The sequence below is a fragment of the Malaclemys terrapin genome, chromosome 4 (assembly GCF_027887155.1).
Source record: "Malaclemys terrapin pileata isolate rMalTer1 chromosome 4, rMalTer1.hap1, whole genome shotgun sequence".
NCBI classification, from domain to species: domain Eukaryota; kingdom Metazoa; phylum Chordata; order Testudines; family Emydidae; genus Malaclemys; species Malaclemys terrapin.
Window position 1 is genome coordinate 40,704,778 of NC_071508.1, and position 131,896 is coordinate 40,836,673.

General features: G+C 46.3%; 1 protein-coding gene across 5 annotated transcripts; it reads left to right on the top strand.

The window, feature by feature from the left end:
* Window positions 1-4,326: 4,326 nt before the first annotated feature.
* On the top strand, window positions 4,327-97,469 carry C4H11orf24 (chromosome 4 C11orf24 homolog). 5 transcript variants are annotated; one of them, XM_054028038.1, is made up of 5 exons: window positions 16,574-16,588; window positions 19,928-20,106; window positions 85,951-86,202; window positions 94,076-94,192; window positions 95,628-97,469. In XM_054028038.1, exons 3-5 carry the CDS (start codon window positions 86,046-86,048, stop codon window positions 96,803-96,805), a joined length of 1,452 nt encoding a protein of 483 aa, XP_053884013.1. In that variant the 5' UTR covers window positions 16,574-16,588; window positions 19,928-20,106; window positions 85,951-86,045; the 3' UTR covers window positions 96,806-97,469. The 5 variants fall into 5 exon arrangements, with proteins under 5 accessions (XP_053884011.1, XP_053884013.1, XP_053884010.1 ...); XM_054028036.1 differs by lacking the exons at window positions 16,574-16,588; window positions 19,928-20,106 and adding an exon at window positions 4,327-4,374; XM_054028035.1 differs by lacking the exons at window positions 16,574-16,588; window positions 19,928-20,106 and adding an exon at window positions 24,638-24,730.
* The last annotated feature ends 34,427 nt before the right edge of the window (window positions 97,470-131,896 follow it).

Consider the following 131,896-nt stretch of genomic DNA (forward strand, 5'->3'; position numbering starts at 1 on the left):
GCTCAGTGGCTGGCGCAGTACCCAGCACATGGTCAAACTCCTTGTAAAAGGAACAGGCTCACAGTGAGTTCCCAGAGGTGCAGTTCTCATCCCTGGGTTTCTGGTAGTTGGTCTTGAGCTGCTCAGTCTGCTCCTTGCCCTGGTCACCAATCCGGTAAATCCCCAACACTGCCAGCTTCTTGGTTGTCTCCTGGTATGTGTAATCATTCCTGGTACTCTTGCTAAAACTGAACTTTTTGCTCACCTCACACCAAAAAGTCACTAAAATCTGGCTGTGTTCCCATGACCAGGGATTGGCATGTTTGGCAAAGGACTTCTTTCTGGTCGGTGGCCATTGCAAACGCAGAAGAAGGTTCACAGTGTTTGCAGCTCAGGGGTCAGAATAAAACAGAAGGGTTAAATACCAAGCTGCTATACTTGGACAGAGGGGTTGGTTCCAGTTCCTGAGAGTTGACTGGCTGCTCTTGGGATAGAGAGGACAAAGAACACCAGCCCGGTGGATTGTGGGGTAACATTGGCGGACTCTCAGGGCCTGAGTCTGGGCCCAAGTTGCATCCACACTGCAAAATTATGGAGTTTTGGCTCGAGTCCTAGTGGGATCTGGGCTCAAACCACCTATCCTACAGTATCGTGGCCCCCAGGCCCAAGTGAGACAGAATTGTGTGCAAATGAAAGGGATTTGGGCTCAAGCCTGATGCTGAGCCTGGGCTTATATTGCAGAGTAGACGTACCCTGTGCCATCTCAGGCAGGGAGGGAGAGTGGTCTTGGGGTTAAAGCGCTGACTCGGATGTGGGAGACTCCACCCACCATTCTCCAGCCTTCAGTGAGAGTGTGGTTTAAAATAAACACATGCTCAGCCGCCCTGCTTTACAGATGAGGGACACTGAGGTACAGGGGGATGTGACTTTCTGAAGGTCCCCCAGGGAGAGTGGTAAGAAAGGGGTGTGGCACAGGCTGGATGGCCTGGGAAGCCCAGGGACTAGCATGGAATGGGTGAGTGGCATGGACCAGATGATTTAGGGAATGGCAAGGGCCTGATGGCCAGGAGTGACAAAGCAGAAGATACACAAGGAATTGCCCTCCAGAAAGCTTTGCAGGATTGTGTAGGAGATCTGCAAACTACAGCCACGCATGCCTAGCAACACTCACCCCTTCTCCAGTCAATAGCTGCTGAAAGCCTCATCATTTCTGCTCACTAAACAAAGTGTCACCCTGGACGAAACCACAGGGCTCTCCTACCCGGGAGACATACTGCCTTTGTACACAGCTCCAGCTTTGCTCCTGTCTATTGTGCTTTACAGCATAGGTGGAACAATCCTCTGGTTCCCTTATAGCCGTGGGTCCAGTCCAAGAAATAATAATCCAACCTTACTGCCTGCCAGTAGCTTTCGGCTCCTGCTCCTGCACCACAAAGAGGGCATGGAGGGACAAGTTGTCCGTGGTCTGTTGACAATACTCCCTCTTTAACTGGCCAGAGATTCTGATTGTGAGGACCCCCTCTCTAGAGGCTTGGCAGGATTTTGAGGTAGGCTGGGCCTGCTTCACAAACAAATTTGATTGCAGGAGGAGACAGTGGGCACCTAACCTGTCAGACTCTTTCAGGCAAAGGGAAGCAGCCAGCAGTGTGAGACCTCTGAGGGTACGTCTACACAGCAAAGAAAAACCCATGGTTGGCCTGTGCCAGCAGACTCGGGCTCGAGGCGTTGTTTAATTGCTGTGTAAACTTCCAGGCTTGGGCTGGAGCCCAAGTTCTGGGACCCTCCCACCTCACAGGTCCTAGAGCCCAAGCTCCAGCCCGGACATCTATACAGCAATGAAATAGACCCACAGCCTGAGCCCTGTGAACCTGAGTTGGCTGGCACAAGCCAGCCGCGGGTGTCTAGTTGCTATGTAGACATAACTCTGAACCTCTCATTATCTTGGGTGGGCCAGCTATGGGCTGGTCTAGCCAGGCCATGTCCCATCACATCACCATATCCTGACGTGTCACTGCATGACCTGAGGCTGAAAGACGGCGCTGGACAGAGCGCTGATTTCAATATTTCTCTCCCTACTCCTACCCCTTGCCCAGCTACTCAGTCAGTCTGTGAAAAATTCAGCCTGGAGGCTAATCGCTGTTGAAATGGTTTTTAAATCTAAACTGAATAAAATGATCCCCTGAAAGTTGCCTGAGTGCAGAAAATACAAACCACAAAGCTGCAGCCTCCCTTCTAAAGGTCACTGGCAGGGACTACGCCTCTCTGTCTGTTTGTTCTTTTAATGTTACCCTTGAACTCTGAAGCTGGCCATGGATATAAGTCCTTGAGACAGCTGGTCCACAGCAGCTTAGGAAGATGCTGCTGCTGCCTCGGTGTGTCCCTTGCATTCCTGGAAGGTTAGAAGGGCTGACAATGAGCATAGCTGAAACCCAGTGGGTGGGACAAAACCGCTGTCATGTTCCAAACTTGGATTTAAGACTCATTTGACCCCCTTTCTGCTGGATCTCCCACACTGATGTTCCACTGAATGCCCAAGGGGTGAGGCCTGGAAAATGCCAAACTGCTGCCACTACCCAGTGAGGCCTGGCAGCATTCGGGGATGGCCAGCTTGTTGCAGGTATCAGCAGAGAAGTAGGTGCCTAGCTTTAAGGGAAAGAATGGACTGGGGGATACATCCAACTGCTGCAGGGACCCAATGAGGGCTAGCAGCTTGGGAGCTGTCGGAAGTCCCCAGTGAGGTTGGGGAGGCACCTGGCTGCCAGTGCATTAGTCAGCAGGGAGGCAGTAAGTGAAATCACTGTAACACCTGGGCTGGGCGTTTTGTTTGCACTAGAAGGCAAAGCCACGTTGCAGTCGTGGTGTGTTCTCCTCCAGAGTTTGCCCTTTGCTCTCAGAGGCCAGGGTACTCTTGTTCAAAGGGCAATCAGCATGCAGCATCAAAGGTAATAAATGGGGGCGTAGGGAGCAACTGCAATAGGCACACAGCAGGGAGCTCTTCTGGAAAAGCCACCTGTACTGCAGGGATCTGCTGGATGTTGACTGGGGATTCAACAAATCCTCCCCACAGTCTGGAAATGGCCCCTCTTATTGCATGGCTTGTGGGGATTATGGATGGTCTGAGGTGATGTCCCCCGGCCTAGGAGGAGGGGGAGGGCGTGGGTTATAGGTTGCTGGCAGAACAGCAGCCCCTAGGAAGAGCGGACAGGGGGCAAACTACAGGGGTCTGTTCCCAAAACAGCCTGCACCAGCTAAAACGTGGAGGGAACAAGACAGAACCTCCCAGCCCTCCCCACTCCCTTATTAGCCCCACTGAGTCCCAACCAGAGCCAGCAGCTCCTACGGGGAGCAGCAGTAGGGAGAAACCTTCAGGCTCCAGACGTTCATTGAATTCTGAATCTTGGCCTCTAGATTTGTCTCTTCCCCTTCACAGCATAATTTGCTTTCTTGCTGTTGGTTGTTGCCCCCCTTGCTTTGTTCCTTCCCGTCTTCTTCCCACTGTGCTTCTCATCTTCCTTTCTTTGCTTTCCTTTCTGCTCCCTCTCACCCCACCAATTGCCCTGCCCCTACTCCAACAATCCATTCCTCTTCCCACTCTAACCCCAAGCACCTCTGCCCCAGCTGAGCTTTTGCAATAATATAAACAAATACACCAACAAATATATGTTCCAAGAAGACTCAGAACTGGCTCACTGTGTCCCCCGATCCCTTCTACGCTGTGTCTCACTCCCCTCTCCCTGTGTCTATTTACATGTCTGTTTAGACTACAAGGTCTTGGGGCCAGGAACGCCATCTGCACTATGCATGTGCTGAGTGCCGGATGCAGTGGGGCCCTGATCCTGCCTGGGGCCCTCAAATGCTACTACAGGACAAATAATTGGAAGGGTAACCCACCCCAGGTTAGCAAGGCAGGTGTCTCCTCTCTTTGTGTGCCTCCTTCAATCCAGGCCATTTCTCCCCCTCCCTGCTGATGTGCCCTGACAGACACACTGGCAATGCCTTTCTGCTGGACACAGCACCATCTAGAGGGAAGAAGAGAGCATTGCAGATAATTCAGCAGGAAGCATCCTCCTTCCCTGCATGCAATGCTGCTGAATAGCCTCTGCATGACTGAGCACTTCAGCTAGGGTTACCATCCGTCCGGGTTTCCCTGGACACGTCCGGCTTTTTCAGCATTAAATGGCCGTCCGGGGGGGATTTCTAATCAAGTAGAAATGTCCGGGATTTCCCCCTTCCCCTTATGCGGAGTACGGCTCGGCTGATTGGATGGCGGGACCTGATTGAAAGCCGCTCGCAGCCACTGGGGCCTCTAGCAGCCAGAGTCCCTCCTCCTCCCCCGCAGAGCAGCACAAAACAGTGTTTGAGTCCACGTGGAGCCCGCAGCTCTCCCTCTGCCCGGTGAGTGGGGGAGCAGAGGCTGCAGGGCGAGGAGGATCAGGGCAGGCAGGGGTATAGAGGCTGCAGGGGCAGGGGGGTGCAAGGCAAGTGGGGGGGGTGCAGGGACTGCAGGGTGAGTGGGGAGCAGGGGGTCACAGAGGCTGCAGGGGTGGGGGGGGGGGTGCAGGGAAGCACTTAGCAACCCCCAACCAAGATCAGAGCGGGAGGGAGGAGGGGGAATGCGGGGTGCTCAGAGGAGGGGGCAGAGTTGGGGCAAGGACTTTGGGGAAGGGGTTGGAGAAGGGGCGGGGTTGGGGCAGGGCCAGGGGCGGGACCGGGGCCCCGTGGAGTGTCCTCTTTTTTAAATGTTTGAATATGGTAACCCTACTTCAGCTAAGCTGTCCCAACAAGAGCAGGGACAGGGAGTGGTGGCACAAAGGGGATGGCAGCCCACGTGTCTACCCACATGCACTCACTGCCCGGGATTATTCATTTCATACACTGTTTTGGACTTGCTGCAGTGATTCCACTAAAGTCAATGGTGGAGGGAGGGGGGAGATAGAGATGGGTTTGTGAATCTTGCCTTCTAGGAAGTAACCTATAAAGAAGATGTACCATGTACACCCTAATGCTTTTGACAGCTAACGGAGCAGAAGGTCCTGTGATCTATACCTTATGTCATGTGTGTATGTGGTTCTCAACCAGGGGTACGCTTACCCCTGGAAGTATGCAGAGGTCTTCCAGGGGAGTACATCAACTCATCTAGATATTTACCTAGTTTTACAACAGGGTACATTAAACGCATTAGTGAAGTCAGTACGAACTAAAATTTCATACAATGACTTGGTTATACTGCTCTATATACTATACACTGAAATGTAAGTACAATATTTATATTCCAATTGATTTTTTTATAATTATATGGTAAAAAGGAGAAAGTCAGCAATTTTTCAGTAATAGTGTGCTGGGACATTTTTGGTTTTTATGTCTGATTTTGTAAGCAGGTAGTTTTTAAGTGAGGTGAAACTTGGGGGTATGCAAGACAAATCAGACTCCTGAAAGGGGTGTAGTAGTCTGGAAAAGTTGAACCACTGCTTTAGCTGACAGCTGTAATGTCTGGATTCACTACAAGTGTTGGTGTGTTTGTGGAAGAAGAGGAAAGTTAACTACGTGGGGCCAAATTCACCCTTGGAGTAACTGCACAGTGGGGATAGTTTCATAATTGCTCACCCAGATCTCAGTACTGTGAGCCTGGGCCAAAGGCCACTGAGGTTGATGGCAATCCTTCAATGAGCTTTGGCTCAGACGCTATGTCAGCGGAGATCAAAGCCTGAAATATCAAGAGAGAGATGCCAGCAAACCAGCACAGGATAGGGCACCTCTCCGTCTCACCTCCCAGCCTCCAGATTTCCAGTGGGAGCCCAGCCAGGTCATAGCTGCCTTTTCATTTTTTCCAGAAATGGCTATAAAAAGAGTATGGCTGAGAGCAGCCTGCTGGAGCCCAGGACAAAGGCTGTCTGTTGCTCCAACCAGGCCGTGCACCCCAGTGCTATAGTCGGGATTGCATTTATTTTCACTTCCCATTTATTTATAACACTGTAACACTTAAATAGCATTTCTTCCCCTGCCAGCTGTGTGTCTTTGGAAACATTTTACAGCACCCCATTCTCCTCACCCCTGAATTCCTAACCTAATGGAACTTGAAATAAACAGCTTTCCTCCATATGCACTAGCATCACCAGTGAAGGCAGCTGGGTTCTTCCTGCTCACCAAACACTCTGGGTCACATTCAGAGTAGCCTCTGAACTTGAGTATTTTGCATGTGTTCCCATAGGGCTGAGCTGCACCCACATTAATGCATTGCAAAAGATAGGGCCCTGATTCACCACTGTGTTATACCAGCTCCATGGCAATGTAACCTAGCCAGGGGAGTAATTCAGTGGTGACTCAGTCCTATATCTGCCCAGTTGGTGACCTAATCTGCAAATCCATAACACTGGGTAATATTTTTAAATTGTTTCCTCATGACAGAGTGGATACATTTAGAGGCCAGAGGCCATTCCCTATCATTTAGCGTAGCAAGTGTAAAATGGGAATATTATAGGGTGCAGAGGTTCTATTTGTTTTCTGGAAAGCAGAGAGCTAACTGTCTACTTGATCTCACAAAGATGTAAAGGATGGGCTGGAGAGTGAAGGCTCAATTAGTCTGTCAGTATAATGAAATGTTTTGTCAGTATATTGTGTGCTGTATAGAGTTCCAAACAGGATGTAGTCACTGGCAAACAAGGGAGACAAAGCTGGGACTCAAGCTATGTGGAACCATGTTTTGTTTGTGTCTGTAGCTATTTTCTTTAATAAATGTCTCCTGTTTAAGATGGACTCTGTTTACATATCACATAACAGTAAGTGGGCATGATCCTGCTAGGGGCTGAGCAATTGATGAGGTTGAGGGAACTTTACAGGGTCAGGCACAGAGGAAATATAGGAATGTCCTGCAGACACCTACTTAGTAATCTCAGCGGGTGAAGGCAGGACTTCCACTGGCCACAGGACTGGGTTATACCCTTGCTGGGAAGTGTTTTTCTTTATTGCCTATTACTGTTAAATTACTTCTGTTTGCTTTTGGCAAACACCACAGTCTAGTCCTCAAGAATAAAGCCCTAAGGAAGAGGCCTTTCTAACTGGAACATAATTTTATTACATTGCTGCTGACTCGCTGCATTCCCTCTATTAATTTACATGGTGGAATTCTGAGCCTAAATTACCTGACAGTGTTTCTTGAAATAGCTGGGAAGTCACAATTTGACTGAAACTTAAACTAGTAAAAGTGACATGCATTTCACAGCACTAAGAGACTAAGTGTTAGCAAATTGAAATTAACTTGAAAGCCTAACAGGCAAAATACAGCCAGTAAACATTTTATATATCATGTGCTGGGTGATGTCCCCTGATATTTAGCACAACAGCTGAAGTCCAGCTAACAGAAGTCAGAGTGGAATCTTGGCTAAATAATCCTGTCTTTCATTGATTATGGCACCAGGTGATAATTCTGGGTTCAGGAGCAGGCAGCAGCCTCCCAAGGAGATTAAAGATAGTAATCATCCCTTTCCTACACAATGTGGATGGGCACATGTACCAGTGGCCTTGGCCATAAGAAACAGAGTCTAACATAATAACAGAGTGTGACATAATTAGACCAAGGGGAACGAGAACTGCGCAATGTGATAAGTGGGGAATTCTTTTCTCACATATGTAGTGACCTACATCGCTACTTCCCCTTCATAGCTACATGGTTTTGCTTGTCATTAAGGTATCCAGCCCTTTAAAAACATCTAATCTCATAACTGAAACTTGTTTATTATTTGTATTACAGCTACAGCTAGAGGCTCCAACCAAAATCAGAGTCCTACTGTACAAGGTGCTATGTAAACAATAAGTAAGACTAAATAGAAAAAGACATTGGGTGGGAGAAAAGAAATGTTATTATTCCTCTTGTATGGATAGAAGAACTGAGGCACAGAGAAACTAAGGCCCAAATCCTTTTATTGATTGCTGGAGAAGTGAGGAGAACTAAATACCCTTGAGGATATGGGCCAAAGGGTATGTCTACATTGCAATATAAACCCAGGGTTAGTGTAACTACATTTAGCAGAGCTTGGGTTTGTTAACCTGGGCTTGAATGCCTACACTCATTTGTAACACCAGGTTAGGAATTGTTGAACCCTACATCCCAATCTGGGGCTTCAGTATCTACACTGCATTATGTGGGCCTGAGTCTAACCATGCATATCCCAGATTTCCTAGAGCCCTCCCAAAATGTAGCCACTGTAGCTCTTTGTTCATGGTGCAGTGTGAGCAAACTTGACTTGTCCAGAGGACAAAGAAAGTCGGCCTGTGGGATTGTGGTATACTTGTGGAGGACTCCCAGAGCATGAGTCCAGTGGGGCTGGGCCACTACTGCAAAGCAATATGGCTTGACCCTGGGTCCTGGCTTGACTCAGATTAGCACAGTTTGTGTGTAGACAGAAGGGGGGTTAGGTTTAAACCTGAGTTTGAACCTTGGGCTTACATTGCAGTGTAGACATACCCTAAGGCAGTGGTTCTCAACTAGGGGCACGTTTACCTCTGGGGGTACGCAGAGGTCTTCCAGCAGGTACATCAGTTCATTTAGATATTTGCCTAGTTTTGCAACAGGCTACTAAAAAGCACTAGCAAAGTCAGTACGAACTAAAATTTCATACAATGACTTGTTTGTACTGTTCTATAACTATACACTGAAATGTAAGTACAATATTTATATTCCAATTGTTTTATTTTATAAATATATGGTAAAAATGAGAAAGTCAGCAATGTTTCAGAAATAGTGTGCTGTGACACTTGTATTTTTATGTCTGATTTTATAAGCAAGTAGTTTTTAAGTGAGATGACTCTTGGGGGTACGCAAGACAAATCAGACTCCTGAAAGGGGTACAGTAGTCTAGAAAAATTGAGAGGCAATGCCCTAGAGGGTCCCAGAGTCTGGGCTCCAGCCTGAGCCCGAACATTTTCATTGCAGTTTTATAGCCCCACAGCCCGAGCCCCGCAAGCCTGAGTCAGCTAACTCTGTCTAGCCATGGGTGTTTTATTGCAATATAGACATACCCTCAGTGACTTGCCCAGGGTCACACAGGGGGGCTGTGGCAGAGCCAGGAGTTGAATTCAGATCTGCTGAGTCCCAAACCACTGTGATGACCATCCTTTCTCTCCAACTCCTGAGAATGCTGTAATTATGTCACCTGTTCAAGGCTGCCTGACATGGCAATGAATTACTTGGCAGATGTATGTTATCTCCTAGCCAAGGACCTGAAAGGGTTAATGGAAAATCATGTTGCTAGTTGCCTGTTTGAGCCGCTCCCTTTTTCTTTAGCTCTTGTATGTGACTGAACTGTATTAACAGTAGCTCCAGAGGCAGCTGTCCCTGAAAAATATAGTTTTCCATCTGAGGATCCATAAAATATTTCTGCAAATGAAATGTGCAAGGAACCTGTGCCCTGAAATGCATCTTCTCTTCCAGAATGTCAAGTTTTAAGCCCCTGAGTCACAGGGGACTATTTTATTTCCTTATAATTGCATTCCTCTGGGCCATGCAGCCTCCAAAGAAGCCTTCACATCCGTGTAACTGTGTCCCTGGCAAGTACTGTAACACGGGTGTGACACACGGGAGAGCTGCTAAGAGACCAGGATTTATTTCTGTCGTGTACACCTTGTACACGGTAGGTTGCAAGGCTACTACAAGAGGGTCAGGTTTCTGTATCAGATATGGACTGACTACAAAGTTTCCTCCTTCAAGAGATACACCAGATGTACTCACTATAAGATCCTTTAATACTCTGACAGGCATGCCTGAGTTTAGCTTAAATAAGGTCTGTTACACACAGCATCATCTAGTGGCTGAACAGCATAATACAGGTTAGTATTCCATTACAATTTCCTGACCCAGTCACATAGCTGGGGGCAGGATTAACAAGAATGCCACACAACAGGTTTTCGTCTTCCTTTTTTGTTTTTGAAAATCAAATGAAACCCAATACCTGTGAAAGAATACAACCACAAACTACCCCAGCCAATTAATGAAATATGGGGAATGCTAGAGGTCAGGGTAGACCATGGGATCTCAACCACTCTGCCTTCCTATACTTCTAAGTGGGAGAGGGACCTGGGTAGATAGGAGGGAGGCTCTAGGGGTCCTGACAGGAAACAGGAAGCCACAATAGGGATGAGGTGAAGAACCACTGGGGCAGATGAAGACGATTGAAACCTCGGACAAATGAGAGTATTCTGCCTCTTACTGGACATCTGTCAATAGCTACACACTCTCAACCTTTCTGCTCTCAGGAGTTCCTTCTGCAGTGGCCTCTTTAGCCACAAAAGTGGATTTGCTCCTGGAGCCTGTCTTTGCTGCTTCTGATATTTTTCACAGTCAGTGACTTGGTGGGCATGTGTTACTTTAGTCAGCACAGGAAGATGATCAATACCATGCTGGAGGCTCTACAGCTACAGAGAGCCAGTGTCCTGCTTTGTTTGTTTAGATGCCTTCTCATCCTCCTGGGGAGCGACTTGTGACCTTTGAACTTGGGGCACAGAGATATGTTAGCCAATATTATATATTTTCCACAATGCTTTGTATTATGCTAAACTTTATTGTGGAAATTTACTAGAAGTGAAACTTGCATAATCCTATTCTTTGTATATATATAGACTCTGTCAGCAACAAGATGTATGTTCTGCTGAGGCTTGCCAAATATGAACTAGGTGCTAGGTATGGATAGGTGCAGTGTGTTAGGGATGGTTGGTACAGATGTTTTTGTGCCCTGCAAAATATGTATGAAACCAGGTAAGAAAAAAGAGGGTATAAGGTCTGTGGAATATTCTACTTGTTGTAAACAAGGGGAATATGATCAGAATTGATGTCATATTTTGGAACACATTAAAGAAGTAACACTGCAAGTTTGTTCTCCGGCTTGCTAATGTATTAACCTTTCTGTACCATGCGGATTTATCTTTGATTAATAAACTGATTGAGCATGGTGCATAGTGATATGCTACAAATGCCAACTATGGACCTGTCACTATGCCAGGACATTTTAGCTAGTTCTTTGATATTTGCACTTTTTTTTTTTTTTTTTTTTGGCTAGGGGCTTGGTGTGACATGCTTAAACTGATATATCAAAAATATTGCCCCAAATGAGCCGCTCATGAACTGTGGGCTGTCACAGGCAGGCTCGTTCTTTAAGGCAAGCAGGGCTCAGCCTTGGCTATGACCTACCAGCTAGCCCCCATTGGTAACTCAATGACAATTAATCATTCCAGCTGCAGGGAATCAAGAAAGACTTTGGTACATAAAACAGAGCTGGGAAGTCAGCCTACAGAGAGAGAGCGAGACAGCAGAAGTGGTGGAGCATACTGCAGGTGAAGCTCAACAGTTTGGGGGTGGCTGTGGCTGGAGAGCTGAGCTACAGCAATACCACTAACTCCTGTGGTGAGCCCCTGGAATAAGGGGCTAGGTGTCCAGGGAGACAGTCCTGGTGCTAGTGTTCTGGAATGAGGAATAGAAGAGACTCCCAGGGAGCAGAGTAGCTCCTGTGGAGGAGCCCTGAGATAGGGATCTTCTCCATGCTCTTCATAGTCCCTAAATGAGGCTGCCAGAGTCCCTGCGGAAGGGAGGTAGTGGTGGGGGATCCTTCTTGGGAGGAGGTAAGACCAAAGAGAACCTCTGCAGCAACCAGGAAGCAGAGGACTTCAGTGCAGGCCAAAGGGGTAGAAGAACTATAAGTCTGGGCACTTGTTTTGGACTTTCAGTTGGATCCATTTGTTACCCCACATGGGGAGTGAACTTTTAGGTGACTTAGCCAGAGGGCCAGGCCCCAGAAGACCCAGAGACAAACAAGCCATTGCTGGACTGAAGCAGTGATCACCAGGGGGGCACAGAGATGAGAACCTCTGAAAACATTGCACCATGGCACAAGGGGCACTACTTGAGGTGAGGCATGTGTCATTATATGGGCCATTATCTGTTTTTTGTTCATCTGAAATCCCATGGAGAACAATCTGTATTTTACAAAAAGCAACAGAGAGTCCTGTGGCACCTTTAAGACTAACAGATGTATTGGAGCATAAGCTTTTGTGGGTCAATACCCACTTCGTCAGATGCATGATGTATTTTACAGTGTATTATGACACTGTCACTTAATATGTTGTGCAACAGCTCAGGTTTTAGAAGAACTCTCCCTTGTGCCTTGGAATCCAGAATCACATGTGGTATTAGTAGTTCACATGCATGTTTCCTATATTCACTGCAGATTTCACACTTTATCACTGATTGAAGCATTTATGTCTGGCCAAAATTGGAGGCAAGACTTTTATTTGGCCTATAAAAGTCATCAACCAAGGGGAGTGGGAGATGTAGTGTGTACCCATTTTGCACCTTAATGATGGATAAAGAAGGCCTGGAGCAGTTTGCTTGCTTATTAAGTTTATTTCTGCATGCATTTTCTGCCCTTTGAGAATATCTCATTCTCATTCTTCTCTTTTTAATTGTTGGAGGACTTAGGAAGCAAAACACTTTGTATTAAACTTGACTTGGGTGAAGATAAGAGTGTAATACCCCATTAGCAGCCACCTGAGCCACCCAAGTTGCTCTCCTTGAACCTCTGCTGCCATCAAATGCAATTTTATGAGACATATCTTTCACTGGAATAGTATCACAGATGGACTCTGTTGGCATTGAAATGTGACTAGCTAAGGTCACTAGTTTAAGAGTGACAAAAGTTGGCCTTCTTCTTTCCAGGCAGCAGCTGAAATGGGCTAGGGTGTGTGTCCTTAAAGAAAAGGAGCTGAGGGAAACATATGGACCAATAATCCTCACTCCCCACTCCAAATGGGAAAAGTCATGGGAGTAAAAGGAAAGAAAGGGAAACCTGTTTGCACTGCTTGCTTGGTATCCCTTAACAGCCCTCAGAACAGCAATAGAAAGCAATTATCTTTCTGCTATAACAAAGGTTTCTAACTGCTCACAGACAGTGTGCAACAGGGCTAGTCCAGTTAACCCATTGCCATTGGAGACTGAACCCTTTCCAGTTCTTCAATGCTCTTTATAAACTGTGGACACCAGAAGTGCATACAATATTATACTATTGGTCTCACCAATGCTGTATACAGAAGTAAAACCACCTCTCTACTCACTACTCCCCTGTTTAGACAGCCAAGTATTGCATTAGTTCTTTTTGCCCCAACATCTCATTGGATGCTCATGTTAAGTTGTTCGCCTACTAGGACCCCCAAATCCTTTTCAGGGTCGCTGCTTTTCCGGATCCAGTCTCCCATTCTGTAGACATGACCTGTATTCCTTGTTCCCAATGTATGACCTTGTGTTTAGCTGAGTTTAAAAAAAGCATTTTGTTTGAATGGGCCCAGCTTACCAAATGATCCAGATCACTCTGGATAACTACTTTGTCCTCCTCATTATTTATCACTCTGCCTATCTTGAAGAATTTTTGCAGGACATGAGTAGCCTGGCATGCTGGGGCTAACCTTAGGTGTAGATCTGGCCATAAGGAAGGGCATGGGAGTCCACAGAACATTTCAACTCTCGCCCCCAAAAAATCAAAATCCAAAGATTTTTGGCTGAAAATCAAAATTTTTAGTTCAGAAATGTCACTGTGGTGCCTCGTGTGAGTTGTAGTTCAACTGCCTCATATACTCTTTGGGATGGGTTGGATCACAGAAACCCCCTTGGGACTGCCAACTGATGTGCTGAGACTACCCCTGAGCCTGTTTTCCCTGTGGCAGCTTGGGATTTCAGAACCCTTCCTGGTTGTGCCAGACATGCTTGCCTGCTACAAACCCAGACCCAGGTTTGAACACCATCCCACAAACTGCAGACTTAATTGAAAACAGCTTAAGAAGTGTTTCTGTCTCCAACACTCAGATGCCCAACTCCCAATGGGGTCCAAACCCTAAATAAATCCGTTTTGCCCTGTATAAAGCTTAAAAAGCTTTAAAGCTTATACAGGGTAAACTCATAAATTGTTCGCCCTCTATAACACTGATAGAGAGATATGCACAGCTGTTTGCCCCCCAGGTATTAATGCATACTCTGGGTTAATTAATAAGTAAAAAGTTATTTTATTAAATACAAAAAGTAGGATTTAAGTGGTTCCAAGCAATAACAGACAGAACAAAGTAAATTACCAAAGTAAAATAAAACATGCAAGTCTATGCCTAATACAGTAAGAAAGTGATTACAGATGAAATCTCACCCACAGAGATGTTCCAGTAAGCTTCTTTTACAGACTAGCCTCCTTCTAGTCTGGGTCCAGCAATCACTCCCATGCCTGTGGTTACAGTCCTTTGTTCCAGTCTCTTTCAAGTAACCTTTGGGGGTGGAGAGGCTATCTCTTGAGCCAGCTGAAGACCAAATGGAGGGATCTCCCAGGGGCTTAAATAGACTTTTTCTTGTGGGTAGAGACCCCCTCCTCTCTCCTATCCAGAATTTAGCCCCAAGATGGAGTTTTGGAGTCACATGGACAAGTCACATGTCCATGCATGACTGAGTTCCTTACCAGCCAGGCCACATTCCTGGGAAAGCTCAGATGTGGATTAGCATCTCCCCATTCATTGTTAGCTTCAGTGTTTCTTGATTGGGCACTTACTGAGAATAGTCTTTTCTCAGGAAGCTGACCAACTGCTTCACTGAGGCTACTTAAAATTAAACAAGTACATAGTCAATATTCATAACGTTGAATACAAAAATGACACATGCATACAAATAGGATGAATATGTTCAGTAGATCATAACCTTTACAGAGATATGTTACATGGCATATGTAGCATAAAACATATTCCAGTTATGTCATATATACATTCATAAGCATATTTCTGTAAAGCATTATGGGGTGCAACGTCACACCCTTATTCTGCTCTGAGGCAGACTACATCTTCCATGTTATGCTGAGATGGGTCTGGATTATGGGAGTTCCTGATTGCAGTGCATCATACCAGATGTAGTCCACCTGGGATTTCCATAAGGGAAAATGGGGGCATGAGGCTCCTCACCTACAACTCCCATGAGGCACCACAGCATTTCCCAAATTTGTTTTAGTTTTTGAATGTTTGGTTTATCTCATTTGTTAGGAACAGAACAAAAAACTGAGACCATTCCTGCCCCCACACACTGCAGAAGGAAGTAAGCAAAAAACAAAACAAAACAAAAAAAACACCACCACCACCCAAGGTCACTGCTAATCTGACCTGAGGGGAAATTACTTCCTGATACCATATATGGCGATCAGTTAAACTCTGAGCATCTGAGCAAGAAGCAGCCAGCCAAGCACCTGAGAGAGAAAATGCTTGGTGCCACCTTAGAGCCCTGGCCCTTCCTGGCCAATGTCCCACCTCCAGCTATAGCCATCCCTAATTCTTCAGAGGAAGGAGAAAATTAAAAAAAGCCTCCCAGATTACACTGGAGGAGAAAGGGAATTGTTATATTGGCCTGTGTAGGCTTAAAGCAATGCAGGTAAAAAGCTCTACCTTGCCACATGGTTACAATAATATGAAATAGAAAACTTTGGGAAAGTAGTGGCAACTATCTACAAGCAGCAAAATTTCCCTTTCAAGGACCATTATTACTGTAAATGAGAAGGGAAGGTATGTGTGCTGCTTTATTGCCATGTAGTGGTGAGATTGGTTAAGATGTAGTGGGATAAAAATGAGTGGCTACCGTAAACCTAGAACCTCTGGGATCTTAAAGCATGAGACTCTAGTGCCTGAGCTGAAAGACTCATTAGCCGAGGCTCATCAACATCTGTATGTGGTCTAGCTATCACTAGAGGGTGACAGAGTGCCACAGTGAGTGGGTGGCTATACAAACAAAAAATAACCTTTAGTGGTGGACTGGATGGCTAAGAAGGAAATTATAATGGGTAATGTAGCTGTTTTTACTTCTAAGCCACCTGATCAAATCCAGCCCCTGTCAAAAGTGACAGCTGTTCACTGGCCTATGGGACTGTCTGCATAAGCTCAATAGCAATTTTTACAGAATACAGTCATGATTCTATAACTCTGGGTTAGTGTGGGACAAGCCCTTCATTTTGGTTTCCAGATACGACTTGCATAGCTTTGCCTCACCCCACTGTCTGGGATGGGAAGAGAAAGTCAGAGAGAGATGGTAGAAAAGGAGAATAAGTCTTAGTGAACTGAACTCTAGCACTCTTGTCAGAAGGCAGAAAACTGAATCGGCTGTGGAGACTGAACTCTCTTTTGACCACTGCCCGAGTTCTCTCTGCGTCAGAGTGAAACCTACTCTCAGGGTTGTGTGAGGGGAAGTTTGCAGGGAGTCAAACCAGAGAACCATAATTTTGTCTTACCTATTGAACCAGAACTGAACTGAAAAAAAAAAATAGGTTACTGGTTAAAATTAAGGTTCAGCATTTTTTAAGCTCAATATTCAAAAAAACTACTGTGATCTTATTTTCAATTATAAAACAAGACAACAAAACAACATGTGATTGCTACCAGAGAGGCCAGCCCACAAGCGTGTGGGAGAGGGGACACTTAGGAGCTTGTCTGCATGCCTTGCGAGACAGCCGGAGAACCCAGAGAGACGCTGAACCATCTCTGAGACTCTCCTTGGAGAGAGGAGGTGGAATGCTCCAAGGTCCCAGAAGTTAGCAGTAACTCTTCAAGCCCAAGGAAAAAGGTAATGGCTCCCCAACCCTTCTGCCCTTAGACAGGCCTCCTTCCATCCATCCCCCACCCCGGGGCAGCTTCTCCCTCCCATTGCACCACATGAGGCAGGGCCCATGCCCCAAATTCAAATATATCCTTTCACTGCAGAGGTCCAATATGACAGAACAAAGATTAAAGGTGTTTTCATTTGCTTAGATCATAAAAAAATCGTGTTTGTTTGACAACAGAACACAGGAAAACTCATGTAAAGTTAAAAAAATGGTCAAATCAAAATAATTTCCATTTTAAGTTTTAACTGTCTTTTTCATTTACTTCCCCTGAGCTTGAAGTTTGATTTGAACCAGTAACCAAACCATTTTTATTTTTTTTTGGTGACTTGAGCTGGAACTTAACCTGAACACACTGAATGCAACTGCATCTGAATCAAACCAAAATAAATAAGGGTTCCTCTCCCTGACTGTACCAGCTTTGTGGGAAAACAGATAACGTCACTCTGCAGAGCTGTTACTCACTTTTCACTGACATTAAGTTCATCATTTAAAAGCCAGCAGGTCTTTCTGTTCATGCTGTAAACATTAGAGCAGTTGCCTTTCCCCCTTCAATACTTCTATTGTTTAGATTGCTGTGTTTTTAAATCTACAAGGGTGAACAGTCCTCACTTGGAAATATGGCATCTTAGTTAACTAGAGTAGCTTTAAAACATGTCTGAATTCAGCCAAAACGCTTTATAAATAAATAAAACCCTCTTTAACATTTTTTTAAAAATTGCCCCAGGCTGAGTTCATGTGTGCCAAGTTTTTGCTCACATCAGATTTTAATATCCAAGTTATAAACCCTTGGGGTGTGTGGAGGGGCGAGGGGAATGGAGTTTCTAACACAAATGCCAGTAGACATGTGTTTATAGTGGCAGCAGGACTGTAATAAACCCCATGTATTAGATTCCTTTATAACCAGCAAAGGTTCTTTCATTCTGCAGTCTCTCTAAGGGGCGAGGGGCTGGGGATGGGGAAGTGGTTCAATGGAGCTAGTGTGCAACAGGCAAACAATGCAAAATTTATTTGCACATCCAATGAAGCAAATGCCTACACATAAAAAAAGCAGAGAAATGACACAATCAGAAGTCTATAGCACTATTTACATAGTGTTCAGTCACCTCCAGCATTGGCCTCCCATAAATGCCAGGTGTTGTTGGCATGGGATCAAGGTCCTCTTTGTAGGAGGGTGGAGGCAGGAAAGATCATACATGAAACTAATGCATGTTACAGCAGTCAGGTGCTGTGGAAAGACTCTTGCCTGGTGATGTGGAAGGCAGCACATGAGCTGGATTCCCTCTCGTCACAGCTGCACAAAACCTATTTCCAGTACAAAGGATGCAGATTCAAGTTGAAATATTATTATTTTAAGCAGACTTTAATCCCTTTAGGCCAAAACTGCTCCAGGATATACAGGGCAAGCCCTAGGCAAAGATGTGGTTTGGCAATTTTCCATATCTCTGGTTGCTGTTTCCGTGATCTTCTCCTCCCACTAATCCACCTAACTCAGCAACCCACGCATTCTCCAATCTGTATCCTTCCCTATGTCCCTCTTTCAGCTCTGTCCTGTGTGGTGGGTGCCTATAGTTCCCAAATACACCCCAGAATCCTTTGCATCAACTGTGGCAGTACTTCAAAGAAGGTAGCAGGGGTTGGGTCAGCCAACACAAAGGAGTCTGGGATGCATCTGAGACGTACAAGAGTCCACCAAATGCCTTGAAGCAGAAGGGGCCACCAACAGCTGTCATTAAATTTTGGCCACATCCCAGGCAAGTCACTTCACTTCTCTGTCCTTCTGTTTACCCTTCCACTTTTTGTCTGTGGCCATATCTACACTAGGAAAAAAGGCGTGTTTAAAATCCCAGTGTAGACAAGACAAGCTGCAGTTTTAACATATTAACTGGCTTTGCTCATAGAGTTGACTCTGATTGGCTAGTGAGTGTTAAACACATTTTTTCTTAGTGAAGTCTAGGGTCTCTCTGGTCTTAGATTGTAGCTCATTGGAGCAAGCATTATCTCTTGCAGTGTGCCTGCACAGCATCTACCACAATGGGACCCTAATCCTGGTTGGGCGGGGGCTATATGTGCTACCATGATATAAGTAATGAAGAATAATAATCCAAACCAGAAGTGCCAAATAGGCCTCTTCCAGTTTTGGCGCCAACATCGAATGAAAACCTCAGGGACTAGTTCAGATCCAGAGATTCTAATTCAACCCCATTCCCTCTGGTTTTGGCACATCCCTACTATTAAACATGTTCTTTGTTACGAAGTGTGCCAGAGCCACCCCATCCCTGCATGCACATCACAGCTGGTCAAGGAAGCATGATTGTGTTGCTCTCCAGTGGTTGCAGTCCATAGACGAGATACAATAACAACTACATAAGCCTATTTTTGTCACCAGGCACTAGTACCTCATAAATACTGTAACTGACCCCACTGCAGGATGTTGCTGTGAGCACTGTGCTACACCAGTCCATCAGTGTTGGGTAGTGTAACGGGTGTGCCACAAACTTGGAGACAAGTGCTGGAGGGTCTTGTCCCAAGGTCGCCTGAGCCAGTGGGCACCTGGTGAAGTGAGCTCAGCTAATGTTCAGTAGGTCAAAGAATATATAATGCAAGATGGTTCGCCTGGGCTGTACTCTGCACAAAATAAATCAAGTCCCTGATTGCCCTAAGCAGAAAGTGCAGTCAGAGCTAAGCCTTTGACCTGGCCTGGCTTCTTGGGCTAAGGCAGAGGGAGAATCTGTGTGCTCCCCTCTCTTGGCTTCACCCAGAACTGCCATTTGATAGAAGCAGCCAGCCCTGTGTATCTGGCCTGCTGATTCCTGATGTAGGGTGACCAGATAGCAACTGTGAAAAAACAGGACAGGGGATGGGGGGTAATAGTCGCCTATATAAGAAAAAGTCCCCCAAAATGGGACCGTCCCTTTAAAAACAGGACATTTGGTCACCCTACTGATTGGCCTTTGCCTGCTTCCAGCCCATTTAGCTGCTGGAGAATCAAGTCTCACTGGCTTTCATTTAAAAAAAATATTCCAATATTTATCTTTTAAATCTCATTATTTTAAGCCAACAGTATTGCCAACCCTGAGCTGAATCCAGCAAACCACCCCCCCCCCCCCGCAAATAATGAGTGGCTTAAAGTCATGATTAAAAAATCACAAATGTTGTCTTCTTTCTATTTGCCTTCTTGTTTTTCAGCTGTCAGGGTGCATTCGCTTCACATTTATGAGCTTTTCTCAGCAATGATGAGGGCTCAAAACTTACTTTTTTTTTTAAATGAAAGTTAAGATTCTCATGTGCATTGATTCCAGCATCTGAGATCTTGAGAAAAATACTAAAAATTGTGGAAGTTGCAAGACTGAGTCAATCTCGTGATTTTGGGAGGAACACACTCGTGATTTTTGAACATTTGGCAATGCTGTGAGAATGACTGTATGAGATGCAAGATAAAAACATCATGCTCAGTGCATTTCAAGAGCATCATGCCAAGGTGAGTTACTGTGTAAGTGTTTGGGGACTGACTCACCCTCTGACCCCTAAAGATGGCCCCTCCATGTCTTTTCCTCTAAGTGTAAATATTTACAGAACATGTTCAGTGGTATTTAGTACTCTGCAAACATATTGTCAACAGCTCTATCCAGACTCTTCTCTAGTTGCAGCCTGAGAGTTGGCAGAGGCATGTCCTATGTGAAAGGAAGATTACAGAAAAAGTCAGTGGGCTAAACTCATTTTTGGTTTCAATGGGCTTCAGTGGAGTTACATTAGAAGCGAATCTGGCCCATTGAGAACTTTTAATTTTTATTTTGTAATGGGCTGTACTCACCCCATATAATCTGGACATTTGATGGATTATTTTCACTGATATGGAGAGGGAAGATAGGAACTGCTACCTCAGATCAAACCAGTGGTCCATCTAGTCCAGTATACAACAGGGGGAAAGGAACCACTCAATCCCAAGAGGCTTTTGGATCCTCCATGTGTAACCATTCCATTTTCAGGGGCCTCTTTTTGTTAGGGAACAAGCACACTGACTTAGATTTTTTTTCAAAGCAGCACATAGGATTTAGCCACAACTTCCATTAAACATAATGGAAGATGTGTGACTGAGTTCTCTGCACTGCTTTGAAAATCACTTTATTTTGAAAGCAAAGATCAAATCTTCCCTGATCAAGTCACCATCCTTTCTTGAAATAGAAGCACACTGTTTCCTTAACTCAAAAATATGATTTTTGGTCACTGCCAAATCCCCAGATAGGTTATAAGCTCAGATTTATATTAGAGCAATTTTTGTTTAAAGCAGCATCCTTAAAGAATCTCTTATCTTTTATTCAGACCAATCCCCTTGATTGCATGTCTTTACTCCTGTAATATCTGCTCTCCTGACAATTTGGAATAAATGCAAAACAAATAGAAGGGTAACACCAGTTAATCTCTGATTTATATTCTAAGAGAACCTGTTATTGCCAGCAGAATTTAGCACCCTAGCTTTTCACACAAGACATGTGGACTTGCACAGAATGTTGTAAAGACCTTTGAACACCTTTCAAAATAATGCCTTTCAGGGTGCTCAGAGTGTAATATACCAGCATAAATGACAGATAAGGAATGTGAATTACATGATGAGCTGAGGGACTTTGGTAACCTCACAATGCCTTTATTTGCATGATTATTGCTTCTTTTTTCAGTATGTTTGTCACTATATGAACAACAGAGTCCGGTGGCACCTTAAACAGTTTTATTTGGGCATAAGCTTTCATGGGTAAAAAAACTCACTTCTTCAGATGCATGGAGTGAAAATTACAGATGCAGGCATTATATGATGACACATGAAGAGAAGGGAGTTACCTCACAAGTGGAGAACCAGTGTTGACAGGGCCAATTCGATCAGGGTGGATGTAGCCCACTATATGGATTCTCCCCAGACTTAATTTCCAAACCTTTTTCCCCCTGCTGCTTTCCTCTTCCAGAGAACTGCTTTCCCCTCCACGGCTCTGCTCAGCAGCTCTGGATTATTTACCCTACTACACTGCATGGTCCTGCCAGATCATCTATCCCACTGCTCCACACAGGCCACTGGTTCATTTCTCTTTCAGCTGTCTCCCCTACTTCTCTTGCGCCCTCACCCCCAGAAATGGTAGGGAGATCTTTATAGTTGTCACTAGTGCATGTAATGATACACTTAGGTAATACATTTAGTCATGATTTAAAATATGTATAACATTGACCAGGCTAGCATTTTGTCTGCTTCATAAAATTGCCTGCTATAAAATTCTAGACGAAGTGCGTGAATGATCTCAGATTCAGCGCCACCACTGCAAGGTTAATGTAAACACCAATCAGTGTATGGTTTGAGATAGCTAGAACTAATTGCATTCTCCTTCTTGACATGTTTAATGTCACCGTGACTGTATATGGCATATCACACCATGGACTGTACCAGGCACTTGAAGTGGTCTGCTGAATTCACAAAATTCTTCTCTGGGCCATCTGGAAATGCATAAGGGAGTGGAATTTATAGAAAATGTGTTTGACCTAAAATGGACATATGTGGCTTAACTGGAGCCTGGTGTATTCTGCTATTCCATGGAATCTGTCTCTTGCTGCAGAGATTTGATCAGAACATTAGTTTTCATTAAGTAAAAAATTATGCTCCTAGACTTTATGGTTGTAAAGGAAACCATAACCAGCATGTAATCCAATGCAATGTTATCTTCCTGAGTCTGCAGAAATCCTGAAATGCTCCCTTTATATCAATGGGTTAAATTCTGAAAGCCAAAGATAATTTAAATGTCAGCAATTAACTGTGTCATTGCTGATTTTTTTATCAGAAACATCCAGCTAATGTGCTTATTGCACAAAGCCGAAATGCCTTCCATGCCACTTCAGGGCATGAAAGCTTCCAATGTCCCTAATAACTAGCCATCAGATGCAGTTATACACGGTTATATAAATCTTTGGTATGTCAAAAACTGAAAATATGGCAATTGAAATAACACAGGGTCTACTGGACCAATTGTATTATTCATTTTTAATGCAGTAACAGCTTCCATTCTTTAAAATTTTAAATGAAAGTGGTGCCAGAGACATTCCTGCTGCAGATTTCAGGGACCATGGTACAAAATGTAGGCCCAAATTGCTGCAGAGTACATGGTGCTTCAGCTTCACCACCACCTATACAACCTACAAATAAGATTGATGGAATGAGAACCTGTTGCACTGTGTATATTCCTAGGGGTGAACCTAGCAATTTGAACACATACTCCCCAACCTATTGCCCCCTTTCTCAATATTTCCTAATCTCCTGTGAAATTCACTTAAAATTTTGCTAGCATTTTATATTAGTATTAGACTGGAATCACAGGAAGCAATACCTTGAGGAGGTGGTGGGCATTGGAGTTAATAAGCTTTAATAGCTCTTACTAACTATTTAGAGAAATTCAGAAACACAAGGAGAAATGAAATACGTTTGTATGACTACATCTTCTTGTCTCCAAATTGTCCAGTGTATCCTAACTTGAACTCTAAGAGCAATATATTTTGTAATATGCAATGCACACTTTGGGTGCCTTACACATAATAAAAACATCATTTGTGACTGCCTTTTGTGAACACAGAAAATCTAATTAGTAGCTCAAAAGATGAAAAGTGTGATGAAATTAGTTTTTAATTGTTTTGATTCTGCAGAGAACATCAATTACTTCTGTATATTCTCATTCCTTCAGAAAAATGGTGGGGAAATTGCTTTATAAGTATTGGAATACACAGATAATTCATTAGCAGAGAGATCAAAGGTTTTCCCTAAAGAATTGTAAGTATGAAGGAGAGCTAGATTCTGTATGACAGCACAGGAGCAGGCCTTATGGGCTGTAGCTCCTTAAACCTTCAGTTTCCACTGCCTCCAATCCTGCTGCCAGTAGAAGGGTGACCTGGACAGATAGTGAGTTTTCTCTCTGGTCTTGCTGCTGGAGGGGAATAAACTGAGAGTTGCTATGCCAATACATGAGTACAGGTCACTTGTGCCTAAGGTGAAAATTCTTGCAGTGGAATCTGAGAGGTGGTGATATTTTGCTATAAAATTATTAATTAAACCAACACGAACAATCCCAAAGAGTTGTGAGCCACAGACTAAGCAGGTTAAGCTCTGACTGAAACCAATGGGAGTTGTGGGTACTGATGCCAGGGCTGAATTAGATTTAGTGCCCTTTGGGAATAACTGTGTATATTTTTAATAGTACAGTGTTTTGCCCATTCTGCCACAAATCCCTAGCTAGACTAAGGATGTAACAGGAGAAGCGGGAGCTGCGCTGTACCCAACCTCCTCGAAGCCTGGGTTCAAATGTCACCAAGGTCCACTCAGTCCTTCGGCCTCTGGGGCAGATAAAGAGGCTCCAGGGCAGCTGGTTCAGACCCTGGAAAGCAAAGTTGTGGCTGCGAGGCTCCTGTGGGCTAAGGCAGGGAGGTGTCCACCCCCGACCCCTGCGCTGCCAGCTGCCAGTGCCCAGCCTCGGGATCCCTGGGCCTCAGTGGCTCAGGGCTGGAGCGGCCAGCAGGGCAGAGCCGGATGTCATGGGCATCCTCCCCGCAGGCCTTTGGGGAGCCCCCTAGAGGATTCACCCAGTCCCCCCCCGAGAGCGAGCAGAGTGGGCGATGCCAGAGGGACGGGTGGAACCACCGGGATGCCGGGGGAGGGGGGTACTCAGGCTCACACCGCAGGGGTAATCGCCCCACCACATCCCCTGTCTCTTCCCCCCACCCCCGCTATCGCTGCTGTCTGCGCCGCAACAAGCATCCGCTTCCCAGCCGCGCGCGCAGCCCCGCCTTCTCAGGAACGTAACTTCTGACAGGGAAGCTGCGCGCGGCGGGGAAGAGGCGGGGCTAAAGTATGGGCTGGGCAGGGCCGTGGCAGGGGGACTGGAGTAGGGGCGTGGCCAAGGGCTGGAGGCCGTATTGGCAAACCGGGAAGTGGGCGGCTCGGCGCCGCGCAGGGGGCGGGGCCTGGCAGAGGCATGTGGCGGGGCCGGCGCAGCGCAGGGTTCTTCAATTCTAGCTCCACGTCCCCAGGCAGCTGCGCTGGAGTCGGAGCGGGGGCCGGGCACGCGGCTGCCTCTGGCCAGGTAAGTGCGTCCTGTGCCGCGGGAGAGGTGGGGAGCCCCATGCGGCTGGGCACCGAGCCGGGGGGGCCCGTACTCCTCCAGGGCCGGGTGCGCTGCTCCCGGGTCGGGGGAAGGGGGAGTTCTGCGCCCTGAGGCGGGGGCCGCTCCGTGTCTCCGCGCTGGGTGCCCCCTGCCCCAGTGGGCCGGAGCCAAGGCGGGCGCTGAGCGGCGGGTTTGGAGGGCGAGGCGTTTCGTGCCCCCTGGCTTAGCCCGCTCCATGTAGGAGCCGCCTGTCCCCGGCTCTGCGAGGGCGTGCCCGGGATTTGCACCACTGCTCCCTGCTTTGGCACGGGGCGGAGTTCGCGCTGCGTGTGAAGCTACCTGTCGCCGGCGGCTGTGTCTTCTCCCCACGGCGCATTGCTTCAGATGCGTGTCCTGGCCAAGCAACGCCAGGCCACCAGCCTGGCCCTGGGGGGCAGTAGACAGGACCTAGTGCTGGGTAAAGGTGGTCCGGAGACCGAAGTTCTCTATCCCACAAGCACAGGTGCTGCAGGGGTAGTGTCTGAGCAGCTATCCCTGTACCTCCACAGGGACCGGGTCCAAGTGTGTCCCTGGGCACTGAACTAGAAATACAACGTCTAGGAGTAGGTGGGTAGTTCAGGGTCTAAGCTCACTGATTCCTTGGCCCTCTTTCTTGAGACTGAAGATTGTCACTTAATATGGGGGCTTACTCCTTGTCTACACTAGAATTTACATTGGTATAATTTATGTTGCTCAGGGGTGTGGCTTATTCACACCTACAGATATATTGAGCTAAGTGCTGCTGTAGACAGTATTATGTCGGCAGAAGAGCTGATACCATCTCTTGTGGGAGGTAGAATAATTAAGCTAAGGGGAGAGCTCTTTCCAGTCACCTTAGAGCAGGGGTTGGCAACCTTCGGCATGGTGGCCCAACAGGGTAACCTGCTTGTGGGCCGCAAGACATTTTGTTTATGTCTGCAAGTACACACCGGCCCCAGCCCCCGCAGCTCCCATTGGGCAGGAACAGCGAACCGTGGCCACTGGGAGCCGCAGTGGGCTGTGCCTGCGCACAGTCAATGTAAACAAAATGTCTCGCAGCCCGCCTTGATGGGCTGCGTGCTGAAGTTTGCCAACTCCTGGCTTAGAGCACATTCACCAGAAGTTCCACTGCTGCTGAGCCTTAGTGACTATGGACACTTGACAACTAGAAAATGGGCAAAGACCAGGCCCAAGAGCAGTGCCGGCGCTAGACATAATCAGACGGAGTAATTGCTTGGGGCCCACTATTTGCTTTTTTTAGTATGTGGTTTTGGTGTGTGTGTATATGGGTATATATATAATGTGTGTGTGAAAATATTCATGCTTAGGAACCCCAATGAGCTAGCACTTCCTCTACCTAAGAATAAATTTGTGTGAAATGGATAGTTAGTATAGCTTGCAAATTCTGTTAAGCTTGTCTTATGTCAGCATGTGAATCCTGTGAAAATGGTTTGCCCTTCAGTTTTTGATTAGGGCTTTGCTTACTATCCAAGCAGTGTGTATTGCCCAGTTCTGACAGTAGGATTCTGACCTTTATCCTTTGAGGATGGGGTGATTTTATTCAGCTGATTTTTAAAACAAAACTAATTTTAAACTGATTATTTGGTAGGTGGTGTGGTCAGAGGTCCATTAACCAACTCCAGTGTCTAGGCAATTAAACCACAAGGTGTAAGGGTCTCAGAACAATGTAAATGTTTCCTCCTACCAGTACCAGATTGTGAACTCTATAGTTAAGACTGCAACTTAAATTATTTTCTAACACTCTGCTTTCACTTACATAGAAGATTCACAGAAGCTTTCTTTTTAGAAGGAAATTTTCCTTTTTTTTGGGTGGGGGGAGAAGATCTAAAGAAAATTCTTTCTTTTTTTTAGTTCCATTTTGAATGACTTGTAAACAGTGTTTCAATTTTTGTATTTCCTCAAATTGTCTGAACTTTAGAATTTTAGGCCCTATTTCTGCACAGACTTGAGCACGTGCTTAATTTTCTGAGTGAGTTTTCATGTTGAAACTAGTGGGACTACACATACTTATAAAGTTAAGCAGTGTTTAAAGCCCCAAATCTTTGTTGCTTTGGGGCTTTAAACTTCATGCAAAGCTAGTCCGTAATGAGGACCACCAGATGAGTAATGGATATCTTTTAAGCCAAATCCAGCCTACTGGGCTCCCAAGTCCTATCCTCCCAGATAAATGTGCCTGTCACATGTAGTACACACTCTGACTACCTTCCCACTAGAAGAGTACCTGAAAACATAGCCAACAACAAGTGCCTTTAGCAGATCGCTTCTACCAGTGGCTTAACAAACTTTTATGTAAGAATCCCTGGCATGCAGACAAAAATAGTGCAAAAAGCTTAATATCAAGTTCATGAAGGTCATGTCTGCACTACAGAGTTAAGTAGATTTAGTTTGTCAGCGATCATAAACTGCTGTAATTACATCGCTTGGGCATGTTCACACAACACTTCATGTGTTGGCAGACCATGTCCACAGTTGGTGCCCTAGCACCAACAGAGGGAGCAGTGCACCATGGGTAGCTATAAATTGCCACCTTCTCCTGCTAAGAATTCTGGGAATGGATCACAGTGCATCATGGAGGTGGGATCACTGCCCCCATGATGCAGTTTTCTCTGTCCCATAATTCCAAGGGCTTTTGACTGCATTTTTGCACTATTTTTCAACTGCCCCTGTAAACTTTGTGCTCGCCATTTCTGCCTGAAAGCATGGACCCTGCAGTGCTCGCCAGTCTTGTGAGAAGCGTTATGAACACAACGTGGCTAATCCTGCAGTATTTCATGAGCTGCAAATCTGAACAGGAATCCATGCTGCCTGCCCTGCTGTGTGCCATGGAAAGAAACAATTCAAGATTGATGTTGGTATTCATGGAGCAGCTACACACGGTGGACTGTTGATATTGGGCCCAGGAAACAAGCACCGAGTGGTGAGATAGGCTTGAGATGCAGGTATGGGTGGACGAGCAGTGACCGCAGAACTTTTGGATGCATGAAGCCACCTTCTTTGAACTGTGTGCGGAGCTTGTCCCAACCCTGCAAAATGAGAGCTCCCCTAATGGTGGAAAAGTGAGTTGCGATTGCTGTGTGGAAGGTGGCAACTCCAGACTGCTACTGGTCAGTTATGAATCAGTTTGGAGTTGGAAAGTCCACTGTGCGAGTTGCGGTGATGCAAGTGTGGAGGGCCATTAATCCCTTCCTGTGATGAAGGACTGTGAGTCTGGGCAATGTGCAGGAAATAGTGGATGGCTTTGTGGCTATTGGATTCCCTAACTGCATCGGGGCGATAGATGGCACACACATCCCAATTTTAGTCCCAGACCATCTCGTGATGGAATATATAAACAGAAAGTGCTACTTTTCTGTGGTATTGCAGGCACTGGTCGATCACCGGGATCGTTTCACTGACCTCAACGCAGGGTGGTATGGGAAGGTGCATGGTGCATGCATCTTCACGAACGCTGGCCTGTATAGAAAGCTGCATGCAGGGTCTTTCTTCCCAGACAAGAAGATTCCAATAGGGGATGTTGAAATGCCCATAGTGATCCTGGGAGCCCAGCCTACCCTTTACTTCAATGGCTCACAAAGCCCTACACCAGAAACCTTGACAGCAGCAAGGGGCATTTCAACAGGCTCAGCAGGTGCAGAATGATGGTAAAATGTGTATTTGGCAAATGAAAGGGCTGCTGGCGGTGCCTTTTTGGCAGATTAGACCACAGTGAGTAAAATATTCCCATGGTCGTAGCAACCTGCTGTGCTCTGCATAACATTTGTGAAGCCAAGGGAGAAAAGTTTCCCTGGGGTGGAGTGTTGAGGTGGATTGCCGGGCATCTGATTTTGAGTAGCCAGACACTAGGGCTATTGGAGTGGCTCAATGAGAGGCTATTTGGATCAGGGAGGCTTTGAAGCAGCATTTTGACAAGGAGCCCCAGTAATGTCTTTCTGTAATGAATCGAGGCATTGTTTACTTACCACCTTGAATGACCCCTGCAATGATTCCTGTTTTGAGCGTTAATTGTAGTCTGCAGATGTGCCAGTTGCCACTATGTCTGAATTTCTGTTGAAACCACCCTGTGTCGGTCACAAATCAAGAATCACTGTCTTGGTAAGATTCACTTTTTATTAAACCAGCAATACACAGATTAACATTTCTTACAAGGGACATGACAGTGAGCAGCACTCTGGAGTGAGGCTCTCACAGCTGCGTGTAAGTCCCGTGGTCATTATGGAAAATATCCCTAGGGGTGGAGAGCAAGGAGTACTGCAAAATGCTGTTAACGTGAGAGAAATGTGTGTGGAGAGTTTGGGGCAGGCAAGGAAGGCAGTTCTGTATGGGCTGCAGGGGAAGTCGAGCAAACATCTAGCGCAATCAGGGACCTCCAGCATCTCTGTTTGGTCCCCCATGAGCTTTATTATCTTCTACTGACCCTGACTCCTCTCCTGGCTATCTGTTTATAGTTTCTTGTTTCTTTTCTCTCTCCATGCTCTGTGCTTGCTATCGGCCTGATCTAATGTTTCAGAAATTACTGCAATCATGTCGTCCTTATTCCTCATTCACCTCCTTATCTGAGAGAGGTTCTCTGCTGGTGTGTAGGAGCTGGCTCTCAAAGGCACATCTGCAGAAGCGCAAAAAAAGTCAATATTGTGCGTGCATTTATAGTCTTGAATCATAAGTTACATACACATCTTTCTCACTTTCCATTGGCAAGCGTGCAGCACTGCCAGAGTACTACACATGGTGAATCCAGCCTGGCGGTGAGGGTGCCAGATGGGACAAAGGGTCTGTGTGGCTTCAGAGGGACAAAGGATCTGTATAAGAACCTGGGGACACCATTCTGAATACTGTCACCATTTTCCACAGGCAAGGACGATTGAAGCTGAAATCACACTACTGAGGGTAACCGAAGATGCAGTAGTGCATCTCATGCATGTGTGTGGCTTCAGACTGGGTCCCTATGCTGCTCACCTGTGTGGTGCCTTGGTTCCTCAAGAAGAAATTGCTGATTTTTTAACTGCAAAGTTTTCTACAGTGGGGGAACAAAGCAGCTTTGCCAAGGAACCTTCGGTAGAGAATTGCAGAGTATCTGCAGGAAAGTTTCCTAGAGATCTCTATGGAGGATTTCCAGGAGATCTGTGTGTGCATTAACAAACTTTTCCGCAGGGTCCCTACTGCATAGCTGCACAGGAGGATGCAAACAGTATCCAGTGTTGTTAATTTTGTTCCCTTCTCCCATGTGCACCATGTAACAAAATAAAGGATACCTCTACCTCATGTATTTGTGCTCTGTCAAATTAAAATGAGTACTTACTGGAGCTCCCCTCTCCTGCTTCGGGCACTCCGGAGCTGGACTGGCGGGGCTAGCTAGACTGCTCCGGAGTCAAAAAGAGGTCCTGACTGATCACACCACCAGATGAGCCTGTCGCCTGTCCCACATCCTCCTCCAACTTGACCTCCTCATCTGCCACTTCATCCTCAGAGTTAACTCCTCTCGCTGCTGCATCCAGTCCCCCTGATGTATCCATAGGGCTCTTGGTGATGGAGGTGGGGTTGCTACCAAGGATGGTCCTTTATCTTAGCATGGTTCTGCTGTGTGTCCCTTTTGTGTCCCTTCTCATCCATGCCACGAGCAACCTGCTAGTAGATGTCAAAGTTCCTACGGCTGGATTGGAGCTGTGACTGCGCAGCTTCCTCTCCCCACAGTTCCAGCAATTCCTGGGCTTTAAAGGGGGAGGGGTACATGTCTGTGTACCTGGCTGCAGGGCAGCGGAGTAAAAACTGCTTACCAGACCGGTCATGATGAGCATTGTGGGACACCTCCTGGAGGCCATGTAGGGTGACATAAACAAGCACGGTGTCTACACTGACACTGAGTCACTCTAACTTTGTTGCAAAAAGCTGTATGCCACTTGTCAAGGTGGCTTTATTATGGCAGTGTAGCAGGAGAGTTAAATTGGCGAGAGGAGTATTATTATATCGACAACCTGAAAACTGCAGTGTAGACAAGGCCTAAGAGTTACTGGAAGGGTGTCTTGCATAATGTTAAGTTGGCTTTTTCTTCACCTACCTCTTTATCATTGCTTCTCTGAATTAAAGCTTTCAATGGGTTTAATTGGACCCTGTACATGCCAGGAAGAAAAAGCTACAGGACTCTGCTAGACACGTAGTAGAAGAGCAAAGCAATTTTCAAAGCTTTTACATATAACATCATGCAGCGAGATTTCTTTGCTGTGGATTTCACTCTGACAACTTCACTGAATCTCTTAACTCAGCATTTTTCAAAGTTCGGGTTGTGACCCAGTACGGGGTCATGGCACGTCAGCACTGGGTTGCTCTGGTCAGCACCACTGACCGGGACATTAAAAGTCCCGTCGGCAGTGCTGCCCAACTAAGGCAGGCTAGTGCCTACCTGTTCCGACACCACACTGCGCCCCGGAAGTGGCCAGTAGTGGGTCCTTCCAGGGCACAGCACGGTCCATGGTGCCAGGACAAGAGGGAAGCCTGTCTCTGCACCCTGGCTGTGCCGCTGACTGGGAGCTGCTGAAGGTAAATCCCAGCACCTGCCCCAGCCCTGAGCACCTTCAAACCTTGAACCCCTTCCTGCACCCCAAATCCCTCATCTCTGGCTCCAGCCCAGAGCCTGCACCCCCAGCCCAGAGCCCTGACCCTAGCCCAACACCCTGCCCCAGTCCAGAGCTCCCTCCCACACGCTGAACCCCTCATCCCCCAGCTCAATTGGGTCGTGGACATCAACGATAGTCCCCAGAAAACAAGTTTGAAAACTACTGTGCTAGGGAATATCTTGCATGATTATGTCTCCAGGCACACAACAGAGACTGCTTCTTGTGTGAAATTTACTGTAGGTTCTAGTCTTTGATAGGTGCCTGTAGAAGACAGCATTTACTAAGTACATCATGCAAGTTAAAACAGGTCTGGGAAACAGGAAGTTCTGAGTTCTAATGATGGTTCTCTCAGTGACTTGCTGCGGGCCCTTGGACATTTTGGGGCTAATATTTAGCTGTTTCTTGAGAGTGTAATGAAGACTTGTTAAGGTCTGTAAAGCATTATGTGAGCACTAGCTATTTAGTTGTCCTCGGATACTATTGCAGGGGCTGCCAGGAGCGTACCTGGGTTGGACAAGCTGAGGCTAAGCAGCGTTACAGGACAGAGTTATGGTTCTTTGTGGAGCCTTTTTTGTTTGTCTTCACTTTCAAATGTTAGTTTTCTTATACCTGCAGCCTACCTGACAATGTCATTCTGAGTTAATGGATATGTATTGTAAACCTTAATAATGTCTTGGGAAAATGTTGAAATAACAGAGTTCCCCTCCATCCTCTCCCCAGCTCACATAAGTCAAGATGACCTGTGCAGATCATCTTGGATTTCCCTTCAAATTCTCCCTGGTCTAAGAATAACCCTAATACATTTTAGGCAGAAAGACCCTTTTCCTGAAAACTTAATGGGGGTAGGAGTCACAATCAGGGGAAATGGATCTCAGCCTTACCTAGTGTCAATATTTTGGCTTCCTAAACTTTCCCTCACTCTTCTCTCCTTACTCAAATGTTATGTTTCTGCTAACTTCTTTTTGCCTGGCTTCCTTGTTCATTCATGCAATGTGCCATAGGCTCCATTCATGGAGATGTTGCACTCAGCTATTGACCTTTATGATGTTGTCATCCATTACTGTGTACTTAGCCCTAGAAAGTTTGCTTTCCTCTAGTCATTCTTGGGTATAAACCAGAATCCAAATGAACAGAGAAACTTTGCTGCCTCCACAATAGTGTCCATACTATTGGAAGCATTGTTGGCTGTGCATCTAAGATCAGATTATCTTTGCCCCAGAAGATGGGGCCGACATATTGCTGATACTAGACTGATTTGTGGCAGTGTCATTGATACATTAATATTCTCCCTGCAATTTCAGTTGGACACTGTATTCTCTATTTCTTCTTGGTCTGTTGATGTGTGCTGTTAAGCAATGGCTGCTTCAGCTTCAGCAGTGGCTGCATTTCAGTACTGGGTGAGGTGGTCTCTCGGTAATTTAAAGCTGTTTAAGTGTGTTGGAATGTTAGACTTCTTTCTTTAGAAACCCTCAAAAAATTTTTTTTGGGGGGGCGGGGGGGGAACACTTAAAGGAGAGGGTCCCTGATACGCTCTTGTGCATAGTTCATGAAAGGCAACATGGTGTGAAGGAATGAACAGAGGACTGAGGGTCAGGAACTCCACAGTTCTAATTGCAGGTTTGCCATTCATTTGCTGAAGAAGCTAGGACAAGTCATTTCACCTCTTTGAACTTGTCTGGACTTAAACTTTTCTCAAATATCCTACCTGTACTACCACCCTACGTAGCCAAGAGGTTAAGGAGCAGAAGCATTAGAGAGGCACTGCAATTGCTCTTGACTATTGCAATAGAGAACAATACCAAAGTATCCTTTCCTGCCTGGCCCAAACAGTTTGCCAGGGTTCTTGGGCAGCAGAAAAAAATGGGAAGAAATAAATTTGAGGGTCAGTGGCCGAAAATGGCTGCTGCAATCTGACTACGTAAAAAAAAAAAAAAAAAAAAAACCTCTACAAGTGCATACCACTGTCACAAAGGAGACAAAAAGAGCTTCATCTCTGCTCCAGGGACAACAAAGTTGCACCTTCCTAGATGGTCTCGGTCATATGTGCAGCATGACACACAGTGCATATGTGTATCTTCAAGTTGCATCTGTTCAGTGTTGTGAATTTTGTTAAGGAGTTAGTTATGGGTTGGATCTGATTACCTGTCTGAAAAGCAAGTTAATCTTCAAAATTCAAGGCTGTAGCTGTGTGTGGTGTTTGTCCCCTTGTGCCTAAGTACATCTCTTGTAGCCTTAATTTGAGGAGCCTCAGATTACTGCATCTCCTATGTAGCAGCTCAGGCGCAGTGTGCGGGAACAGCTAAGTAAGGCTGTATTGGGTAGGCTTAGACTTGGTACTACAGTAACTCCTCGCTTAACGTTGTAGTTATGTTCCTGAAAAAATGCTACTTTAAGCGAAACGATGTTAAGTGAATCTAATTTCCCCATATGAATTAATGTAAATTTGGGGCGGGGGGGGGGGGGGGGTTAGATTCCAGGGAAATTTTTTCTGCCTGACAAAAGATTGTGTGTGTGTGCGCACACACACACACACACACACTCTTCAATACTGTACACAGCAATGATGATGAAGAAGCTTGGTTGAGGTGGAGCAGCACATAACAGTGTGGGAAGGGACAGCTGAACGGCCTGCTGGGTGGCTGCTGCTCAGGGAACTTAGGGGAGGGGGGAGCTGATAGGAGGGCCGCCGGTCCACCCTGGTTCCAAGCCCCCACGAGCTAGCTCCAACAGGCTGCTCTTTTTGCAAGCAGTGGACAAAGTAGGCGGCTGCCAAACATTATAAGGGAGCATTGCGCAACTTTAAACGAGCATGTTCTCTAGTTGATCAGCAACTTAACGAAACAACGTTAACGGGGACGACTTTAAGTGAGGAGTTACTGTACTAGTTTTTGAAAAATTAAATCAACCTAGACCTTTATTTTATATTTCTTTTGCATTTAATTTCCTTTTATTTTTTGCAAGCACCATTCACCCATAAAACTAAAATTCATCCCAGCTCTGTTCTAACATATTTGGAGGAAAGTGGGTGATCTGTTTGTTCATATGCTCACAGACTTCTTGTTTGCCTCCTAAAGAGAGAGGTTCATCAAACTTTCTTAATGACCTCCACTGCTTATGCTAATCATAATTGTCCCACTGTTACCTTGTGCCCCACCTGTCCGTTGTGTTACACATGAATGGTAAGCTTTTGGCACAGGACCATCTTTTTGTAGTTTGTATGGTGCATAGCACAAATGGGCTACAATCTCTGAGTTGGGCTTCTCGGTGCTTCTGTAATATGAAAAGTAATCATGAAAATTCCCAGAGACTGTTAGCACACAGGGGAACAGAACAGAACTTGAGAGTCTGCACTCTATAGGGTTCTCTTCCTCATTTTGCCACTGGCTTGCTGCCAGACCTTGAGCATCACTTATGCTCTCATTTAGCAGAACACTTGAGTGCATGCTTTAGGGTTTGCCTATACGCATAAGTTCGGTATAAAAAATAACTGTTAGACTGATGCAAATCCTTATGTGGATGCTTACCTCAGTTTAGCTTCCACTGTGTCCAAACAGGGGTAACACTGGTCTAGCTAAATCTGGTTTTAAATTGATTTAAGTTAAACCAGTGCAACTTCTGTGTGTAGACCAGGACATCTCATTAATTCAGTAGGATTTAAGCATGTGCTTTGCTGAATCCTGGCCTCCATCCCTTTCACTTGAATAACAGGATAAACTTTCCCCCACCTCCTCTCTTTTTGTAAAATGCTTTCATAGTCTGAGTGTAAGCATCACAAAAGTACAAAGTATTATTTTCAGGATTTATTCTGTGCTTGTACATGTTGAAAGACTTTAACTGTAGCTCTTCTGAATCCTAGCTCATGTTTACTTTGTTTTCCACTGCAGGCCCAATAAATTCCTCCTGCCAGCAAGAATGCAGTTAGGAGTGCATGCATTGTGAGTTTCCACCATCAAAAGGATTTTTGAGTCCATCTGGACCCACTCAGAACTGCTGTGGAACAAGTCCAAGGGGAGAGGGAAGTCCAACAGGAACTGGGTACACACACATGAATAAGTGTTTGGGTTGAAATTCATCCCTAATGGAGGAGAGGGGATTAATAGTTTGTATGAGTGTTAGTAAAGGCATACTGGTTGCAGAGAAGTAATTTGGGGGGGCCTGTGCATCAAGTCCAGGAAGCCATCAGAATGACTCCTGTGACATTCATCTGAGCTGCTTGCACTATATCCCAGCTTCTCAGTTTGCCTCAAGCCCAGAATGCTACTTAAACGTAGTGGGTGTTTTTTAGGTATTAAAAACACAAGGAAAGTAGAACAGTCTTTCCTAGAAGTTTTTCTAAAACTGCTTTAATGATCCTTTGGCTAGATTTGTGCTTTCATATCGAAGGTAGGCATTGAACTGGATTTTGAGAGAGACCTGGCTTTAATGCCCTCCTCTGCCACAAACACACTGACTTCCTGTGCCTCAGTTCCCCATCTGTAAAATGGGGATCCTGTCTCGTCTACTTAGATAAGCTCTTTGTGGCAGAGACTGTGTCTTATGGGTATGTGCAGCGCCTAGCGCAATGGGGTCCCTCCCAATCTTGGTTGGGGCCTCTAATTGCAACTGTAATACAAATAATATTTTGCTCTAATTTTGTGAATGTGATCTGCAGTTGGGTGATATAATCACATCTAATGGCAAAGGAAAATTAGTTTTTTTTTTTTTTCTCATTAAATTTTTGTTCTCATAATTACCTTAACACCAATGGGAAGCTGCTGTCTTGACAGTGTAAGAATGCAAACTGGAGTGGGCTAGAAACACCTTGTGAGAAGGTGCAAGAACTGCTCTGAAGAGAGTATATGCTCCTCTCTGTCATGCATACACTTACTTGCTGTAACCCTTCCTGAGCCGAGGCTTTATTAGTAGCTTAAATAATAGAATAGAAACATCAGTCTAATCTTTCCTTTCAAGCATGGCTTTCCCAGGAGGGTTTTCCTGTCAGGGGCCCTCTCTATTGTAGTTTCTAGTGTCTTTTTACCTCAAGAAATGCTCTAGCATCATCTTAGATTCAACCAGGATTTACTAGAATCATCTCTCAGCATGGATTAATAGTAATTTCTCTGAATCTTTATGTAGGGGTCTAGCACACTGGCTTAACAGAGAAGCCACATATTTCTCTTTAGGTTCTTAGAAAGCATGACCTTAATACATGCTTATATTGAAAAGCTTGATGCCCTAGTTGTAGTTGCTAATAATTAAAAAGTAGTCTTTGGATTCTGTCTGTGCACATGTTTCCATGTGATAAATCCCTTTGCAGGACTGAGCTCTTATTTAGTACACTTTATTATCTGACTAATTCTGAGAAAAGGAGGCAGACAATTAAAATTCACAAGAAGCGGAGATGACAGTTGTGCTATGTTCATGACTATGGGAGTGTGAGTACATGTATAATCTGTTTTTCTTATATGTAATAAGAAACCAAATCTTATAACTAATCAGTGAAGATATTTCCATTTCCCCTAAAGTTACACAAGTGAATATCTGGAGGGGAAAAATCAATTGGTTGTTGCTTCCATTGGAGATAGCTGTTGAAAGCTTATTCGTAGGTGATCAAATGGTCCCTTCCGGCCTTAAATCTATGAACCTTTCTGTACCACTTTGTTAGTATAATTAGTTGGGCGTTGCTGTTGAGGTTACTCAGACCGACTTGCTCTGAACGATTACACGCAAGTTTAATTTTTGTATTTGTTTGGTAAAAAATCTTATTCAGTAAGGCTCATAAGAGTGTCAGGTGTGTGAATATTTTTCATTCTGTTCTGAGCAGGTACCTTTTTTTTTCTTTTTAAAAGATTAGTATATGGATCTGTGAGTATTATCTGGAAAATCATTCATTCTCTCTCTGCAGCAGGGCTTTGTTTCAGAATTCAGGGGTATCATTAACTTGAAAAAACGAAAACAAAATAACTTCTTGCTCATCCATCTAGGTAACATGCTGAATCGCTTCTACGAAAATCTGGGATCATCTTTTAAAGGAGCAGACTCCCTCCATCCTTGAATTATTATTTTTTTTTTTTGGTCCCCTTAAGTCCTTCTTGTAAATTAATCCTGATTATTGCCTGCATGAAGTGTGCAAAACCTATTTCATCTTCTCAGTCTGTTGATATTGATGCTTTGATGGTCTGTGTCTCAGTATATTGCTCCATTTCAGTGATGGATGTGATGCAGCTGGGTTATAATGTCCTTTTAGGATTATATAGTACCTTTCATCATGAAGGATCCCCAAGTATTTTTCACACATGAAAATGGCTTCACTTTCAACTTACAAGCAGCCACTTCAGTGATGTATCACAAGCAGATATTTAGTTGTCTGCAGCAACACCATACAACTTTTGGGGACAAGAAATCCAAATAACTACTGTAACCCACCCAGTGCCATTTTTATTTGTATAGGGTCCGAGTCAGGACAGCATCTGAATATATGTATAATGCTGTCATGATGAAGGTCAGTCTGATTCAGATATTTGCTCTGTGTAGTGCTTAGTGGTCTGGGAGAGAAAGAGGTAAGGCCTTGGAGTAAATTTTAGACTTTTTATTTGCAGTGGGTGGTGTTTGGTCAACTGGTGTATGAGGTTCTGTATTCGGACCTTTGCTATCGTTGGGATTCATAGGGATTGATGCAATTTTGAATTGTGTCCATGGGGAAGCAATAGTTACAGAAGGACTTTAGAAAGGAAACACATGAGAAAATGTGGATGTAACTTTTTTAAATTTCATACCTTTTGCTTGTAAGACTGGTTTATTTGTTAGAAAAATTTATGTCAGAAGCCTCTGCTTAAGGAAATTTCAATTACTGGGAGAGGAAATGAATTGCTTCTGCCATTAGTGTTATTGCATCAGTGAGGGCTAGACGGGCCCATTCCTAATGAAGACTGTATTTTGGAAATTGAGTTTTTTTTCTCTGTAAACTTTCTCTCCTGTGAGATGTAATTGGTTGATAAAACATTTCTTTTTTGATTAAATTCATTTTTTATTTAATCTAGTAGCTACTTGGTTACAAGATATTTATGTATTGTTTAACTTTGGAAGATGCTTGGAAAACAGCTGGTCTCTGCAATTTGAAACCTACTAGGTGTTCACTAAAGGTGTTCATTCAGCTCTCCGTTAATTAACTTTCCTATGCAGTAAAGCAGTGCTCCGGGGAAGCAGGGCTGTGCACTCCAGTGGATCAAAGCAAGTTCGATATAGTGCGGTTTCACCTATAACGTGGTACGGTTTTTTTGGCTCCCGAGGACAGCGTTATATCGGGGTAGAGATGCATTATACTTGTATTTAGTGTATAGTATATAGGGCACTATAAACAAGTCATTGTCTGCGTGAAATTTCAGTTTGTACTGACTTCGCTAATGTGTTTTATGTAGCCTGTTGTAAAACTAGGCAAATATCTAGATGAGTTGATGTACCCCCTAAAAGACTCCTCTGTACCCCCAGGGGTACACGTACCTCTGGTTGAGGACCACTGGCAGTAGACCATGCTTCTCATACTTTTACAGCAAAAGAGGAGAGGCAAGCAGCATTTTCGCAGGACGGATCTGTGCAGGAAGCCAACATAATATGCATCCAAAAGTCCCTTTAGGTGCTGGGTCCCGGTTTAGCATGTGATAAGCATCCCAAAGTGAAGTCTCTGAGCACAGCTCCCAGAAAAGCAGTTCCACGTGTACATCTGTGTAGCTAGCACTAAAGAGTTATTTAGGGCAGTGTTTGCAACTCTGTGTGTCTGTGTGTGTCTGTGTGTGTCTGTGTGTGTCTGTGTGTGTCTGTGTGTGTCTGTGTGTGTCTGTGTGTGTCTGTGTGTGTCTGTGTGTGTCTGTGTGTGTCTGTGTGTGTCTGTGTGTGTCTGTGTGTGTCTGTGTGTGTCTGTGTGTGTCTGTGTGTGTCTGTGGAAGCCTGGCAGAGGAATGCACATGTACTGTGCAGGCAACTAGGCACAGAAATAGGTGCACATGACACACTTGAAACTTATGTAAATATACACACCATTACCTTCGCTATGCAAATATGGAGGGAGCTACATTCAGTGGCACCTTTGCATTATTTTCTGTTTAAAACCACATGAGCAGCCTCTATATTGGCTGGTCAGCAGCAGCTCTGACTGAGCATTGTTAAATTTAATTACGATTTGCATGGTAGGCGTAAGCCTTGAAATTAAGGCAATGTAAGCGATCTGCATGAAAACCTTTGCCCATGCATGGCTGAATTAGAACAACTAACTGAGCAACAATTTAAAAGAGCTAAGTGTGTATAGCTTGATTTTAATTTTTAAGAGTTAAGGTATAGATCTCTCATTAGAGAAGTTTCTAAATGAGAAATATTCAGTCAACTCCAGAATTTCTACTTTTACACTTTAAACTCTGTAGCTGATGTTCATTACAGCAGTGTTTCTATGTGGGGAATAACTGCATCTTCAACTTAAACGAAAAATCAAACTGTTTGCTTTATTGGTTTTGTAAAATACCACATGCTGCTTGTATCTGGTACACGTGGCTGCTTCACATCTTCCACTGTTTGGATGGTGTATATAAAGGGAATTCATTGTAATTTGTCTCAAATTAGGCTCTCGAGCTCAGATGAGTTTGAGGTCAGGCTTCAAGTTTGATTGAAATTGGTGGGAAAGGTGCTACCCCTTTAAGATTTAGGTGGGCATAGTCTGGCGTTGCAGGAGGATGCCCATGCAATATCAGGATGGTGATCTCTAGTACCATATGGTGTCCAAAGCTGCTGGTTGCTTGATAGATGGAGGCTGGAAGCAGTAATGCTTGGAGCTTACACAATTCTGTGGGAGGGGATATTCAAGAGAGTGAGTACAGAGATCCAGATACAGCCAATCTGGTGCTTCAGATCACTGCCTTGGGGAGGTGTGCCCCAGGGATGAAGGGAGGGGAGGAGGAAGGCGGTGCACAGGCCTTGTTGGGGCATGGGAAAGGGATGGGGGCTCATCTCAGTTGTTGAGTAGCTCAGCCATTTTTTGGCTCCAGGAAGGTGAATAGAAGAGGGAAATGCGCATACAAATATACAGCATGTACAAAAAGCCAAGACTTAGACAAATGGGCTGCAAACAGTTTTACTGGTGACAAATTGTCTGATGTTGCAGTTGTTAAGATGTGGGAAGGAACAGCTTTCTATTCCAACCTATTGGTGCCAAAGGATTTGTTGAGCAGTATTCCAGGTTTAATTCCCTTTCAGTCGGTTGTCATAATAAATAACATGGTGTGAACATCTAATCCTTGCTGCAGGGCACTTATTCTGTTGTGTGCTCTGCCCCAGCAGTTACCTAATAACGCAATGCAGACACTTGAAGTGCAGAGCTCCTGTAAATTGTCTGAAGCCTACAAGAAATACCTAGCACCAAGGAGGAGGCTGTTATAGGTGGCTGAGTGTACATTGACCGAGAGCTAGAAGTGATGCCTTCTATGACACATACCTCAGTTAGTTCCTCCACAGTTTCATATAGAACTTAATTTTTTCAGTAAAGGTCTTTTCATTTATTATTAGTGACATCTGCCTGTGAGATCTTCCCTCTAAATACAGTGTACCATTTCATGTCTGCCACACTACTACAGCCCCCTGGAGCTGAGCCACTGGGCCGGAGGCAGGGACACAGAATCCATCTGCCATTCCAAGGGCATACAGGGCCTGCCTAGAGGTTGCCAGGTGTCTGGTTTTCAACCAGAAAGTCCGGTAGAAAAGGAGACTTGACAGGGTCTGGTCACCTGAGTAACTGTCCACAATCTGTTCCACCGCTGGGCACTGTTCCCTCTAGTTTTTCCCACACATGTGCAGAATGAACTTTGTGCACAACAATTTGCACATAACCAAATTCATGTGGTGGGGGTAGGGCCGAGGGGCTCACGGCTGGGGCAGAGGATTGGGGGGGGGTGAGGGCTCTGGGGGACGTGGGGATGAGTGGCTGAGGGTTGGGGTGCAGGGGGGGTGGGTTCTGGGGTGGGGTTGGGAATGAGGGGTTTGGGGTGCAGGCTGCCTGGGGGCTACGCTGGGGAGAGAAGACTCCCTTCCCACCTCCCCACCCCCCCAGCTGTCTCCCCTGCAGCAGCACCTGGTCTGGGGGGGAGGGAGAGGCGCCTCTCCCCCGGCCGTGGCAGGTCTGTGCTGGGGCTGGCGGGGAGATGTGCCCCGCCCTGCTGTGACCCTGAGTCCCTTCCCTCCCCATCGCGCCCTTGAGCCTCTGCATGGGGCTTAATAGGCAGCTGCGTGGCCGTGCAACATAGAGGGAACTTAACCGCTGGGAGGGCAGGAAGAACAGCTGCTGCTGGAGCCGGAGAAGCACTTTAGGGCCCTACCAAATTCACCATCCACTTTGGTCAATTTCACAATCATACGATTTTAAAAATAGTAAATTTCATGATTTCAGCTATTTAAATCTGAAATTTCATGGTGTTGTAATTGTAAGGATCCTGACCCAAAGAGGAATTGTGGGGGGGTTGCAAGGTTATTGTAGGGGGGGGTGTTGCAGTACTGCTACCCTTACTTCTGTGCTGGTGGTGGCGGCGCTGCCTTTAGAACTGGGTGGCTGCTGGCCAGGAGCCCAGTTCAGAAGGCAGAGCTGCCTCTAGTAGCAGCGCAGAAGTAAGGATGGCATGGTGTGGTATTGCCGCCCTGACATCTGCGCTTCTGCCTGCAGAGCTGGACCCTCAGGCAGCAGCCGCCACGCTCTGGCCGCCTAGCTCTGAAGGTGGCGCAAAAGTAAGAGTGGCAATACCACAACCTCCCCCTAAAATTACCTTGCAATCCCCATGCAACTCCCTTTTGGGTTGGGATCCCCAATTTGGGAAACGCTGGCCTCCCCCATGAAATCTGTATAGTGTAGGATAAAAGCACATAAAAGACCAGATTTCATGGGGGGAGACCAGATTTGATGGCCGTGAATTTTGGTAGGGCTCTACCCATAGCACACTGCTGTGGAGATACTGGCCTGCTCTAGAGTAGCTCAGTGAGACTGGTGCAAATTACAGAAGCCCCAAGGGTACTGTAATTTATGAGAAGGGCCATTTGGGCCCATGGAACAGCCCAGGAGCCAGAGGGTGTCTAAAGGTGTCATAAAGTGCAGAAACTCTACCTACATTAGCATTTTTGTTAAAGTTTCTCTCTCAGATCTTAGCAAACACCAGTTCCTGGTCATCCACTAGGACTGCCCTGTGCTCTAGATCTCCAGGGTGTGTTAAGCTTCTGGAGCCTGAATGGAGTCCAGTCACTCTTGAGGTCCCTCCATGCACACTCAGAGCTCAGATCTTCTATGAGTGTTGGAATTCACTGTCCAACCTTCTAGCCCCACTGGGCGCAGCACTGACCCTTCAGACTCCCCAGTACTTGAATCCACCCTTCTCCCAGAGAGGGTGTGAAGCTTCTGGTTTAGTTTAATTCTCTCAGGGGCACGTGGCAGTTGTGAAGCAGTCCACACACTTTGTACAGTCTGTTATGTTCTTTATATTTAATTGTGTGAAGCACAGGAGAGTGCAAATCACACTGTTAACCCATAGGATAAATATACCCCAGTATTATGAGGGTGAGGAAGTTAGATTTGGACATACTAACTAGCTCGGTGGGCTACACACACACAAAACAATAAATGTCCCTAAATGCAATGTCCCTCATTCGCTTACCCTTCCCTTGGGAGATCATCTGTGTTTAGGCAGACAGGGTCTTTCACCCCCTTACCTATCCTCATCTTCCTCTAGTGCAAGATGGCTTTCACTCCCAGTCTCTCCCCTGCACCTCAGTTCTTTATAGACTCCTGCTGAGGTCACCAACTTCTTTTTTTTTTTTCTTTTTTTCTTTTTCCCCCCTCCTCCTAAGCCAGGTCTACACTACAAATTTACATTAGATTTTAAATGCATGAAAAATACAATCCTGTTGCAACACCCAAGTATCTTTAACAGTTAATACGTTTTCAGTAATTGACTAGATGTATAAAAACAGCAGGGTAAAATGATGATTGATAAAACTTACTGTTGGAATTTATGTGAAACTGCAATGTACTGCAAATGAATACTTCTCTAAAAGGCTTGGTTTTACTACCATAGTAAGAAAATGAGAAGACGGAAGGTCCTAGCCAGAGGCAAAGATTTTTAGCAAGACTACAAGAATAATTAGGTGAGGCCTGCTGACCTACATTCAGTCTTCCCCTGTGGTAAGAAATGCACTCAGTTTGAACAGTAATGATCAGATGTCAGATTTTGTAGGACTTTGAGTCATCCTTTCCCAGGGTCTACTCTAAATATAGAGCTGGCAGTGTTGCCAACTCTCATGATTTTGTCATGAGTCTCATGGTAATTATTGTTTTCCTTAAAGCCCCAGGTCCTGGAGTCAAGCGGATATGTAATGATATCCGCTCCATTCTTAAAGAAAAAAGTTTCTAGTAGGGCTCTCAAGCAATTAAAAAATTAATCGCAATTAATCACGTGATTAAATAGAATACATTTATTTAATATTTTTGGATGTTTTCTACATTTTCAAATACGTTGATTTCAATTACAACACAGAATACAATGTGTACAGTGCTCACTATATTTTTTATTACAAATATTTGCACTGTAAAAAACAAAAGAAATAATATTTTTTAGTTCCCCCATACAAGTACTGTATTGCAGTCTTTGTTGTGAAAGTGTAACTTACAAATGTTGATGGTTTTTGTTACATAACTGCACTCAAAAACAAAATAATGTAAAATTTTAGTACCTGCAAGTCCACTCAGTCCTACTTCAGCCAATCACTCAGACAAACAAGTTTGATTACAATTTGCAGGAGATAATGCTACCCACTTCTTGTTTACAATGTCACCTGAAAGTGAGAGCAGGCATTCACATGGCATGGTTGTAGCCAGCGTCACAAGATATTTACGTACCAGATGCGCTAAAGATTCATATGTCCCCTCATGCTTCAATCACCATTCCATAGGACATACGTCCATGCTGATGATGGATTCGCTCGATAACGATTCAAAGCAGTGCGGACTGACACATGTTCATTTTCATCATCTGAGTCGGATGCCACCAGCAGAAGGTTGATTTTTCTTTTCTGGTGATTTGGGTTCTGTAATTTTCTCATCAGAGTGTTGCTCTTTTAAGACTTCTAAAAGCATACTCCAAGCATACTTGTCCTTCTCAGATTTTTGGATGGCACTTTAGATTCTTAAACCTTGGGTCAACAGCTGTAGCTATTTTTAGAAATCTCACATTGGTACCTTCTTTGCGTTTTTTGTCAAATCTGGTGTGAGTGTGTTCTTAAAATGACCATGTGCTGGGTCATCATCCGAGACTGCTAAAACATGAAATACATGGCAGAATACAGGTAAAACAGAGCAGGGAACATACAATTCTCCCCCACGGAGTTCAGTCACACATTTGATTAACGCATTATTTTTTTAACGAGCATCATCAGCATGGAAGTATGTCCTTTGGAATGGTGGCTGAAGCATGAAGGGGCATACGAATGTTTAGTGTATCTGGCACGTAAATATTTTGCAAAACCAGCTACAAAAGTGCCATGCGAATGCCTGTTCTCACTTTCAGGTGATGTTGTAAATAAGAACCAGGCAGCAGTGTCCCCCGTAAATGTAAACAGACTTTTTTGTCTTAGCGATTGGCTGAACAAGAAGTAGGACTGAGTGAACTTGTAGGCTCTAAAGTTTTACATTGTTTTGTTTATTTGCACTGTAAAAATGATAAAGTGAGCATGTACACTTTGTATTCCGTTATAATATAAATCAATATATTTGAAAATGTAGAAAAATATCCAAAAATATTTAATTTTCAATTGTTGTTCTATTGTTTAACAGTGCAATTAATTATGATTAATTTTTTGAGTTAATTGCGTGAGTTAACTGCAATTAATCAACAGCCATAGTTTCTAGTCCTTGTGGGTGTGGAGAGCTTCAAAATGTAACCCCAGTGCATCCTATAGCCTCAAAAAGCAGAAGGCAAATTAAAAAGAACACCAAATCTATTATTTTTACATAATCTCATGATTTTGCTGCAGTTCTATGGTCATGCATAGATCGAAAAACAATTTTTGCATGGTTTGCCAACTACTGGACAAAGCACCTCTTTCAAATGTAACTACTATGCTCCCAGCACAGACTGACCACTTGCCAGTGCTGGGCATAGTGTTGACCTTGGGATACAAGTATAAACCCCAGATAACGGTAAGGAACCACTTGCACTCTGGATGAGAGAGCTGGAAAGGCTGAAACTTATTACCCAGGAGCCAGGGGAGATGAGCTTTTAAAAGGGTACAATAGGTCTCTGTTTTTGTTTAAATGAATTTAATACTGCTCAGTTGACATCCCTAAAGATTGAAGTCCTTTAGTTCAGTAGTTTTCAATCTTCTTTTCATTTGTGGGCCCCTAAAAAATTTGAAATGGAGGTGTGGACCCCATTGGAAATCTTAGGCATGCTCTGCCAACCACAGGTTGAAAACCACTGCTCTAGTTATTAAAGAGCACCTACAAAATTTTGGTATCAGCAGTGCAAGCTTCCTCCATTGCTGTCCTGCTAGTGTGCCTTGCTTTCCACCTGTCTTTAAGGCTCAGAGAACTATCTTTCTATCCCCATTCACTCCTTGGCCTTTCGCTGTGACTGCTGATACAAATTGTACACAGTACAAATTGTGAAGCGATCTACTGGCATCTGGAGTAGGAATACTACAGTATTCCATGTCAATGGCTTTTGATGGCCTACAAGGACTTCTGGTCTCTCTCAAGCTAGGCCAGGCTTGAGCTGGTGACCTAGAATGGGAAAGAAGGTTACCAATCACCTAAGACAAACAGTCTCCTAAAAAATATCTCTGGAGTTTCCTTTGACAAACTTGCTTGGGGATTTTTAATTATTTTCTCGAGGAAGACTTTTGTGAGGCAAAGAGATTTCATAGCCGCTGAATATCTTCCTCACGTGATGCTATCCTAAAAGGACTATGGTGGTGGCTCTTGGTTTTCAGTAGTCAACTACAGGGTAGGAAGAGACCTCACAGTATGTTTCTTCTCTGAGAGTGAATAAGTGTTGCAATGTATGGGACTCTGTTTATGATTCTCCGAGCTGCATGTTAGGCTTTTCCCCATAAAGCAGGTGTAGAAATGTTGCTACCGAATATGTGGGATTTCATCGCTGCCTGGCTGCGTTTAACCTTCCTAGCCCTTTTCTATTTCCATGTGTGCAGACATTACAGCTGCAGCCTGGATGCTGGGTAGTAGGTGATGTCTGCCACACTGGAAGCGCACAGGATGCATTAATGCAAACTATGCCTCTTTTTCTAATTATCCCTAGTTTCACTTCAGCTAGACCCATTCCAACTGTCATGTTCCTGCTTCTCTGCAACATGCTGTTATGGCCCTGAAGGGCGAAATGTACGGTGACCTTTTCAAAACAGCACGACATCTGAGTAGGCATAGCTGAAGAAATTAAAGCACCGTACTCTGTTTTAAGACAGACATTTCTTTATAATGGGTACTACTTTCAGTAAGGTTTTCCGTTGGTTCATTCTTGTAATTGTTGTTCCTGTGGAGTTTTTGTTATCCTTGCATAGACTGTGTCATAGAATCATAGAATATCAGGGTTGGAAGGGATCTCAGGAGGTCATCTAGTCCAACCCCCTGCTCAAAGCAGGACCAATTCCCAACTAAATCATCCCAGCCAGGGCTTTGTCAAGCCGGGCCTTAAAAACCTCCAAGGAAGAAGACTCCACCACCTCCCTAGGTAACGAATTCCAGTGCTTCACCACCCTCCTAGTGAAATAGTGTTTCCTAATATCCAACCTAGACCTCCCCCACTGCAACTTGAGACCATTGCTCCTCGTTCTGTCATCTGCCAACACTGAGAACAGCCGAGCTCCATCCTCTTTGGAACCTCCCTTCAGGTAGTTGAAGGCTGCTATCAAATCCCCCCTCATTCTTCTCTTCTGGAGACTAAACAATCCCAGTTCCCTCAGCCTCTCCTCATAAGTCATGTGCTCCAGACCCCTAACCATTTTTGTTGCCCTCCGCTGGACTCTTTCCAATCTTTCCACATCCTTCTTGTAGTGTGGGGCCCAAAACTGGACACAGTACTCCAGATGAGGCCTCACCAATGTCAAATAAAGGGGAACGTTCACGTTCCTCGATCTACTGGCAATGCCCCTACTTATACAGCCCAAAATGCCGTTAGCCTTCTTGGCAACAAGAACACACTGTTGACTCATATCCAGCTTCTCGTCCACTGTAACCCCTAGGTCCTTTTCTGCAGAACCGCTACCTAGCCATTCGGTCCCTAGTCTGTAGCAGTGCATGGGATTCTTCCGTCCTAAGTGCAGGACTCTGCACTTGTCCTTGTTGAACCTCATCAGGTTGTTTTTTTTTTTTGGCCCAATCCTCTAATTTGTCTAGGTCCCTCTGTATCCGATCCCTACCCTCCAGTGTATTTACCACTTCTCCCAGTTTAGTGTCATCTGCAAACTTGCTGAGAGTGCAGTCCACACCATCTTCCAGATCATTAATAAAGATATTAAACAAAACTGGCCCCAAGACCGACCCTTGGGGCACTCTGCTTGAAACCGGCTGCCAACTAGACATGGAGCCATTGATCACTACCCGTTGAGCCCGACGATCTATCCAGCTTTCTATCCACCTTACAGTCCATCCAACCCATACTACTTTAACTTGCTGGCAAGAATACTTTGGGAGACTGTATCAAAAGCTTTGCTAAAGTCAAGGAATAACACATCCACTGCTTTCCCCTCATCCACAGAGCCAGTTATCTCATCATAGAAGGCAATTAGGTTAGGCACAACTTCCCCTTGGTGAATCCATGCTGACTGTTCCTGATCACTTTCCTCTCCTCTAAGTGTTTCATAATTGATTCCTTGAGGACCTGCTCCATGATTTTTCCAGGGACTGAGGCGTCAGCATAACTAGGCTGGCATAGCTCTCTAGTGTAGATGCAGTGTACGCCAACAGGAATTTTTCTGCCAGTGGAGGAATGCCACCTCCCCAATAACATTAATTAAGTACTCTTCTCTCAGGAGAGCTGTGTCTACTGTTTTTTTTGTTGGCATGGCTATGTTGCTAGGGGGTGTGGCTTTTTTGCATGTCTGGTTGATATAGCTATGTCTGTACAAATTTTAACTGTGTAGACCATGCCAAAATGAAATCCCAAAGGATTGTCGTTGTCCCAGAGAGTGAGTCTGTGCTGTTGCTCATCTCTACTCCAAGCTCAAAACTGAGGCTGGACCTGCCTCATTGGTCTTGTGTGTCTTACTAACATAATCATGAATCTGATGCTTGGCGGTTTTCATCTTGACGCTCTGCACTGGCTGCCAAACTCTGCCCTCGTGCCGCTCCCTGCAGAAGACAAATAGCTTTGCTTCATCTGCTGCCCTTACAGCAACCTAAAGTGAGACAGTGGGGCTGGAGCAGAGGAAGGATTCCAGGTCCTTTTGCATAATACACTTTGGTTTGGTATGGTGAGAAAGGGAAAGAGAATCTATCTGAAATATTCCATAGAAGGGGGTTTTATACTGTGCACATCACTATCGTATCTGAGCACCTTCTGCATAAAATCATTAGCAAGGGCCAGCTCCTTAGTAGAGGTCATTGTGTTTCTGACACTTTTGGGGTCTACTGAGGGTAGGAGTTCTGGTTTAATTTGGAGGGGGGTAAGGGATTGAAGTGTGTGTCAGTGTTCTTAAGACAAAATCTTTCAGTATGACTGAAAAGAAAATATCCATGGGGTAAACGGGGGAGTGCTAAAATCTTGACACAAATCATGGTGAATTTCCATTTTCAATAAGTTTTCAGCCCTTGTTGTTGCAAAGACAGGTGTGAAAATGTTAAGACTTGCTAGGTTGAAAGCTTGTCCCTAATCTTTTCATAAAGATCACAGGTTATTTAAGGTCACTTCCCTAAACTCACCCTCCCTTCCACCCCAGATCTTGCCGTTGGGTCTTTGTAGCTCATGTCTGGAGATCTCTAGATTCTTGGGTGGGCTCAAAGCTGTTACAGCTGGAAATAGCATTCCACCATATTACTGCCCATCTTCAGACCCCAAATTATTTGTGCGATTGTCCAAATAAAGTTTATATGTACAGACCCACGCACAAGTATCTGGCATCCCCTCTACTGTAGCAGGAGGAGGTATGCAAATAGATACAGGTATATTTAAATAACACGCCTACTGTGTGTGTGTGTGTGTATTATATAATCAATGTTTATATGTGAATTTGAGGAGTACCCTACAGAATCCTTTCGTTAATCCTCCCAAGATTGCAGGGGCCAGTCCTGTAAGTGATGGTGTGATCACAGTATATAGGCCTTCCCGACACAGATCCCAGCAACTACTAGATGTATTTCCCTTCTAAGAGCATGGTGCAGCCACAGTCCTCTTGCTACCCTGCTCTTTCCGTATGGTGGTGGAATCCATAGAGCAGTTCACTGTGGTAGATTTTCCCTCCCACCCCCATGAGCTGAATAGACTGCAGCATATAAAATGCAGTCCAGTCCCATTAAGGAGGGTAAAACATTCAAAGATTGTGAAACTGTGAATTCCATTCTGTCAGCATTGCTGCTGGGTAAATATAGGGGGTGGGGGGTGGGGAATAGGTTCATCAAGTGACGAAAGATCCCTGTACCTGGGATGTGTCTATCTTGTAGACTACTCTGCCCTCCCCCACTGCTCAGGATTGCTCACAGTAGGATAACTGGAACAATGTGTGGGGAGAGATTGAGATATGTAGCCTTTTACCTCCAGCTCAGTGGTCTGTGTACAGTCAAAGTGTATAAGGACCATGGCTGTTTCCTCCAGCCAGCTGGTCTGTTCGCTTAAACCGGTGTCCATGTCGTATAAGCTGTCCCTGGTACTAATTGTGACACCCTTGTTGGCATCTTTAGCAGAGCCCAATGAATGAATGGGCGCCTAAGCTGGACTTGTGCCTTGCTTCTAGAGCTGGTCCTTCAAGGTCCGGTTCTGAGCGGGATGAAGGAAGCATTTGCAGCTGCTTCTGCCTGTGTAGTTCCTCTAGTGAGGATAAAGGGCTTGTCTATGTGCAGGGTGATACTGGCTTAACTGACTGTGCAATTTCAAACAGTGCAGAGGCTGTGTGAAGTCTCTTATATTGGTTTGAACCAGGCTTATTTTGGTTTAGCTATTTATGGTTAAGCTAACCCGAAATAAGCCACTCTTTAACTTAAGAGGATCCACACAGGGGTTTGCATTGAATTGTTGCAGATTTGTGTATAAACCACTCCAAAAACGGGCCTAATTTTCTGTTGCCTTCCTGTTTGTGCATTCGCTGACCCTGGTGGGAGGGATAGCTCAGTGGTTTGAGCATTGGCCTCCTAAACCCAAGGTTGTGAGTTCAAGCCTTGAGGGGGCCATGTAGGGATCTGGGGCAAAAAATCTGTCTGGGGATTGGTCCTGCTTTGAGCAGGGGGGGTTGGACTAGATGACCTCTTGAGGTCCCTTCCAACCCTGATATTCTATAGCAGAAAGGGAATGTGAAACACCAATAAATCAGAAGGTAGCAGTTTATAGGCACTTTGTGCTGCTGTACACGGCTGTGTAAGGCGCAAAGCGTTAGTGAATTAGACCCAAATAGTTTAATTTCCAGGTTTACCAGTTTGCATCTACAATGAGAATTAAATTCACTTTAGAAATGGGGGGAGGGAAGGATTGTGGAAGACAAAGGGACGGGTAAGAATTGATAATACACACCCAATCTTTAAACTAGTTTGGCTAGCCCATGTATGCTGATACAATTTACAGACTATGCAGGGATTGGAGAACTTTTTTCTTTGCTACAAAGAATCTATAGCTGGATGAAAAGTATCTAGATGTCAACAAGGATTCATAGGTAGGGCCCTACCAAATTCACAGCCATGAAAAATTCATCACAGACCATGAAATCTGGTCTTTTGTGTGCTTTTATCCTATACTATACAAATTTCATTGGGGAGACTAGCGTTTATCAAATTGGGGGTCCTGACCCAAAAAGGAGTCGCAGGGGGTTTGTGGTATTGCCACTCTTAACGTCTGCGCTGTCTTCAGAGCTGGCGGCCGGAGAGCAGCGGCTGTTGGTCGGGCGCCCTACTTTGAAGGCAGCACCCTGGCATCAGCCACGCAGAAGTAAGGGCGGCAGTACCATACCATGCCATCCTTACTTCTGTGCTGCTGCTGGCGGCAGCTCTGCCTTCAGAGTTGGGCTCCCAGCCAACTGCTGCCCAGCTCTGAAGGCAGTCCCACCAGCAGCACAGAAGTAAGGGTAGCAGTACCGAAACCCCCTCTACAATAACCTTGTGACCTCCCCTCAACTTCTTTTTGGGTCAGGACCCCTACAATTACACCATGACATTTCAGACTTAAATAGCTGAAACCATGAAATTAACAATTATTAAAAAATCCTATGACCATGAAATTGATCAAAATAGACCGTGAATTTGGTAGGGCCCTAGTTATGTGGTAGCTATCACATAAGATTTTTCCCTCTGAGATTTCTGTTGAGAAAAACAGATTTGCTACTTCTGATTTCCACATCTCTCATGCTCCGTAGCTGGGAGCCAGCAGCTTTTACTTGCTGCTGTTAGAAATGTGATTTCCAAGGTTTGAAAGTTTGGGGAGGGGATCTTTTGGTTTGTTCCTATATTTATGGCAAAAGAGGCTATTATTTCCTCAAACTGCAAAGGTTTGAGTCTTTTTGCCTTACCTCAAGTGACCTCCCTCGCATGCTAGGGAATGGCTGATTGATAGGTATTTTAGCACTACACACATCTAAGGGACAGAATTGTGGCCATTGAAGTTTTATTTGCTCCAAAGTAATACTTGGCTAACCATACCCCTTCTGGCTGAAAGCGTTCTTGTAAAAATGACTACTAGCTGTCTTAGTGAGTAGCTGTTTGGGCACAAGTTGTTGCTATGTATGTGTACGCTGTTTGTATTTCCACTGGAGACTTGTTGACTATAGCTTATGGTGCCACTGTCTCTTGACAAGCAAGAAGCACCTGTACTACGGTGTGCCTGGTTTTGTGGGACCTGCAGAGAAGCCAAAACTTGAACTAAAATGGCATCTCTCCTACACCCTCTGCCATACTAGCTTGTGTGTGTTAAGTTTATGCTGGTGCCACTGGGCTGCCATGCCCTGAGTGGCAGTAGTTAACATTGTGTTAAAAGTTGAAACATACAGTGTGAAAAGCCCCACATAAGATCTTCCATTTCCACATGATGACAGCACATTTGCAAATTCACTAGCACCTTTCAGTCACGATTAGGCTGGGGAAGGCAACAGTGCAGCTTGAATGCACATTTTCATTCCTTGGAGGTATTCGTGTTGACTCATTTATCTTCAAATCCCAGCTTTATGCAGTTAGCCTTTGGCAGTTCATTTTTCTTTATACTAAACTGGATTGGTGCAAATATTCCAACACAAGCCATGTTTTCATAAATGAAATGGCTGCCTGGTGACTCTTACCTGGGAAAACCGAGCAGCACTTTCTACCACATATACTTCCAGAACAGGGAGCCGAGCAAAGCAGAGGGATGACTTGATTTTTTTTTTTTTTTTACTTGTTTTATTGAAAGCAGAAGTTTGACATGCACAGGGTCTTTTACAAAACACACGTGTGCCTCTGCATTAGCCAGGGTAACTAATACACTAACCCATGCCGCTAAAGATGCCATATTCTCCATAGAATCTAAGTTAACTTTTGCCATTCTCCCTCCTCCGTTGCTGCCAGCTGCGGATGAAGCAACCCTCCAGTTGGGAATTTGGGAGTGGGAGGAGCTAGATATTGATCCTTGTTAGTGTTTCCTGACTCTGGGAGATTGTTTGTAACATTGCCATCAATATAGGCTGAATATATGGATTGCTCTGAATATCTGGTGCACCACTAGGTTATTCATTACATATGAATTCCATTGGCCCAGAAACTACTTTCTTGTCTTCATCTGCCTATTGAAGCACTTTCCCCTGGGCGAACAGGTGAATTGTTCCTATCTATGGTACTTGTACGGCCCCCATCACTGTAGCATCTGGTGCTTCACAACCTCTTAGTATATTTCAGCTCCATGAAGTGGGGAAGTAACATTGTTATTGTGCAAATGGGGAACTGAAACACGGGTTAAATGACTTGCCCAAGGTCATGCAGGAAGTCTGGGGTGGAGCAAAGAATTGAATCCTGGCCTCCAAGTTTGAGGCTAGCACCCTAACCACTCGATCCAACATCTTCTGACTTCTCAGTGTAAAGAGGGAAAGATCAGTCGACCGATGTGTTTTAAAACCCAGCACCAGAAATCGCAGGAGCTCCGTCATGTCTTCAGAATTGAGCCATATGTTTGAAAACCAGAAATTTATTCAAAGTATAGCTGTTATATGGGGAAAGGCTTTCAGTGCCACCTCCTGCTGTCTGGAAGAATTGTTCATGCAAAGAATTCCCTTCCAGTGACCAAAAGACTTTTGGCTACAGAGGGCTCTGTACAGCACAGCTGGGTTCTGCTTGGTGTAATGTGCCATTGTCAGCAACACAGGGTTCCGAAATACCCTATGCTCATGAGTTTCTTCCTTGTTCAGGCAAATTCCGGTATAATCAGAGTGTCTCAGCAGAGCTTGCCAACTCCTTGGAGTTTCATGGGAGCCTCCTGATGCTGCTTTTTATTCTGCTTATGGTATTTAGAGACTTGTTTATTTTCTTTAGCTGTTCACAAGTGAGAGAGAAGGACTCTTGCAATGGGAAGTATATGGCGCTTGAGGAAGGCTTGACTGAAGCAGCTGGCACTTCTGGCTTTGAATAGAATCATAGACTTTAAGGTCAGAAGGGACCATTATGATCGTCTAGTCCAGTGCTTCTCAAAGTGGTGGTCCGCAGACCGGTGCCGGTCCGCAAGCTATCAGCTGCCAGTCCGCGATGAGTTTCCTCGTAAGAGTGTTAAATAGGATAATAATATGGCACCGGTCCCTGGCACATTGGGGGGGGAAAAAAATTCAGATAGCTTGAGAAGCTCTGGTCTAGTCTGACCTCCTGCACAATGCAGGCCACAGAATCTCACCCACCCACTCCTGTATCAAACTTGTAACCTATGTCTGAGTTATTGAAGTCCTCAAATCGTGGTTTGAAGACTTCAAGGTGCAGAGAATCCTCCAGCAAGTGACCCGTGCCCCACACTGCAGAGGAAGGTGGAAAAACCCCAGGGTCTCTGCTAATCTGCCCTGGAGGAAAATTCCTTCCCGACTCCAATTATGGCGATCAGCTAAAGTTTTTAAACCCTGAGCTTGTGGGCAAGACTCACCAGCCAGACACCCAGGAAAGAATTCTCTGTAGTAACTAAGATCCTACCCCATCTAACAACCCATCACAGGCCATTGGGCATATTTACTGCGAATAGTCAAAGATCAATTAATTGCCAAAATTAGGCTATCCCATCATACCATCCCCTCCATAAACTTATCAAGCTTAGTCTTGAAGCCAGGTATGTCTTTTGCCCCCACTGCTCCCCTTTGAAGGCTGTTCCAGAACTTCACTCCTCTGATGGTTAGAAACCTTCATCTAATTTCAAGTCTCAACTTCCTGATGGCCAGTTTATATCCATTTGTTCTTGTGTGCACATTGGTACTGAGCTTAAATAACTCCTCTCCCTCCCTAGTATTTATCCCTCTGATATATTTGTAGAGAGCAATCATATCTCCCCTCAGCCTTCTTTTGGTTAGGCTAAACAAGCCAAGCTCTTTGTCTCCTTTCATAAGACAGGTTTTTCCATTCCTCAGATCATCCTAGTAGCCCTTCTCTGTACCTGTTCCAGTTTGAATTCATCCTTCTTAAACATGGGAGACCAGAACTGCACACAGTATTCCAGATGAGGTCTCACCAGTGCCTTGTATAACGGTACTAACACCTCCTTAGCTCTACTGGAAATACCTCACCTGATGCATCCCAAGACCGCATTAGCTTTTTTTCATGGCCATATCACATTGGCGGCTCATAGTCATACAGTGATCAACCAATACTCCAAGGTCCTTCTCTTCTGTTACTTCCAGTTTATAACAAAAATTCTTATTAATCCCTAAATGCATGACCTTGCACTTTTCACTATTCAATTTCATCCTACAGTAACTCCTCACTTAAAGTCGTCCCGGTTAACGTTGTTTCGTTGTTACGTTGCTGATCAATTAGGGAACATGCTTATTTAAAGTTGTGCAATGCTCCCTTCTAACGTCGTTGGACAGCCGCCTTTTTGTCCACTGCTTGCAGGAAGAGCGGCCCATTGCAGCTAGCTGGTGGGGGCTTGGAACCAGGGTGGACCGTCAGCCTCCCTATCAGCTCCCCGCTCCCCTAAGTTCCCTGTGCAGCAGCTGTCCAGCAGGCTACCAATTGCAGCTGTCCCTCCCCCCCACTGCCATATGCTACTCCTGCCCTCTGCCTTGGAGCTGCTCCCCGAGACTCCTGCTTGCTGTGTGGGGGGGAGGGGAGGAAGAGGGGGGCTAATGTCAGGGTGTCTCCCTCCCCCCTGTTCCTGCACCCCACTTATCCCATCTTCCATAGAGCAGGGGGATACACGACAGAGCTCAAGACAGGGAGCTTGCTGGCAGCAGCAGCTGCGGTCTCAGCAAGCTGATCTAATTAACAAGGCAGTGTACTTAAAGGGGAAATGCGCATCTCTCACATGCGGTGTGTGTCTGTCTGCGATGCTCTCTCCCCACACTCCATTCCTGCTGCCTTGTAGACTGACAGTTAACCCTTGAGGGCTCAGCCAATTGCTAGTTCATCATTTAGCAGTAAGGCACTCCCTGGAAAATATCCCACCCTCCGACTCCTCCACCTCATCCAAGTTTCACAATCATCATCACTGTGTACCAGTATTAAATTGTTTGTTTAAAACATATACTGTGTGTGTGTATCTATATAAAACAAATACTTTGCCTCAGTCTCTAGTGAGGAGCTTGGTAGGATGATATGGAGGTAGATATTACCACATCCGAGGTCTTGTATAGTCTTTTGTCTGGTGGGGGAAAAAAAATTCCCTGGAACCTACCCCTCTCATTTACATTAATTCTTATGGGGAAATTGGATTCACTTAACATCATTTTGCTTAAAGTCGCATTTTTCAGGAACATAACTACAATGTTAAGTGAGGAGTTACTGTATTACTATTACTCCAGTTTACAAGGTCATCCAGATCTTCCTCTATGATATCCCGGTCCTTCTCTGTATTGGCAATACCTCCCAGCTTTGTGTCATTCACAAACTTTATTAGCACATTCCCACTTTTTGTGCCAAGGTCCGTAATAAAAATATAAAATTAGATTTGGTCCCAAAACCGATCCCTGAGGAACTCCACTAGTAACCTCCCTCCAGCCTGGCAGTTCATCTTTCAGTATGACCCGTTGTAGTCTCCCCTTTAACCAGTTCCTTATCCATCTTTCAATTTTCATATTGATCCGTATCTCTTCCAATTTAGCTAATAATTCCCCATGTGGAATCGTATCAAATGCCTTACTGAAATCGAGGTAAATTAGATCCACTGCATTTCCTTTGTCTAAGAAATCTGTTACCTTCTCAAAGAAGATCAGGTTGGTTTGGCACGATTTACCTTTTGTAAAACCTTGTTATATTTTGTCCCAATTACCATTGACCTCAATGTCCGTATCTACTTTCTCCTTCAAAAATTTTTCCAAGACCTTGCATACTACAGATGTCAAACTAACAGGCCTATATTTACTCGGATCACTTTCTTTTTCCCCCTTCTTAAAAATAGGAACTACGTTAGCAATTCTCCAGTCACACAGTACAACCCCTGAGTTTACAGATTCATTAAAAATTCTTGCTAATGGGCTTGCAATTTCATGTACCAGTTCCTTTAATAATCTTGAATTAAGATTATCTGGGCCCCCCAATTTAGTCCCATTAAACTGTTCGAGTTTGGCTTCTACCTCGGATGTGGTAATATCTACCTCCATATCCTCATTCCCATTTCATCCTACCAAGCTCCTCATTAGAGACTGAGGCAAAGTATTTGTTTAGATATTGGGCCATGCTTAGATTATCCTTAACCTCCACTCCATCCTCAGTGTTTAGCGGTCCCACTTCTTTCTTTTTTTCTTCTTATTTATATGGCTATAGAACTTTTTACTATTGGTTTTAATTCCCTTTGCAAGGTCCAACTCTACATGGATTTTGGCCTTTCTCACTTTATCCCCACATGTTCTGTCTCTCAATAAGGTAGCTTTCCTTGCTGATCACTCCTTGTAGGCTTTCTGCTTTTTCTTAATCACCTCTCTGAGATGCTTGCTCATCCAGCTTGGTCTACAATTCCTGCCTATGAATTTTTTCCTTTCTCGGGATACAGGCTTCTGATAGTTTCTGCAACTTTGACTTGAAGTAATTCCAGGCCTCCTCTGCCTTTAGATCCACAAGTTCTTCAGTCCAATCCACTTCCCTAACTAATTTCCTTAATTTTTTTTTAAGTTAGCTCTTTTGAAATTTGAAAACCCTAGTCACAGATCTATTTTTGTTTATCCTTCCGTTTAGTTTGAACTGAATTAGCTAGTGATCACTCGAACCAAGGTTTTCCCATACAACCTTTTCTTCTATGAGGTCCTCACTACTTACCAAAACCAAATCTAAAATGGCATTCCCTCTTGTTGGTTCAGCAACCACTTGGTGAAGGAATCCATCAGCTATCGCATCCAGGAAAATCTGAGCCCTATTATTATTTTATTTATTACTAGCACTTGTCCTCCAGTCTATATCTGGGAAGTTAGTCTCCCATGATCACACAATTCCTGTTTTCATTAAAGAGGTCTCTATCCATATCCAAATCAGATCCCGGTGGTCTATAGCACACTCCAAGCACTATCCCAGGGAAGGCTCTAGTAGCTTTCTTCCCCAATGTGATTTTTGCCCAGATACACTCTTATCCATTCCATCACTTCTTATTTCTTTACAGTCTACCTCATCATTGCTATACAATGCTACTCCACCACCTTTGCCTTTATTTCTGTCTTTCCTAAACAGCACATACCCTTCGATACCTGTACTCCAGCCATGAGTATTATTCTACCGTGTTTCTGTTATCCCTATAATATCTGGTTTCACTTTCTGCACCAATAGCTCTAGTTCCTCCATTTTGTTACCTAGGCTCCTTGCGTTGGTGTACAAACATATTAATTTTTGCTTTTTGGCTTCGCTCACATTCTTTACCCGATTAGGCACAGACATTCTACCGCCAGTATCCCCTATTAGACTGGTATCTACACTACCCTTCCTCCTTATGTGCATTCTCCTACCCACGGCTGTATCCTTTCTTACTTTGTTTTCTTACCTCTCAATGTTAAAATCTGGCTTGGAGATTACCTGGACATCCCTAACAATCTCCCCCAAATTCCTAGTTTAAAGCTCTCTTAATCAGTTGTGCTAGCCTCCATCCTAGAATTCTATTTCCCTCCCTACTCAGGTGAAGTCCATTCCGAGAGAACAGTCCTCTGTCCATGAATGCCTCCCAGTGGCCATACATCCCACCTTTTGTTGCCCTTCTCTAGGAACAGGCAGAATCCCACTGAAGATCACCTGAGCCTCGATTTCCTTAAGCGTCTTCCCCAGCCTGGCATAGTCTCCCTTGATACGTTCCAGTGAGAATCTAGCTGTATCATTTGTTCCCACATGAAGGACAATCAGTGGATTCTTTCCTGCTCCTGTTAGGATCCTCTTTAGCTTCAGGTCCACATCCCGTATCTTAGCACCTGGCAGACAGCACACCCTTCTGTTCTCTGGATCAGCTCTGGTTACAGGCCTGTCTATTCTTCTCAGTAAGGATAGCATCAGCCTGACACCAAACCTCCAGGAAGTACAGGAGTAGCCACCTTTATTTATTGTATTATTATTTGTATTGCAGTCTGTCTGCTTGTGGACACAGTGATTTGTCTCTCACTCTCTAGGATAGTGATTCTCACCTGTGAGGACCAGATGTGAATTCTGATGACACTCTGGGACCCAATGCACTGAACACGTGCCTCTTTGGGCTAACCTTTCTTTATAACTCTTGGTATGTGTTCAGTTTTCTTCCATTAAGGAAGACTCTCAAAATCCTGTTTGTCCAGCTGGCTCCACCTAACAGACAAATAATATTGCTATAAACATTTTAGTAGGCTTTAAAGTGGCAAGTCTGTCATATGCAGACTGTTGTGGAGATTCAGATGCTCCACAATAGGCAGAGACCTCATGGCAAGCTACAGCAGCTGTTTCACACATGGGGAAAATAATTATTTACAGCAACTTAATTAAAATGTTTTCTCTTGGTGGGATAATCTCTGTGGAAAGACAATCAGTCTTCATAATTATATCTATTATGTGCCTATCTTTTCTGGGCATGTTTCAGAGGAGAAAGATTATACAAGAGAAACATCACAAACGTAATATCAGGACAAACCAGTGTTTTGTCTTATCTGGTCTCCTCCCTGCTGCAACTGGTCAGGCCCATTGATTTGGAGGAATGCAAAAACCCCTACATAATGGACTGTCAGCTGTGTAATGTTATTCTTCAAAGGAACGTGTGGGAAGAGAGCCTGCTTTTCTTCACAAGCTGGGGTCAGGATCAGTTTGTGCCCCAATACATGGTTTGTAGTTCTTGTAGTTCTTTCCTAGCTAGAACAAGTACACAAGGTATTTTACTACATGTGTGGGTCTAAATCCTCTGAGTCTTGCTAAGCTGTTTGTTTCAATAATATTTTGCAGCAGTGAGTTCCATAGGTTGGTTAAGGGAAGGGAAGTGGTCAGATTGATTTCAATTAGTCACCTTGCTCTTAGTATATATGACTAGCTGATATTAAGCTGACCATGACTGAATGATTGATGTAGGGAAGAATAAGATTTTATTCAAGTTCTTTATATCACCATAACATCTGAGTGCCTGGTCCTGAAAAGTTTAGCCGTTGGCCAGCTGACGTAATGCTGACCACAACTTTCCCTTGTCTGCACTGACCAGTCAGCATCCTGTTAGCTAATTCAATTGCTAAACATTGTTTAAATTCTGTTAAATTTCCTAATGGAGACAAAACCATGGAGTGAAAGAGGAGTTAATTCTCCATTGGCCATTCCATCTTTGCTCTCTCTGCTGAGGCAAACTACCAAAAGCCCATTGGTACTGATCGTGGAGTTGATTCTTGTGTATTACCAGTCTTTTATTTGCTGTGCAACAGCCCTGGACATTCATCTAATGGCAATAACTATCAGTCATCAACAACATGAGCTGGCTGATGTATCGGTGACCTAGGAGTGACCTATCAGCACCATTTCTCAACTCGCTGCTTTAAAGCATTTGTTCCCCTCTCCTCTAATATGGAGAATTTCACTGATAGCTTGAAGTGATGGGGAAGAGGAGTTCATATCAGAGGCTGCATATTGCCCTTTGAATATTGACCTCATTTTTACTCCTGCAGTTCCTTTAATTGCCTCTTATGTGGCAGAGATGACAACATCTTTGTTAATCTCTGCCTGTTTAGAGTAAGTATCCTCGTGAAAGACATCTACCGGTTTAAAAGCATGAATGGAGAGAGAGGCCCTGGTGTGTGCTTTCCACTGGGAAAATTGAGACAGGCTTCCTTTTGTGAGCTTAGCATCTCCCTGATCACTGGGATCCCTGTAGCATGCACTCCATAGCATATGACATCTAAACAGTGTCATTCTGTGCTGGGTGCAGAGTGTCAACAGATGCACAGTTACTGCAGATGAACATCTGCATCTTAACTGTTTCTTACTGAAGTGGAGGAGTAAAGGGGGTTTGAAATGACAAAGAAGTGCTTGATACTTGCAATTTATAGCCAGCTGTGAGTTAACATGATACAAAGGCTGCTGTAAGGAGCTTGTCTTGTCTGCACTGGGAAATTGAACTGTTGCTGAAAAGGTCCCTTCTCTCCCCTCCATAACCTTTCCCCCTGATGTGATATTAATAATGGGCTGAAGTGGATTAAAGCTGTTAAGGAGTTTTAGCAAAAATTGCCACCAGTGGTTTTGCTGCCCTGCTGCTAGCATTGTGGGGTTTTTTTGTTTGTTTGTTTTAAACCAGTGTCAAAGTTTCTATCCGTGGCTTCTGAAACGGTGCTGAACACTTCTTGTTCATGGCTGTGCTTTCAACTAAAATTCTTCAGCAGTAATTTACTCTTCTGCTGTACAAACTCCCAGTGAGACATTCCTTGTCTCAAAAAATTTATTATCTAAACAGACAAGAGGTAGGAGGAAGGGAGTATTATTAATTCCCATGTTATGGATTGGGAACTGACGCACACAGTGACCTGCCCAAAGTTACACAGAGAGTCTGAGGCAGAGCCGGGAAGTGAACTCAGATCTCCTGAATCCCAGTGTGCTGCGTTCACCACAAGTCTATCCAGATTCCATAGTGCTACTACGGGAAGGTGGCCTGCAGTTAAACACAGGGTGGGAACGAGCTTCCAGAGTCTCCCCCTTTCTTTCTAAACGATTTGCATTCTTCAGACGGTGAGCACTGCTGCACTAGCATTGTCATTGCATCCTGGCATGTTATTGCCTGTAACCATCTGACGTTTGCAGTTTCCTTGTGTGGACCTTGTATCTTGGTGTAATAATAGCTTTATATAATAAGGAACAACTGATAAGGTCCAGAAAGCTTTCTGGGCTGAACATATTTGAATTCCAAGGATCCTGAACCACTCCCCACAAGATGACAATCTCACACTTAAAAGGGTGAGTGATAGTACTGGTGGCATCAAACTCCTAGTGCATCCTGGCTTTGATTAGCTGTACGTAACTAGGGGAAATTCATGTGTCTATCACTTTTTGGTTTTCCCAGGGTTAATACTTGCTCTTGATACAAGCTAATAGGAGACATTGCCAACCCCAGACTGCTGGATCAGTGCAGGAAGTTTGGTTAAAGGAACAATTTCCAGACCAGGGACAGCTGTAGATCAACTTCTGCATGCATGGTCACCAGTAATGATTTCTCTACCCTGTAATCTAAAGTAGCGTCTCAGCCTTGTGCAATGCCATGCCCTTCCTTTAGGTTGAAACACTGTGTTCATTTGCAAGTCTAATTAGTGAACTTTATAAGAGCAGCCTCTTTGTTTGCTATTAACTTACTTCAGAAACTAAGGAAGCCTGCAATAGCCATAAAGCTGCCTTTCACACTGTGATGGAACTTGGTCTGGTGGTGTACAGTAAATATGCTCTGTGAGCCAAAGCAGGCTTTTACTTTTCCAGTCACTCTGGGGCCTTTTAACTGAGATGGTGAAGTCACAATTCAAACTATATTTGTTTACTTGCTGTGGGGCAGGGTTCTTCATATAATACAGTGAAATGATTTGAAAAAGATTGTAAGGGTTGGCTAGAACTTAAAACACAGTAACACAATAGCACTCTTTTTGGCTCCCAACCCAGATGTCTAAGTGCTGTTGCTACATTTTGGGTGTTAACTCTCACTTGACAAGTACCAGTGTGGCTATAAATAGGGTTACCGTACGTCTGGATTTTCCCGGACATATTTGGCTTTTTCCGCAAAAAGAAGAACAGGAGTACTTGTGGCACAAGTACTCCTGTTCTTTTTGCGGATACAGACTAACACGGCTGTTACTCTGAAACTTGTCATTTGGCTTTTTGGGACTCAAATCCCCGTCCGGGGGGGAAATCCCAAAAAGCCGAACATGTCCGGGAAAATAGGGAGCCGCTGGCTGGCCCGGGGCCGGCGGCGCTGGGCCGGGGGCTGGCCCGGGGCCGGCGGCGCTGGGCCCAGGGGGGCTGGCCTGGGGGCTGGCCCGGGGGCCAGCGGTGCTGGGCCGGGGGCCAGAGGGAGCCGCTCAGTTGGGGGGGGGGGGGGGCAGACTGGGCCTCCCCCTCCCCCTCCCCCCCCTTACCTGCTGCCTGCTTCAGGCTTCCCGCGAATCAAATGTTCGTGGGAAGCAGGGGAGGGGACTTTGGGGAAGGGGAGGAGTTGGGGCAGGGGGCAGGGCCGGGGCCCTGTGGAGTGTCCTCTTTTTGGAGACTCAAAATATGGTAACCCTACTATAAATCATGGCCAGAGTAATGTTTTCGCACTGATCTAAACCCTAGCCATCTTCTCCCATCACTTCCTCCTCCTCCTCCTCCATGCATCTGATTGAGTCCTATGAACTCAGAGGTTGATCTGATTTACCTCTGCTCTGGTCATTCTTCTTCCAAAATAAAGTGTGTACATGCACACGCCCCTACCGCTCTCCAAAAGTCATCGTTTGAGGTGATTTGTATTAATATTTTTCAAGACTGTAAAAAAGGCCCTACCCAAGTGCTTTTCCCCCTTCCATTTAAAAATAGTCCCTTTACTTGCATTTGAAATCAACCCATGAAACACATGGCTTTTCCTTACCAAACTTTAGTTCAATTTTTGCTTTCTAAAGAATGAAGCATGTTCAGACATGTGTTTTGAGGTGACAACTTGCAAAGTATTTTCTGGAGTTTCCAGAAAAGACACCAGAATAAACACAAGACAGCACATTTCTGAATGCTGAGATTACACTCTGTTGGCCTGTTCCTGTAGACTGAAGAGTAGGCTTGTTATAGTACGAGCTTCCCTCCACGGTCACTGTCTCTGCTGTACCTGTTCTGTAGATAAACAGAGGAATACAGTGTCCAGAGATGTCATCCCGACTCCAGGTGACAGGATATGCTGCCACCCTGTGAAGATGACAGTCCTCGGTGGGCTAATCTCTACTTTAGCCTGATTCCATGGACTACTGGATGTAGTTACTGGCATGGTTCACCAACACACCTGATGCCCTGCCCCTTTTGTGGCAAGAAGGAAACCCAGGCGCATCCCTGTCTGCAGTGTGCAAGGCTGTAGTCCCTCTTCCATCATCTCAAGAATCTCTTATTGAGGTTATGGCTGCACTGTTTCCCCACACCTGTTCCTCTATGCACTTCCTGGCCATAGCCTTACCAAATCACTAGTATGCCTCATCAGCCTCCTCCTGACTCTGGCGAAGATGGCCAGCTCTCTGTCCCAGGGGGGTAAGCTCAACAGGGAGGTGTAGTAGTTCCGGGGTGGGGCTCGTCCCTTCCTGGGGCGCCTGGAAGCCAGGCCGCCCCGCTACAAAGCGAATAACAGTTCTGAGCTCAGGCCCTTTGGGCAGGGGCTGAGCACACAATTAACAGTTCTGAGCTCAGGCCCTTTGTGCAGGGGCTGAGCAAACAATTAACAGTTCTGAGCTCAGGCCCTTTGGGCAGGGGCTGAGCAGACAATTAACAGTTCTGAGCTCAGGCCCTTTGGGCAGGGGCTGAGCAGACAACAGTTCTGAGCTCAGGCCCTTTGGGCAGGGGCTGAGCAGACAATTAACAGTTCTGAGCTCAGGCCCTTTGGGCAGGGGCTGAGCAGACAATTAACAGTTCTGACCCTGGGTCAGGGCGGGGCAGCAAACCAATAGTCAGTCAGAGGCCCAGGCCTTGTAGCAGGGGCTGGGTCAGTTTGGGTTAGCCCAGGCCCTAGGTCAGGGCAGGGCAGCCAACGGATAGTCTGTCACGGGCCCAGGCCCCTTGGACAAGGAGGAGGAGAGACTGCCACCCGGCGCGAGGTGGCAGGGGGGAACACAGGCCCGCCCACTCCACTGTGTTCCAGCCCGGGGCCCTATCCGCAGCAGTCCGTCTGCCGCGCAGTCAGTGGGGATCCTGACCGCAACACACTGACATGGGTTCGGGGTCTGCTATCCCCGGGCCACTTCCCATCTCCTCCTCCATGGGTACCTGCTCCTCCTGAGTTCCGTCTGCTGGGTCACAGATCATGGGCTCCTCCGGGCCCCGAGCACCAGGTAGGTCTGTCACTCCCTCTGGGCCCTCGGCGGGGGGAAGCTCAGACTGCTCCTCAGGGTACCGGGCTCTCGGCAGGCTCGGCCAGTCCTCCTCAGGGTACCGGGCTCTCGGCAGGCTCGGCCAGTCCTCCTCAGGGTACCGGGCTCTCGGCCGGCTCGGCCAGTCCTCCTCAGGATACCGGGCTCTCGGCCGGCTCGGCCAGTCCTCCTCAGGATACCGGGCTCTCGGCAGGCTCAGGTCCGCGGGAGCTCGGGCACCAGCGTCTGTCCTCTCCCGCTGCCGGCCAGCTACTGAGCGCTGGGGCCTGGCCTTTATACTTCCTGTCCCGCCCCTTGACTTCCGGGGGGCGGGGACAGGCCGTGGTGGCTCCGCCCACTCTGGCGGCTTTTCTGGCTCATCCCTTCCTGGGGCGCCTGGAAGCCAGGCCGCCCCGCTACACGGCCCCCCCCTCAAGGCTGGCTCCCGGGTACCGGGGCCAGACCCTTCCATACCTCCTAGGCGGGAAAGGAAGTCGGCGTTTGCGTGGTCCCTCCCAGCCCGATGGCGAACGGTGAAGGCATACGGTTGCAGCGCTAAGTACCACCGCTGCAGCCGCATATTATGGTCCTTCATGCGGGCCAACCACTGGAGAGCAGAGTGGTCGGTGACCAAGATGAAAGGGGCTCCCAGGAGATAGTACCGCAGGGCGTCACAAGCCCACTTCGCGGCTAGGGCTTCCTTTTCCACCACGGCATAGTTCTTTTCTCGGGGGAAGAGCTTCCGACTGATGTAAAGGACCGGGTGCTCTTCGCCGCCAACCTCTTGGGAGAGGACCGCCCCGAGACCCACTTCCGAAGCGTCGGTTTGCAGGATGAAGGCCTGCTTGAAATCGGGGCTATATAAGACTGGCTCTTGACACAGGCTTGTCTTGAGGGCTTGAAAGGCTTCGTCACACTCACGGGTCCAGACCACTTGCCGGGGGCTTTCCTTCGTTAAGAGTCCCGTCAAGGGGGCTGCGATCGCCGCAAAGTGGGGAATGAAGCGTCGATAATACCCCGCTAGCCCCAGAAACTGGCGTACTTGCTGTTTCGTGGTGGGCGGGGGGCAGGTCGCAATGGCCTGCACCTTGTCCACCAGTGGTTTCACCTGGCCGTGCCCGATAGCGTACCCCAGATACTTAGTTTCTTGTCGGCCGATGCAACACTTCTTCGGGTTGGCCGTTAACCCGGCGGCCCGCAGGGACCTCAGGACGGCGGCGACCTGTTCCAGATGGTTTTCCCACTGCGGGCTGTAAATGACTACGTCGTCCAAATAGGCCGCCGCGTAGTCTTGGTGGGGGAGGAGGAGGCGGTCCATCAGGCGCTGAAACGTGGCCGGGGCTCCGTGGAGGCCGAAGGGCATTCGAGTAAACTGGTATAGGCCCGTAGGGGTGGCGAATGCAGTTTTCTCCCTTGAAGTAGGATCCAGGGGGATTTGCCAATACCCCTTGCTGAGGTCCAGGGTCGTGATGTAACGAGCTCCTCCTAACCGAGCCAACAGCTCGTCTATCTGGGGCATGGGGTAGGCATCGAACTTGGAGATGGCGTTCACACGTCTAAAGTCGATGCAGAACCGTTGGGAGCCGTCGGGCTTCGGTACCAATACGATGGGGCTTCGCCACTCGCTGTGCGAGGGTTCAATCACGCCCAGGTCCAGCATCGCCCGTACTTCCTCATCCACGGCGCCTCTCCGGTGATAAGGCAAGGGTCTGGTCGCGCCGCGAATCACCACCCCAGGCTCCGTTTGGATCCTATGGTACACCAGGGAGGTGGCTCCTGGTTGGGCAGTGAAGGTGTGACGGAATGCTCGTAGGAGGCACCGGGTTTGCTTGAGTTGTTCCTCCGTCAGGGTCTCCCCAAGTTGGGTTTCCTCAGGGTCCCGGGTATGGGCTACCTGGGGCCCTAGCTCGGGCTCTGGTGGGTAGGGGTTAATCAAAAGCGCTTCTCGTTCCCGCCAGGGCTTGAGCAGGTTGATGTGGTACTGCTGTATCCGCTTCTTTCGGTCGGGCTGGTCGATCTCATATGTAACCGGGCCCACTTTCCGGACCACCTCATATGGTCCTTGCCAGCGAGCCAGAACCTTCGACTCACTGGAGGGGAGAAGGAGTAATACCCGGTCTCCGGGTAAGAAGTCCCGTGCTTGGGCGTCCCGGTTATAGGCCTGGGCTTGCGTCTCCTGGGCGGCTTTCAAATTCTCTTGGGCCCGGTCTCCCGCTTGCTTAAGACGCTCCTGGAGCTGGATCACGTACTTTAAGAGTCCCTGGGCCGGTGACGGGGTTTGCTCCCAAGTTTCCCTCACTAGGTCCAATAGGCCTCGCGGTCGACGTTCGAGCTGCTCTACGGCCGGCGAGAATTTCGTCGACGACTGGGGGACCTCTCGGACCGCTAGGAGCAAGGGTGGGAGTAGCTGGTCCCATCGGCGAAGGTCTTCCGGGGGGAACTTACGGAGCATGTCTTTTAAGGTCCGGTTAAACCTCTCGACCAGCCCATCCGTCTGGGGATGATAGACTGACGTTCGCAGTTGCTTGACCCCCAGAAGCTCACACACCTGGCGGAGCAACCGCGACGTAAAGTTTGTCCCTTGATCCGTGAGGATCTCGCGGGGTAGGCCGACACGGGCAAAAATCTTCACTAGCTCATCAGCGATGGTGCGGGCTGTAATGTTCCGGAGGGGAATTGCCTCGGGGAACCGGGTAGCATAGTCCAACATCACCAAGATGTATTGAAACCCTGCACTGCTTTTGGGAAGGGGCCCCACTAGGTCCATGGCCACGCGCTCGAAGGGTGTCTCAATCAGGGGCATCGGGATCAACGGGGCCTTGGGAGTCCGGGCCGGGGCGGCCAACTGGCAGCGCGGGCAGGAATTACAGTAGTTCTTCACCTCCTGGTACACCCCTGGCCAGAAGAAGCGTCCCAAAATCCGGGCCAGGGTTTTCTCGTGACCGAGGTGCCCAGCCGCGGGGACGTCATGGGCCAACTTCATGACGGACTGTCGATGAGGCCGGGGAACGAGGAGTTGGGTTCGGGTCTCCCCCGCTCGACCCGATACAGGCGGTCTTGCCGCAACTCAAAGTGTGGCCACTGGGCCGCTCGACCGGGGTCGAGGATAGTCCCATTCGCCATGGCCAATTGTTCGTATACTCGCTGAAGAGTGGGGTCGGCCCGTTGGTCCCGGCAGAAGTCCATGGTGGCCGAGGAATCCGTCGCCGCCCCTCAGGAAGCATCCTCTGGTTCTCCGGCCGAGCTGGTTGGCTCGGGGGTTTCCCTTTCCTCTCCTTCACTCTCGGGGGTCTCCCCTTCTAGGGCGGGCATGGCCCGCGGGTCGTCTCCTGCGTGCCGGCGGAGGAGTGCTGGAAACTCCGGCCAGTCTCGGCCCAGGATCACGGGGTATGCCAGTCGTGGGGCCAGTCCCACCACCATTGATCGGGTGACCCCCTCGATCGTCAGCTGGGCCCGGGTACTCAGGTAGGGCCGTACGTCTCCATGGATGCACTGCAGGCGAATTTCACCCAATCGGGCGTCAGCCGGGGGACCGAAGCGTTGGCGGACTAGCGTCTGTCCGCAGCCTGAGTCGAGGAGGGCCACCGTCGGGTATCCTTCAAGGACCACCGGCACGGTGATCTTAGCCGCCTGGGAAGGACGGGCCCGAGCCTCCCCTGCACAGACCTGGCCAAAGGTACACTCCAGCCCTGGGCAATCCCGCTGGAGATGGCCGTACTCCCCGCAGGAGAAACAGGGCCCCGGGGTGGCCCGCCGTGAATCTGCTCGAGCGGGTGTTCCTTTCTTCTCGGGGGTAGGGCGCTCCGCCCCGGGTGGGGGCCCTCTGAGTCCTGGGCCTATCGGCGTGTCAGCCGCGAGGAAGTCCTCCATTAGGGACACGGCGGCGGTCAGGGTCGCTGGTCGGTGCCGGAGGACCCAGGCCCGCCCCCGTGGTGGAAGAACATGGGTGAACTGCTCCAGCAGCACCTGTTCCATTACCTCCTCCGATGTTCGGTGCTCGGGTTGTAACCACCGCTTGCAGGTTTCCCGGAGTTCCTGAGCCACCTGCCGAGGTCGGGCCCCCGTGGGGTAGGTCAGACTCCTAAACCGCTGCCGGAAAGTCTCGGGGCTCACATCCAGGGAACTCCTGCCTGGCTTGCCACGTGTAGTAGTTCCGGGGTGGGGCTCGTCCCTTCCTGGGGCGCCTGGAAGCCAGGCCGCCCCGCTACAAAGCGAATAACAGTTCTGAGCTCAGGCCCTTTGGGCAGGGGCTGAGCACACAATTAACAGTCCTGAGCTCAGGCCCTTTGGGCAGGGGCTGAGCACACAATTAACAGTCCTGAGCTCAGGCCCTTTGGGCAGGGGCTGAGCAGACAATTAACAGTTCTGAGCTCAGGCCCTTTGGGCAGGGGCTGAGCAGACAATTAACAGTTCTGAGCTCAGGCCCTTTGGGCAGGGGCTGAGCAGACAATTAACAGTTCTGACCCTGGGTCAGGGCGGGGCAGCAAACCAATAGTCAGTCAGAGGCCCAGGCCTTGTAGCAGGGGCTGGGTCAGTTTGGGTTAGCCCAGGCCCTAGGTCAGGGCAGGGCAGCCAACGGATAGTCTGTCACGGGCCCAGGCCCCTTGGACAAGGAGGAGGAGAGACTGCCACCCGGCGCGGGGTGGCAGGGGGGAACACAGGCCCGCCCACTCCACTGTGTTCCAGCCCGGGGCCCTATCCGCAGCAGTCCGTCTGCCGCGCAGTCAGTGGGGATCCTGACCGCAACACACTGACATGGGTTCGGGGTCTGCTATCCCCGGGCCACTTCCCATCTCCTCCTCCATGGGTACCTGCTCCTCCTGAGTTCCGTCTGCTGGGTCACAGATCATGGGCTCCTCCGGGCCCCGAGCACCAGGTAGGTCTGTCACTCCCTCTGGGCCCTCGGCGGGGGGAAGCTCAGACTGCTCCTCAGGGTACCGGGCTCTCGGCCGGCTCGGCCAGTCCTCCTCAGGGTACCGGGCTCTCGGCCGGCTCGGCCAGTCCTCCTCAGGATACCGGGCTCTCGGCCGGCTCGGCCAGTCCTCCTCAGGATACCGGGCTCTCGGCAGGCTCAGGTCCGCGGGAGCTCGGGCACCAGCGTCTGTCCTCTCCCGCTGCCGGCCAGCTACTGAGCGCTGGGGCCTGGCCTTTATACTTCCTGTCCCACCTCTTGACTTCCGGGGGGCGGGGACAGGCCGCGGTGGCTCCGCCCACTCTGGCGGCTTTTCTGGCTCATCCCTTCCTGGGGCGCCTGGAAGCCAGGCCGCCCCGCTACAGGAGGTTCTCTGATTGTGGGGCCTTTTTCCATTCTCTAGTCCATACATACCTCTGGGCAGAGTTTCTCTAGGTGGCATCCCCTGATTCCTTGATCAGGCTCTCAGAGCAGTGGGCATTGTCTGAAGTTCTCTGCTTGGTGTCTCCTAGTCTCATTTTGTACCTATCACCTGAATCACTATACCTGTTGTTTTTTTACCCCTGTACTTTATCTGGGTTCTATGGCCTTTCCTTCACCTGAAGGGGCAGGCCTTTTATTCTTGTGGGCTCCGCCCACCTTTCCCGATCTTCAGATAGAGTAGACCAATGCTTTTCACCTGCTTAACTGGCAGCTGTTCAGTTAATAGGGTTTTGGAGCCTGGGTGATAGGAAGATTTGCTTTGTTTCAAAGATTCCCTTTTCCTCCACCACCACCACCCTAATAAAAACTGGCCTGAAATAATAGTTATAATCCGTATCTGCCTTCCTTTCACTTTTTTTTTACACAGATTCCTTGGTTCAGTGCAGGAAAGTGAGCAGCAGGGGAGGAGCATTTCTTAAACCCTGCAAGCCGTGTTTCTGGGCTGTCTGGATGAATGTGCAGTGCACGTTCATAAGTCATTCAATTGTTGATTCCAAGTTTTTCTGGTTTTTCAGTTTGCCTGTTCCCTGCTGAGTTGTAGCTGTAAATGGTAAATGTAATCTCTGCATTTTTTTTTATTACACTCCTAGCCCAGTTCTTTAAATGTCTTTGGGGAGGCTTATAGGATAGAGCGTTAATACCCAAAGTGTGTTTTGTCTTGATCTTTGGAAGCTTGTTTTCTGACAGGAGCATTAGTGTTCGCACTCTCGTATTGCAGTTATGGCTGTGCAGGGAGAGGGTTTTTCTAGGGCTGCTCTGGTGACCAAGCTGGTGCTTTTCCGGCTGTCACCCTGTGGGGTAAATGGTCTAGGAATCTTTGAATATGCAAGGGAGCTGTGTGGACTCTGGGCTCTAAAGATATGCCACAGGGTGCGGATGGAGGGGAAGGGGACATTGATTATAATTGAAACTGGCAGCCATTAATTCAAGAGTGAGCTGTAAGTAACCGTGAAACACTTTCTGGCCTTGTGGGACTGTGCTGGAGAAGATGAGGCAAAAAACTAGGTGGTGGTTCTGATATTTGATATGGAATTACAAAAATGTCTTCTGGATTGTATTAACATGTATCTGCATCTGATTATCCGTTCTCTGGATTGGGAAATGAGCTGTATTCCCTGGGCCATATCGTCACACATCCGTACATGCACACCAGCTATAAAATCTAAAAGGAGCATTGTAACTTCTTAAGCAAAGAAACTTTAAAATGGCGTTAAGCTTGTAAATACGTAGCAATAACTTAAGAGGAAAAAAGTATTCTTGTTTTAGAGTTGAAGTTAAGCTAGCACTTAAAAGAAAATAAGAGAAACCGAGAAGAGCTGAGCGAATCATTTTATTTTATTTTATTTTTTTTTGGTTTGATGGCCAATCTTAGGCCTTGGCTACACTGGCGTTTTACAGCGCTGCACTTGCTGCACTCAGAGGTGTGAAAAAACACACACACACCCCGAGCGCAGCGAGTGCAGTGCTGTAAAGCGCCAGTGTAATCAGCACCTGCAGCGCTGCACACTCCCTCGCAGCGCTGCAAGCTACTCCCCTCGGAGAGGTGGAGTACATACAGCACCGCGAGAGAGCTCTCGCGGCGCTGGTGGCGCGACTACACTCACGCTTCGGCAGCGTTGTGAATCCGCGAGTGTAGCCAAGGCCTTAATTTCTAACTAAAACTGAATTTTCTTGTGTTTTTCTTGACCAAATGAGAAATCAGAAAATCTTAATTAAGTCGAAAAATATTTCAAATGTCTAATCAAAATTTCCTTTTCAAAATGGAATGGTGAAATGACATTTTTAGAATTTTTGTTTTCAGTTGTTTTTGCCATATAGCTTCTGTGCCCTGAAAATGCCTTTTCCAGCCAGTTCTCTATTTAGCAGGCTAGCTCAAGCAGAGCTTGACACGGGTGTATGTCTCCTCAAGCTGAAAATTACACCTCTAGCTTGAAGTGCAGACATACCCTTAGTGGTATCCATTTCAAGTCTTCTTGCTCACATAAGGCTAATTTGCAATAACTTGCTATGAATCCTTATTTTGGAAGGGATGGTAATTGGGATGGTTTCTCTGACCATTGGAGAGTTTTAAGGTGCTAAATAAAACTGAGCATAAATCATGGCAATAGTGGTTTTAGTAAGTCTAACGTTTAACAAAGAAAGTGAGGAAATACATACAGACAGGGGAAATCTATGGGAATGGGTGGTACAGGCCACATCCTTAGGTGATGTAAATCTTTCTTTATAGCTCAATTGACTTTAATGAAACCACACCCATTTACATCAGCAGAGGATCTGCCTCCAAGTCTCTCCTGTGGTGTGGGGGGAGTGGGTTTTTTTTGTGGGGATGGGGAGTAAACGCTGAATAATGTGCCTTAGGGAATAATCATGCATTGGGGGAGTGGATGCACACGGTAGGCCTAAGACACGATTTTTCAGTGATGTTGGTTTGCTCCGTGTTCAGGTGCTCAATTTGAGACCTCTTAAAAGGGTCGGATTATCAGGGTAGGTACTCAGCACTTTCTCTCTCTGAAAATCCATCCCTTGGAGATGCGACAAGCTGGGCACCAAAAACAGGCACTCAGAATAAGAAGTCATTTTTTAAAAAAATCTTGCTATGGGTCAGTAGCTGTCTTTATGGTTCTAGTTAACTATGGGTCCTATAGGGCAGGGCAGAGTGATGTCTTTGCTATACCCAGGGCCGGCTTTAGGCCGATTCGGCTGAATTAGGCCCCACGCTAAGAGGGCCCCGCGCCACAGCTCTCCACCCCGCCCCCAGCTCACTTCCCCCTCCTCCCTTTCCCTGCACGCTCCGCCCCCGGCTCCTCCTCCGCCCCTGCTTCCCTCAAATCAGAGGTTCGCGGGAAGTCTGAAAAGAAGCAGGGGCGGGCAGGCAGCACCTGGTAAGCTGAGTCAGGGATGTGTGAGGGGGATGTGAGAAGCGCTCCGGGGAGGCGCGGCACAGCCCAGTCCGGCCCCAGCTGATCAGCTCCGGCCCCAGCAACTCGGGCCCCGGGGCGCCAGCCCCGGTTCTGGCCGAGCGTGCTGTCCCGGCTCAGGCTCGGCCTCGGCCCCCCGCGGCTCGGGCTCGGCCTCGGCCCCCCGCGGCTCGGGCCTGGGCCCCACGACCCTGGCTGGAGCTCCGGCCGGAGCGCAGCCCGATTCCTGGGGGCGGGGCTTGTGGCAAGCCACACTCCCAGGAATCGGGCCCCACTCTTGCTAAAGCCGGCCCTGGCTATACCATTCCTTTAGTGTTAGCTGATCCCCCTAAGAGCCTGTTAAAGTAAGGGAAAGTACCAAGGTTATTTGGTTTTAGGGCTGGTCTGCACTGGGGGGGATCGATCTAAGATACACAACTTCAACTACGTGAGTAGTATAGCTGAAGTTGAAGTATCTTAGATCAATTTCCCCCCTCCCCCCAGTGTAGACCAGCCCTTAGATTGATTTACATCGGGTCCTCACGGCACGGGATCGACGGCCGCGGCTCCCTTGTCGACTCCGCTTCCGCCTCTCGCTGTGGTGGAGTTCCGGAGTTGATGGGGAGCGCGTTCGGGGATCAATTTATCACATCTAAATGAGACTCAATAAATCGATCCCCGATCGATTACTACCCGGCGATCCAGTGGGTAGTGAAGACGTACCCTTAGCTGACTTCTAGAGCTGGTCTTCCTCTGCTGGCCAATAATGGGCTAACCAGTAAAGGCCTTAAAATACCCTGGCAGAGGAGCCCTTGTTAGCAGGATTGAGTTCTTCTCCAGGTTCCAGTGAGGTTTAGCTTACACCCATGGTCACATCAGCACATCCCTTTCCCTCTCTCCACTTAATTTTCTTCACTTGCAGTGAAATGATTCCTGGGGCTGATGCAGTGAAGTGGATCAGAAGTCATATGTGGCAAGAGGGACTTCAGGTAGCTTAGCAGAGTCTGGGAAACTAAGTGTCTCTGTGCTTATGGGGCCAATAGTTACATTAAGCTAATGTAACTGTTTCTCGCCATTAAGTGTGCTTGCTGATTTAGCCTTTAAAATGTATTCGTCTTTGGGTCAGTTAAGATTAAAGTTACTTTATTGGTCCTAAAATCTTAGGTTTCAATGGATTGCTCATATGTCTGCATTTCCATAGTGTAACTGGAGAAGTTTACCCTTTGGGGATCAGTTACTATGGCTACAAGATATTAGTAAAGCAGGGAAACCTAATCTATAATAATAAAATAAGGGACCTCTTTGTATTTGTATTCATGAATTCTCAGCACTGCTGAATATTGTTACTCTTTACCATTCTATTTAAACAGGTGCATGCATTATTGCATAACCAATTCAGTCTTGAGGTCATTTTCTTAAGGAGTTCATAAAATGTCACCTCTTATTATATATTTCTGCACTGATAAGTACTAACGGGACTCGCTCTAAAATGTAAAACTTGCTCTTTATACTATATTTATTTTACCTGTGTCAGTACTCTTGAGCGTTCAGTCTCTTTCCATGATCTGTGAACCTGCATGAATTCTGCAAACTTAACAAAAACTCCTGATGTTTGTAAAAGCCTGTTAATGTATGAGATTGTAGATTGATAACACTGGTCTACAATTTTTGAGAAGTCGTCTGCTTCAGAGATAAAATGTGCTATTTATTATGTATTTTGATGTGCTGAATTCAAATATGACAATTAAAACAACTGGCTATTGTTTCTAAGATATTGAAGTTTTTACATTTTATGTGTAGATAGTAGAGTTTTAATCATAAATTGTAAACCTAGGTCTTCTCATGTTTGTGGTTGCTTTACATGATATTTTACCTGTCCTGTTTATGTAACACTTTCAAAATCAGCAAAAGGGTTATATAAATAAAATTGATTATGAAACAAAAGGCAAAAAACTTATGTACATAGTTTAGTCCTATTCAGTGTCTACTCAGCGCTTCTTGGCTTGTCTTGTATTCATTAAATGGAGCATCTCTTGTCACTGTCCAGCAATAGTCTGCAAGCATTGATGGGGTCCATTTGCCCTGATAGCGTTTCTCCATTGTTGCAGTGTCCTAGTGAAATCGCTCGCCATGCTCGTCGCTCACTGCTCCGCAGTTCGGTGGGAAAAAAATCTAGATGAGTGCAAAAAATGTATCTGTAGTGACATATTGCAACCAAGGCTCTTGTATGCCTTGAGTAGGTTTTCCACCAACAACCTGTAGTTGTCTGCCTTGTTGTTTCCGAGAAAATTTATTGCCACTAACTGGAAGGCTTTCCATGCCGTCTTTTCCTTGCCACGCAGTGCCTGGTCAAATGCATCATCTCGAAGTTCACGAATCTGAGGACCAACAAAGACACCTGCCTTTATCTTAGCTTCACTTAACCTTGGAAATTTTCCACGGAGATACTTGAAAGCTGCTTGTGTTTTGTCAATGGCCTTGACAAAGTTCTTCATCAGACCCAGCTTGATGTGTAAGGATGGTAACAAAATCTTCCTTGATTCAACAAGTGGTGGATGCTGAACACTTTCCCTCCCAGGCTCCAATGACTGTCGGAGTGGCCAATCTTTCTTGATGTAGTGGGAATCTCTTGCACGACTATCCCATTCGCAGAGAAAACAGCAGTACTTTGTGTATCCAGTCTGCAGACCAAGCAAGAGAGCAACAACCTTCAAAGCGCCACAAAGCTGCCACTGATGTTGGTCATAGTTTATGCACCTCAAAAGTTGTTTCATGTTGTCATAGGTTTCCTACATATGGACTGCATGACCAACTGGAATTGATGGCAAAACATTGCCATTATGCAGTAAAACAGCTTTAAGACTCGTCTTCGATGAGTCAATGAACAGTCTCCACTCATCTGGATCGTGAACGATGTTGAGGGCTGCCATCACACCATCGATGTTGTTGCAGGCTACAAGATCACCTTCCATGAAGAAGAATGGGACAAGATGCTTTTCACGGTCACGGAACATGGAAACCCTAACATCACCTGCCAGGATATTCCACTGCTGTAGTCTGGAGCCCAGCAGCTCTGCCTTACTCTTGGGTAGTTCCAAATCCCTGACAAGGTCATTCAGTTCACCTTGTGTTATGAGGTGTGGTTCAGAGGAGGAAGATGGGAGAAAATGTGGGTCCTGTGACATTGATGGTTCAGGACCAGAAGTTTCATCTGACTCAAGTGAGAATGATTCTGGTGCATCAGGAACCGGCAGTCCTTCTCCGTGGGGTACTAGGCGTATAGCTGATGGAATGTTTGGCTAATGCACAGTCCACTTTTTCTTCTTTGACACACCTTTCCCAACTGGAGGCACCATGCAGAAGTAACAATTGCTGGTATGATCTGTTGGCTCTCTCCAAATCATTGGCACTGCAAAAGGCATAGATTTCCTTTTCCTGTTCAACCAAAGTGTTGCAGCATATGTGTGGGGCCCACCTCTTGTCCTGCTCTCCAATTTTGCAGCCAAAATAAAGGTGATAGGCTTTCTTAACCGTAGTGGTTATACTGCGCTTTTGTGATGCAAAAGTCACTTCACCACAAACATAGCAGAAGTTATCTGCACTGTTCACACAAGTACGAGGCATCTCTGCTCACTTTGGCTAAACAGAAATGTGTCCCTTTGCAAAATCAAACACTGACAAATAAGAGAGCACGACACTGTATGATTTCTAGAGCTGATATAGGGCAATTTGTTCAGCAGAGTGATGTAAGCTTCGTTATGATTGCATCATCCATGACTTCTAGGAATAACATGATGCAATTCATATCCTGTATAATGCAATACCAGCTTCAGATTGCATCATTCATTGTTTTGCTTAAACAGCAAGTACTGTCCAAACCCAGTCATAGATTTATTCATAGATCCAGTCAAAGATTTATTTTAGCCATTTCTGATTTAAATTGAGATCCCTTCCCTTTATAACTCACTTATCCTCCGCCTTTCCCAAGTCAAGGGTCGTATATACTGACCCAATAGCATATCTTGAAAACTAGAGCCAATTAACAATTTTAAGCATCATTTTCGTTCTCAGTGACCCAGAATTAGTACAGTTTGACTACATTTATTTCAGAAGCATTTTGGCTGTAGAGCAGTGTAAGAGGAACATTTCAGTACAACTACAACTGCCTTTGTAATGCTCCTATAGTGCTGAGGTAGGGACAAAAACTGCTATAAGTCAGAGGATTCAAGATTAGTGTGAACACTCCCTCCTTTCAGCACTGAGACACTAGTCATGCTAGGAAAATGACTAATGCACTGATGTAGCTGCACCTCTGTAAGCTCTTTAATGTAGCTGCTCTAAGCTGACGGGAGAGAGCAGTGCTGATGGGACTAGAGAGAGCTGAGACCTAAACCCTGTCTGTTCCAGAAATTTGCACCCAGATAACTACATCAGTGTAGCTACTCTGATGCTTCTCAACTCTTAAGGTTTGCATTTATGCAAAGCAGGGCTTACTTCAGCCGGCATGCTGCAGGAATGCACCTATACCCATAGGTTTTGGGCAGTACTGAATAGCAGAGTTAATTTTTTCCTATCAGATAAAATTGCATTTTAGCTAAATATGTAATTTTAAACCTAATGAATGTTAGCAGGAAGCTGAACAAATCCAAAAAACTTTGGCTAAGCAGAGAACTAATCATTGCTAAAAGATTAGTACTTACAAAAAAGGAAATCCAAAAAGTGACCAAGAATTGAAGGCTGAAGCATAGACATGATAAGCTTGTCCACCATGGAAAGAATTGTAAACCATAATAGAAATACCCAAGAAAATTTTTCAGAGAGATAGGGTGCTCTCCTGGAAGTATCTGAATGATCTTAAGTGCATGGGCCTGGCCCCACTTCTCTACCCACTTCCTTCCCTTTCGGTCTCTATCCCCCTCCTCTGAATTATGCTTCTGTTCTTCCTTATTTTAATAATTTTCTTTAACTAGTTGTAGTTGTAAGCTGTTATAAGCAAATTTGTAAATTGTAGAGTACAAATTGATTTGTATTTTAACCATTTTCTGTATAATTCAATGTTTAAAGTTATAGCAAATGCCGAATATATTATGAAAAGTTTATGTATTTTTTTTCCTGTTTTAAAAAATTTAATAAGAGGGCAAAAAAAGCAGCACTTACTCCAGCTGCTTACTCGTGCAGCACACCTACGTTATGGGTCTGTATGAGCAGCAACATCAATGTCCTTATACCAGTGCGTAATGTAAACAGGGCCTTAGCAAATCCTAAGTGGGAAAGCAGGAGCAGTTCTCTCGGAACAAGACTAGATGGGGCTCATGAGCTGCATTTCTCTAACAAGTCGACTCTTGCCAAGTCAGTCCCAGAACTATTTCCAACCAGCAGGAGGGCGGGCCAGAGTGTGAACTCTTAACTGAGGAGTAATACCTGCTTGCAAACGTGGTGCTACATTGTCTGCTACAGGCTGCAGCTCAAGAAGAGCATGCAGCTAAAATCAGAGGTGCAGGCTCCCCTTTCCCTTGTGACTGCAGACGATCTAAGTGTGTTTGTAGTGGGCACAAAATAGCACCTTTCACCAGAACAAAGCTTTTGCATCTCTTGAGCAGGCTCAGGCTTGGTCTACACTATGACTTTAATTCAGATTTAGCAGCGTTAAATCAAATTTAACCCTGCACCCGTCCATACAATGAAGCCATTTAATTTGAAATAAAGGGCTTTTTAAATCGATTTCTGTACTCCACCCCGACGAAATCGAAAAAGAGCACCAGCATGAACCGTACCGGAGGAACTGGATCTGATCTGGATCTGATCGCTATATGGGGAGAGGATTCAGTGCTAGCAGAACTTCGTTGAAAAAGACGTAATGCCAAAACTTTTGAAAAAATCTCCAAGGGCATGATGGATAGAGGCCACAATAGGGACTCAGATCAGTGCCGCGTGAAAGTCAAGGAGCTCAGACAAGCCTATCAAAAAACAAAGGAGGCAAATGGTCGCTCCGGGTCAGAGCCGCGGACATACCGCTTCTACGACGAGCTGCATGCAGTTCTAGGGGGGGCCGCCACCACTACCCCACCTCTGACCATGGATTCCGAGGTGGGGGTAATCTCATCAGCTACACCTGAGGATTCTGTGGACGGGAAAGAGGAGGAGGAGGAGGACGAGCTTGCAGAAAGCACCCAGCACTCCGTTCTCCCCAACAGCCAGGATCTTTTTCTCAGCCTGACTGAGGTACCCTCCCAACCCAGTATCCAAGACCATGACCCCATGGAAGGGACCTCAGGTGAGTTTACCTTTTAAAATATAAAACTTGTTTTAAAAGCAAGGGTTTTTAATTATTACTTTGCCCTGAGGACTTGGGATGCATTTGTAGCCAGTACAGCTACTGGAAAAGTCTGTTAACGTGTCTGGGGATGGAGCGGAAATCCTCCAGGGACATCTCCATGAAGCTCTCCTGGAGGTACTCCAAAAGCCTTGCCACAAGGTTTCTGGGCAGTGCAGCCTTATTCCGTCCTCCATGGTAGGAAACTTGACCGCGCCATGCTTGAAGCAAGTAATCTGGTATCATTGCATGACAAAACCTGGCAGCGTATGGTCCCGGTGTTTGCTGGCATTCAAGCACCATCCGTTCTTTATCTTGCTGTGTAATCCTCAGGAGAGTGATATCGCTCATGGTAACCTGGTTGAAATACAGGAATTTAATTAAGGCGACAGAGGTGGCCGTTCCTACTGGACTGTTTTGCCTGTGGCTGAAAAGAAATCCTTCCCTGCAGTTAGCCAAGCGCGGGAGGAAGGAGGGGCGGGGAATTGGCCCAGAGCTTTTTGCGTTTGGCTCGCAGGGATCTTCCCTGATAACAGCCACGCAGTGGGGGGAGGGATAAAGCGATCATCCAGAGAATTGTATTGGGGGGGGGGGGGGGAAGGGGGTTAGTTTTTCTGCTGCTGAATGTTAACACGAAATCCGCAGCACTCAACAGGCTTTGCTTGGTATGTGGGAAAGGAGGGCGCAGAAGCCTAAAGACAATGGCTTACCATGGCCGCATGCAGGCCGAATTCTGTTGCCCGGACCTGCGTCTGTGATCTCTAGCAGCAAAGCCACAGGCACTCAATATTAAGAGGCAAAATGCGACCTTGCACAGAAATCACATGTGCTATGTAATGTGAGTAGTGTTGGTCACCGTGAAAGAGTATAAGCATTGTTCTGCAAAATGTATCTTTTTAAAAAATTCTCTCCTTTTTTCCCTCCCTCAAGCAGCTGCAAATTCTTCAAACCTCCCTCCTCCGTCCCGAAGGCTATCACAGATAAGGCGTCGGAAAAAGAAGACGCGAGACGAGATGTTTGTAGAAATCATGGAATCCACCCGCAGTGACAGAGCTCATCTGAATGAGTGGAAGGACACTGTTTCAAACTGTAGGAAAGAAGCCAGTGAACGTGAGGACAGGAAGGACACCAGAGGTGAGAGGTGGCGGCAGGAAGATCAGAGGAGGCAGGATGCAACGCTGAGGCTGTTGCGTGAGCAAACAGACATGCTCCGACGTCTGGTGGAGCTTCAGGAGCAGCAGCAGGATAACAGAGTGCTGCTGCAGCCCCTGTATAACCCCCCTCACCATGTTCCATATCCTCCTCACCCAGACGAGTAAGAAAGCGTGGGGGAGGCTCTGTACACCTTCCCATTCCACCCCAGTGGACAGCCCAAGCAAAAGGCTGTCATTTTTTTAACCTTTTTTTAGTGGCCTTTTCCTTCCCGCCGATCCTCCTCCCAAACCCCACCCGGGTTCCCTCCCTCTTTTTATAATCTATTAATAAAGAATAAATGATTTTTAAATGATAATGACTTTATTTGGTTTGAAAGCAAGCTGGGGGAAGGGGGAGGGTGGGTTCCTTACAGAGAATGAGTCAATAAAGGGGACGGGTTTTCATGAAGGAGAAACAAACAGATATTTCACAGTGTAGCCTGGCCAGTCATGAAACTGGTTTTCAAAGCTTCTCTGATGCACAGCATTTCCTGGTGTGCTCTTCTAATCGCCCTGGTGTCTGGCTGTGCGTAATCAGCAGCCAGGCGATTTGCCTCAGCCTCCCACCCCGCCATAAAGGTCTCCCCCTTACTTTCAGAGACTGTGGAGCACACAGCAAGTAGAAATAAAAATGGGGAGATTGGTTTGGCTGAGGTCTGAGCGAGTCAGTAACGATCGCCAGCGACCTTTTAAACGGCCAAATGCATATTCTACCACCATTCTGCACTTGCTCAGCCTGTAGTTGATCAGCTCCTGACTCCTGTCCAGGTTGCCTGTGTATGGCTTCATGAGCCATGGCATTAAGGGGTAGGCTGGGTCCCCAAGAATAACTATTGGTATTTCAACATCCCCAACGGTTATTTTCTGGTCCAGAAAGTAAGTCCCTTGCTGCAGCCCTTTAAACAGAGTAGTGTTCCTGAAGATGCGAGCGTCATGAACCCTTCCCGGCCAGCCCACGTTGATGTTGATGAAACGTCCCTTGTGATCCACAAGTGCTTGCAGCACCATTGAAAAGTACCCCTTGTGGTTTATGTACTGGGTACCCTGGTGCTCCGGTCCCAAGATAGGGATATGGGTTCCATCTATCGCCCCACCACAGTTAGGGAATCCCATGGCAGCAAAGCCATCCACTATGACCTGCACGTTTCCCAAAGTCACTATCTTTCGTAGCAGCACCTGAGTGATTGCTTTGGCTACTTGCATCACAGCAGCCCCCACAGTAGATTTGCCCATTCCAAATTGATTCCCGACTGACCGGTAGCTGTCTGGCGTTGCAAGCTTCCACAGGGCTATCGCCCCTCACTTCTCAACTGTGAGGGCTGCTCTCATCTTGGTATTCTGGCGTTTCAGGGCAGGGGACAGCAAGTCCGCAGCATGGGGCAGGGATCACTAGCAGGAGGGTCTCTGCCAATTGAAGTCACTAAAACACAGGATTCAGGAATTCAACGGCACAGTCCAGGGAAGGGGTAGGGACTGTTTTGTGGCCTGCAGCATGCAGGGGGTCAGACCAGATGATCATCATGGTCCCTTCTGACCTTAAAGTCTATGAGTCTAAGTCACAAAGTTCCATGAAAGTGCCCTTACGCATGCAAAAGTTCCGCGGCCACTGGGAGTCATCCCACACCTGCAACACTATGCGGTCCCACCAGTCTGTGCTTGTTTCCCTTGCCCAGAATCGGTGTTCCATGGATAGAACCTGCCCCATTAACAACATGATCTCCAAAGCACCGGGGTTTGACAGAATTCTGTGTCCATGTCCTCATCACGCTTGTCGCTGCGCTGCCGCCGCCGCTGCCTCCTTGCCTCGTTTTTCTGGTCCTGGCTCAGCATAAACTCCACGAGAACGCTCGAGGTGTTTACAATTTTCATGACTGCTGTCTTGAGCTGAGCGGGCTCCATGCTTGCCGTGGTATGGAGTCTGCAGTGTTCACCCAGGAAAAGAGGCACGAAATGGTTGTCTGCTGTCCGTTGCTTTCATGGAGGGAGGGAGGTGTGAGGCTGTACCCAGAACCACCTGCGACAATGTTTTTTGTCCCATCAGGCACTGGGATCTCAACCCAGAATTCCAATGGGCGGGGGAGACTGTGGGAACTATGGGATAGCTATGGGATAACTACCCACAGTGCAACTCTCCAGAAATCAACGATAGCCCCAGTACATGGACGCACACCGCCGAATTAATGTGCTTAGTGTGGCCGCATACATTCGACTTTATACAATCTGTTTCCTAAATTCGGATTAATCCTGTAGTGTAGACATACCCTCACAGTATAACTGGGGTCGGTGTTGATATGTGCTGAATTTTAAGGCATTGTGACTTTGGATATGTCTATCAGCACTGCAAGTACTGCACCGCTGTAGTGTAGACAGTTGCAGCAACGAAAGGGGTTTTTCTGTCACTGTAAATCCATCCCCTCAGGAGGCAATAGCTAGGTCAACAGAAGAATTCTCCCATCAACCTACCGGTGTCTACACCAGGCTTAGGTCGGTTTAGCTACATTAGAGACAAAGCTTGGGTTTAGGACTAGGCCTGTATGCCCTGTGACAGTCTGTTCCTGCTTCAGTCACTTACTGTTTGTCACTGGACTACTGCTCTGTGGGCTTGAGCAATTGGCATCATGTCTGCCTCAGCTTCTTCCACTGTAAAATGGGGATAATCAGAATTACTGACCTACATCCTCATAGGTTGTTGTGGGGATTTGTTTAGCTATTGACTTTAGTAAGGCTCTGATACTCTCACATGACCTTCTCATGAACTTACTAGGGAAATATAGCCTAGGCGAACCTACCACAAGGTGTGTGCATAGCTGGTTGGAAAACCATACCATACTTAGTAGTCTTGGTTCACAGTCAAGCTGGAAGAGCATATTGAATGGAGTCCTGCAGGGATCTCTCCTGGGACCAGTTCTATTCCGTATCTTCATAAATGATTTGGATAATGGCATACAAAGTACACTTATAAAGTTCATGGAGGATGCCACCCTGGGAGGAGTTGCAAGTGCTTTGGAGGATAAGGATGAGATTTTAAAATGATCTTGACAAACTGGAGAAATAGCCTGAAATAAATAGGATGAAATTCAATAAGGACAAATACAAAGTACTCCACTTAGGAAGGAATAATTAATTGCACAGATGCAAAATGGCAAATAACTGGCTAGGAAGGAGTACTGCAGAAAAGGATGGGGGGGGGGTTATAGTGCATCGCCAACTAAATGAGTCATCAATGTAATATTGTTGCAAAAACGGTGAACATCATTCTGGGATGTATTAACAGGAGTGTTGTAAGCAAGATGTGAGAAGTAATTCTTCCATGCTACTCAGCACTGATAAGGCCTCAACTGGGAGTGTTGTGTCCAGTCCTGGGCACTGCACTTTGGGAAAGACGTGGACAAATTGGAGGAAGTCCAAAGGAGAGTAACAAAAATTATAAAGGTCTAGAAAATGTGCCATATGAGGAAAGATGGGGGGGAAAAAGAGGGAGGGGGATTAGTTTGAAAAAGAGCAGACTGAGGCGAGATACAACAGTCTTTAAATACATAAAAGGTTGTTATAAAGAGGAGGGTGATAAATGGTTCTCCTCATCCACTGAGGACAGGACAAGAAGTAATGGGCTTACATTTTCACAAAGGAGATTTAGGTTAGACATTAGGAAATCTTCCAAACTGTAAGGGTTGTTGAGTACTGAAACAAATCACCTAAGGATGTTTTAGAGACTCCATCATTGAAGGTTTTTAAGAACAGGTTAGACAAACACCTGTCCGAGATGGTCTAGATAATACTTAGTCCTGCCCCAGTGCAGGGGACTTGACTAGATGACTTATCGAGGTCCCTTCCAGTCCTATGTTTCGGTGAATCTAATCCCTTGTGCAAGATTCTGAAAATGTAAATGGCCAAGAAAAATTAGCACCCAGATTCCACAGCCACAGGTGCACTGTAGCAATATATGGATAGGTTCAATGAGCTGGTAAGCACTGGTCAGTGCTTTCTCAGAATCCTCAACTTCAGAGATTCTCAAATGGCAAGGATGGCACTGATTGGAGAGACTCGTCATGTCAGTAACTATAACAGGATCCCGAGGAAACCTCCCTTTTGACTGGAAAGAAAGATGGTCAGATAATCCTTCTCTATGGTATACCCACTCTCCACACACTCCTTGGGTGGGTTCTGATACCTGATCTGAACTGTGGAGCTCAGCCTCTTTGCTATGTGTGTAATATGTTTTTTTTTTTTTAATTTCACTGTTTTGAACACTGCCCGCCAGCCTGTCTGACTCTAAAGCCCCAATTTAGCAATGTGCAGCTTTGTACCTGGATTAGCCTGCTTCCATGGGTTTGATGTTGGTTTGGGGTATCAGTTAACATCTTGATACATCTGCTGGAATTAGTTCACATGTTTTCATCGCATCACCTTTTTCACATGGTTTGTGATTGACTCCTGTTGTGCTATTCCAGCCTTTGCGTGACCTGCTTCAACAGTGGTTAGACAAGCTCCCCCAGACATGATCAGAATGACATAGGGAGGAATCTGCTACATTTTCAATAGCTCTTTCATGTCTGTGTGGAGAATATGTTTTGCATGTGTAGGCCTTAAAACATCTTGACTTGGGACCTTTGGAAAATTCATTCCTAAACTATGAGCTAGGAGCTGCAGCTTCTGTCTCCTGCAGTTTTCAGCATGATCTAGTGTGTAAAGTGCTGGACTAAGGAGATCAGAATTCTAGTCCTCGCTCTGCCGCTGACCTGTGTGACCTTGGGCAAGTCACTTCTTACGCTCTCTCTGCGTGTTTCTTTATCTGTGTAATGGAGATAATGATGCTTACCTTCCTTTGTAAAGTGCTGTGAGATCTACAGATGAAAAGGAGTTAAGAACGATTTAAATCTTTAATGCATCCTCTTGATATATAATTTTTTTTTTTTTTTTAATATTTCCATTTGACAGATATGTCGCTTAGGACCTGAAGGTAATTGGCAAATGCTTCTCCTGCACAACAGGATCTAGGGAAGAATTGCGTGATTCCAAGGCCAGCCTTCAAGATGTGGACTGCTGTTGTATTTTTCCTGTTGTTTTCCCTGTGCATATCTGAAAACAAAATTTCCACCTTAAAGGAGAGAGGCACTCGGGTGATACGAATAAACTGGCTGAGCAGTGAAAAGCATTGCAGACGCGCTTGTAGAGGCCTATCGCCTTCAGGTGAGCTGGTCTTCCTTTAGCATAAAAACTGTCTGGGTTTCCATGTTCTTAAAGGGCTCTTCCCCTTTCCCCACATTTCTCTTCTTTTACTCCATTTGTTTACAAGCATTTATAATTATAGCTTCTGTGTGCAGTTCTGTGGTGGCTCAATTATTTCTGACAGCTTTGTTTTAAATTGAAAACAGAGCAGCCATTTCCCAGGGCCTTTCTAGCTTCCATAAGAAGCAGTGGGCATATGCGCTGATAGTGTGCGTGTGACTGGTGTGAGGTCACTTAACTCTATCAACGTACCATGCAGCCAGATGTTTGTAAGCGAACATTGCTACAGCAGACAGCTGTGCTGGTTGAGCAATCTTTGCTCGCTAATATTCGCACTTGCATGTTTTCTGTCTTGAAAGAAGCTAGTTGCTTAACCCTGCACTAGCTTGGCAGAGAATTGACAATTTAAAGTGACTGACTAGTGATATTTTGGGTACATATCTTGAGATGCCGTAAAGGGCCCTGGTTTTCAGAGGATGGGTGTTCAGCATTTTCTGATCAATCCCTTTTGAAGTGTCTCCATTTGGGCCCAAAAAATGACTTTTGAAAATTTTGGTCTTTGTAAAGTATCAGAGCAGTGCTGCAGTGTGTGAGATATTCACGTGTTCCTGAGAGGGTCTAGTTCAGCTTCCGTAACGCATGGATTCCCTGGGGTGTTAGGCCCTTGGGGAACACGAAAATGCATTTTATGTCCAGAAATTTGCAAATATGGATACCTAAATACTGTATGTAGCTTGACTCTTTTTTTTTTTTTTCCCCTCCCTCAAAGGTGTCAGGTAAATCTGAAAATCAGGCCATTTATTGAGGCATGTCACAGGCTGGCTGGCCAGCCCTTTCCAGCAAGCTGGGCTCAGCCTTGCGTGCGACTGGATAGCTATCCCCCAGCTGAGAATGATGGAGACTTGATGAGTGACCCCAATTGCAGGGTATCAGAGAGAGGCCAACTACTGTGAACTCAGTCTAGAGGGGAGCCAAGAGATTTCCATCTCTGGGAAGGGTTTGGGCAAGTCAAGCTGGAGGAGACCCACAGGAAGCAGGTCAGGCTCATGTTTGGGGGGTGAGGAGAGAAGAACTGAGATAGGACCTGTAAAGAAGTCCCTGATGGAAGCTGTTGGAGTTCCTGGGAAGTGGGGCGGGGGGGGGAACCTGCTGGGAAGAAGCCACGTAGGAGAAGCTCTGCAGGGCCCAGGAGTAGGGGCCAAGAAGCAGAGAACTTCGGTGTAGCTAAAGGGGGGCAGAGGAACTGTTAGTTTAGATATTTATTTGAACTTCCAGGGTAACCAAATGTCCAACTGCAAGGGGATTGAACTTCTAATGGACCTGGCTAGACGCCAGGCCAGACCATGGAAGATTTGGGGAGAGAGAGAACATCACAGGGCCCAGGAAGTGGCCACTGGCTGGGCTGGGTGGGAGGTTCTAGAGGCGAAGTTCCTGCGACACCCTAACACCAGGAGGCGCTATGGCACTAAGAGCAATCACTTACAAGGTTCTGAACTTAAACCCTAAAGTTGGAAAAATTTGGCCTCGGCCCTTCCAGCTGTCAACTTGGGGACACACTGCACCTACATGCTGATTTTATTGATTTACAGAGCACCTGTTGCTCCTGGAGTCATGTGATTGTATGAGAATCCCAGTTTCATTTAAAGAAATGTTTGTCCCTCATGGCTTCAGAGAAAAGCTGGTGCATGTGAACTGTAAGGAAAATACTAAATTTTGGATCTCTTTATTTTTGAAAACATTTTTTTTTTTTTTTTTTTTTTAAGCCAGTCTCCTGATTTTGGGGGGCCTTTCTGACTTTTTTGAATGCTTGGAATTTACAGTACTTTCATGTGTTTAAATGCTTCTTTGAATCAGAGCTTTGGGGAAGGGTTAATCTGTCCAATTTTGTAGAAACCAATGGTGCCATCCGAGATGTGCTGGTTTGGTATCTCATACGAGACTGGCACAGTTTGACCCTGGTCATGGTAGATGCAGGATGGATGGTGTACTCTCTCCAGATTTCTCAGTCACCTCTGCTCCTGCAAGAATGTACTATGTGCTGAAAGATGATCTGGAAAGAAAGGAATGAATCCCCCTTCCTTTTTCACTGGTTATTTTTAAGGATATTACTAGAGCTACATATCATAGAATCATAGAATATCAGAGTTGGAAGGGACCTCAAGAGGTCATCTAGTCCAACCCCCTGCTCAAAGCAGGACCAATTCCCAGCTAAATCATCCCAGCCAGGGCTTTGTCAAGCCGGGCCTTAAAAACCTCCAAGGAAGGAGACTCCACCACCTCCCTAGGTAACGCATTCCAGTGTTTCACCACCCTCCTAGTGAAATAGTTTTTCCTGATATCCAACCTGGACCTCCCCCAAAATACATATCCAAAAATACATCTTTTTGTTCCATGCTTCTACCCTCCCCAATTAAACTTTTTATTTTTTTAACCCTCCCCCTCCCTCCGATATCTCATTGTTACAAATGGATGAGGGGAGCACAAGGTCATAGAGTTTAAGACCAGAAGGGACTACCCGATCATCTAGGCTGATCTCCTGTATATCACAAGCCAGCAACCCCCCTCCCCACCAACCCCAACAACTAAAATTGGGCCCAAAGTGTTACAGACCTCCGAAGACTAAACTATTGTGTGCCACAGGCAGAGAATAGGAGGGGCCAAGGCGCACCAGTGCCCGAGGCCCCTGTAATGGCAGGGAATTGATTTAGTGAGAGAGACCTAGATAATTCTGGTAAGTCAGCCTCACTCACATGCTGCAGTGGAAGGTGGGAAAAAAACTCTGGTCCCCACTAGTCTGATGAGGGGAAATTCCTTTCTGACCCAGAAAATAACGATCAATTAGATCCTGAGCATTCTCAGTACCTTCTTAAAGCACCGTCCCACTCCGCCCAGTGTGTCTCATCTCCAGCTGTGGTCGTCTGATGCTTCAGAGGAAGACCAAAAACCCCAAATCCAAAATACATTGGAGGAGGGAGTGGATTCCTTTCCTGACCCCTACTTAATCCCCAAAGCATGAGATTTTAGCAGCATGCAGGTATCAGTCTGTATTGTTAGGCCTGGTCTAAACTAAAAAAGTTATACCACTATAACTATGCCAGTTCAGGGGTGATTTTTTTACCTATATAGTTCTATTGTTCTAAGCCCTAGTGTGGAAGCAGTTAGACTGGTATGAAAGTGATTTATACTCGTATAGCTTATTCCCCTTCCCGTGTGGGAATAAACTATACTGATCAAGCACTTTAAACCAATACACCTGCATCTTCATTGGGGAAGAGTTGTCACTGGACTGTAAACTCTTTGGGGCAGGGACAGTCTGTTATATGCTTGTACATGCCTAGCACAAGGGGGTTTAGGCTAATGCCTCACGATGCTACCATGATGGAAATAATGATGGAGAAATCTCTCATCTTTTGGCAAGGAGGCTGGGGCCTGGAATTCCCAGGTACTGGACAAGCAAAACCAATGACTCTAGTGGGAGGGATTGGTATTGGGAGGGGATTGGCTTGTGTATGTTGCACAGTTCTGGAGTTTTTTATCCAGCTGGGGAGGCTGAAACGGGGAATATTTGTGTTTTGGAGCACAGAATTTCAAGGAATTTCAATTCCCAGCTGGCTCAGAAGAGCAGAGCTAATGTGTCGTAATTATGGGACATTCTACCCAGTACAAGAGAATGGAGGGACAGTGTAGCATGTCCACACAAGCCAGCATCCTTGTTCTCAGTGTACATTGCACACCTGCGGGCTTTGTTACTGCTTGTCTGCAGAGATCTTCACAGTTCTGTCCCTTGTCTCAGAGGCTGAATTTTTTTTTAATATAGTGTTTTAAAAAAAAAAAAAGTCCGTCCTGTGGAGGGCCAGATCTTGGGTCCTGCCCCTGCACGATTCCCTTTAAAATATCTCTGAGTGTCCCGTTTTTTTATCTCCAGTAACTGACTGAGTGTACAGACAAGATAGAAAATATGTTGTTGGGTATTTGGGGCTTTTTCCTCCCCCAAACACCGGTATTACAGGATTTGTGATACCAGTTCAGTCCAATTAGCCTGGTTTTCTGTGATAGGGTAGGACTGGGAAACTTACACACCTGACCAATTGTGCACGTAATGTATGGTGTGAAAAATTTCTTCTTAACCCCTGCCACGATCAGCTTCTGCCCTGACACATGCGATTTGGTTATAATTTGCCATGCACTGAGGTGTGTTCTGTCCTAGACAACTGAATTGAAGATGTCGTTTCTGGCCCAAGCGGGGCTTAGAGTCTTAAGGGCCTGACTCTGAGAAATGCTGAATGCCCCAACCTCCAAGCAACTCAGTGAAATTCCACTGGGCTGTTTTCTGAGCTGCCAAAGAATGTAAAGGCTTTTATTCACCCTCCCCACAAGTTAAGAAATTTTCTAGATGCTTTTTTATTCTCAGGTAACCTAAATGGCTTAGTTTTATACTTTCAGGCTTGCCATGGTCTTAATCCTTGGTGAAGACCAGTGGCTTTGGAGATAACTTTAAACAAAAAACACACTACATGCAGCATATGATTGCTCTTCCCCCTGTTCACACTTAATGTTTTTAAGAGTGTATGAAGGTGAATCACTCCGTATAGCAGTATGTATGAGTTACTCCTGACTGGATTTTGCGCCAAAAAGATTCAAAATTCTGCATATTTGTCAAAATAATGCAATATAATCACACCAATTTCAATTGTTTTGGTAATTAGTTTAAACTACAATACAGAAAAAAGTCACAGTAACTATTCAACATTTCCTAAACACATGAAAGTTAAGTTACAAACACTTGGTAACTAATATCCTGCATTCCAGTTGTAATCCTGGATTTTCATTTAAATTACATTACAGAACACCAAACAGCAAATAATTTTAAAATCATTTTAAATTGCTCAGACTTTCACACATGAAAGTCATACAGTTTTTTCTAATCGTTGTCCTGGACCTGGCTGGGTACTTTGGGAAGTGCTTGGTTCTGATTGTCCTGACATTTTATTGACTGCTTGGCAAATGTTTTATTTGCTCTCGTCTTTCTTTCTGTCTGTCTTTCTTTCTTTTTTGTTTTTTCCCAAATGGGTAAGTAAAATAAATCCTGAGCTGTAATCTAACCCCATTGTGCCACTTTGGCACAGGAAAAAAGTGAGAAAGCACATAGACCTTCCTAGCTGAGGATTCCCTTACTGTCCTTTATAATAAGGCTCCTTTACATCATTCTGGCAATGCAGGGACCTCAAAACTCTCACCGGTTTTATGCTCCTGGGGGAATTGACTGAGAATGGAAACCGTTAGCTAACAATAGGAACATTAACAGTGTTACTACATAGACAGGCTGCTACATTTCTGCCTCAGACAATGAGATCAGTTAACTCAGGCAGGCTGCTACATTTCTGTCTCTAGCCTGCCTCGTGCATAATAAAAAGCCCTACCCTTCCATGCCAGCGAGCTACAGTAGCAAGTGGGAAGGACAGAGGCGCGCGCGCTCGCGCTCTCTCTCTCTCTCTCTCTCTCTCGCTTGTTGGCACACATGCACGTATGCCCTGCCCAGCTCCCCCGTCACCCCCCCCCCCACAGTGATCAGGCATGCATGCCCAGCCTCTCCCTCCCATCTCTGAAGCTGCTCCAGGCACGCTGGAACAGATGTGCTGCTGGGGAAGAGGCGCGTGTCCCCTAACAGACTTTTTTGCATTTTTTCGGGAGGGGCAAAGAAAAATGCAGGCCTTATGAATTCTGCACCCCTATAGGGGTGCGGAATTCTGTCAGGAGTAATGAGTACACTGTAATTGGCTTCTGACTGACCAATTGGACACTGCCTGACTGGTCCCTCACGACTTTGTTCCAAGCACTCCCCATTTTCTGGCCAGCCATCCTGTACAGTCTCCTCCCATGTTCACTTGACTATATTTTCATTAGGTTACTGACGCACTCTCTTGAGGGTCTAAAACTGTAAATCACACTCTTACCCTTCTGCCTTAGCACCAACAAATTCTTCTTTTGCTATGCTGTGTTACAGCTCCTTGCCACCTTAGGCTGTTAGTCAGCCAAACAAGCTCCTTAGGACTCTGCCAGTCCTCACTTTCCCTTACAGGTTAACGCTTGGAGTATTTCAGTTCCTGGACCCTCCAGAAGCAACTCCTTGCAGCATCCAGCCCCTGTCACTGGATGCTGACAGAAATACCAAGCCTGCTGTCTCAGAAAAGACAGAATACACACTTGGCTCAGCTTAGGGTGCACACGTCCATCTAATATTACATTGGCTTCTGGAGGGTCCAGGAACTGAAATGCACCAAACTGAGATGAATTTATGATAAAACCAGAATAAATTTATTAATCTGTTCTTTAAGTGATACTAAGCAGAGATAATAGAAACAGGAAAATGGTTACAAATAAAAGTATAATCACACTTTCTGGAGACTAAAACTTAATTCAACGGGTTACAATCCTTGTCTAAGAGAAGCTTTTTACCTAAAGAAACCTTTCAGCATCACCCACCCCATTCACAGAATGCTAATAGCACTGAACTCTTTGTCCTCCCATTAGAATAACAAAATGTTTTCTTGCTTCTGCCTATTTTCCCCAGAGTTTGTCTTTGTCACTAGAGTCAGGATGAACCGGTCTTCCTGTGATTCCACATCTTCATGTTAATTTGCTCTCCTGTTTATCTCCAATGCAAGTGAACTGTCCATTGCCTCTGGCATCGCCACACTCAGTTTGCATTAGAGACAGGGAGATAACTAGTCCTCCCTCTTTCTGAAAGGAAATCTATTTCTCCCTTTATTTGGTTACAGACTTTAAAGCATAATATCAGTAAGTATCCATAATTCTTTGTTGATATATACATTTCACAGTGATATTAATGGCCAGTATGTCACCGGCTTTCCTTTGATATCTTACATGTGTTTTATAGGTAAATATGATGGCCATGTGTTAGGTGTAGAGAGTTTCAGGCCTGATAAGAGTTCCTCTTACATGGCAGTGAACCCTTTGCCAGTGGGCATTGAAAGGCTCTTATAGGTACATTCTACACTTCAGTTAAAAAACCCGTGGCACCAAGTCTCAGAGCCTGGGTCAGCTGTTCTGGGGTTGGACTGTGGGGCTAAAAAATGCAATGTAGATATTCGGACTCCAGCCTGAGCCTGGCAGCCACAGTTATGCTGTGGGTCTTTTATTGCAGTGTAGACATACTCTTAGAGTCACTCTCACGATCACTTCACAGACTCTGGGACTTCACACCCCAGAGTGCATTAGTTTGTGGTTTGGGGGAAGGACACCAATAAAGAGTGTGTGCTTTCTCTCTATCTCAGCACTGTCTTAAAAGGGGTAAGAATTTTAGTCATGATGTGACTTTCCAGCAGATAAGGTCAGGTAGGACTCCTCTAATGCTTTTCTTAATTGGCCAGTAGCAGTGCTGTTGGGCTACTCAAGGTGATATATTTGGTTCCAGTGGACTCAAGTGGGGAGCTCTGTGAACCGATCTACCTGGGCCAAATTCACATCTAGTGCAGCTCCATTGGTTTCACTGGAATTCTAGCCACGTGGACCAAGTCTGAATGTGATCCTGCTGGAATGCTGATTGTTATTGGTTTCATAACAGAGGTTCCTGTTACCAAGTTTGTAGGACGTTCAAGTTAACGTGGAATTGAAACCACAAAGTAAAGAACTTTGCATATAGCACATTTTGGTCCATTTTTCTGTTGTGTGTAAAGGAAAACTCACGGCACAGTGAGATTTTATTTTTTAAATAGCTTTGCTAACGGTAAAATCCCAGGACCACACTGGGTCTGATGTTTTTTTAAAATCAGGACTTCCTTCCATTTATGTAACCTCTTGTCTTGTGTTTTAGGTAATCGTTACTGCAACTGGTCAGTGTTCTATCAGAATCGCTGTGTCCTTTTACACTGTCGCCATCTGTATGTGTGTCAGAATGCCAGCGCTCAGGACATTAAAAATCTACTTGGAGGTAATTCTACACTGTAGGGCTCCTGGTAAAACCAGATAGCCCAGTCACCTTTACGATAAAAAGATTGCATCATACTAAATACTGTACACTCAGTGCTTTGCTGCATCTCTGGCTGAGAAGGGGGAGCACAGGATATGTTTGTACTTTAGAATCTGTCCATTGGAAGATTTGTCCCATTGTGTCTTCTGGTAGTTGTAATATTGAAAGAACATAGTGTGGTTTTTAAAGAAACATGATTTTTAGCGTGTCCCTGTGAAAGGGCTCACTAGGCACACCTATCGCACCCTATACTCTGTCCTTTTGGACCTGGGGACTTTAATAATAATTAATAATAATTTAAAAAAAAAAAAACCCTGAAAGGAGAACATCTTGGGATTGGATTTCCTTTGACTGCCAGGATGTCATGCCAGAAGCGGCAGGCTGCATGGGTAATCAGAAAGGCATTAGTAGCAATTGCTAGCCATGGTTTTACAACAGCAGGGGCTTCAATTTTAATTAAAAGTGACACCATAACGAAATGGAGCTTGTTGGCAATTGGGGAACCAATCTTGAAACGTGTTTAAAAATTCCTCTGTAGACAAGTTTTTAAAAAACAACAACAAAAAACTCCCTCGAGCTCATCCATGGTTCATTTTGTGTTGTGAAAGGTTGCTTGAGGATTTAACGGCTTAGCTCTTTTAATGCTTTTAGGATTCATGCTGCTAAAAGCCTGATCATTAGCTGAGGCACCTTATGTATTTAAGGGGAAATTTTCAAAAAGTTTTAAGAGGGGTAAAATTATGGAGCTAAATAAAGGCCGTGAATGTGCCTTTTAACGTGTAAGAGCACAGGCCTTTGGGTTCTGTCACTGGTTAGGTCAGAGTGAAGGGTACTGCTGCTCTGCTTTTGAGAACCGTTTGAGCGGTGAAGTGTTACCTTCCTTTGAGCAATTCAGAGGGTTCCAGTCCTGGAGAGACAAATGACAGAGGTGTCTGGCATAGAGGGTAACCCAGGAAAAGATTCAGCTTATGAGAGGGCTTTACGCAAATAATAGAGGATATGCTAGGTTTGACACTGATCTTATTTACACTGGAGTAAATAGGGCAGTAGTTCTCAGACTTTTGTATTGGTGACCCCTTTCACACAGCAAACCTATGAGTGCACCCCCCCCTTACAAATTAAAAACACATTTTTTATATTTAACACTACTATAAATGCTGGAGGCGAAACAGGTTTTGGGGTGGAGACTGACAGTTTGCGACCCCCACGTAATAACCTTGTGACCCCCCCCCCGAGAGGTCATGACCCCCAGTTTGAGAACCCCTGAAATAGGGCGTAACTCCATTGAAGTAAGCTGCACATCATCTGCTTCAAGAGATACTCCTGACTGACTTCAGTGTGAATGAGATCAGAATTAGGCCCATTGGTTTTTGAACTTTTGTTTTTGTTTTCAAAGAACTTGTCCTTAAGAAAAGAGAAGCACAGCCACTTGGCCGAACCAGCAGGCAAGTAGACTCTAACACAAGCCAAGAGAACCAGACAGAAAGTCAAGCAACGGTACCACCTTCACCATCAGCTCAAGTAAGGACTGTAATGACAGGTACCAGAACGATCCCACCAGCAGTAATTACAACTACTGTCACAACCACCACCACCACTAAAGCCACAACCACCCAATCCACCAAGGGAACCCCAGGTGAGATAAGTACAGCTACTCCATCAGCCAAAGGTAATGCAACTGCAGAGATGCTTGGGGTTCTGACAGCTAATACCACTATCCCTACTGGCACCACATCTCCAGCTGCCTTTTCTCTCACTTCAAATAACGATACTTCTAGCTCCACACCCACAGCCACCTTTGAAAAGACAAGTAATAAGATGTTCACTTCAGGAACTACAAAGGCACCAGCACCCTTGTCTCAAACTACTATTGCTACTTTTGAATCGAAAGTGAGGACTGCAGTGTCCCAAACAAAGTATCACAATGCAACCATTGCCACACGCAGCACTCCCACGCCTAGCACAGTTATTACTGTGGGGGTTGGCCCATTGACAACAAGTTTATCTATAGTGACAACCACCGACAGCCTACAGGACTTGAAAACACATTCCCCAGATTCTGCAGTCACCAATCCATTTTCAAAGAGTGCCAGTCCCACAGTGCCAACAATCAAAGCTACTTCATCAACTCTTGAGCCCCTGACAACTACAGTGGAAAGGCCCCAGAATATCACGAGTAAGCTATCTCCTACTATCCCAGTCCGAACAAAGACTTCAGCAACTAACCAGCCATCAACAAAGGCCACCACTGGGCCTGGGGTGATAACAACATATAGTACTTTCTTGACTAAGCTTACCACCATGGGTCCAACAAATGCACCCAAAACAACAGCCTTGGGCGTTGGCAGAGATGAGCAAAACACAGACTATGACAATCTGCTGATTGCCACTGGGCCTCTGACTCAGTACTTGGTGGACACCGGTTCACTCCTGGCAGTACTTCTATTTGGGATCATATTTTTCATAACAGTCTTAGTTCTATTTGCCATGCAGGCCTATGAAAGCTACAAGAAAAAGGACTATACACAAGTGGACTACTTAATCAATGGCATGTATGCGGACTCAGAAATGTGACAGGCAGGAGCAGGGGTGCCGAGAGAGGCTTAAATATGTATCAAGGAGATGGAAAGCCTGTGACTTGCTCTTTCCCCTGTTTGCATACAAGACAAACTGAAAGTGCTTCCAAATTACTTCTGGTGCAATTTAGGAGAAATGCCATGTAGGATATAAATTTTTATTTTTTATCAACTGTAACAGGTTGCTATAAGAGCGGTAGTCATTTCTAGAACTCTTCCAACTGTGCTTCTGCCAATGATTTTTGCATAGCAAAATGAAACTACCAGGGTGAGCCATCACCCTCTAAGAATGGTATGTGCTTCCTAAGCTCTGTGTTTACTTTTGATTTAAGTTCCTTGGGTTTTGTTAATTTCAAGCACATTCCCATTTGTAAAATGGGGATGATGATGATGCTCGCCCACCTTCTATGAAGCACTTTGGGCTCACGGGATGAGAACTACTAAGTATTACTCTGACTGTGTTGGGGAGTTTTTAATCAAGTGAGCATCATGTTTCAGGAAGCTTCCTGCTTGTAAAGAGAATGGTTTACAAGATGCTATTAACACTCTGCTTACCGCTGATTTTAAGATGGTTCTTCCCAAGGTGCAGATCATTGTGTTTGTGCACCTATATGATCTTATTTTTGTATTCACTCACTCAATAAAAGGGGACCTGGAGGGCATGCAATGTTGTATTTGTCTATATTCCCCTCCCCATCCTGCCCTCAAAACGCATCTTGCAAGCAAGCTGGTATTTCTTCGCGGCTTATAGAACTAGCTCAGCAGGACAAGTCCAAGCTTAGGGCCCAATCCCATGCATAGGGTTGAAAGCCCTCAAGCCCATTGATGGCATGCAGCAGCTCACCAGAAATGCTAATCTTTCAGGATAAGGCCTTCATTCTCTGAGGCCCTGATCCTGCAAATGAGCCATACGTGCACAGTCCTGTTCACCTGCACAGAGCATGTTGACTTCAATGCAGGATTGGAGTCTGCATTTGCATTCAGTTCAGATTTGGGGTGAAAGCTAACATGGATCTGATCCTCACTGTCGTTTCCAACTGGATACCTCATCCTGCAACCAGCCCACGGGAGTGTGGCCTCCTGCCCATTAGCCAAAGAAAGCATGCGCTCGCCACATTGTCCTAGCCACAAAACCAGTGCAAGGTTGGGATGTTGGCAAGCACGAAGGCTTGCTTTCCACTGCCTTCTGAAAAGTAATTGGCCTCTTCCTGAGGTACCCTACATCAGGACCATAGTCAAGGGGGTACAGTAAATACATATAATGATCCTCTGCGAATGTTCTGAGCTGACTAAAATCTCCTTTGCCTGCAATGTTAACATTAATAGAAAACTGCACCAACACATGCTTGCCATTTTTACTAGCTGTGGCAGCCCACCTTTGACTAGAATCAGTTTCTTTCCCACATGCTCTAGGGCTTAGTGACAGGCGAACCTCCGAACGCCTGGACTTGGTCTAGTTGTTCATCCAAACTTCTTGACTCCACAAAATTTGGATGAAACTTTCCCACAAGAGCAGGCCTTTTCTTGTAAGATTTCCAGTATTTCCTGTTTCTAGTCAGGTTTTTCTTGTGGCATTTCCAGCCTTTCTTATGGCATTTTGCTGCTTTGTGGCCAGAATCAAAATGCAGAGGTGTGCGATTAATGAGAGTGAATTGGGTGGGTGGTGAAGTTAACTAAACTTTTTCAAACCTAAAAGGTTTGTTTTCAGTTCCATTTCTGCTGGGCAAATGTTCAGAGGATGGGGCTATATGTCTTGTAACTGAACTGGTTTGCCTGTCTCCTGATAAGTTTGAAATTAAAACACACATGCATTGGATGTGCTGCATGCCAAGTGAATACAGCACATTTCAGGTTATTTGGGGTTTTTTCTTTCCTGCTGCTCACTTAAGGTCAATGTAGGGCACAAAACTCAACATGATCTCCATTTGCATGGGTGCAATCCCCATGCATATCAGGATTTCCTTGTAGATGGATACACGTCATTTCCTCAAACACCTGTAATTCTTCAGTATGGGGTTTTGAGATAGTTTAACTTCGGATGGCCGTTCCTCATGGTGGGCAGGAACTGCAACCCACCCTTCCCTTTCCTCCCAGCTCCAGGCACTGACCCAGAATTTTTCTCCTCCCACCACATACAGTCTGTTGCTGGAATGGTGTTGGCAAGGTCCTCCTCTTCTCCCCACCCCCGAGTGGTTCTGCTGTTAACATCCCACTGAGATGCATTAGGCAATTCATCCCTCCTTAAGCTATTGTGTCAAGCTGCCTGCAGATATCACAGCATTGATTTGATTACACTTGAGTCACATTTCAATCTTCAACCGTGAGGTCTAGAAATTTATTTTGAAGGTGAAACCTGAGATTCTGATGTAATCATGTGACTCCTGCAGGTAGGGCCCTCTGCATGGGCCTATAGTGCCTCTGCCTCAGTCCAGCCCTGCCTGTGGCAGCAAATTCTTTGCTGCAGGATGTACATCTACTTGTTTCTTTGAAATAATATCAGTGCTGCCCTTTAATGCCCCCAAATGACACTTGTTTCTGGTATTGGGCAACAATTTTAAAAGTAAGAGCTGATCTATTTTCACTGTGTTCTCCATATGTTCAAATATGACTGTCCAATCTCCTCTAATTCTGTTTATCAAGAAAATGTTTGCAAAACCTTTATTTCTGCAGCGAATGCTACCTTACATCTAACCGTATCCCTTGGTCTTCTGTGGACGGCTTTGACAGAAGAAGACTAACACTGGACACACAACACTCTCTGGGGCCGTACACCATTTTATGATGAGGCATTGATTTACTGCCCTTTTGTGTGAACACACACCAGTGCTGTACTGATTTTTGGATGGGATGAGCCATAAAAAACATTTTTAAAATGGTGTATTTTAGGGAAGAGAACTTTTTTCCAAACTGAAAATGCGGGGGGCGTTAAGCTCAGTATGATGTAAAACCTGAGCTGGAATTTGGCCATGACCCTGTTGTTTCAACAGTCCTATGGGATTTCTAATGGACACAGTCCAGAATGCTGCTTTTGCGTCACAGCTGAAAGAAACCACCACCATAAGACTTGGTATTGACTCAGAGTGAAATGTGTGCTAATCACAGGCACTCCGCAGTATCGGCAGCCCTGTGTTTTCCACATAGGTCTCCCATCCATCCAACGACTGACTTGGCCTGACCTTGTTTAGTTTATTTAGAGTTGAGGAGACCAGAGGTGGAAGTGGCATTATTGTCCTGAAATTTTTTTTTCTATACTGCAATGCGCCCCCAGCATGTTTTGCTTTTGTATGTGTTGCCGCACACAAGCCAGAGATCTTTGTCAATCATTATGGATAATTTAACCAAGTGTGGTCCTACTTAGAATTGCCCAGTGCCACTTGGCTATGTTGATTGTACGTCAGTGGTTCCATAGCAGGTTAGCTCAGCTTAAAAATAATAAGCTACAAAATCTCAGCCTGGCTCACTGAAAGTTGAGCTGTGTTCTTTCTGAATCCTCCGTTATCACTACTAACGGTTCTCTCTCATCTCAATTCAGAGAACTCGCCAGGGTACAGCTTTGTCTTGCTATATATCTGTAAAGCACATAGCTCAGTTTTGGGCACTGTATAAGTAATTTGAACATACACACATTAGCCAGACAGGATAACTTGCCTCCTAGGGCAACAGCTAATTTTCTTTTACCAAACTTACTGAATCACTGACCACTACAGTGAAGGTAACATTTGGTCTCTGTTACCCTCCTGCATCTGCCTCTCTTGCCTTCATGGGGGTTATACAGGAGGATCCCAGGGCGTAATTTGAAGACAGACCAAAGGTTGACCCTGTGATGGGTTGGGTCATAGAAACCCCCTTGGGACTGCCACTTGATGTGCTGAGACTACCTCTGAGCCTGTTTTCCCTGGCAGCTTGGGACTTCAGAACCCTGCCTTGTTGAGCCAGACACACCAGTCTGCTCCAGCACAGACCCAGGATCTGAACCAAATCCCCCAAAAGCTGCAAACTTAACTGAAAACAGATTAAGAAGTGCTCCTGTCTTTAGCACCCAGATACCCAGTTCCCAATGGGATCCAAACCCCAAATAAATCAGTTTTACTCTGTATAAAGCTTATACAGGGTAAACTAATAAATTGTCCACCCTCTATAACACTGATAAAGAGAGATGCACAGCTGTTTGCTCCCCCAGGAATTAATTACGGTTAATTTATAAGCAAAAAGTGATTTTATTAAATATAAAAAATAGGATTTAAGTGGTTCCAAGTAATAACAGACAGAACAAAGTAAGCTACCAAGCAAAATAAAATAAAACACGCAAGTCTATGCCTAATACAGTAGGAAACGGAATACAGATAAAATCTCACCCTCAGAGATGTTCCAATAAGCTTCTTTCACAGACTGAACTCCTTCCTAGTCGGGCCCAATCCTTTTCCCTGGTACAGTCCTTGTTCCAGCTCAGGTGGTAGCTAGGGGATTTGTCATGATTGCCACCTCCTTTGGTCTGTTCCACCCCCCTTTTATAGCTTTGGCACAAGGTGGGAATCTTTTGTCTCTGGGTCCCCATCTCTCCTTCTAAATGGAAAAGCACCAGGTTTAAGGTGGATTCCAGTACCAGGTGACATGGTCACCTGTCCTGTGAGACCCCAAGCCTTCATTCTTCCCAGCCTGACTCACAGGAAGGCTTGCAAATAAACAGAGCCATCTACAGTCAATTGTCCTAGTTGGTGGGAGCCATCAAGATTCCAAACTACCATTAATGGCCCATACTTTGCATAATTACAGTAGGACCTCAGAGTTATATTTCATATTTCTAGTTTCAGATACAAGAATGATACATTCATATAAATAGGATGAACACACTCCGATTATAAGCTTTGTAATACCTTACAAGAAACCTTTTGCATGAAGCATCTTCCAGTTACATTATATTCACACACATTAGTATATTTTCATAAAATCATATGGAGGGCAACATCACAGACCTGTGATCCTGCAAAGGGGACCTACGTTAACAATTGAGGTGTTGATGTACCAGTCAGAAAAGAATGTCTCACTCTCCTACAGCTATCTTGGTGCTATAGAGCCACTAGTAGTGTGATCTCACTTCTGTCATCTAAAGTATTTGGTTCTGACTCTATGCCTGCGAAGGAGATCTGCTGTATGAGCGTCTCTGTTCTGAGTTATCTGTCAGAGGAAACTTCCACAAACCTCTGAGGCCAAAGTAGCCCTCAGCACACCTTGGGGGCAGAGGGGGAAAAACTGACTTTGCAACAGCTGCAGCCTGATTCTGGGGGTAACTGGGTCATGTTGGCCCTGGCACAATTTAAAAGTACCCCGGGGGGCTGCTCTGATGCACTGGGTGTCATGGAACCAGCATAGAAAATGGATTCTCCATGCTGGGTGAGTCCTTAGCTGTCTGCTGAAGGCAAGTCCAAGTCCCTTTGTGGCAGTGTAAAGGGGATATAGCAGCACCAGGGATGTAATCCTCTTGTCTTTTTCCTCAGCAGATCCTTCAGGTTCAAAACACATCAATCAGGTGAGCCATTTTTTTGGCCAAGATGGTAATGTTTTTTATAGTGATCCAAAGTGAACTTCACCTACCAGTGTTCTTAGATCTGCCTGGATTGTCCTACCATCTTCATAACTTGCTCTTTTTAACAAGCCGTAATATCGGCCATCATTTCCCCAACTCGCTGCCCACTTCTCCCTTTGAATCATAACTCTCAATACACTTAACACAAACACCTTCCCCGCCCCAGGGGCACACCCCAGTATTCACTGCTGTCCACCCTGCAGAGCTGCCTTTCACTAGGGCTCTTTGAGTCCTCTTTTTCAGCTAGTTTTTTCACCTATAGGAAGGATCGTTTTTCTTAAGGTCCTTCCTGAACTACAATTATCAAAAGCCCAAATAAATCAGGCCTCCCATGCGCCTGGGCTTGTCTGTTTCTAATTGCGTCAGAATCTCTGAAGAGGGTGTGTGCTTGCTCTTTGACTCCTAGAAGGTTGAATTTGGTATCTCATCTATTTGTGGCTTGAGGAGGAAGGATGGCCACTTTGCGGTAAAGGCACTGGACTGTCGCATGCTCCGGGTGACCCTGGGCGAGTTACTTAATCTGTGTCTCACTTCCCCATCTGAAATCTGGGGAGGGTAGTACTCTCTTGTCTGTTTAGATTGTAGGCTCTTACTATGTGTGTGCGCAGCACCTAACACAACTGGGCCCTGATCTTGATTTGTGCTTCTGTAATACAAATTCCTAATACCACTTGGTACTACAATAGTACTAATAATGCTCTATTGCTCAATCTCAATATGGAAAATCCTAATATGTAAATCATTGCTAACCTTTCCTCTTGCTCACCTCTGAATAGACAATATGTTTGCCATTAGCCACGAAGCTGGGTTCGCTGGAATTTCTCCTCCAGGAAGTAGAGACTAGTCACTTCCCAAGTGACTGACTCCTATGCTGCTGCTTTCTCCTCTTGTCTCCATCAAAAAGTTTGCATAGATTTTCTTTTTTTAAGGCTAGAGGGATCGTTATGAGGATCTAGTCTGACCTACTGTGAAACACAAGAGCGCGCACACACACAGCCCAAAACATTGGGTAATTTCTGCATGGAGTCTATAACTTCTGTTTCAGCTATAGTATATCTCTTGGACATCCAGTCTTGATTTAAAGCAATGGCAAATTGACTACGCCTCCTAGGTAAGTTGTTCCAGTGGCGAGCTAAGGACATTAAGGGGGAAATTGAACAATTTTGTTTGCAAGCTCACTTCTAGTAATTGCGCAATAGAACAATGTGACTGTCTCCTATCAAGTTGTCTGGGAAATGAACTGCTTACGAGTGCCAGAAACACCGCTGCTGGGAAGCAGAGAACATCTGACTCACATCTGACTTTAGCCAGTCTCCAAACATCTTTCTAAATGGAAAAATAGTAAAATCCTGGAATTTAATTTGGCAGCGATGAGTCCTAGATGCCACCACCACAGTCTTCTGAATTGCCTGCAATGGTGGTTGCTGCCAGTTGAGTTACAATGAAAGCTGACTGATACACACCCCTACTCCCTAAATTAGAAATTCCCTCCACCCAGCTTTCCCATGGTTTTCTTTTCATGTCTTCATTCATTGTCTTTTTATTTGCTTTCCCTGCTCCCCTCTGCCATCTGGAATAGGGGGAAGAGCTCTTAGAATGAAAAGTAAGTTTGCTGTGTGCTGCCCTAGGATGCAGGAAGCATATGTAGAACCTCAGACATGAGCCCTTATAAAGCAGCAGGATGTAGAATGAAGAGCATTCCTCCCTTTAAATGAGGGGGAGGAAAAAAGAGAAGCAAAACCTGGACTTAGAAATTTTTTGTTTTGTTTTTAAGAGAGATGATCAGCTTATCAAGTTCAAGATTAGCTTGGACTCCTCTTCGACAATTTAGGCTAGTAGTCTAATAACTGTCTACTGCAAAGTTCCCCCGCTTTCCTCTGGAGTATCAAGTGTAGGCCACTGATGAGAAGAAGATACTGACGATTTGGACCACTGATCTGATCAGATGTTGTAATGCAGTGGTGGTGTAGCCGTGTCATAAGAATATAAAAACGGCCATACTGGGTCAGACCAGTATGGTCCATCTAGCCCAGTATCCTGTCTTCCGACAGTGGCCAATGCCAGGTGCCCCAGAGAGAATGAACAGAACAGGAAATCATCAAGTGATAAATCACCTGTCGCTCATTCCCAGCCTCGGGCAAACGGAGGCTAGGTACACCATTCTTGCCCATCCTGGCTAATAGCCATTGATGGACCTATCCTCCATGAATTTATCTAGTTCTTTTTTGAACCCTGTTATAGTCTTGGCCTTCGCAACATCCTCTGGCAGAGAGTTCCACAGGTTGACTGAGGTTGTGAAGAAATACTTCCTTTTGTTTGTTTTAAACCTGCTGCCTATTAATTTCATTTAATTACCCCCTAGTTCTTGTGTTATGAGAAGGCGTAAATAACACTTCCTTATTTACTTTTTTTTACGTATTACTTACTCCACACCAGTCATGATTTTATAGACCTCAATCATATCCCCCCTTAGTCGTCTCTTTTCCAAGCTGAAAAGTCCGTCTTATTAATCTCTTCTCATAGGGAAGCTGTTCCATACCCCTAATCATTTTTGTTACCCTTTTCTGAACCTTTTCCAATTCCAATATATCTTTTTTGAGATGGGGCGACCACATCTGCATACAGTATTCAAGATGTGGGCATTCCATGGATTTATATAGAGGCAATACGATATTTTCTGTCTTCTTATCTATCCCTTTCTAAATGATGCCCAACATTGCTTGCTTTTTTGACTGTTACTGCACATTGGATGTTTTTTCAGAGAACTATCCACAATGACTCCAAGATCTTTCTTGAGTGGTACAAGCTAATTTAGACCCCATCATTTTATATGTATAGCTGGGATTATGTTTGCCAATGTGCATTACTTTACATTTATCAACATTGAATTTTATCTGCCATTTTGTTGCCCAGTCACCTAGTTTTGAGAGATCCTATTGTAGTCCTTTGCAGTCTGCCTGGGCCTTAACTATCTTGAGTAGTTTTGTATCATCTGCAAATTTGGCCCTCACTGTTTACCCCTTTTTGTCGGTCCCAGAATATTCTAGAAAGAAGGTAGGTGAGATATCTTAAATTTGTCTCTCTCACCAGTAGAAGTTGATCCAGTAAAAGACATTACCTCACCCGCGTCTCTCTGATCAGATATTGCCATTCCTGTGCTCTTATGCAGTCCAACTGACTGTCCTCTACCATAATGTCATAAATTCACTCTGGCTTAAACATGCTATAGCAAATTCTCCTTGACACTGGAAAAAATAGTAAACAGAAAAATGTTAGTTTTTTTAAATCCTTTTTTCTTTAGTCAAGTGAGCTGTTGCTGTGGCTGAGACAATAGTTTTAACAATTTTGCTGCTTCTGCAGAGATGAGCCAGCAGGGTGTGCTGTGGTGCAGCTATAGCTAAACATGCTGTTCAGACTCCATCCAGCAACAAGTAGCCCCAGAGGTTCTGGGAAGCAGGAGTCTGTTCCTGACCTTGGATTTCCCATTTGGCCCAGTGTGACTCTCCTCTCGGCCCTTGGCTGGAATTATATTTGTTATGAAGTATGTTTAAATGAAGGATCTTTTGCTGGTGGCTGGAGTTTATCCAACATCCTGCTGACCCCAATTAAAAAGAAGAAAACCACTTGGCCAGGAACATACAACTTCTTTAAAAAAAAAAAAAAAAAAATTAGCTTGTCTTTGTGCTTCATGCACAGTGTCTAAATGTTTTAACTTCAGCATGCTGGGAGAAAGGAATGATGAAATAGTAAATTAAGGGCTCTGCTCCTGCACCCTCATCTGTGCAGGGGACCCTTTCCTCCCACATGGAGTCCCAATGAGATTGCAGGATTGGGGCCTGTGCACGTAAATACCCTGATATGCAAGTGATGGCAGGAGCCCAAGAAAAGTGTATGAGGTTAGGAGTACAGATCACTGAAGTCTGAGTAGGGGAAGGGAAACTTGTTCAAACTAATATGGCAAAGTTCACATTTAAGCTGCCGAGTAATTGTCAAACCTTATTAAACAAAGTGACTCAGGCTTGGTAACCAAGTTAGAGGGTTTGTTAACAGTGAATTCTTTCACTCATTCCATGAACCTTGGTGCTCTACCATGTTGCTGATTTGGGGTGGGATTTTCCAAAATGGCTAAGGGATCTTATCCTCCTAAATCAAGTAGGCACCCATGGGAAGAGTCTCATCCATAAGCCCCCATCCTGCAGGTATGTATGTGAGTAATTTAATTCACCCCAACTTGCTGAATTCAATGGAACATCTCATGTGCACAAAAATGTGTATGGGATCTGGACCTTAAACAGTCTCCACCATGTAGTAAATCCTGTCTCATAAAGTACCTACAAGACAGACTGGAAGGGAAATATGCTCTCTAACTAATTTGGGTTTTTTTTCCCCACTGCTTGGTTGCCATTTCCATTCCTTTCCATTTGTGTTTTTCAGCCCAAGAAACAATAGAGACTTAAGCAGAAGAATTAGTATGTAGCCGGGACAGTCATCAGGTCTGACAGCGCTTGGGGTTCCAGTGCTCCAGTAACTGTGTTTAGCTGGTAGCAAAGTAGCAATGGGCTTGTTGACTTGAAAGCCTGGCAGCTGAGGTTGGAAGAGACTCAGGAACCTCCATACCTTATTGTAACTGAATGTGCCACCTTTAACTGTCTGTCCCTGGAACCCTTAGCAAGGCTGATACTGGCTCTGGAGAAGAGGCTGGAGGATGAGACCCAGTGAGGATGGCTGTTGCTAACAGATGAGGGAAGATTGCTGTCTCCTCAGCCCATCACACAGGTCAGTTTCATGATATGAATGGGAGCACTCTAGTCAAAATCTGTAGCTAAAGGGGGTGAAGCCAAAGGCAATGACTTCAAGCTAAACATTGAGAAAAGTTGAGCTAGACCTAAGAAAATGCTTTGTAACTGTCCAGGAAATTGGAAGGCAATAGAGTAAACTGTGTAATGTAATAGTCTTCAGTAGAAGCACTGTCTGGAATAGGATAGAGGCAATTAGAGAGATGCCTGAGTTAACCACCTTGCTCTGCAAACACCCTTTAACTTTGTGAAGTTTAGATCCAAATGCAAACTTAGTGTCTTGGGCTCTGTCTTTTTAGTGGGTGTAATGCGGTGCGGGACTCTCCCCTGCGGCGCCTCCTGCTGCTTGTCTCTGGGAATTAGCGTTTCTAGCCTCCAGAGCGCCCTCTGCAGGCTGGTGTCCCACTGCCGCTGGCCCCCTATGTCCCTTCCCGGTGCCCCTTGTCTTTGGGGTGCTGCCCCCTGGCAATACCCCTGCAGTCTCAAGGTCTCCCCGCCCAGGGGAACCCCCAACCCTCTATCCCCACCTTGCCTCAGTCATGGGCTACTGCCAGTCACCATCTAGCCCCTGCTCACTGGGGCGACTGCAGTGTAAAAGCCACTCATCATAGGCAAGTGGGGTTTGGACCTGCTGCCTCTGCTTACCCGTGGGCTGCCCCTGGCAACTCCAGTACCTAATTGGCCTTCCACTAGGCCGCAGCCTGAGGGGTTTCCAGGCCAGAGCTCCCCAACTCCCTTGGCCTTCCCCCAACCCTGCTCCACTCCAGGTACCTTCTCTCAGTTCCCTGCAGCCAGGTCTCTCCCTCTCAAAAGGTGAGGGTCTGTCTCTGGCTTCTGGCCCCAGCCCTCTTATAAAGGCCAACTGGGCCCTCATTAAGCCAGCCTCGGCCTGATTGAGGCGTGGCCCCCAGCTGAGGCTGCTTTCCCCAATCAGCCCCGCTTTTCCTTCCCTGCCACAGCCCTCTCCCCGGGCTGTTTTAAGCCTTTTAAGGCAGGAGTGGGTGACCACCCCGCTACAGTGGGACAAACCAGAACTCTGCCCTGGAGCTTCTGCTCTCAGGTCTGTTTCCTGAGCAGAACTTCCAATCTGCATGTAAAATCTCTACAGCATTACCGTAGCAGAATTTCTTCTGTTTGCACAAGGGTGTAGGTTGGACGGTGGCCTGAGAGATCTTGGTCCTGTAACCATCCCAGGTTCTTTTATCTCTATGAAATGTAGAAGACCCTGAAAGTCCTGCAATTAGTCTAGGTAATTAATGTGCTGGTTTGTACCAGAGGCCTCGATACCATGATGATAGATATCTTAGAAATATCAGAGGGCTCACAGCAACCGTTGCAAATATGCAAACAGGATGCCATGGGTGATAAAGCTGTGAGAACATACAGGTGAAGAAAGTGGCCTGGACAGGTGACAGTGCTCCTGTATTGGGCATCCTAAGCTCGGGCTTGGAACGCAGCTACCACCAGCATAGTCATTTGCAGCATAGTGACCTCTCTGCTTGATGTGGAAGAGGCTTAACAGCCTCCTGGGTAAGATTTCCCCCAGCCTCTTCAGCTGGTATGACAGGTGTCACAACGTGGGGCCCAGAGAATGGTAGGGAATAAATCAGAAAGAGATGTGGAAGGGTGGTTCTTCTTCGAGTGCTTGTTCATGTCCGTTCCAATCAGGTATGTGCACTGCGTGCACGCCAGCCAGAAGATTTTCCCCTTAGCAGCACCTGTAGGGGTGGCCCGGGCGCCCCCTGGAGTCGTGCCTTCATGGCACCCAATATAACCCCCTGCCGACCCCCCCCCATCCCCTCAGTTCCTTCTTACCACTGGTGACGGCTAGCTGGAACATCGCTCACTCTTGTGACAAGTGCTTTGGCAGTGTCCTTTTCAGTTTAATTGTTAAATAGTGTAAATAGTTAGTGAGTTAGAAATTGTAGTTAGTTTTTGTAGTAGTTGTGTTTTTGGGGGGTTTCCACCCCCAACATCTTCCCTGACTCTGGGGTATGCCCAGGTCCCCAGGGTTCAAACTCTGTGAAGACTGTGGCAAGTTTATGCCCAAGAGTGACCCACATTCTTCTTGTCTATGGTGCCTCGGGGAGAGCCACCAAAAGGACAAGTGCAGGATCTGCAAGAGTTTTTGACATAAGGCCCTTAAAGACTGGGAGCAAAGACTTAAAATCCTGCTGATGAAAGCGGCACTCCAGCCACATTCCGACCCCGGGTCCGCAGAACCCGTGCCGAGTACTTCCTCTCGGTCCGCAGTGCTCCGGCACCCATGGTGTGCGAGCTGGCACTGAACAAGGACCCTAAGGTCTCACGGCACCAGCATGGCTCTGCCCATAAAAAGCCCTCTTTGGTGCAGCACCACTCTCAGTCCCCCGTGCCACAAAAGAAGAAAAGGCCGGAGCGGGGTCGGTCTCCCCCTCTAAAGACCAAGGGACCTGCGGCATCGACAAGCATCTCAAGCCAGGCTACCTTGTCCCTCCAGCCCTCTAGGGTCTCGATGACTGCTGCCTCGGCTGGGGTTCAGTTAAGTCCGAACCCCCCACGATCCCCGGAACGTCAAGGTGATCACCTCCTGCTCCCCTCTACGCTGCAGGCATTTGAGGCAGCTAAGGACCTATTGTGCCTCATGATGCCATCCTCCCCGCAGGGGAGAGACAAGTAGCCAGTGGCTGCACGAGCCCACTTTCAGTCAAGGGGCAAACCAGCGCTGGTGGCAGCTGATCCCCATCCTCAACGCACCTCTCCCCAGCAAGGCCCACCCACTCGGGAGCCGCACTGATCGCCGGCCTCTCTGCGCCGCTCTCCAGCAGCCCAGGGCACCACTCCTCCATGGTCCTCCTACTCAGAAACCTTGGAGTCGGAAGTGGACTTCTGTCTCTCCGATAGGACCAGGAGCAGGAGGCCCAGATCCTGCCATGACCCCAGCCCTAGCCCGTACCGTGGCCTCCTCAGTGGCAACCTTCATCACAATGGCCCTTTTGGACACCCTGGATGCATTGATTCCACAGACATCGACTATATCGGCACCGCCAGAACCAGCACCTTCAGCACTTGCCTCGGTACCAGTATTTCTGCCTCCAGCGGGCCCGGCACCATAGGCTTCAGGTTTTCCCTTACCTCGACAACTAGCTGATCAAAGGCCACTCCAGATCTCAAGTGGAGGAGCAGGTCAGCTTCATAAGAAGGACGTTCGTCGAACTGGGTCTCCTCCTCAACGAGGCCAAATCCACCCTGTTCAGAGGATAGAGTTTTATAGGGGCAGTGCTAGACTAGACTCAAGCCAGGGCATACCTCCCAGAAGCCAGATTTCGGTCTTTGGGCAACATCATAAGGGGCCTCAGGCAGTTCCCATGACCACAGCAAGGAGCTGCCTGAAACTTCTGGGGCATATGGCCACTTGTACCTACGTAATACAGCATGCCAGACTTAGACTTCGCCTGCTCCAGTCATGGCTAGTGTCAGTTTATTGACCGGCTCGAGACGCTTTGGACAGCATTGTAACCTGCCTCGCCCAATACTAGATGCTCTCCTGTGGTGGCTCGACCCACAGATAGTTTTTGCAGGAGTCCCCTTCACTAACCCCCCGCCATCCCTCTCATTGGTGACAGATGCCTCAAATCTGGGATGGGGGGCACATTTGGGAGACCTCAGGACACAGAGTCTCTAGTCTCGGGTGGACCTAGCTCAGCACATCAATGTCAGAGAACTGAGAGTGGCGCGCCTGGTGGGCCAGGTTTTCAGAGCCCACATCAGACGGATGTGTATCAGTTCTTACGGACAACACCACGGCATGTTTTTATATCACCAAACGGGGATGCACGCTCCTCTCCCCTATGCCAGGAAGCCCTCATGCTGTGGGACTTCTGTGTAGAGCACTCAATATACCTGCAGGAATCATACCTCCCCTGGGATATAGAACAAGCTGGCGGATAGTCTCAGCCGATTTTTTTCATGGCCACGAGTGGTCCCTCTGGCCGAACATAGTGAGCTCAATCATCCATCACTGGGGCTTTCCCCAAATAGACCTGTTCACCACACAATGCAACAGGAAGTGTCAACTATTCTGCTCCTTCCTGAATCACAGCCCAGGCTCCATCGCGGATGCCTTCCTTCTTCCATGGGGGGGCCATCTCCTATACGGATTCCCGCCGGTTCTGTTGGTCCACCAGGTGCTCCTCAAGATCCACAGGGACCGAGCCCTAGTGATATTGATAGCTCCGGCCTGGCCACACTAGCACTAGTTCACATCGCTCCTGGAAATGTCCGTGGCGACTCCGATCACCCTACCACTTGTCCCGGACCTGATCACGCAGGATCACAGCCACCTACAGCACCTGAACCTCGAGTCACTCCACCTCACAGCACGGATGCTCCATGGCTAAACGCCATGGAGCTGTCCTGTTCTGATCAAGTCAGGCAAGTTCTCCTTGGCAGTAGAAAGCCCTCCACAAGGGCGACGTACCTTGCCAAGTGGAAGAGGTTCTCCATCTGGTCAGAGCAGCTCCATCAGTTGCCAACTCTCACCTTGGTGACACTCATACTGGACTGCCTCCTCCATCTTAAGCAACAGGCTCTATGTCATCAATAAGGGTCCACTTGGCCGCCATCTCCGCCTTCCATCCAAGCGCAGACAGCCACTCTCAGTATTTGTGAACCCAATGGTCAGCCGTTTCCTTAAAGGTCTCGACAGACTTTACCCTCAAACGTAACAGCCTATCCCATCTTGGGACCTTAATCTGGTCCTTTCCAGACTTACAAGTCTAACATTTGAGCCACTGTCAACGTGCTCCCTGCTTTCTCTCTCATACAAGGTGGCGTTTCTGGTGGCAATAACCTCAGCTAGGAGAATGTTGGCGCTCAGGGCCCTTACATCAGAGCCCCCTTACACGGTATTCCATAAGGACAAGGTTCAGCTCAGGCCTCACCCGGATTTTGTCCCTAAGGTTGTCTCCCAGTTTCACATCAACCAGGCCATCTTCCTCCCAGTGTTTTATCCTAAGCCACATTCCTGCAGCAGGGAGCAAAGGCTTCACGCATTGGATGTCCGCAGAATGCTGGCCTTCTATATAGAGAGAACGAAGCCGTTCCGAAAGTCCATCTAGTTATTCGTGGCGGACAGGATGAAAAGCCTCCCCGTCCCATCACAATGCATCTCGTCATGGATCACGTCATGCATTCGCGAGTGGTGCGACTTGGCGAAAGTGCCCGCTCAGCCAATCATCGTGCACTCCACCAGGGCTCAGGCCTCCTCAGCAGCATTCCTGGCACATGTCACCACACAGGAAATCTGCAGAGCGGCAACGTGGTCCTTTCATGTTGCACACTTTCACGATGCACTATGCGATCACGCTACAAGCCAGAGACGATGCAATCTTCAGACGAGCTGTGCTCTAAACAGTGGATGATTCCGACTCCACCTCCTGAACTTCGGCTTGTGAGTCACCTGATTGGAATGGACCTGAACAAGCACTCGAAGAATAAAAAACAGTTACTCGCCTTCTCATAACTGTTGTTCTTTGAGATGTGTTGTTCATGTCCATTCCAATACCCTCCCTCCTACCCCTCTGTTGGAGTAGCCGGCAAGAAGGAACTGAGGGGGTGGGGGATCGGCAGGGCGCTATATTGGGCACCATGAAGGTGCGACTCCAGGTGATGCCCAAGCCGACCATATGGACGCTGCTAAGGGGGAAATTTTCTGGCTGGCCTGCACGTGGCGCGCACACACCTGATTGGAATGGACATGAACAACACATCTCGAAGAACAGTTACAAGAAGGTGAGTAACTGTTTTATCCTAAAAGCTAACAGGGTTTCAATTTTAGTGACAATCAGAGTTGCAGGAATTGGTCTTATTTCCTATGGTTCTGGGTAAACACTGTCTTTTTAAGAGTGCTGCCCATTCACAAGTCTAATCAATGAGATGATCCAAGGGCAGTTATGATCTGTGATGCAGTCACATTAGCATTTTGACTGGGTGACTCCATCCATTGTGTAATGGGCAGCAGTTTTCTAACTAACTGGGTCTGGAGTTTGGAATCTTTGTGCAATGTAGCTCATGGACAAAGGTCCCTTTCATCTTAGCCTACACTGTTCAGATGGAAGGAGTGGGGGAGGAAGGGGGAGAATTCCCTACTTCTGATGATCATCTTCCCAAGATAATGCTCACATCTCCCTTCCAGAGGTGGCTTTTGTCCCTGGCTCATAAAAGGTTTTGCTAGAGAGCATTCTTTTTCCTATGGAGTTCACCATGTGGCAGGGAGTTTAAAAAATGTTCTCCACGAGGAGATAACTCCTGGCCCTGCCCATCAGAACTAAGTGCTTTGTCCCTTCTGGAAAATGAACTCAATCTCTGAGCCTCCGGGTCCAAAATAAAGAGGAGGAGAGGGTATTTGTGCTGCTGGTGTTTCCTCTCTAGCTTCTTAGCCACCTTGCAGCACCTTATAACAGTGTAGTGCCTTAAGCACAAGGAAGGAGGGTCCAGGAGGCAGCATGCTAGCTTGGCCCTGGGCTCAATTCCCTGTTCCAGCGTTGACTTTGTGTGACCGTGGCAAGTCACTTAAGGTACGTCTACACAGCAAAAAACCAAATACCCCTCACCACTACTACCAAACCATGGCAGAGTCTCAGAGCCCAGGTCAATTGACTCGAGCTCACACTATGGGACTAAAAATAGCAGTGTAGATGTTCCCACTCAGGCTGGAGCCCAGACTCCGAAACCCGGGGTGGGTCTGGTTTCTGCTATTTTTAGCTCCGTAGCGTGAGCCTGAATCAATGGACCTGAGCTCTGAGACGCGCTGCTGCAGGGCTTTTGGTTTTTTGCTGTATAGATGTGCCCTGTGTCTCTCTCAGGGCCTCAGTCCCTAATAAGGGGATAATAGCACTGCCCTGCCTCAGGGGGTGGTTGTGAGGGGAAATTAAACATTTGTGAGTGTGGCATTGCACCCCATGAGGCTTTATGGAAATATGCTTATGAATGCACATAGGACATAACTGGAATATGTTTGATGCTACATATGCCATGTAACATATCTCTGTAAAGGTTCTGATCTACTGAATACATTCCTCCTTTTTGTATGCATGTATCATTTTTGTACTTGAAGTTATAAATATTGGCTGTATACTTGCTTGATTTCTAAGTAGCCTTAGTAAAGTATTTGGTCAGCTTCTTGAGAAAGGAACATGCAAGTTAAGTGCCCAGTCAAGAAGCACTTAACGGACAATGGATCTTGGAAGGCTCCAATCCACATAAGAAGTCTACATGAGGACGTTCAAGGTAGCATGTGAACCATGGCTGCTACCTGTAAGTTCTGAGTCATGCAATGGACATGTGACTTGCCCATGTGACTCCAAAACTCCATCTTGTAGCTGGAGTTCTACATGGTGGTGTGTGTGGGGGGGGTATCCATCCCAAAGAGAGTGTCTATTTAAACCCCTCCATTTTGTCTTCAGCTGGCTCGAGAGAGCCTCACCACCCCCAAGGATATCTGAGAGAAACTGGAACAAAGGACAGTAACTACAGGGGGTGTGAGTGATTGCTGGACCCAGACTAGAAGGAGACTAGTCTGTAAAAAGAAGCTTATTGAAACATCTCTGAGGGTGAGATTTTTATCTGTATTCAGTTTTATTACTGTATTAGGCTTAGACTTGCGTGTTTTATTTTATTTTACTTGGTAATTCACTTTGTTCTGTCTGCTATTACCTGGAACCACTTAAATCCTACTTTCTGTATTTAATAAAATCACTTTTTACTTATTAATTAACCCAGAGTATGTATTAATACCTGGGGGGACAAACAGCTGTGCATATCTCTCTATCAGTTTTATAGAAGGTGAACAGTTTGAGTTTACCCTGTATAAGCTTTATACAGGGTAAAACTGATTTATCTGGGGTTTGGATCCCGTTGGGAGTTGGGCATCTGAGTGTTAAAGACAGGAACACTTCTTAAGCTGCTTTCAATTAAGCCTACAGCTATTAGAGGACATGATTCAGACCTGTGTCTGGGTTTGCAGCAGGCTAGCGGATCTGGCTCAAATCAGGCAGGGTGTTGGAGTACCAAGCTGGCAGGGAAAGCAGGGGCAGAAGTAGTCTTGGCACATCAATTGGCGGCCCAAGGGGGTTTCTGTGATCCAACCTGTCACAGTGAGGAGCTCAGATACTATGGCTGCTTGTCATAATTGGAAGCAGCATGAAACAGCTATTTATGGGTGACTCTAGCCCCAGATCTCTCCAAAATCCAGAGCAAAGAGAGATGAGGTTGAGGGGAAAGGCTGGAGAAGATCCATAGAGGTCCTCTTGGGTTTTAATGACAACTCTGAAGTAGATCTGGCAATGAACGAGGGAGCTCCTGGGAGACATTTGAGCAAAGGAGGTTATGTGCTGCTCTTTCATCTCTCTGGCAGGTGAGGAGCAGCATTCTCTACATGATGGGGGCTGGGCGCTATGTTTGGGGCAGAGCTGCCAGGGATGAAAACACAGCTACAGATACTGCCCCTTGGCTAATGCTGTTGTAATTTCAATAAGTACGTCTTTCAGTGAGAGAGAGGTTTGAAAGCACAGTGGTGCCTACTGGTTCTGAGTGCCAGAGGATACATGGCGGATATCCAGCCCCATGATGCTTCTCAGTATTCATGGGCAGACTGGTACATGGGAGCCACTACATACTGCTTACTAGTTATTGTTGCCTGTAGGCAGATGGATATGTGGAGGTTACCATCTGCAGTGGCTTGCTTATGCACAGACACCAAGGTTCCAGTTATCAGAGAGGGATATGAAGGCTACGCCGGAGTGCAGCAAGCAGAGATGTTCATAGGTATAGAGCAATTCTTAAAATTGTTACTTAATCCAACGTATATAGCACCTGCTGAGCACTCCAGCTGCTTTACGCCAGTTAAACCTAACACTACTGAATATACGAACAGAAATCATTGACCTGCTAAGGTAGAACCAATCCACTATGCAGCATGCATCCACGAACGGAGCTTCAGAGTATCTGTGGGTAAATGGAAGATGATTACACCCATGCAGGAAGGGACGTGGGCCAATGAAACTGTGACGTATACATCTAACTAGCCCAGTTTAGGGTACCCATGAGCAGACGGGATGTGGAAGATACTCTGGTACACTGATTTATACTGTGTGTGGTCTGATGGATATTGCCATGAGCCAGGATCAGCTATAATGGTTTTTATTACAGTTGTACTTGGAGGTCCCAGACAAAATATGGGAGGGAAAATGGAGACAAAGTAGCTTACCCAGGGTCACACAGCCAGTAATTGGCAGCGAGGAATAGAACCCAGATGTCCTAGTCCGTAGGGCAGTTGGATCATACAGCATCTAAATGGTGATGCCTTCACAAAGAACATGGAAAGTGCTTGGAAGAAGCTTGGCTGAAGACACTTTTATAAAATATTTATATTAAAATAGATATATTCCTACCTTTGTTTCACTGGGGTTTCAGGTGATGACTAGAGCTAGTGGAAAATTTTCCGACGGAACATGTTGATTCATCAGGATCAAAATGTTCTGCAGGCACTCGGTGAAAGTTTTACTGAATTCTATTATAAGCTTTGATGGAAAGCAGGCAGGTTGGCCAACTGGCCTGTGTGGTTTCCGGCTCACTGGGAAAGTTCTCCAGCAGCCCACCTAGTAAGCTGACTGCCTCCCAGGCTTGCTGGGGTGCCCAGCTGCCCACTTCCCTTTCAGCCACAGCCATAACCGGCATGAGCAGGACGCAAAGCCATGAGGGCGGAAAAAGGGAGCGGAGAAATGAAGGGAAAAAATGGTAGGGGGCACAAATATGGTTGCTCGCCCCAAGTGCCTAAATCCCCTATTTACGACTCTCGCACCAGCCCTGAGAATCCAATATTTAAGGAAATGGCATGACTATTACAAGCCTCATTAACATGATCTTCACATTTCTCCTGAATCACACCCAGCCCTGGCTTCAATTTATAGCCTAACATAGAATTGTTAAAATTGATCTGATAACATTTGTTAAAACTGCATGTATTTGAACCAGAGTGGGAACTGGAGCTGTGGCAGGGGGCTTTCTGCTTGGGGAGCATCCAGAAGCAGCATCCGGTAGGACAGCCCATGCATTTCGTGAGATGGAAAACACAATGTCTCCATCAATGTATGTGGGACCGAAGGGCGAGAAGTTCTCTTCAGCTGTTCGCAGTGGCTGCATGTTTGGACTAAGGGGCTTCTGTGAAATGTCAGGCTGCTCCAGAAAGCTCTGTTAGATTGTGCAATAGTGTCCTGAGGGAAGTGGTGGAAACCACATGGGTCTTTGAAAGCTAGATAAAGCACATTATAGGGACTGTACTGCCTTGCAGAGGGATGGATTGGAGTGACCTGGGAGGACCTTTAAACTTCTATGAAAGGAAACTGTGACTAAATGAACAGGAAAGAGCTGCATGTAAGGTTCTTTTTTAAAAAAAAAAAAAAAAAAAAAAAAAAAAAAGACTAGATGTTCCCATGAAGAATAGCCCTTTTTATTCTGGCTGGGTTATTAGCCTTCATGCCTCAGGGTATAAGTTGATTGCTAGCTGCGGTGGAAGAGATGGTGCGGTGTTGCACAACTAAGTGCAAGGGATTCTTTTTTTTAAGAATAACTTTCTCTGAAGTATTGGATATTAGTCACTGTTGGAGAGATGTTGTTGTTAAGCTCAAGAGACCACTGGTCTGCTCTGATATGGTAGGTCCCATGTTCTTACATACAGGAAACCACTTGACCTAAGTACAACTCCTGATGTGACTCTTAACTTGTCCTCCTGGCATTCATTCAGATTGCTGATAAACACAGTAGCAAGAGACTTGGTCCTGTACTGTGGGGGTGGTGAAGATAGCATAACTCAGTGTTTAGTGTCCTGTTTGTACCTGACCCGCAGAGGTTATGAGCCTGTTAGTTTCTGGATCCAGGACATGTACTCTTTGACTCATGTTATGGGGGTTCATGTTCCTAGCTCCAGAAATCCTGGGGTCACTCCTTGGTCTGACCAAGATGGCAGCCATCCCAGTAGCATTAGTACTCTGCTGTGATAACATATGCTTGTGTTGCCTGTTGTCCTCTTCTTTCTGGTGTTTCCTTCTTCTGTGCAGGACTGGTTGACTACAGTGGTAAGAACACTACAGACCCATTTCCACTTTCCACTGTTACTACCACCAAGAGTCGCCCACCAGCAGTAACTTAGGGGCCCTAAATTTCCTAGTGTAGATAAGGCCATAGTGGGTATCCTTCCTCTTCTAAAGGCCATAACGGTGTAACTTGTACTAACTGACACAGTGTAGTTCTTTACTTGGTCTAGCTACTAGAAGATACAGAGGTTGAAGTCTGCTACGATCTCTGAGATGACATACCTGATCCTTTAGTTCAACCACTAGAAGCTTTTAGTTGCAGTGGTGCCAGATTCAACCCTACAGATGACACAACTTAGTGGGGTGTTACAATTACAGTCAGCTCAGGAGACCTACTTACAGCTGATAGATCTGCAGTATAAACAGGACCTTAAGCATGCTCCATAACCAGACCGAAACCCCTGAGGCTGTGGCCAGACTGAGGAAAGCCATCAGAAAATTTAGAGTAGTTCTAGCACCAGAGTTAAAACCACTGTGAGTTGTTGTGTGGACAAGGCTTTCCAGCCAGAGCTGAGTCTTCCCCCTCCTTCCATGACCATTTTAGTTCAACCTTCTGAAAATCAAGTCCAACTGAAACAGTCCTAAAAAGAGCTGGAGCTGCCAGAGTGCTAGGTTGCTGCACTAAATGGTTCCCACCAGTTTTAACACTGGTTCAAAGGACCTGATGTTAGAATCAGTTTGACTATTTAAGCTTCCCCTGAGTAGACAAAACTCAAGTGCCTGTGAATCTGAGTGAAGGTCAAGCAGGCACGTAGGGGCGGATTGAAGGTTGTCTGAGAGACATAGGGCCTGATTCTCCTCTTATTTAGATATTCTGATACAAAACTATTATAATGAGAGGCAAATCAAACCTCTTCAGTCTTTATTTACTTACTTTTTTCAGTGTTTTAAAATACATTCTTAACTTGGAATTTCCTTGTATTCTACCAGCTGGTTTTGTAATGTTTTAAGAAGGGTTTTCCTCCTGTATGTTGTTGCTATGAACATGCAACCTTAACTCCAGTTTAACAGGGGCTTGGAGTGTGAGCCTACTACAAGAGCACTGCTTTGTGTGGTCCAACTCAGCAAAGCACCTCCCTATGTGCTTAAACTGTTAACATGTAATTGTCTTATTGACTTTAATTAGGCTAAAACACATGCTTAAACTTGAGCATATCCTTAAGCACTTTGCTGAATAGGAATCTCAGAGCCTATATACATGTGGCATGTTGCATCAAACACAGACTTCTTGATGGGGGTAAATTTGGAACTTTGCACCCTAGTAGAAGCTCAATAATCAGCCCATGCCAGAATGTGCATGTACACACGCTTACCCCTTCAGTGATCTAGGAATTGTCTGCTTCAAGCAGACTTGAGGTCCATCTAGTCCAGTATCTTGCCACCAGCATGGCTAGTAGCGACTGCTTCAAGGGGAAATGCAAGAACCCCACAGCAGACAGATATGGAATAATTACATTAATTCTCACTCTGATCTCTAATAGAGATTTGCTTAAGTCCTGCAACATGAGGTTTTATAACCTTCCGAAAACTTTTGTTAGCATTCTCCTTGTGCCACTTCTAGCAAAAATTGGATAACAATGCACTGTAGGGAGATTTCGTTATACCACAGAACATGTGCTACAGAGATTTAAAATTTAATTCCACTCCTCAACTGACCAATGGTGCTGTATAGTTTTTGTTTGCTTCCTCCCCAACCCCAGTTCTCCCAGGTGGTGAGTCATTCTCAGCAGATCTCCCACTCGTTCGGGTGAATTAGGGAGGTCGTGGTGTAATTTAATAATGAAAGAATACTAAAAGCAGCTGCACAGTGAAAATATTCAGCCCAATAAAAGAAGGAAGGGAGGGACGGCTTTAACCACAAAGTGCTCTTTAATTGTAACCTGGGCTGCAATTGACCTGCTTGCCCTATGATCTTGTATGGGGTAGGCTGAGATTAAATCTGTGTTGTTAGCCAGCTGTATGGTATTTACATAGACATTTTTAGTCTCTGATAAAATTGTTTCCATGCAACCTTTGGCTTTGGCCACCCATATGCTTTGGGATAGAAGAGGGCTCCTTAACTTCTGCCTGTTCTAGTCTGCGTCATTCCTTCCCTCTGGTCCTAACCTTCCTGGTAGGTAAAATGTTCACTGTGTTGGGGAATGAAATACCATTGGGAGAGGAATATTTAAATACATTTCACCTAGCCATTCATCATTTTCCCACACACAATATTCCTGCGGAAGTGTATGTTTTCTTCAAGTGCAAGTATTCTTTGCCCAATTTGTGGATACCATGTGATTTGTGGATACCTCTACCATACGGTAGCACAGTTAAGAGTCAGGTATGACCTGTATTGGCAGAGCTGTCTGGGGTCCAGTACTGTATAGTAGAAGGTGCTGCAGCAGGTCAGGACCGAGGTGCATTGGCGGAGCTGTAGGTGGGGACCATTCTGAGCTTTCCCTTAAAATGAAAACTGATCTAAATCTAATTTTTGTTTCCTCAGGTTCCAACGTATTTGGCAAACACATTTGTTAGTTGTGACTGTTGTCTGTGCCTTTTGAGAAGTGCTGAAGTTCCATGAGAATAAACAATTCCTGAGCCAGCAGAAGCCTAGAAAGAATTTGGAATCTTGTGAGAAAATCTGATCTGGCAAGATATCCAGGCTGACTTCCCGACAAAAGTCATCTGGGCAAACCCTAGAGAGTTCAGGTGCATATTCCACTGGAGCCTCCCAACTTGCTGAGGTTTCTCATTGTTGGTTTGTATTCTTGAAAAATAAGCTAAACTTAGGGTGTTGTCTCCCAGTACGATCTAGGGAAACTCCCTGTTGCCATTCAGCCAACTTGAGAAAGGATGAGCAACAGCTGCTACTCGCACTCCATCACCAACTGTTTCTTGTTATCCGCTGCTGGTGTTTACTTTTCCTCCCCATCTGCTCTAGCGGCTCAGCACATTGAGGATCTTAGCCTGTGCCGCCCCCACACCCTGCCTTGCCTTGTACAAATGAGTTTCAGGAGGGGCTGGAGGCTTGTTTCTAAGCTTCAATGCAACATCATGGTCTCTTCTGCTGGCCCAGTGAGAGCAGAATGGGCAGGGAGGAGTTAGGGGTGGGAGGAGAGGAAGCTATTGTCATCTGTGAGCCATTGGGCCAGATGTCAGCTCTGCAAGCCGAGGAAGTCACGTTCCCTTCTAGTAGCTCTCCCAGTCACATCCCAGGATCAATCAGAAGTGGGCTACAAAGTCTCACGTTCCTCGCTGGGGGCTCCCCCAGCCTCATCCGTGGCTGACTCATAAACAAGCTAGGAAAATGTGGTCTAGATAACATTACAGGAAGGTGGGTGCACAACTGGTTGAAAGGTCATATTCAGAGTAGTTACGGTTCTCCGTCAGACTAGGAGCGTGTATCTAGAGGGTCCCACAGGAGTCTGTTCTGGGTCTGGTACTAGTCAATATTTTCACGAATGACGTGGGAGAATGGGGTGGAAAATACACTTATAAAATTTGTGGATGACACCAAGCCAGCAGGATTAGAATTGAAAAGAACCTTGACAGATTAGAGAATCAACGAGATGAAAGTCAATAAAGGCAAGTACGAAGTGCTATACCTAGGAAGGAAAAATCACATGAACAACTATAAAATGGGGAATAACTGGCTAGGTTGCAGTACTGCTGAAAAGGATCTGGAGGTTATAGTGGATCACAAATTGAATAGGAATCAACAATATGATGCAGTTGCAAAAAAGGCTAATATCAGGTAACAGGAGTGTTGAAAGTCAAACACAGGAGCGAATTGACCCACTCTACTGATGAGTGCTGGAGTACCGTGTCCAGTTCTGGGTGCCACACTTTAGGAAAGATGTGGACAAATTGGAGAGAGTCCAGAGGAGAGCAACAAAAATAAAAGGTTTAGAAAAACCTGACATCTGAGGAAAAGGTTAAAAAAATGGGCATGTTTAGTCTTCAGAAAAGAAGACTAAGGAGGGTTGACCTGATAAGTCTTCAAATACGTTAAATGCTGTTATAAAGAGGACGATGATCAATTGTTTTCCAGGTACATGAAGGTAAGACAAGAGGTAATTGGTTTAATCTGCAGCAAGAGTAATGTAGGTTAGATATTGGGGGAAACTTTCTAACTATCAGGGTAGTTTAAACTCTGGAATAGGCTTCCAAGGAAGGTTGTGGAATCCCCGTCACTGGAGGTTTTTCAGAAGGAGGTTGGACAAACACTTGTCTGGGATGGTCTAGGTTTACCTGGTCCTGTGGAAGCACACACAGCTGGCCTAGATGACCTCTCAAGGTTCCTTCCAGCCCTACATTTCTATGATTCTGCGGTACAAAGCAGGAGGCTACAGAGTGTCCAATAGCAACAGTAAGAATGAGGGAAGAGGAGATTTCTCCTTTGGGTTGCTTGCTAGGTGCTCTGATGGCTGGGGGAAAGCTAGACTTATTAAACAAGAGGGCTTTTGTTTATCTGGTGATTGACATCCTGGTCTGAGACATCAGTAGCGAGGAGAGGCCCACTGACTGGCAGAATGCAGATGTGAGGAGACATGTCCATTCACAGCAGTGGGAAGAGCCCCTATCATAGTTTCTAGAGGGGGAGAGAATCTGTCTAATTTTCTGTTTTTAAAGACAGCTTTTTTTTGCGTCCTGTTTAATATTTCTGGCCTGAGAGACACTGAGGGTACAGGGCATGGACAGGGTCATGAGCAGAGCCAAGACTATTTTTTCTGCTTTTCAGACTGTTTGGAACTGGTGGGAGCAGACATTTGCCAAAACTGTTGCTGAAGGGTGGGCATTATGGGAAAACCAGCTGCACTCTATTGTTCCCGGCCACACTAGGACTTCACCAAGTGGTCGTGAGCTAGAGCAAGCAAACACATTGGTGAGACTTGCTCCTGAGAGGTGCACTTGCAAGGATATACTGGTTGATGCTTTTAAAAGTCGGTGGGACTTAGATTCTCAAGTGGCTTCGGTGATTTATGAGCAACACCTTGTGCCAGGTTAAGAGCACTTCTGTATGTGGACACAGAGGGCCCAACCCAATTCCAATTAAAGCATCCTCTCAACTTCAATGAGTGTTGAGCTTGGGGCAAAGTGTTTCCAGAAGCACTGCGGCCTTCTGAACAGCTGGTGGCAATACCACATTTCTTTAGTTCAGATGGACCTAAAGTGTCAGACAAATACAGTCAAGAGCATATGGCCTCTTGTTTCTCACAGCTGGGAGCCCCTGCCCTTATTTGTGGTGTCCATGCTTCATGGCCCCCCACCCATCTGCTGCAATTGCCTGAAGTCCAAGAGCAGGTTAGACACAGTGGGCAGAAGAGCAGTGGGTGCCTCCTTAATGCAGGAGGCTCCAGCCTCAAGTGGGAGCCAGTTTGGTTGATGCAAGGACAGTTGATGACTTTATGACAGAGGGTTTTGACTCTCAGTAGCAAAGGAGCAGGGGCCGTAGCGAGACTGCTCATATGTAGTAAGGCTTTTGTTTTTATGTTATGATGGTGCCTAGAAGCCCCAACTGTGATCTCCATTGTCCTAGGTGCTGTATGTATGCACAGTTAAGAGACAGGCCCTGCTCTGAAGAATTTGGTCTTACAAACAAGACAGATACAAGGTGTAAGGAAAAAGAGAGGGGAACAGAAGGTGCAGGGCAGTGGGAGAGCTGAGGATAGACCCCAGGTCTCCAGAGTCAAAGGCTAGTGCTCTAACCCACTGGACCATGTTTTCATGCAAGGAGAACGGATGAAGAGGAAAACCAGAAGCTAATGTGATCTAGAAGCAGACTGGTTTGTTTCTAAGTTTTCCACAAGGCGTCAGCCCCCCTTCAAAGATGTCAGCTCCAAACGAAACTGTTCCAGGACATTTCCTCAGTGTACTGCTCAGCCGCAGTCTGTGTTGGCTGTAACACTGGACCGACCTCTTGGAATGGTTTGGAAGAGCAACAGACTGGCTGCCAGGAAACACGCCTTAATTCTGTGGCTGGCCAGGAGAAAATGTGCACAGGGCTGTGGCTGTTTTGCATGCAGGAAGCACTGGGCATTTGACGAACCATACAGCAGGGAGCATGGCAGCAAGGCTCAGCAGGCCTTAAAGAGACACCAGCGTGGTGCCATAAAGCAAATGGAGTTGTGTTGCTAAAGGAGCACTCGAGGCAGGTTATAATCAAAAACCACTGTCGTAATCTGTATTGGAATTCAATTGGGCTGGGGGTGCTTTCATTTAGTCTGCTATCCTCTTCTGAGACCTTGGTGCCAGCAGGTGTAACATATGGCAGCACAGATATGCACGGCTGAAATCAGTCTTTGAGTTGCAGAGTTTTACATGCACCCAGCACTGTTTTCTATACTAAGTTGATGTATTTCAGTCCCGCAGTGTTAGTGTGCTCTGGGGCTAGGGAACAGGTCGGGAGACCTGCCTTCTGTTCCTGTCTCTGCTTAAGGGAAGAGGACATGCAAACACATATTTTTCCCTCCCCCTAGCCATCTTCGACTGAACAACAACTGAACCAAACTTTTCAAAAATAGTAGGGAGAGACCAGACTGGTAACATTCCAGCCCAAAAGGTCAAAGTTGTAAGCGACTGAAAAGGCCACTTAAGAATGGGAACTGTTAGGTAGCTTTAACTGCAATTGTTCTTATGTGCTTCTCCGCTAATGTCATAACTATAAAGGGAAGGGTAACAGCCCTCTTGTGTACAGTACTATCAAATCCCTCCTGGCCAGAGACTCCAAAATCCTTTTACCTGTAAAGGGTTAAGAAGCTCAGGTAACCTGGCTGATCCCTGACCCAAAGGACCAATAAGGGGACAAGATACTTTCAAATCTTGGTGGGGGGAAGGCTTTTGTTTGTGCTCTTTGTTTTGGTGGTTGTTCACTCTTGGGACTGAGAGGGACCAGACATCAATCCAGGCTCTCCAAATCTTTCTGAACAAGTCTCTCAGATTTCAAACTTATAAATAAACAGCCAGGCAAGGCGTGTTAGTTTTTATCTTTGTTTTCTCAACTTGTAAATGTACCTTTTTGCTAGAGTGTCTCTGTTTGCTGTAACTTGAACCTAAGGCTGGGGGGGGGGGTCCTCTGGGCTCTTTAAGTTTGATTACCCTGTAAAGTTATTTTCCATCCTGATTTTACAGAGATGATTTTTACCTTTTTCTTTTAATTAAGTCTTCTTTTTAAGAACCTGATTGATTTTCCTTGTTTTTAGATCCAAGGGGGTTGGATCTTGATCCACCAGGAGTTGGTAGGAGAAAGGAGGGGGATGGTTAATTTCTCCTTGTTTTAAGATCCAAGGGGTTTGGATCTGTATTCACCAGGGAATTGGTGAAGAGTCTCTCAAGGCTACCCAGGGAAGGGAATTAGCACTTCGGGAGTGGTGGCAGCAGACCAGATCTAAGCTGGTAGTTAAGCTTAGAAGTTTCATGCAGGCCCCCACATTTGTACCCTAAAGTTCAGAGTGGGGAGTCAGCCTTGACAGCTAATAAACAACAGGTCTGAGAATGTTTGGTGAGGACATGGAATGTTTTACAAACAGTCCAGGTACTTATGGGGATGCTAAAGTTCTCTAGCATAGACAGATCTTAACAGTACACAGCATCATTGCGCAATAGTTCTTAAGAGGAGTGGAGAAAACTGGATCCAATTGAAATTTTAAGTAGGCAAAAGAAACAGTCATTTCTCCAACTAGAATGTGGCCTGGACAATAGACTTTTAACACCCTGACTCCTGTGAAAAGTGCTAACAGAGGTCAAGTTCTCTGCTTTGTCTCATCTAAAAATGGCACCTCTTACAGTAGAGTTTATCCTAGTACTAGACGCAGGCTAGACAAGAGCGCCACCTACCAAAGTGCAGATGCCACCTCTGGCAGTACCAGGGATTTATTTATTTATTTATTTGATGCCTCCTACTCTAGTATTGAGTCAGTCCATCTCAGCTTAGCTTTGGAGATCTGACAAGATCACACCTTGAAGTGGTACAGCCACAGGTGTTAATAAAGAAAGCTTATTAAGCGGCAGTTAAGTCACATTAATTACATTTATAATTAAAAAGCCAACAGTAATGTTGTTAGATTAGGAGTGTTCTGTTGGGCTTGCTTTTTTTCACCTCCTTGCAAAGGACTAGAATGTTGAAAAGGGGAGGGCGGGAAACCACCTGTGAAATCATTTAATTTATACTTCAGATGAAATGCACATGGTTATCAGCAACGAATGGGGCCTGAATGAGGCTCAGAGAGGTCAGAGGGCGCTTGGTTAGAATAGTGAGAGTACTTCCACCAACGTTGCCTTTTCTCTTCTGAGAACTGATTGCATGATGGGAGATTTAAATCCCCTCTCTCTGAGGGCCACTGAAATGTCTCTGCCAAGGAGCTGTTCTCTGGGAATGAGAGAAATTCAAATCTGAAATAGAATAAGAAAGGGAATGTTTACACTTGGTGTTTGCATTGCTAGACTTCTTAGACAGTTTTGGTCAAATTCAGCCCTATAACATTATTTATTGGTATTACAGTAGCATCTACAAGCCCCAATGAAGATCAGGGCCTGCAGTGCACTGCAGGTTGTACAAGTAAGAGACTGTCCTGAAGAGCTTACAATCTGAATGGAGAAGACAAAGGGTGGACGAAAGGATGTATTACTATACCCCATTCACAGATGAGGAATTGGGACCAAAAGAGATTAAGACCCAGGGCCAATAGAAGCTACGAGTCTAAATACCTTTTGAAACTCTGGGCCTAAGCGATTTGCTCAAGGTCACACAAGAAAGCTGCAGCAGAGCTAGGAGTTGAAGTCCGATCTTCCGAGTACAGAGCTGCATGCTTGGACCACGGGTCCAGCCTTCCTCTCACAATATGCTTCTGTCATCCAAAAATTTGCTGATAGGAGAATGCACATAGCATAGGGTATTTCATGCTTTTCAGAGAGCCTAGACATTTACCAGCCAGTGCCCACCAATCCAAACGAACACACTCTTCCACTCATATTCTCTTTCCCAGAGTGCAAAGCATATCATCTTCTCTGGTGAAAAATTGCCTGGCTTGGGAATTTGAAATCGAGAAGGAAGTGTTTTAGATTTGTTTTTCTCATCTACAGTGCAGCGGAGGGAGAGGGATCACCAAAGTGAATTAGAACACTTAATAAAGCAGGAGTGGGTGGGGTGATACCAGTTGGTATCACCACACCTAGAGTAGTGGAAGATCTACAGCATTCGGCCCGTGGCTCTAGGTTAGACTTTTAGGTGGGGTGCGGTAACCCTCCTTCATTGGCCCATTGCTGCAGTACTCTCATTCGTTAATGGCACCTTCTAGAAGTGCCTGTGACTGCCGAATTGTAGAGTCAAGAGCAGGCTCTTCCCACCCTGAAGGTGGCTTTGGAGTCCACCAGTGAAATACACCTGCCTCAGCCCAGGGCTCTGAAACAGCTTCTTCCCTTCCACCCTCTGGAAGAGGGACTGTGGCAAGCAAACAGCTATGAATGGCCCACAGAGTTTGGTTGATTGTATGTTTTGTCTTTTCTCTTTGCCTTACACAGAAAGAAATAGGAAAATAATGTCCCATGTTTCCCACTAGCAGAACTATCATTGGCCTGGCTTCTCATCTGCTACTCTGCTGAAATATCAGGCAGTAAATGGAGAAACCAGTGAACTGTGGAAAGAGCTAAGTGCTGAGTGAGTCTCTCTCCTTATCTGCAGCCTTTCATTACAGCCAACGAGCAGGTCCCAACAAGCCAAGGACACACTGAAGCATTCATCATAAAAGCATCTCATTTGCAATGACCGAGAGCCGATCAGATTATTGGTGGGGATAGTAATTTGGGGGCCACTGGCTGATATCCAGATTTACCTGCTGCTGGATCAGTACCGTGGAATCCAGTCCAGGCATATGCAGCTACCTCCATATAGATAGGTTTGTGGAATTATGAAGATGGGAGACTGTCAATTGAAGGTGACTTTTCTCCCTGTCTGGCACTCTCACCCAGGTTTAAGGCCACAAGGGACAGGAATCTAAATAGTGATGAGCGAATCTCAGACAATTCAGATTCTTCCACAAAACTTTTCAGGTCTCCTTCCCTCTCAGCTTAATCCCTTCTTTTTGTCCACCAACACCTCAACCCCTGTTCCTCAGCCCTTAGCAGGCCCCTTGAGTTGGAGGATTTTTCATCAAGGGACTCTAATCTGGTCCTTGCTCTCCTGAACTCACTCAGCTGCTATCTTTAAATCCCATGCATTTCAGCCCTTCCTTAGCTCCAGGGCCGGCTCTAGGTACCAGCAAAGCAAGCAGGTGCTTGGGGCGGCACATTTGCAGAGGTGGCGTTCGGGCCATCCTTTTTTTTGTTTGTTTGGGGGCCAGCCCTATGGGCGCTCACCCAGGTAGATGCTGTCCCGGCCCCCAAGCTGACGTCGAAGTCCAGGTGGAAGAGCCGCAGTGGGTGGCCAAAGCTGGCCCCGAGACTGGGGTCCAGCAGCAGCAGCGCGTCGTGCGCAGGGGGTGCCCTGGGGCCGCTGTGGTTTGTGCCGCCAGGCCTAGGCGGGCAATCCGGTGAGCTTCAACACATGGAGCATGGGACACTTGGGCTGGGGGCTGCCCCGCGGGGCGTACAGAGCCGCCTGCAAGTGCTGCAGGGCGGCCGCCCCCCACCGCTGGAGCTGGGGCTGGGCGAAGTGACCCGAGCCGCCCAGGGGCTGCGGCAGGGCGGTCAGGAGCAGCAGCGGGGCCATTGAGGGGACCGGTGCCCGGGGTCCACATCCCGCTCTCTGGGGCTCCATTCCCCGCCGGCCGCTCCTTCTGAGGCTGCCCTGCCCTGGCTCCTCACCCCTCTGCCGGAGCACTCCCCCAGCTCTGCCCTCCCAATTCTCGGCTGGTCCTGGAGGCAGGAGTCCTGGCTGGAGGTACCCTGGGCTGAGGCGCGGCCCGGGAGCCCCGCTGCTTACCTCGACCCTGCCAATGCCAGACCGACTGGAGGTGAGGGGGGAACAGGCGGAGTTTGTGGCCGGAGGACATAATTCCTAGAGGGTGTCAGTTTAGCACTAAACTCACTGTAAAATCCCATTCAAAAAGGTGGGTGAGCTGTGTGGGGATGAGGAAAGATAAGCCTGGGAGGAGAGGTGAAGACTAGACCTGTAACGAACCCTGTGGCTGCAGATGGGGCTGATTAGAATCCCACGATGCCCTTTCCATTAACAACCTGTCTGCCTGTGGTCAACAGTGCTAGGTTGAGCCTTGAAAGCAATTCAGTTCAGATCAAGGAGATTGTATTGGCATGGCAAGCTAGGCAAATGTTGAGACAGTGTAAAGTAGAGATGATCCTTGGGTATGTGGCAGGGAGTAAGATCCATCCAGGAGAGGGCTGCACACTGCATCTGGGGATTGATTCCCTGTGCCAGTTTATCATTGCTGGCCATTCTGCATCGCCTGTATCTGATTGCTACATAGCGTGATGGCATCTCTGGTGTCTCTCTCCTTTCTACCCAGGGCCAGGCCACAGTTTTTCTTCACTGCTTTTTAAGGAGACCTCTATAATGGTTCCTGATCATTTGAGGAGCTCTCTCTCTCTGTCTCAGTCCCTTGAAGGCACATTTCTCCCCAGTCACGAAGGCATGAGCATCTGCTGCGCTTTCACCACCACGATGGTACAGCCTGCTCCTCCCTGCGTGCTCAGCCCATTGCACTAGGTGGGGCACAGTTCAGGTTGGGACCATGGCTCTGCTCCCTCCCTGACCCACCTTAACTTTGGTGTGTCTTACACCCATGGTACATTTCCAAAGGTGGCAGAGCTGGGGATGGAGAGTTGAATGGTGCTAGTGTCTTTGCAATGGAAATATGGTGGGGGAGGGACTAATCTATGTTTCCAACTCCCCCAGTGTTTTCCACCCCCACGGCACACAAGAACATGCTGGCTGCTGGGGAGCAGGTAGGAACACCTCTCCTTTCCCTGCCTTCCAGGCACAGTGGGTCCCAGTGGAGATAACTTGTTTGGGGAGAGGCAGGAACACACATGCCAGCACCAGGCCAAAGCAGAGGACAGGGTGTCAGCACCTGGCCAGAGGGAGGGGGCATCGGTGCACAGGGCACTAGCCACTGAGGAACTGACAAGATGCCCCTTCTTAGCCTGAAGTCAGCTGCTCTCCCACCGCCCCCATCCTGCAGTGGATTCTCAGTAGCTCCCTCCTCTCCCCCCACCCACATCCATTCACCCTTATTCACATGGAGCTTCCACACCCCATGATTTAATCAATTCCCTGCCATTGCAGGGGCCTCAGGCACTGATGCACCTTGGTCCTCCTATTCTCTGCATGCCTGTGGCACATAATAGTCTAGTCCCCTGTGAGCTATAATGCTCTGATCTAATTGCAGTTGCTGGGTTTAGTGTGTGGGTGCTGGAGCTGGTGGCCTGTGATACATAGGAGGTCAGACTAGATGAGCTGGTCGTCCCTGTCACAGCTCAGAGTAACTTCATCTGTATTCCACCTCCATGGTCCCTCAAGGGCACACACCTCTCTCGGGAGGAGACCTGCATCTCTCTCCCTCCCAACCAGGGGTTTTCCAGGCTGCAGAGTTCCCTGCCTACACTGACATTCCCAGCAAGCCAGGCTGCCTAAGCCGGCCAGCATTTGCACTTTGCTTTCTCTTGGAAGGTTTTGAACAATGTAACTGCCAGCAGTTATAAGTTACCATGCAGATCTTTCTGAGCAAGCACATTTATTCTTAAGGTGTGAAAGCATTGCAGAGAAAATAAATATAACCCCCAAAAGAGCCCAGACCTATGCTAAACAGCTCACCAGAGATCACACCTTCTCCCCAACTCCAACAAGGGTTCCTGTCTGCATCAGTCCTTCCAACCATTCTGCAAGGATTGTCTCCCATCCCTTGGGCACAAGGGTCTGTCCATTTGCTGGATCGGAAAGAAGACCCCAAGTCAGTTTAAACTCAGGCTATTTATCCAAAAGTCCTTTCTTTGTTTGAACCAATATATGCGAGCGTCCCCAGGTGATGGTAGCTCTCTTGGGTGGGAGGGGGGGTTACAATTCGGCTGAATTCAGTTGTCTTAATCACCACCCAGAGTTTTTAGTTCTTGGAGGAGCTGTGGTAGCCCCACCCCTGCAGTAGAACACAGTCATGCATAAGCCATTCATTTAAAACAATGGACCCCAGAGATACTTAAACTTAATTGAATAAAGTCTCCAAAGGATATGCAGGAGAGTGCCATATCTGTCTGTAACAGGGTGCTGGCCTGGAGGGCCTGAGCCAGGTCCCTGGTAGCCCAGCTCCAATTAAGAAGCATTAATTGGGGCTAGCTGAGTATGCCACACCTAATTGATAGAAGGGAAGCACCTGTGGGCTTTATTAGCCGGGGACTATATAGGGCTGGCTGGCCCACGGGGGCAGAAAGGGAGGTTATAAAGGCTGTGCATCCCTGCTGGCTCGAGAAGCTAGCTGTCCCCCAGGTGGCTGGTTTGGAGCAGACTGTAAATAGAAGGCGGTGGGAGCTGACACTGAGAATAAAAAGTACTAGTGATTGCACTCTGAAGGGGTCTCTGGCTGATTTGTTGCGAGGCCAAGCACTGTCTCAGTCTCTTCTGGCCTTTAAACTCTGTGAGTCACCAAAAG

Excerpts from the sequence above, each read along its gene's own strand:
- C4H11orf24 (XM_054028036.1), top strand. The coding sequence starts at position 86,046 with ATGTGGACTGCTGTTGTATTTTTCCTGTTGTTTTCCCTGTGCATATCT. Across the intron at positions 86,203-94,075 it reads TAGAGGCCTATCGCCTTCAG|GTAATCGTTACTGCAACTGG; the intron begins GTGAGCTGGTCT and ends CTTGTGTTTTAG. Across the intron at positions 94,193-95,627 it reads CATTAAAAATCTACTTGGAG|AACTTGTCCTTAAGAAAAGA; the intron begins GTAATTCTACAC and ends TTGTTTTCAAAG.